The sequence below is a fragment of the Rhyacophila brunnea genome, unplaced genomic scaffold (assembly GCF_057557595.1).
Source record: "Rhyacophila brunnea isolate RB1 unplaced genomic scaffold, BYU_Rbru_1.0 scaffold_70, whole genome shotgun sequence".
Classification (NCBI taxonomy): Eukaryota; Metazoa; Arthropoda; class Insecta; order Trichoptera; family Rhyacophilidae; genus Rhyacophila; species Rhyacophila brunnea.
In genome coordinates this window covers 980,213-1,124,391 of record NW_028233340.1, presented here as the reverse complement: position 1 = coordinate 1,124,391, position 144,179 = coordinate 980,213, and the positions used below count along the sequence as shown (strand labels likewise).

Genomic DNA, 144,179 nt, shown 5'->3' with positions numbered 1-144,179 from the left:
AAATACGAATGTTTTGGTTGTAACTTAATTTATGCCAAAGTGGTCACTTCAAAATTATTTTTCACGCAATAGTTTTTTAGTTTTTATCGATAAAATTTCAACTGTGTAAGATATATAAATTTTTTTACTTTTTAGAATAATATAAATGCTATTAGACTTTTTCATTACATTTACATAAGTTTGGTATTTTTTATTAGTAGGTTGTCACTTTAATTGTACAAAATACGATATATTTTATAATTTATGAGTTGAACAATTTTTGGTATTATACTGTTTTTCTTAGGCATTATTTTTTCATCATAAAAAAAATTCTTTTATTTATTATTTTACATTATATTTGTCATTTAGCAAATTTCATCGCTATTAAGATTCAATTTAACCAAAATACGTGTTTTTTTTTGAATGGCTAAAAGGTTTATTAATATCGATTTTGTTACTACACCTCAAAACAAAAGTTGATTTCGACATTAATCAAAAAAAAACTAAAGTGTATTACAATGAATGCGTACTAAATAAAATTAATTTTAATTTGTCACTAAAAAAAGAGGTGAAAATCAGTCTTCAACATATAATTTAAGGATTACTATTCTATTGCGATATAAACTATTATAGTAATAAATGCATCTTGATATTTTATAAATGTTTTTATTATAAATATTCATCTTATATATGTGTGCAGAAGCTATGCTAGCGCAAATAATTTTATTTATTCTTATGGCTATATAGAAGGTGTTGCTTATGACATGGAATGTATCATCATAGATATAATTATTGTATGTATAATGTTTTTATCTATAAAAAATGTCATAAATAAACTACCTTCTATTTTTTTATTGTATAAAATGCTTTAAAGTTTATTGATATTGTTTAGTTTCTTCGTTATAATTTCTTTGTATTTATATCATTAATGCTAAACGTTTTCTAATATTTTTTTGAGAATATTAAAAGGCGTATATTATACTAACTACTACAGAAAAAAATATAAAACTAGCTGAATGTAAATATCGGTTATTTATTTTTATGCATTTAATTTACGATAGCATTATTAAAAAAATCTACAACATGAAAATATGATCGATGTCTAAATCATCTTCAGTATTCATTAGCTGTGTTTTGTAGGTTGTAAAATGTATTTTGTATGATATTATCAGGTTTTTTTTAGTTTGTATGCAGATTTTGTTTCAAAAAAAAATTAATACTGGATTTTTATAAATTTTCTTTATAACCATAGACTACACGCAATGAAGAACACAGCAAAAAAATGCCAAAATTTATCATATTTTCGTATCTAAATATACTTATGGCCAAAGGTATCAAAATAATTGTCACGTAGGTAAAGCTAAAAGAATATTAGAAAAGTGAAACTCGATTGATTAAAGGGGATAATTACATTTGCAATGTCTAGATTACAACAATTTGATAAGTTGAATATAAATTCGCTGTGTGTTTAATATTTATGATTATAAATTCTTGCTTTTTGCAAGCATTTTCATCATTCTACTGTAGATATTAGACTTTCAAAGTCTATAATATCATATCAAATTGTGTATAAGATACAACAAGAATATAGCAATATTTATATAAGCGGTATTGACTGAGTTTTTACGGAAAAATTTGAAAAAATATTTTTAGAAATAAAAATTTCTTATATAAAATACAGACATTAGCATAAAACCTTATAATTTATGCATCTATATACAACTATATGCATTTATTTATAAGGAGAAACTTAAAAATGTGAAAAAAATTATGTATTTACTTCTAAAAAATTAAAAAAAATAGTTATTGATAAAAATGGCTACAAATGTAATTATAGTGCGTTTTGTATGAAGTGAAAAATAATAGAATTCTACGTTATTTATATGGATTTTGTGTGAATAGAAAATCTGTAAATATAAGAATTAAAAGGAAATACTTAACTTACCAAAGTACTAAATGAGTGATAAAATATTCTTGTGGAAAAAAATTATGCATAGGGAAAAAAACTGCCTATATATCAAATTTGAAGGTTCTCATCTGTTATTATTTGCAACCCATACATATTCTTATATACTAAAAATATAATTGCGAAATTATAGATGTAAATTATTTTTAAAGATAAAATTTTGATTTAAATACTATATAAAATATAAATTTGTAATTTTATTTTCTTCTGGACTTAAGATTTTATAAAAACAGATACTAGGTTGCATTTTTTATATTGTGATTTTATTTGTATATACATCAATATTCAATTTAAGACTACATAAGATATTATTTTGATGTAGGATTATAATTACATTTTACAAAAATTTTATGAGGTACAAACTAAATCAAATCTTTCATGAAGTAATAGTTGAATTGAATTATGCTCTCTTCATCTATCAGTAGATCCTGTATTATGTATTTCATCCTGATGAAGTTGTTTTATATGTTTTTATTTTATTATTGTTTGATCAATAAATATTTTAAAATAATATAAATAATCTATTATTATAACTGAATTACACCGATTTTTTATACTTTTATTATAATAATTTTTATATTTTATGGTTTTTATTTATTTTTGAAACCATTAATTATTTTAGAAAACAACCTATTAACTGCATCTATACCAATCTCTTTATCAACAATGTTATTTTTTCAACCTAATTAATACAAATCTTGCCGATTTAATTCATGAAAAAAATATATTATTACGATGAATTACCATTATAGGTTGAAACTTTTTTGGGATTTTTTTTCTATATACCATTTTCAAATACGTTTTTAATTTTTACTTATTTGATTTAAAGCGATAATTATGTGAATTAGATTATAATTCTGGTAAAATCCACTTTCTTGTGGTTTTTTTTTATTATAAAAACAATCGTTATTCAACTAACTAGAATGAATGTCGCATTCGCAACTATATATTTTAAGGGATACTAAAGGTTTTAGAATAATTTTTCTAAAATCAAAATAAAATATGACCTTTATAGTAGAATATTCCATTAATTGTATTATTTTTTATAATTAGAAATTATATAATGATTAATGTTAATATAACGTAAAGAAACCCCTGACCATCACGGTTCAAAAAAGTTATATTACGTTATAATTATTACTAACCAAAAAAATATTCACAGGATTGTTTAAAATATATAAAAATACCATGTAAGAAATATTTATACACAGATATAATCGTATTATAATAAAATGAACAAGGAAAACAGAGATATAAAAACTGATATATACTTATTCAAAAAAGTATGTATTAGCATAAACATGCACTAAAAATTAAAAAACTGTCAAGTATTTTTCTGCCTATATAACTTTTATTTGCGATTAAATGTGATTTTACCCTAGAAAGCTTGCAAAAAAAATCATGTTTGTTATAAAACTGTGTGAATATAGAATTATTAGCCATATTCATCTATCAAATTTATCTCAATATGTTTTTTTTTGCATAGCTATCAATATCATCTTTTTCTAATATATTGTTTTGTTTGTTTTTGTTTTTTACTTCAGTTAGTATTTTCAAAATATAGAAATAGGACAATAATATTAACAATATTGGCAAATATACGAGTTTTTGTCTTTCAAGGGTTTATTTTACTTTAGCTGTAGATTCGCATGATAAAAACTATAAATGACACCAAAAAACAGATTTGATGCATACTTTTGTCCTCATCTTTTCATTCTTCTATAACGCATTTTCTGTGCATGAACAAATATACGTTAGATCACCCAAAATTTATATTTTTGTAAATAAGCTCTACTTCTGACGGTATTTTACAATTATTCTAATTTACTATAAAAAAAATACCAAAGTAGATATAGTAAAAGTTATTTATTATACCGTGTCAATAAATTATAATACTAAAACGGATTATTTAATGTAGAAAGTTATTCTATTATGCTGCAAGGAATATAGGTTCTGGAAGAAATAGATATCGCAAGAAACAAATATATCAATTATTGTAAGAATTTTTACAGTTGAAATATTTTTAAATCACATAACCAGCGTAATTTTATTGAAAAATGCATTTTTCCTTTTTAATGAACTATAAATATATATAAGTGAAATGTTAAATATAAGTGGTTTGTTTTTCCCTAAGTATTAGATCGATAAATTTTTTAAAATTTGCACATAAAATGCATATATTTTTAAAAAACTAGGATTTAACAATTAAACATTCTATGATAATATAACAAGCATTTATATGTTAGATCGCCACTTTTGTAATATTAATAGATCGGAACAGAAATTTTATTGTAATTTGATCCTGTATGTATAAAAAATAAAGTTTTATCCATGGTATATTAAATTTTATAGATTATTGATGTTATATCTTTATTTATATATTTTTAGGATTTTAGTGGTTTGTGTTATATACTAGCTTGTTTATTTTATCATCAGAATATAATTCTGTGTTTTTTGGAACTAAAAATGGAAATCATCGTTTCTATCATTTAAAAACTATTCCCAAATTTCACAATTTGATTGCTAACATTTTATTATTAAAATTTTAATAAGCTATCTTGGTTTTTTTATAACTTTATGATATATTTTCTTATTACGCTTTGTATTTTGTTTCTAATTTCTATATTTTACCGTGCTTTACCACCTTATGTTGGTATAAAGACTATTAATCAGCTTTTATTCTATTGTAATCCTTTTGATAATTCTTATCCTTTGTAACAATAAGTTTTCACCACCCTGCACCAACGAAACTTTCTCTTAATTATTTTTCTATTAATATAAGGCAATAATCACCATGAAAATATCCTTTGCATATTTTTTAAATATTTTAATATTTCAGAGAAAAGAATATATTTTTTGAATTATTACACTGTTAACATTGATTTTTCGTGTTTATGTAGTGTTATGGTCAATTACTTAACAAGTATGCAAAATCGTGTTTTTTTTAAACAGTGATTTTATAGAATATCCTGCAAATTGATACATATAAGGCTTTATTTATAGTTCTTCATGCTATAGTAGGAAGAAAAATTATGTTATTCATGTTCAGGATAAATAAATCAACTGTATTTTTATTTTAATATGAATATCAAAACAATCTCTATGCGATTTATTGAAATCGAAAATAAGATAAGCAGTTTATATTATATTTTTAAGAAACACTAAATACGAGTTTTATATTTTTCTGTATCGAATAATTAATAATAAAAAAGAACCATATCAGCGAAAAATATGTTTAAAAATATAAAAATCGGGATATTAAAAAATTTAGTAAGATTTTTCATTTCTAAAAAAATAATTATTTTAACCAATGTTTTTTTATTGTCCAAATTTTTTCTTATGATCATCAAGATAACACCTGTTTTTTACAATTACCCTAAACTTCCTCGAAAATTTATTTAATATGTATATAAATCTCATAATATACTATCAAAAATAAGTAAGTAAAAATATAGTTCTATTTATGTATATATTTACAAATTTTGAAAGTTTGGTTTATTTTTTTTATTCTATTTAATAGGTAATTTACAAGAAATTTTTCATCTGACGATTTTTTTTTACAAGGAAAACGTTGATTTATCTATGAACTTTTTTCGGCAGTATTTGATTAAAAAAATAAAACTGATGATAATATATCGATAAAAACCAAATGTTTTAAATGTCAAATTTTTATCTTTTATGTATTGCAAAAGGTTTGAAAAAAAAAGTTCAAAAATTATTAATATGATAAGAATATACAAATTTTTGTTGCTATTGATCAAAATCTTCCCTGCCATAACTTTAAGAAACAAGTCATTCTTATCTGAAAATAGACAAGAAAAGGCGCTTCTCCGTGCTGCTGGAACAATTTCACATAAAGGAGCACATGAAAAGAAAATAGCGAAACGCTCAAACTTGAGCGATAAAATATTGGGTAATCACAACACAGCAAAGAAAAGCGCAATGCATAGAGCTTCTAAATTGATTTCAGTGTATCATACACGTCATGATGATCCTTCTTTTTATTGCCCACAATGTCGATATGATGATGTTATGAATATTGGGGGCATAAGAAGATGTTATGGTGGTGTAAATTAGTAGAAATTTCTAACATAACTTAAATTTAGCATGAATTCTAAATATTCCAAGAAATTCTGTTTTCTTAAATGTCCATACAAAACTAATAAAAATTGCTCTTAACTAAAAAACAAAATTATTATAATTATAGTGTATTTAATTTGATTTCTTGTATTTAAATAGCGTTAAAATTCGTTATTGAATATATGATAAAGGAAAAAGACATAATAATTCCGTGAAAAAATCATATTTTTGGATCTTTTCTCATATAAGTTTCAAAGTTAAATACATTTTTTATTATGTAAGATTTTTATTTTTAGTAATTGAACGATATGGTAAATGTAAGTTATATCAAGCTTTACGAGCCTTGGATATAACAAATAATGCACGTTTATATTATATAAAAATTCTAAGTACTATAAGATGCAGGCGATATATTTATTTTATATATGACAAAGCTATAGAAATATATAGAGTCTTAATTTGGATTTTTTGTAAAGTGGCAAAATTTTATCTATATCACTTCGCTGCATTAAAATATGGTCAAATCATACTAGTCATAAAAAAGATCCAAAAAAATGAGAATCTTATTATTTAATTCCTAAATAAGGCATTTTGAAATAAAAACAATCTTTAAAAACTAACAGAATTATACTTCTATATAAAATTGATTTTTTTAAATATAAGAATTCATCATAAATTTGATTATAATGCCGAAAAAGCGCATTGTGCATCGTTTTTGTATTTCTATTATAAATCTAACACAAATAGAACATCTATTACCGTATAAAAAATGAATGCGGATTAATGTATTATAAAAAAACCTTAAAGCGTAAAATACAAATGGATTTAGGATTCAAAAGGATATTTATTTAGCTATACTTATTTATTTGTAGTTATGGTAAAGAATATAAGGCGCATACGAAATAAATTTTATCCTATTTCTTATAGGCTTTTTAATAGCTTTAAATATAAAAAGAAACTAGGAGCGGATATCCTGTGGATGTATTTATTCTATATAAGTGTCCTCAGATCATATGGAATCATAGGATCGTTATACCATAAAATTTTTAAGATTAGATGCGATTTTAAAAAATTTGCATATTAAAAGATAAACATACGCCGCTAATATGATCTTTGTTGTAAATATTTATGAGTCTTTTTAACGACAAAAAGCTCAGTAACAAGAACTAAATAGCATAAAGGTTTTTTATATTTCGCTATGTAAAAATAAGACTCTAAAGAAAAGAATCTATAAATTCAAAAAAAAATATGTTAATTAAAACATATGCAATTTTTCTTCGAAAATGCAGAGACATATTTTAAATGCTTCATTGGCAATATTAAATATAATTTCTTTGCTTTGCTGTTTTAAATGTCACATAAAGGATTATAATGAATGCTAAAAAGGTAATACATAACTTTTTTCAACTAAAAAAAAAACTTCATAAATTTTTAAAAAACCAATTAGACAAAAAAAGACATATGTGTAGGTTAAAAGGTTATATAGAGGAGCTAGAAAACATATAAGCTTAAATAAAAAACTATATTAATTACATTTTACGGATCCAATCTGACCATAAGACTTCTAAGATGTTTCGATGTCTGAAACATAGAAAAAACATGTTTTAGGTAATTTTAAAATCAAAGTATTATTTAAAGTAAATTATTGAAATATCTATAAATTTACGTGATTTGAAGCATCATAAAAATCTTTATAAAAGGTCTATAAAAAAATCTAGATATACGTATTTCTAATAAAATAGGAATGTTTCTATCTCTTTTTCGCTTTGAAAAAATAAAAAACTAATTATGCATATCAATGCTGATATATACTGATTTTGGATTTGAAAACAGAAATTTAATATAAATTAATTATAATTTTTACCTTTTAAGTGCAAAATTTTAATGAAAATTCTTAAATATTCTGTTCAACAAAAATGATAAAAGACCTTGAATATATGAACTTTTTATTAACCTCTATCTTGTAATCTAAAGTCAATTATCAAGATTAAGATGAAAACTTTTATTTTGAATAAATCATAGATTTTTTTATTCGCAAAAAATTAAATGTTTTTAGAATATAAGAAAATATTATCATTGGATTGCGCACGTCGTAAAAATATTTTTTATATCTTCTAGCTTTTTTTGAAATAAAGTTAAAATTTTTTGACACATACAAACTAGTTATAAAATATAAATCAGAAGTGTAGCTATATTAGAACAAAGCAAAATTTTCTAAAAATATTATCCATGAATTTCTCCTTGTTTTTTTGCACAAATAAACTTTGAATAAAGAACGTTATTTAATTAGGAGGGTTCATTTATGCTCTAAAATTATTTAATATATTATTATATGGGTAATATTACTGTTATTTTTTTTTCAAGCTTGCCACATTTATATTTCATAATAACGTCTTATGACTGATAAGATGTTCTTCGTATCTTATGAATCTATCCATTTCTGGTTTTAGCTATACTAAAGTTTTAAACGTTTATTTTGTACTGGGTTGAAGTATATATTGTTATTTTATAAATTCGAAGGTCATATGAATTCTGTGTATAATTTGTGCTGCATAAACATTTTAGTGTGGCATAAAAATATTTTATCTTATACTATATTTAAATATAAACTAGATGCAATCAGATATCTTTCTGGTTTTTATTTCTATTTTACGTTATTTTCATTTTTTCTAGTGTTTTATACTTCGTATAATATAATATAATATATATTTCTTTTCTATTTATACATATATTATGTCTTATTGGGGCTTTAAATTCCTTTTTTCTGTCTATTTAGCCAAATTATAGTTATATTTCAATGTGGTTTTTATATTTGCATCGGCTGATTTTTTTTGTATTTTTAAATATTTTATGCATACCGCCATGAAATACAACAATTTTACTATTTTAAAATACTATGATGTCTATTATTGCCCTATCATCATTTCGCAATCTCGCCCTGTTTAGGGCTAGTTTTTGATTGATCATAGTTTTGGATTCCCTGTTTTCACTGAATAAAATATTATATTTGTGAATAAATTATAAATGTTATATATTAAATCTTATATCTTATATCTAGATTTTTAAACTTCTACGAGCATTTTCTGATTTTATGCCTTATAATTTGGATAATTTTATTTGTTATGATATAGCTCTTTTTTTTTATTAACACAACTTATCTTTTTTTGTTTTTATAATGGTTTTTAGATGTAATATTATAATTTTTTAGTTGTATTGGTCTTTTTAGAGCAAGTAGATATTGCGGTCCTTGGATATTAACAGTTTTACTGCTTTTCTGTCAAAGTGCGCCTCTTTCACTATAAATTATTTTTGTTTTTTAAAAGTATACATTTATCCATTTACCCATAACCTATTCTTATTCATTGCCAATTATTTTTAGTTATAAGCACAATATTTCTGTTTTTATGCGGTTTCATTTTGATTATTTTATTTATGGGAAAATTTACGATCATACTTACATATTTCTCAAGCAGGCCCTGTATTTCAATCCTTAAAGCAAACATCATCAATGAATTTCACTGTATCTTCCTCTGCTATATCCTCATCGATAATGGTCTTTTTGGATAAGACTTATCAGTTCGAGAGTCTTAATAATATGATTTTTAGTTGAAATTTAATTACTATTTAAATAGATTTACTTCCTATTTCTACTTGATTTTAAAATTATCTGATTCCCAGTTTTACAAAACAACATGACAATTCAATATATGAATGCAAATATATAAATTAAATTATTTTGACTGATGACGCTGTGTTTTTCTTTCTAGTTTAATGCCTTTGTTTTAGAATTTCATTTCTAATTTTTTAAATTATTTCCGACTTTGTTCTGGTGCTATTTTTTCATTATCTTGTTAGCATATATATCAATGTTTTCCCCTATAAATGTGGCCTATATACATTTTTTGTGATAATTTGTCTGTTTTTATTTCGAAAATCTTACTGCGTTTTAATAAAACCTTTCTGCTGTTTCTGTCATTTATTTTAGCATACTATCTTTTTCAATAACTATATTTGTCGATACAAATAATTTGGGATTTGATTTATTATATTTCAAATATTTGATTAAAAAAGCAACAAAAATATATGTGATCTTTTCTCGGCAAACTGGATATATAATTTTAAAGGTAAGCATTAAATATTCAATGGTTATTAATATATAGAATTTCCCTTGCATTATTTGTTATCTATTTTGAACCATATTTTGTGTGTATACTATAAGAGAAACCAATCTATTCTTAAATATTTGGATTTAAAAATCTCTTAAAGTTTCATTGGCTATCAAATAAAATCAAATTCTAGGAATATTATATGTTGTATTCACTGTTATTGGTACTTTTTATTAAAAGGTTTTCCGTGGATTTTTAAGCACATTTAACTGTTTCAAGTTATACATCAAACAAAAAAAGTTTAAAATTTGTCAGTATTGCACAATAAAATTTAGAACTTACTTTTTTATATACAAATAGGTAATTATATCTAAATTTTATTATGTTTCACGATGATATGTTTTAATAAAAAGGTTTATTGTTTTCAGATAAGAATTTTTTTTCTAGACATATCATTTCATAGATCATTCGTATATTTGATTTCAGTTTTATTATGATCTCTATGTTTTAGTTCTTAGTTCTCATATATCTACCGGCTTTATAGTTAGGGTGATATGATAAACGTATTCAGAACCATAAAACCGAATAAAGCTGTTTTTCATGTTTTTTAAGGAAAATTAGCGCATTGCAATATATAATATTAATCTTTTTTCATGTCTTGACACTATTATTCGCAAAATAATAGATTTTTTTCTGTCTCCCAATTTTTCGGCCGCGTTTTTCCTATAGAATAATGTAAAGGTTGTTTTTGTCGACTTTAAGCTGGTATTTATTTGAATGGTATCTTTTTAGACTCTTTTGTGTTTTATTTTCAATCATTGATATCATTTATTCTTTTTTCTAACATTATGTACAATTTTTAGTTTGTTCAGGATCTTGCCGTGGTTGTTAAATTTTTCTGAATATTGTGTCTTCAATTTATTAATCTTGTATTTAATACTTCAATTTGATAATATCTTGATATTTCTTTAATTCTATTCACGATTTTCCGCACTTGATTTATGTTTTTATAAAAATTACATTATTTAAATTGTTCGAAAATTTAATTCTTAGATTAATTACCAAAAAAATCTACAATGTTCTTATTAACTTTATTTAGTTGTTAGATATTTATAAATATGCTAGTTTATTTATTTATAGAAGGTTAGAAGCTTTATGCATAGCAATATTACAAACTTTAAATTTTGGGCTGTTTTGGCTAAATATTGGTCATTTTTATCATACAAAATGTTTTTTATATATAGTTTTGCACTATATGTTCTATTGAAAGACTATAATTGTTTATCAGTATGTCGTGAACATTTTTTATATAAATTGAATTTTTTTTAAAAAACACAGTTAATTTACACAATAATTAATTTTTTTTAAGGACAAAAACAATATTTTTCGCCTTTATTCTGTTTGGCAGTTTTAATTTTGCGGTTTTATCAAAAAAAAAATATTGTTCAATCTATTTATGATACAAACTATTGATAAAAAATATAGATATGGAAAGAGTATAGTTATTTTCAAAAAAAAATAATACCACTGATATAGTTATACTAAAAATCAATTATATCTACAATCTCATAAGTTTAAAAATACATGTGCTTTTTTTATTCAAGTAAGTAAAACATTATATTTCAGAGTATTTTTAGTCTTTTCTTGGTGTTTAACGTCCATATTATAGCATTTTCTAGTATATAGGTATAAATGATGTTTCTATACTTAAGATTTCTTTTTTTTTATTCTATATGGCATTATCAAGAATTGGATGATATTAATGCACATTAAAATTATTTATGTTTACTAATTTAGATTAAAAATATTAATTTATAGTTTCCTTATTTTTTAGATGATTAGGAATAGTTTATTTCATACATATGAACAGAGAAAATAGTAATTACTGCTTTTATTGCAACAACTATTTAGGTATCAATATGTTATCCTGTCAATTTATTTGACAACGTGGTTTGCTATCATTTATTAAACTAATGGCGTGACGATGAAGTTTTTGTATTTTATAGCATATTTACCCTATGAAACCACATCAAAATTCTTTTAAAAGAACGAAATTAGCATATAAAACACGATTTTTGCATTCAAAAAAAATATAACGATGTATTTAGTTTTCTATGCAAATAACCCAATGATAGATTGATTGTGTCATTTTTTGTATAATATTTTGACCATCATTAACCTAAATTTAAATGTATAAATGCTTTATGTTCCCATTTTTAATCGCGCTATTTGTTGTCTTTTTTTATGTATTCTGTTATAATATCTCATAGTTGATCGATAAAAAAAAATTTTATCGTACTACAAAGACGCCCTTAAAAAGATCACTCAGATCTAACAAAAAAAAAATTTTTTACGATTTAAACTTAAAATACGTGAATTTATTCTAATATATAATGATCAAATTATATAAATTATTTCTATCTTATATTATTTCCAGAAAAAATTAGGCTGAATAATATTATTTGAAAATTATTTGTGTAATCTAGTAGAAAAAGCTTTGGAATCTTATTTGACACATTTATAGTTGCATTACTATATAAAACATCTCTATCATACTAATAAAGACCCAAAATTGTAATGAATTGAGTCAATTTGTTTCAGCGGCATGTACGTGTAATTGTTTAAAGCCCCAAGCTTCTTTTTTGTTGGCGAAATCTATCAATTTTTATTGTATTAATTGTGCCAAAGAAATCTAAATTACTTGATAGTGATTTTAAATTTTCTTAAGTGTGTAAAATTCTTACCTTAGAAAGATAAATTAAGGTTATTAGTCGAATGTTTAAATTACTCAACCAAAGATTTTTGTGGATTTTGCTAATTTCTAATATTTCATGTCTTAAGAGCTAATGCACGTATCGTTTTTCTTATATTTTCGAGCGTATATAATGTTAACTTTTAATAATTTTTATACATCTCTAAACCATAAAATACGGCCTCATAATATGAAATAATGAATTCAATAAAGCCATCTATAATTCTGTAGCTTTTCGAAACATATATAAAATAGTTATCTTATAAATGAACTAGAATATATTATGAATTATGCAAAAAAGTAATTTGTTTTTTTTTCTTTTATATTTTGCAACAAACATCTAAAAAGACTACAAAATAATTTAAATGATATTTAGAAAACATTTCGCTACAAATGTTCTGAGAAGGTTTGAAGATAAGTACTTTTAGACCAACCATGAGTTTTATCATATACAAAAATAATTTATATCTGCAAAATTTTTGTAACGTCAAAATATAATAAAAAAAATTAATTATTATAGTTTTTGGTATAAATTAATGCAAAAATTCATGACATAAAGAATGAGTTTTATTTCTTAATATGATTTTATTATTTAATTAAGATGATGAAATAAATAAAAGAAATATCTTAAACAAAATTGAGCTGTAGTCTAAAATAGTTGGCAAAAAAATTTATTCTTATTTAATCTTGAATAAAAAAAAATTAAATACTTGTTTCGTGATGTATTCGAGTTGCAATGCCCATTCATGCTTCAAAAACAGAATTAAATATTTGTTCGAAAATTTGATTGTTGGTTTTTTTACTGCAAAAAAATGAAAATCAAGCTCTTTTCGGGCATTTATCATATCAGGAACAAATATAACCTCAATGTTCTCGTTATCATATTGAAAGCTTTTTGTAAAGTTACAAGAAGAATGTAAAGTGGCTCGAATAGCGTTTTCATCATGGGTTCAAATAAGTATTCTTCCATTAATTTATTATTTGCTTGTATATTTTTGATTTCGTTGTATATTTTTGTTAAAAACTCGCTATATTGTTGAAGTGTTTCAATGCCATTTTTTTACATAATAATGGAAGCGAGTTTCAACTAATATTAGATCAATGTGAAAAATTAACTTCATTTTGTCATTTATTTTATTATTTTCATCGGAATTGACACTTGGAATGTTTATTTTTTTTAGAAGATTCTGTATCATAGACTTTAATATATTTTCCGAAAAAATTTCTGGAACATTATTAGCATCAAATTGCATATGTTTTATTATATCCAAATCAAAGTATTCATATTGTTGTGTTCTTAGATTTGAAGAGGCAATATCGACTTTTGTAAAAGAATGTTCCTCTAATTTTGTTTTAAGCAACAACCAAAAATCAGAATACATAAATTCTCTAAGAAAAGCGTATATATTAAATATATTCTGGCAAATCTCCTCTTTATTCTTTTCTGATAATTTTTCATCGATAAAAAGTGTATAAATACTTTGAATATCTGATTTATTCCATAATAGAGAATAGATTTCATAAATTCTGCATCCTAAATTATAGAATAGTATGTCGTATTTCTCTGTAACATAAAGCAATTCAATATTTCTTCCTCTCCGGTGTGCATTTTTAATTAAAGAACTATAACAGAATTCTATCAAATAAATCACCATGCATTTATTTTCTTCTGTATAATCCAATAAATTCTTATTTGGAATGGATTTAATTGAACTACATATAGAGAATATATTTTTAACTAGGTAACTACGGATCTCAAAATCAACTATACTTCATTGTGGGTAATCTTTCTTGTACATGGTTTTATTGTAGGCCTTCTCTTCAAATTTAAAAGTTAGAATATGTTTATCATCTTGATTCATTTCATTTTCTGGATATGTAATCTTCAACAAATATTCTTCTGATGCAATACTTTCTAGAAGTACTAAAAAGAGATAAAATTTCTTGTTTCCGATTACTGACGTATTTCTTGGCTCAAAAATTTGCCTGATCATTAATTGCATGCTCATAGGATATAATAAATTATTGGTTTAGCTTAAGAATAATATTATAATATTGGAGATAAATAAATAGCAACATTTGAACTAGATAAAACATTTAAAACTGATTTTATAAGATAAATTAGAAAAAACTTGATGAACCACCACAAGCACACGAAATCGTAATACGAATCTACTATAAACAAATTTATCAACAAGAATAGAATTTCGGATTCAGACCAATAAATCTTAGAGATTATCGCGTCAAAAGTAAAATGCTGTCAAAGAATAACGACATTTTATTGACAATAATTTAGAAACAGCACAGTTTTATGCATATAAATGAATATATTTTTTATTTGTGGGCCATATTTATGTCGATATTTTAGTTTTTGTTTTCAGGCACAGCTTGCTTGATTCTCTGTACGCATAGTTTATTTATACTTTCGGCTATAATCTCCTCTCCAAAAGCTTCTTCAATACTCCTCCTTCTTTCGAGACCTATTAATTCAAGGGTTTTTCTCGATCCCAAGGTTATTTATATATGATATAAGTATTTTAAATATAAAGGTTACGTCATCAAATAAACCAAAGAACAATGAGGGCAACAAAACAAGTCCGAAAATTACAGCAAATAAATAAAAGAGAAGAGAGCAAACCAACAAAAAAAGAATTTTATATTTTATCACCTAGTTAAAATCAAGATAACAGTAAAAAAAACTGTCTGTGAAAATAATGGAATAAGGGGAATAGAGATTATAAGCTTCTATAGAGTAAGAAATTGATGTACAATTAGATTAAAATATAGATTCTGATAATATTATAACGTCTATCACTACATATATAACTTTCTAAAACTCTATTAACATGTGTTATAGAGTAAGGAGCACAAGAAAATCTATAAAGAATAACCAGTTGATTCAGTAATTATTTAGAAAAATTATAGCTCTAAATAAAAATAAAACATGGATGTGAAAACGCTTAAAACAAACAAACTGTAATATTACACAGAAAAAAAATTTAAAATAGATAAAGTGTGATAATTATCATAATAAAATTCTAGAATATCGAAACATCATCTTCATTGGTCAAAGAGATATGGTTATAGCAGCAAATATAAATAGTGATAAGATACGAATATTCAGAGAATGCATAGAGCATCATGTAATGAGAGCCAATTTATAGTAATAAATGATCAGTATATATTAGACAATGAAATCTTTCAAAAATTTAACCAATAAGCCACAACCTATAATTAAAACGATAGAAATAGGTATAATATAATTTTGTTCAAAAATTTGATCAAAATTAACGCATATGGATGTTTCTTAAATACTTATATATGCGCCATAACATCATGGAAAACACGTAAGAAGTTACTTTATTTAGGAAGCAGGATTATATGATGCGTTGAATTTCCTATCAAATCTGGGTTTCCTTGAATTCGGCTGAATGTATGATTATTTTAACAAGAAAATGACCAACCTATGCATGGTATTATACGCGATGGTAAAAACAATACGCCTAAAAAATTAAAAAAATGAAAATGTTTCTATTCATGTGTATGATGCATAGTATTAAAAAAAGTGTTTTCAATGGATTAACATTCAGATTAAAACATATATTTAAAAAGATACAAACCAAAAACTAAGGCTGTGCGGATTATTCTCTAAAGAGAAGTAGCTTTTAAAATGTCTATTATCTAAAATCAAATCCTAATTAGTCATTAGAGTACAACGCGCAAAGATACAGGCCATGATAAAAACGCAGTAGACACCGACTATTGCGACTAATCATACTTACATGTTTTGATTTAAAGAAACTATTTAATTCAGTAAATATCTGAATAATTACATAACTTTAAAATAAACATTAAATACAATAATGGTTTATCAAAAAAAATTCTAAGCCTATAAATACTAGAATTTATTTTAAAAGCTTAAAAAAAAATGTTAGTTTAAAATATTTGAAATGATGCTCTTCAAGTGAATGTCTATAACCAAACCTGTTTTTGGTTTTTATAGAATCGGTAAATAGAAGAAAATGTTCAAATTATACGAAGTTTATATCTGAGATGGCATACTAAAAAGATGCAACCATGTTTTTATATGTATTACTTCCAGATATTGGCAAAATAATGATCAAAACTTAGATAAATGACACGAATAGCATCCCTGTTTTTTTAAACATAGGAATGAAGATAAATCAAAAAAATTACATACAAAAAGTAAAGTAACATTTTTGGACAAAAATAAGATAAAGTTTACGTTGTATGAGCTGAGGATAAAAACTTAAAAACAACAACCCAAACTCACGCAAAAGCATAAAAAAATTTTTAAAAAGATAAGAAACTTTGTGTAATGCAAAAATCAGCTGAGAAAAGGAAATTATATGCAAAAATAAATAAATTTGGAATATCTCCCATTCATGATATGCATGATAACTGAAATTCGGGCAAGAATATTTATAGAAAATAAATTATGATCTAAATCCTATTAATAAAAACAAAATAGATCTAGAAGCAAATAAAAAAACATTGATTGTATTAAAAAGAAATTATCTCTGACGCTTATTTATAAACCTTGATTTTATATTTGAAAAGCTACAGCTGCTGTTAAAATATATATACATCATAGAAAGAATGACAATAACCTAGAAAAGATTTAAATTTAAAATACACAACGCGTCATTCTTTTCTTGAATAACATTAATTGACTTTATAATACAACATTTCAAAGGTGCACATTTAAGTATTGTACCAAAAACAAAAAAAAGGTTTATTGTGTAATATAACATTACAGAAACAAAACAAAAACTTTTCTGCGTGATAAAAAATTCAATCCTGGATTATATTTGTATATTAGTTGATTGCAGTATTGGATTAAAAAAAGCATGTCTATGCTGAATCTAGGATATTGGCATATTTTTAATAGAAAAACTATATTCACATACGCTAAAGTTTCTTTAAAAACTGTTGATTACATAAAAACAGTTGAAACAGACTAGGCTAGAATCACACAAGGTTTTATAATAGCATACCTAGATGTGCTCGCTTCATGCTCGTAAGAATACATGGTTACTAAAAAAAATTCACATTATGTACAAGAGATTATAGTAAAATTAAGCTGTTTGAAAATAAGTAGATGCTGATTATAGACAGACATTAATGTTTCTTCAGGAAAACCTTATATGTTTAATATGAAAAAACACAAAAAAATAATTAATTTAAAATAAATCAGTGTAACCAGCATGATTATATAAACTCAGTAATAAAAGATAAATAAGAAAACATGATTTTCTAGAACTTGAAATGTCTAATATATACAACTGCAAGACAAAGAAAAAGCCTTCAAAGTAGCATGAGATAAATTGGTAACATAATATCATTAAAGTATGGTTTATAAGAAAAATAGAAGTCATATAAATATCTCGGTATTTGTTCGCACCATAGAATAGGAAAACTTTGAACTAAAAGATATTGAAATTAAAATGCATCAAAGAAGATACAAGTTGAATTGAAATTTTTCCAATAGAGATGCGCAATTTATACTCAAAATAATGATTTCATTCTTACAGATAAAATCAAAACTGATAATCGCGCAATCAACCGTTAAGCAAAAAGTCATTTTTCCGTAGATTACTAACGTATTTTATATAAAATTAAAGCTAAAATCAAAAAATAAATTTTTCCTCATAAATTATAGTTCTACTAATATCTATTATAGTATAGTATACATACAAGTCTTACACATCTTAAGACGCTTAAATTCGTAATATTCGCCAGAAGAAGAGAAGTTTATGTGAATATATCTGGTAGGATATCAAAAAATACGTTGTGTGTTTTAAAATATAAAAAATCTGCTGACTATCTTACGGGGTATAAAATTGATGCAAATTAGATACACCATATCTCACATATAAATTCGGTTGTTCTTTCATAAAATATATAATGATCATTATATCAAATTGTAATTTTCAAAATATTTACTTTGCTGTTCTTTTAAAAAATACAGCAAAATGTTGCTTTTTATGCTGTAATTATAATTTCCATATGATTTTTTCGTGGCAAAAATATAAATAGTTTATACAAAAACTAAACAATCAGCTATCGACACTGTGAAGCTGATAAAAGCATATGAATATTATTTTTTTATGTGAAGTAAAGTATATTTCAATGAATTGTATTGATTGATTAAATTTAAATTTGATTTTTGTCAAATATATTGTGAGATACAATCTTTGGAGAAAATTTTATAAAAGATTTCTATTATTTCTATATGTGCTAAACCCTCATCAGCACCTCTTTTTTCTCTCAATACTTATCAGTTAAAATTGTTTATCGATCCTAGAGTTTGAAAATATGCCTCTACTTCTTTTAACATCTTAAGCTCATTTCAAATACAAAGTTTGTGTATACTTTATTTATTTGTGGGTTAATTTTCTTAATATCAATCTTGTCTATTTAGACGTAACCTGCATATTGGGAATATTGCACAGCTTCTTGATGCATCTTTTGACACCTTCCTTTAATCTTTCTACATCAACTGCTCTTCTTCTGTTAATTAATATGAGTTCAAGTATCTTACCGTGTGTTAGAGCTTGTATGCTGCTTCTGCATCTTCCGGGATTTTTAACTCCTTAACATAAAGTTTGTATAAATATTCTATTTCATATAAAAAGCTGAAATAGTAGAAAATGTATAAATATGCACATATTTAAAAATAAGAATGAATTAATTTTGTTTGCCAATTTTGCTTGAAATAAAAGGTTTGATCTGTTTTTTTATTGAATTTATACTATAGAAGTCAATAAACTATAAAAATTCTAACTAAATACAATAATATCATTGTTTGGCGGTTAATAGTTAGTGTGCATTTTATAAAAAAATTTTGTGGATTAAAATAAATTTGTGCAATTTAAACTAGTTCATTATCAACTGTAGATTACTCTAATAAAAAATTATTTATATGCTTTATCTGCCTGTCATCTTGAAATTCTTCTTGGTAATCTTTTATATTAGAAAGATCTTGAATTTAGTTATGTATTAATTCATTTTTTTGCCGTCTAAATTTTCTTGCAAAACTTAAAAATTTATCTTTTTAACTTATTTTTTGAAAGTCTATTCAATACATATTCTGTCTCAAGTTTTATTCTTTTGTGTGTTTTTTTCGTTTCTATCGTTTGTGCGTATTTTTTCTGTCTGTTTGTATCTCTAAGCTATAAATATGCAGCTATGGTATCTTGCAACCACTGCATCTCATATCATGATGGAAAAAGGTATTTTTGTTACCATTCTATTTGCTGAATAAAGAAATTTATTTTCTAAAAGGCTTATTTTTAATATACTTTAAGAATTTTAAAAAATATCTGCTGAGAAAAATCTTAATATATAATGTCAATGGTGTCAACACTTCGGTAAAACATATCCCTCATGCTAAAAACTTACTTGGTAACTTGCGCTTGAATTGTGTAATAAATTAAGTTGGTTCAGCCCCAAAACAAGGGTATTTTTATAAAGCAAAGGCTTTCTCTTGACATGTGACAGCTTACCTGTTTTTTGTGTATTTTTATAAGTGGTATTATTTGATAGTTTTTTAATCTGAAAATGCCAATGGGCGTGGTGAATTCAAAACTTCAATAATTTTACTAAGATTCGAAGTTGAGTATTTTATAATTCAACCTTAATACTGCTTTAAAAGGCATCAAACATGGATTATATTGCATAAAACATTATATATGTTATGTTTGTAATAACATGTGATGGGTGGATACAAAATTCCACAAGAATTATTGAAAAAACTTGTGATATCCAACGAAGTCGAGGCATATCTGCAAACCATGGGATTGAGAAATACTCTTAAGCCAATAATCTCGAGAAAAAAAGCGGTATCAATGCGGACACGGCAGAGAAGGTGTTAGTAAAAGATATTGATGAAGTTTAGCACACGTATTGTATGACACAATCTGTTTGAGGAAATATAAAAGTCAAATCAAAATTTTACCCATAAATAAAAAATAATATTTTTCGAATGTTTAACCTTAATAAATCCTATAAAAAACATAATGATATGGTTTATGAAACGAAATGTTGACTAAAAAGATACTAATGAAATTAATAATAGAAAATTTATTGATCATTAGGTGTATCAGTGTTTGTTTTAAGATCTACTCTGCGATACTTCTTTCCTTTTTTCAAACGAATTTCTTTTAAATCTTGTTTCTCCAGATGTAATGTTCCAATAGTGTCTTTGATTTGATTGACAGATATATTTTTCTTTTTCTTAACATCTTCTCTTTCACAGGCTTTATTGAAAATTTCAGTTGCACAGAACCAAGAACGACTGATGCCTAAATTTATTATTGGTCCTGTTCTTATTAATTCATTCTCTTTAATCAAATTCAAACTTATTTCAATGTTGATTTTTGTATCATTATTAGCTATATTAGCGGGCTGTCTCTCAGGATCATCAGTTATTTTATTCTCTTCAGACACAGTAGAATTTATTTGTTTAATAACCAAAGCATAATTAATGAACTCGAGACAAACTTCATTACTCTTTTGAGAAAAGATATCTGTCAACAAATTTACTGTCCGTTCATTTTCGACACCAACGAAAACAGTAAAATATCCACAATTCGATTCAGTTGCATGAATATTTGGTTGTTCTTTTAAAATCTGGAACATACTTTTAAACTCGTTGATCTTAAATTCTATTAAATCTATTAGTTGTCCATTATATTGTCTACCCATAATTATTTTTTGATCTGAACTAATTCCACTATTATTTATTGTATTTAAATTCTTTTCAATATCACCTTCAATTTTATTTAAATCGTTTGTGGTCTTATCCATATTTGCATTTATTTTCTTTTTGGCTCTAAGCTTTTTCATTTGATTTTTGCTTCTAGTGGATACATACTGGATAAATAATGCACAATCTCGTTTTATTAAAAGATGTTCAGCTGATATTCCTTCATCAAAGTAATTTGACTTCTCTTTGGTGTGGCATACGAATGCTTGTGATCGAATTTTTTGGATATCTTTGAAAATTAGTGGCGTTTCTCCTGTTGATTTAATTAATAATAAATTTTTTCGTGGCTCAAAGTTTTTCATTTTGATTTGATGGGATAATTAATTGAATATTTGAGTTTTATAAATTCGATTTTAAGACACTTAAATTTTAGGCTTATAGAATTTATTATTGATGTGCTGCATTTGAGTTGCCAAATAAAATAATCTTAAATAGTAATTTTTAAATTTATTTTTACGAAAGATTGCTTATCGTAACAATTTATATTTAAAAAAATAAAGGAAAACTATTGAATTAATAAGTCTTAAAAGAAGAAGATTGCATAGATCATGTGGATGAACGAAATATTAAGGAATTATGTTTAGAAAGCTTTCTAAATTTTTGCTTGAACAAATACAAAAAAACCAAAATCTTTTAATCCTTGATAAAAAAAAAGTTTATATTTATAAAATTCAATCCAGAGTTTTGGTTGAATAAATTTAAGTTGCTATAGATAAAAAGAATAACAGCGCAATAACAATGCAAAGCTGAGTTTTGGTTGAACAACTTTTGGAGCTAAAAATAAATATCCTGTAAATAAATAAACAGCGTTATAAAATCCAACCCTGATTTTCGGTTGAACAAATTTAAGTGTCTAAAAAATAAATCAACCTAAAAATAAATAAACAGCTTTATAAAATCCAGTTCAACGATTAGGTTGAACAAATTTACGTTACTTTTGAAAAATTAACCATAAAGAAAAAAACTGGTTTATAAAATTCGATCTTTTTATTTATTTCTAAATTCTCGTGAAAATTAAATAATCTGAATGTAGAGTAATTAAGCGAAAAAATCTATATCTTGATAATATCTTATTTATTAAACGCTAACATACATTCTTAATATTCATACATTATTTAAATTAAATTGGTAGTTGAATTTTTAGTCGGAAAAACTTTGAAATAAATTTTCATAAACTAAAAATTTCAAAATATTTATAAATTATTCGAAAATTTTCTGAAAAAACAATCAAACATATAATTATTTACATTTTAACTGTATTTATTAACGTAAACTATGGTAAGATCAGAAATTGCGGGGTATTATGTACATCCGGCAGATTATATTGATATTTCGTTATAATATAACTTTTATAAAGAATTTATTATCTCAAAAAATCTGTTTAGATAATTTATAGTGTTTTTAAAAAAATACCGTGATTTTATTTGTAGAGAAACTTTTAATTATCAAAAAGTTAACATATACCGCCTATCTGCAAGAGATTCTAGGATGACACCAGTAAAATAAATCTCCTAACTTAAAAATACACTAATTATGAGGCTGAAACAACTGAGTCTATTTCTGGTGTATGTTAAGTAATCTTTTTTCCATGTTTGCATAGTATGGATGTTTCTTCGTAAAATTTAAAGCTCTAAGTGGTCAAATATAAAACGCAAATCTTTTTTCTTATTGGTATAACATGAATGTATTCTCCTAAAATTAAAATATTTAAAGTTGTTATTTTTTAACTATGATCTTTTACCCTTTATTGATATTTGCACCCTATAATTCACACACGGAATAAAATTTTTAAACTTTTATTTAATAAACTATTGGTCTAGACGTCTTGTCTATTAAATTTATTCAATAAAATTTTTAAGAAATATAAAACATAACAATAATTATATTCACATGATCATATAGTACAATTTATGTGCTATGGAATCTGAATTTGTGTTTATAGTATAGAAACTTAAATTGTATCATTTTATTTATTACAAATTATAGCTATGATTACACTCTTTTTTACACCATTTCTATTTTTTAAAGGTATTATGAAGTAACTATATTTTTTTTCATAAAATTACATTTTTTGGATTGAATTGATGTCACTTTTTGCAGTATAAAGCTATCAATGGTCAGTAATTATAAAAAAAGGTCTTTCCATAAATCATTTATATTTCTCGTTAGAAACTGTAATTAAATGCCTAATGTTGCCAATACAAATTTCATAATACAAAAGTTAAAATAAAAAAAGGAACTTATTTTCGAAATATTTTTAGGTGTTGTATTGATTGTCTAATACATAGACATACCTTGGGTTGATCTAATATTACCTATGAATATGCTTTTCGTATTAAATACGCCGAAATCAAGGATTAGAGAATTCTTTTAACAATAAATTTATTGTATGTAAATGTGTTCCGTATAAATATACATAAAAGTAATAAAAGAATATATTGAATTATAGGGATATAAACTACCGAATATACATATAACAAAAACAACCTTTAATTCTTATAATTTATAAATAGAAAAAATTGATTAAAATTATACGATTAAAAATTCAAAAATTATTTTTTGTATATAAAAAAACAAATTTGTGAAAATTGAAAATACAGAGCTTTTTAGTTTCTTTTATAAATCCTTTTCGTTATTTAAGAATTCAATGATCGAAAAAATCGTATTTAAAAAAAGTAAATAAAATTCATTGTTTTTTCAGGTAAGAACCTATTCAGATGACAAATAAAAATATGTGGTTAAATCGAAAATAATTGCAAAAATATATTTTATTACATAATAGAAACATAAAAACAGCCATTAAATACAAAATTTTATGGATGGAACGATAAATTGCCCAATCCTATAAATTTAAAGTCATGTTCAAATTATAAATATATTTAATGAATTGAAAATATTTATGTATATTCTTAAAACTTTTAGATGTTCATAAAATATTATTTACACTTTGATACCACTGTATCTTTTTTTATGTTTAAATATTAACATTCCATGTAGAGCAAAAAAAATATAATGATAATATAATCATAAATTTATTTGAAAATCATATATTATCGATAAAAAAACATATACTATAAATAAAATATATATAAATCAATTAAACAAGTAATTATGTTTTATAACAATATCAAATCTCTGCGATGGAACAACTACATTTGTCGACAAGAAATTGAAAGAAAAACAATAATTATATCATTGCAAAAAAGTATTCGAAAAAATTATAATGTTACGAGTATGAATATAAATACTTAATATGAGAATTACAAGTAAAAATGTAGTCATATTTAATAAATATAATAATCTAAAATCTAAATTTATCGTATTTAATGAATTTAATAATGTTAAATATAAATTTTTATATTTTATCTGCAAAAAAAGAATTTTTTTTTTGATACTTTATATTTTAAGCTCAAGTTACAAATACTACAAATACAAAAAAATTAATGTCTAAAATATTGGCATAAACAATAGAATATTCATGATTCAACACAATATAAAGATGTTTTTGATAATTCGGAAACTCTTAAATTAACTGACAAAGCAAACAAAAAAAGGAGCTCATTATGTTTGAAATAAATTAAAAGATTTTATCTTCTTAATTTTTTTAATCCCATACAGATAAAAAACTTTATAAATTATCATTTGAAGAGTTTTTTTCTCGAATATGATAGTTGAAGCATAATAAATGAAATTGTAGCTATACCTAGTGATCATTTCAATATATAAAATGTCTCCATTGCATAATTTACTTTTTAAAATATTTTTACTAAATAAAATGTCAGATATTGTGACTAAATACAATCGAAAGAATAAAAAAATAAATCTGAGATATCTATATTAAAAATAATTATCCAGATAAAAACAAAATCTAACAGCTACATTCAAAGAAACACACTGTTAAAATCACACTGTTTTATATATTAATATAATTTTTGAAGGTAAAGAATTGTACCAATTATTGCTTTATTTTTTACGGCATTGATTTTATGATGCGACAAAAAATTTTCAGTAGAGAACTTAAACGACAGTAAGAAATTGGATCACCATTCAAAAAATATGCGTTTTGAACTTTTATTATTTAACAAATATTATGTCAAAAATATAGACAGAATATAGATTTTAGATACAGTTGAAGGGCAAAGATTAGGCAGGCGTAAATCTTATTCAACAATGATGCTGGGTCTATATAATGTTGAAAGTTTAGGACTACACTTCATATTTTTTACGGTGTTTTTAGTTTAAATTCTACATTTTTTATTTTTATGCTTTATAATTAAGGGTTAAGCAAGAGTTGGGGCCCTAAGATGCGTTTTTAACGACCTGTCTTGAAATATTTTTCTAAAACCCAATTTTTATTAGACAAAAACTTATAATTCGGTAACTACAAACAGTAAATAAAAAAGTAATAATAATAGAATAATGAATAGAATGTAATTTTTATTTCGTGTTCATAATTTTTTGTTATCAATGATTTTAATTGCGACAGAAGCCTTTAATTGTGTTATTTTGCTTGTTTACATGAATCACAAGCATAAAGCTATGATTTGCTGTTTTATGATATAAATTATATGCAGACAAATTTTTATAGCCTCTCGGGATATCAATACTTAGTTTTGAACCTTGAAGAACAAATTAATATTTGTTATTTGTTTATGTTTTCGTATTTTGTATTGCGATTTATACCCGTACAAAGTCGTATTTTTCTTATTTCAATTCTCTCTACCATACATAGCACCAACATGAAACCCAGTCTGTTTCCTCTAATTTGAATATATTTACTTTCATCGGCTCTATAATCGTATTATGGTCACTGATATTATTTTTGCTTCCCGATAAAATTATTCTTACCCCATTTCTATCAATAATTTTCGCAAAACACGTTGTTCTTCTTATCAAAGCCAGAATCTTTTATGCCATTTTTTATTTATTTACACCAGATAAAATACAATCAAATAAATTATAATATTTTGAAATTTTAATATGGGGTATATTTTTAGTTCTTTTGATATAAGTACGGGTTCTTTTTTTTGGCATTTAATCTACCTACATTGATTTTATTTTTACAAGGCTGCATTATTAGATTTTCCGAACAAATATGGCAGAGTAATTCTTTATATTATCCTCTAGTATCTCATTGGTTTTGGTTTTTTTTATCTTTAAGAGGGTAATCTAGACAAATTAATAGCGAAAATCAGACACGAAAGAGTTCCGCTAGTCGATTGTGATTCAGTAAAGGATTAGAAACGTATAAATATTAATTTTTAAGAAGAGAATTTGGGGATCATATACGATTTTTTTTTATTTTATAAAAATAAAAAAATGATTTAGGGTGGCTTAGCTAAAACCCTGCAATAGATGCTAATATACACATTACTAAAGTAAGAATTTATATGTTTTTAAATTTTAGTATTATGAAATAAAATGTATAAATTGAACCGATTGAATTTCAATCATGTTTTTGGTTTCTATATTTTAGTTCGTTTGTCCACATAAACAAAAAGGGGCAGTAAATATATTTTTTCATTATCGATTTTTTGGTCTATATATAATTCTTTTTTCATTTCCTATACATTTATGATATAGATCGAATACGAATGTAGAATATGTTTCTATTTTCACCTAAAATATAAATAATTGTTGCTATTGGCATAATTGTAATTTTAATCGATATTAATGTTAATAAGAAGCCTATATAATACACCACTTCACTAAAAAAAATATTTTAGACTTTTAAATGATAAATCAATAGATTTCTATTCTTTTTATGTATATTATATAGTTTGAATACTTGGAATAACATTTTAGCGTGAGTGTTCAGAAATATCATAAAATATCGCAATTAAACAATTGAAAATTTTTAGTTTGAAGAAAATTAAAATAGTTATTGTGAATACCATAAATTAAGCTTATAATATAAACTGATAAAGATATTTACAAAAAATATGAAACTACATAAAGCATAAGAAGACCACATTCATCAAAAATTGTAAAATCGATTCATTGGCTAATATTATAAAATATATAAGGTTTTTTTGTCTGATTTTCTGATTTATTAAGCTATTTAAAGTTTTTTATTTAGTTTAATATAATAATAGATAAGATTAACAGTAAATTCTTAGTTGTTTATAAAAAAAATATGCATGATATAACTACTTTATGGAGTCATCTAAAGTTTTTCTTGGTTATTTAAATATCGATAAGATAAAACCAACTAGTAAATTCACATATATTATCTTGCATACACATTTATGATAACACTCATTTATAGAATCATCTAAAGTTTTTCTTGATTATTGAAAGATATATGTGTTAAAACTAATTAATGATTTCTTTATTTTTTTTTGGTGGGATTTTCGAAAATAGTGATAACATAAAGGGCAAAAATAATTCAATGAATTGTTTTAAAATGAGTATGTCTTTTCTGAAGTACTAACAAGACATAGAAACAAATAAATTTCATGGCTATTTTATAAAAAAGTTTTTGCGATATAAGCTTGAATCTTAAGATTTATGATAAATATTGAATAAAAAACATCAATAATACAAAAGAATAATGAATTTAAGGTTTACTACTGACGATTTTTAAAATAAATAAATCAACAAATATGCTAGGAAGACTTCAGAAATAAATTTTTATATTTTAGTCCAGGCTCAAATCAATTTTGCTAATTTTTACGAGCCATTGGATATAATTTATAATATACTAAAAAACTTGTTCTCAAAACAATGCATATTATTCTAATATTCGAGAAATAAATAATTCTCATTATTTATTTTATAATTTTCGCTGCTATTCAATGTCCGTTTGATTTAATGGTTTAACATAGCAACTATTTTATCCTTTCCTTTTTTTGATCATATTTAATGATCGATTCGAACATGGTATTCTCTATTGCCATTTTTTAAACGTTAAGGAATTATCAATATTGTTTTCAAAATTTTTATTATTTTATGTTATATAAAAAAATTTAATCGGTTTTTTCTAAACTGTAAGTCATTTACTTCTCCTATTATTATTTTATGCTATATTTAAATACCTGCCTATCAATTCATAAAAATCACATATTCGATTGGTTATAAATTAATTATTATTTATTGTTTTTTATCTACACATATAAGCTGGCTATTAAATATTTTTTGTATAACTATATCTATAAAATAATAATATTTCACTGCTATCATATAATCAATTGGTTTAAATTTTTAATTCCGTTTTTAATATCTAATATATAAGTTCGCATTTAAATATTTTTTTGTATAACTATATCTATAAAATAATAATATTTCACTGCTATCATATAATCAAATAGTTTAAATTTTTAATTCCGTTTTTAATATCTAATATATAAGCTCGTTATTAAATATTTTTTGTATAACTATATCTATAAAATAATAATATTTCACTGCTATTATATAATCAAATAGTTTAAAATTTTTTATTACATTTTTAATATCTAATATATAAGCTCGTTATTAAATATTTTTGTATAACATCTTCAATAAAAATAATATTTCGCTGCCATCACTTATTCAATTGTTTATAAATTAATTATTCTTAGTTGTTAATCTACGTATATAAGCTCGTTATTGAATAATATTTTCAAACTCTCTCTATTGACTCGTATCTATTCGTTTATACCGTCATTATTTTCTTTACCTTTCATTGGTCCATCAACATAGAACATTTTAGGCCTATACTCTTTAGATTCGAACATGATACTAGAATTTCTAAACTTTCTGACCAAATTATCGATACCCTGAATACTAGCATAAGTGAGTTTAGCTATTTTATTGGATCTAAATTTTTTCCATCCTTTATTATTAATTTTTTTATAGAAAGAAATTACAGATTCGCAGTCTACAAAATTGATGAAAGCGTAACCAACGTTGCATTTATTTTTAAAATCCATACGAAGGTATATGAAGTTAAAGCATCCTTCGTGGTGTTCATTTATCATTTCTATTAACATTTGTTGGGTGTATTTGTTTGGAATATTTTTTATCATACATGTTGTTCGTGTGTCCATATTGTTTTCTATGTTTGATATTATTATGTTGAAGTCTAATTCTTTTTGGGGTGGTGGAAATGATGTCATTTTTTCGACGTATGTGTTGTTTATTGGGTTGTAAATGTATTTTTCTTTGAAGATTTGTTTGGTTATAAATGGCATTATTTGCGATGTAAATACAGAGGCAGGATAAACCTTACTTATCATTGTCGGTGGGAAGTTTCTATTTTCTTTATTATTATCTCCAATATTAATCCCCTTTTCGAACTTATTTAAATTATCATTGGCAGTTGTTATGGTATTTTTAATCATGTTTTCAAAATTAACACTATGATCATTTATAGTCATTCTGGTATTATCAATACTGCTTTTAAAATTAGTACTGGGGTCATTTATAGTCATTCTCGTATTATTAGACATGTTTTCAAAATTATTACTACGATCATTTGTAGTCGTTCTGGTATTATTGGTCATGTTTTCAAAATTAGCACTACGATCATTTATATTCGTTCTGGCATTATCAATCATATTTATAATTTTTGTATTACGATCATTTGTAGTCGTTCTGGTATTATTGGTCATGTTTTCAAAATTAGCACTACGATCATTTATATTCGTTCTGGCATTATCAATTTTAGTTTGAAAATCAATATTACACTCATCAATGTTTGTATTGGCTCTCTTCTCGAAATTATTATGATATTCCTCTATAACACCTATCGAATTGGTTTTTCTTAATTTTTTTTCATCAATATTTCTTTCCTTGTCCATATCATCTATAGGAAAATTGTTTTTCTGGTTATATTTATTGTATAGATATTCCTCGTCAAGTATATCTTCATTTATTATGCTGTTTGTTTCTATATTTTTTATTTTATCATTGATGTTACTTAAGTTTTCTTTATACAAATGCACAGTACTCATTTTTTCTAGCCTAGATATGCTCTTATCAGTATCACTTTGATTCTCAATATTTATAATTCCTAGCTTACTACCATGAATCTGGTTTTCTTTGTTGCAAACTATATATTTTTCATCGTCCGGTATTTGGTTTATGTTATCAGTAGAATATTGAGAAATCTTAGTCTTTTCTTTATTAGATGAATCATCATATAAACCCATGTATCCATCTTTTATATGCATCTTATTTTCAATATTTTCTTTATTTCTAGCCAGTATATTTTGTTTTTCTCCATGTACATTTTTATTATTGTTTTTCTTTGCATACTTTCCTTTTTCTTCTGTATTATTAATTATATCATACAGATGTTCACTCATATACTTTTTATCATCGTCCTTAATTTTCCCATATTCAATCGAATTCTCATCGACTTTATATTTTGACTCTTCTTTAGAATATATATCATGGTTTCTCGTATTGGATTCTATTAGATTAAAAGTACCAATCTTTCCTATTTTTGTCTTGAAAAAAGATGGGCAATAAATATTATTATCGGCTTTTGCATCCATGGTGTTGTGATTTTTGTCTTTCATATGGATAAAACTAGGTTGATTTGTAGTTAAAAGGCCATTTTGATGTGCTGGTTTATTGTAATCAATATCAAAATTATCCTCTTTATGATAATTTAATGGATTTAAGTGTTTTAAGTGGTTTTTGTGATCATTTGTGCCCATATTATAACTATTATACATATCAGAATGGTATTTTAAAGGATTTGGATTTTCAAATTGATTTTCCTTAACATTTGTGCCCATTATATAACTATTATACATATCAGAATGGTATTTCGATGAATTTAAACTGAAGTGATTTTTCTTATTATATGTACAATCGATATGATTATTATTACTATTATTATTCTCAGAATGATAACATGACAAATACGGATTTTCATATTGTTTTCCCATACAATTTGCAACATTTATATCATTATTATTGATTGTACTATTTTCTTCAATAGTATATTTATCTTTTATTTCAGTAAAAATACTTTTGAAATACTTTCTATCAATCACATCATTATGATATTTCATGGTTTTAGGAAAGAGTAAATCAATTAAGGTTCTATTATCATGTGAATTATTGACATTGGTATGGTGTTTATCGTTAATTTTATACTCGTAACTCTGGTTTCTATGTAGTAAAGGTTTAAGATGTCTGATATTCCTTTTTAATTCATCAGCACAACAATCAATACTATTTATAAAATTATCAAGGGCTAGCGAATCTTTTTTCTTTGTATTATTAAGCAAGTATATATCGTAAAAGCTAGGTACTTTATCGATATTTTCTTTCTCTTTCTTGTTAACACCATCGTTAATATATATATTTTCTGTTTCGAAATTTGTTGATTCCGTGTCACAATATATAGGTTCAAAATTACTTCGTTTTTTTAGGTATCGGGGAAAATTAAATTTGGTTTTCGAATTGTATTTTTGTTTTTTTTCATACACAGTATCATCATGTATAGTATCATCATGTATAGTATAATCATGTAAAGTATAGTCATGTATAGTATAGTCATGTAAAGTATAGTCATGTAAAGTATAGTCATGTAAAGTAAAATCACGTAAAGTATCTTTTTTTGCTGATTGAATATTTTCAGTTATGCGATTTCTAGAATCCATATCACGTATGTTTGTTTTACATGGAATACATTTATCGATGTTTTCAAACACATTTTCTTCATTTTTGCATTTTCTATCTGTTAAAAGAAAATTAATTTCATTTATCTTGTTTTCTACATCGCATGGACTCATATAATCATCAAATTCTCCGTTCAACTGTTTCTTTGTGTACAAAATACTCGAAAAATTATTGCCGTTATCATTATTTCTCATATACTCCACACCATAGATCTTGTGGTTATTGAAAGCCACAAACAAAAAATCATGGTTTAGTGACACAAATCTTTTACAAGCATGTTTATCTTTCATGTTGTGATCTATAATGGTGTCGATTGTGGTTTTTAAATTTTTTTTTGTTAAGTTTGTGCTAGAACCACAACGATTTTCATTATTATTTGATAATGTTTTTTTAGATAGCCCCTCTTTATAATTACTGCTTCTCAATGGAACTGTGTGATGAATGCTACCATTATTAGTGTTAAAACGGTGAAAACCTGTTTTATTGCACGTATCGCGAGTATTTGGATTACATGTATCGTTATTATTTGGATTACATGTATCGCGAGTATTAGGATTACATGTATCGCGAGTATTAGGATTACATGTATCGCGAGTATTAGGATTACATGTATCGCGAGTATTAGGATTACATGTATCGCGAGTATTAGGATTACATGTATCGCGAGTAAAAGGATTACATGTATCGCGAGTATTTGGACTAAATTTAATGCGAGTATTAGGATTAAATACATCATTGTTGTTTAAATTATACATCTTGGGACAGATATTATATTCAGAGCCTTGAAAATCTTCATTATTATTTTTTAAATCATTATGGGAAGCTGGTTTAATATCATAACCGATATTTTTTTCTTTAAATGTGTTGTCATCAATAAGGATCTGTATGGGATTACCAGTCAGTTCTGCATTTTCATATTTACTCATATCTTCTTCTCTATTTTTCCATTCACAATTAGTTATTTTCATGCAATCATATTTACTTATATCTTCTTGTTTTTCCGAATTAATGGTCATTCCCCTATTATTTATAAGTTTTGTGTTGTTAATTGTTTCGTGTGGATGAATTATTTGTCTATTTTTAATGTCACTTGTCGTTTCGTCATTATTGTTTATTTGCCTATCATTAATAGTTCTATTATTTACCTTATTATTAAGTATTGGTCTACTATCAATATTATAACCAATTTCTTCCTTATTTGTACAACCACTATCATTTAAACTATTGATGTTTAGAAGATGATCAAAATTATCTGCTAATGACATATTATTAGAGCTAAGATCAATATTATTTAAACAATTGAAATTATTACCTGATATAGTATTATATAAATCAAGATCAATGTTATTTAAACCATTAAAATCATCATCTAATTTACCATTCAAACCCATTGCCCCAGCAGAATATATTGATCTACTTCCAAAATCATTAAATAAATTACTCTTAAAGTCATTCAAATTCGATTCCGTCCCTAAATTTACCAAACAACCATTCTCATTCTGTAAATCATACCTATTAACTACATCATTCATAGTTCCATCACTTTTATCTAAAATACCCATCGATTCGAATAATCGGCTACAATCTTCTTCATATACTTTACTATGCTCTGTTTTGTCTAAATTGGATGCTAATTTCGTGGATATATTAAATTGGATTTTTCGGATTGGCCCTTGGGTTGTGGTTGATGGTCCTGTTTGCTTTTTCTGATTATCACTGGAATGGTTGCTTTTGCTATTATTGATACTCTTGCATGTGTATATAGACTTTCTATCTTTATTCTGGATATTAGTATATTCGATTGATTTACCGTGATCTTCTATTTTACAAATATTAGTACATTCAGATGTATTTGGGTGAAAAGATTCATTTTCGTGTTGTATGAATCTTGCATCATCTTCTGTTATATTCAAATTTTTACATTTACGTGCATCTAAACTACAAATTTCATTTCCATGTTCAATAGTGCCACTGTTAATATTCTTATTGATAAGTGTATTTGAATTTTTATATTTATCATCTAAAATAGAGCCACTATTAATATTCTTTTTGGTAAGTCTATTAGAATCTCTGACTGATACTACTAAAAAAGGCAAATTATCATTAGCTTTAGTAGGTACATTAGTATTGGTGAATGCTCCTTCACAAATAGATATACTATTATTATGTTTACTAAACGTAATAGAATGTTTCGATGATTCTTCTAAATTCGTGCCACCATCACTATTTTTTTTACTATGTATATCAAAAATTTTAAGTGATTCGTCTAAACTAGAATCACCATTATAATTCTTCTGTATTAGAATATTTGGAATGTGTTTTCGGCAATAAATATTCGAATAAGAACCAAATTTTTCTTTGGTACTTTCTTTAGAAGAAGATATAAATTTCCATGCGTCTTTTACCTCCTGTAGATCATAAACCTGTTTTAATTCATTTTCAAACATATTTGACGAATTATTCATTGTATGTTTAGTTTCTGTGGATCTTTTAGATTTGTATTCATTCGTCTCTTCTTCAAGTACATCACCACAAAGTTCATAAAAGATGCCGTTCTCAGGAACCAAAAACTTTGAGATTTGACTTAATCCTAAATACCCACACAAAACATCATTAGAATGTGAACAGATGTTTGTAGTAATGAACTCATGGCAAAAATTGTGTTTTTGAATATTTTTGCAAATTGTATTAGGATCTATAGAAAGTAAAGATGATGGAAGATCATTTTGCTGAATATTATTTGAAGTTAAATTATATTCACTTTGATTTTTACACTGCTCACCTTTTTTTACTAGATGTGAATCATGAGAATAATATATATCTTTACTTATGCCTTTAATATATTCGTTGTTTTTGATAGGGTCTTTGTTCAAATCTAGAATTATGCCACGTTTTTTAACATTGTTCTGTTTAAAAAAACAAGCATATATCTTGTCGGATTTTTGCAAATCATCTTGTGCTATTTTTTTCATTTCATTTGTATGTATAGTGGATATACTGCTATCTTCGTCCACGGATTCTTTAGTCTTATTATTATCCTTTTCCACTAGGTAATTCTTTGAATCTATTATACCTGTACTATGATTGGTTTTTGCTTTACATATCGTTTCTGAATATACTAAATTAGGTTGAAAAACAGAATTTATAATTCTATTATCCTGTTTTTTATCTATAAAATTGAAATTTTCTTGGTTTTTTGCATAAGATGTTATTCCTTGATCTAATTTTATATTTATTCTGTTACTATCTATAGTTTCATAATCTTCTAGGTTTTTTGTATAAGATGTTATACCTTGGTCTGATTTTATATTTATTCCGTTATTATCTATAGTGTTGGAATCTTCAAGGTTTTTTGTATAAGATTTTATGGCTCGATCAGATTTTATATTTATTCCTTCACTACATATGGTGTTATAATCTTCAAGGTTTTTTGTATAAGATGTTATTTCTTGATCTGATTTTATATTTATTCTTTTACTATTTACAGTGTTGGCATCTTTTATGTTTTTGACATAAGATATTATGCCTTGGTCTGATTTTGTATTTATTCCGTTAATATCTATAGTTTTATGATATTCAAGGTTTTTTGTATAAGATGTTATACCTTGGTCTAATTTTATATTTATTCCGTTATTATCTATAGTGTTGGAATCTTCAAGGTTTTTTGTATAAGATTTTATGGCTCGATCAGATTTTATATTTATTTCTTCACTATATATGGTGTTATAATCCTCTAAGTTGAATAATTTGGCAATATTATACTCAATTGAACTTTCTTTACTACACAAATAATGAGTATCATCAACAACAATAAACTTACACGAATACATATTGCCTGTCTTTTCACATAAACATTTAAAACCATTATTTCCAAAAACACAACCACACTTACTACAAAACAAAAACTTATCCAAAAATAAAGCACGTTTACTGAAATCCCGCTCACACAAGATCTCACTCTCAAATAAAAATCGTGCATACACACAATCTACAAAAATATATAAACTGAAGTCATTCATGATTTATTCTAAAAAAAGAAACCATATTTATAGATACACTAATTTATTAAAGACAGTCTTAGATGGTTTTGGGATTTGTTAAAATCTGTCGTGGTTTATATTTATTTGGATAAGATTGCTTAATTTATTTGTGTGGAATTTGGTGGTTTTAGGAAAGGGTTAGTATAGTGATATTGCATAAAATTGTAATACTGGTGTTTTGTTTGGGTATTTGATATTAAATGAAATGGTCTTTTAATTAATTGTTTTGACATATGATCCAGAAATAATATTAAGTTTCTAGCGGTTGATCAAAAATACAAAAAATAATGGAATCTTTGATAATTAATTCGATAAAAAATTCAATAAAAATATTAATTTTTGTCAAATTAAAGAGAAGTTTATATTATCATACGTGTTGATTTGTTTCCGCAAGTGAAATATGTTTCTTACAAAATATAATGTGCTCTAATAACTTGAAAATTCTTTCTTCTAATTTATAATTTATTTAAATATAAAGGTACTCACTGTAAATGATTCAGAATCTTTTCATTTTAAAAAACTGGTTTTCTGATTTATAAATACATGGCTTAATCTCATTATTATTAGTTGGATTAAAAATAAAAAATAATAATTCTTTTTTGAAAAGTAAATATATTGCAAAAATTGTATAATACTTAAATAATATTATATTTACATTAAAAATTTTGGCTGGTGCGTATTTTACAACAAGAAAAACATTCTTACGTGGACAAAAAAAAAGAAAGCTTCATAACATTTATCTAAAAAAATTGCTAAATTATATATTTTAAAATAAGGATTGTCCCAATGTAATTATTCGAAAATTTGAAATAGTAAGTTGATGTTTTAAAATTATCGGCAATTAAAAATTTCATCCTTTGCCAAATATATTTTATCCTAAACAAAAAAAACCTTAACTGTGGCTACACAATAATTGCTATTTTGAGTTTTTAGAAAGTGCGATTTTTTATTGATCGACAAATTCACCACAAAAAACTATATGATTTTTTGTTTCAAATATTATTAATTCACTATAAATTATTATTGTATCCTAAATATTAGTAATTCTATTTAATTATGTTTAAATTCACCATACTTTGTTTAATAACAAAATGATCGAAGTTTATATCTTTGTATTTAAAATAATAAATATCTTTTTATTTATGATGGTATGATTGAGTGGTTTACAAGTCGGACCCCAGTGTGTGGGGTCGCGTGTTCCACTTACACCCACCCCACTAATTTCCGAAACGAATTTACTCTAAAGAAAAATACCCAAGGGGGCGGCCAGTGAACAATCTAAGATAAACCATAAAGCATTGACAAGCCATGAGAAATAGGAGGTGGCTGTGTAAGCCGTTGAAATGTGCCTCCAGAATGAAAAAGATCCCACACCGTTCAGCAAGAATATAGGTAAGTGTAGAGTGTTTGTAACTGTAACTCTTAGCGATGAACAGTAGACAGAATCTCATTCCCTCCACATAATGACTGCCGCCTATGAGAAAGGGCCCACTCCACGGTGATTACGGGTGACAATGAGTGCTGGGGGAGTTCCACAGAGAGACGCATCAGTTAAGCAATAGTTCCTATTAGTATAAAGCGAACTTCCTAAAAGGTAATAGAAGTAAAACATAAATAAATAAAGTAAATTCTATTAGAATTTTATTTATGGTTAATACGGATATTAGCACGCGTTATAACTTGGAATGGGGTGGTTACAAAAAACCATTTGTCTTATATTAAGGAATTCGGGATGTAAACCGAAATGGAAGCATATGCTCAATAAATAGTATTGAAATTTTAAATACAGTGAAGAATTTTTATTTTTTAAGATTGTAAAGATGACGAGATGGAAAGAAGTATCAGCCAAATCTGTTCTAAATGCTATTTTTAATTTTAGTGAACAAGATAATAGAGCTATATATCAAATTAACCTACAATAAATATAATACCTTTTGAATTTATATATTTCTGTCCCATGTTCACTATTTTTTAATAAAAGCTATGATCCAAGATATCCAATTTGAGATATGCTTATGAATTTAATGATAATATTTCTATAGTCGTGTTTTTATTTAGTATGTTTTTATGTGTTAATTCGTTTTTTTGATTTTTCTATTAAACAAACCTATTTTATACCGCTTTCGATCAATCATCTATACATTCCAATCAACTCAATTCTTTTTGACGCATATTTTTTTTTCAATAATCCTATTATTCGTGGGTATGTTTCTGCTTTAGCATACATTCCTAACACCTTAATACATATGACTTAAGTTTTAAATATCCACACTATCAAATTTTTTACTGTGACATACTATCGTGCTATTCTTTTGTAAATTAGAAAAGGTTCTAGCAATAATAAATCAAACTTTCATATCTTCTTATTAAAAAAATTAGTTACGTTATCAATATTGGTATTTTCTTATTAATTATTGAAGTCAATTTTCTTCATCAACGAAATGCCATTTCTTTCGTGTTATTCTTTATTCCGTGTTTATTCTAGTTTTTTTTCACCACAGTTAGTTTATTTTTTTTTATTCTGGTGCTTGGATTTCATCTGACTTTAGAGACTTGTATTGCGCACGAATATAATATGGTCATATATTAGCACTCCATTATTTCTCTCTTTTTGAATTTAAATGAAAATTTTATATTCTGTTGCTTGGATTTTATCTGACTTTAGAAACTTGTATTTCGCACGAATATTATATAGTCATATCTTAGCACTCCATTATTTCTCTTTTTTTGAATTAAAATAAAAATGCTTTATTTTGTTGCATAGGTTAACCATTTTAAATGCTTTTTTACTATGTTGCAATAATGATTTTCCTGTATGGAAGACCTCTGTATCCTATACAAGTGAAAAATTTATTACTTCTTTGGTTTTTTTTCATATTTATATCATTTAGATAATTCAGCTATATAAATCACGGATTCGCAGTGGAAACGATAAGATATTTTATTCGATCATCTATCTGATATTCTATAAATACAACTTTGTTTTTTATAGCCAATCAATTAGACGTGGCTTTTTTATTCTGTACATCGTCATATATTACTCTCTCATAGATATGTTTTTTGCCTTTTCTTAAAGACAAAATATTTCTAGTTTACTTTCATCTATTATTTTTTTTGGAAGTTTAATTGTATTAATAAAGAAAAACGGCTGTTTATAAAACAAAATTTTTATAGGTTCGTTCTCATCCGATATAGTTAAAATAAAACCTTTTTCGCTTGTTGGGTGAGAATGTAATAATTCTTATGCTAAAACTTTATTTGTACAAAAATACATTTTATTGAAATCTTACGATTCGGAAATGAAAAAAACATACTCATAAGTTTATAAATGCATATTAATACTTGTATAAAATTTTGAAATGCATCGTGTAGGTAAATAATTTTAAACAGCATTAGAAATTTTTAAATATTTCACAATAAATTTTGTACAATTTTTTTCACCATGAAACTCTATCTTTCAAGTGGATTTAATATTCATATATATTATTGTTTTTCGTAGCTAAATAATTATAAAAATACTAAATATTCACTGCACATTCTATGATTTCTGGTCTAAAATTTTTAAGGGCTCTATCGTGCATAATTATCAAATAAATATATGATCGATATTTTTAGACAATATAATTATTTATATTATTATAAAATAAATTTATACGTGCATGTAAATTTAAAAGCTAAATTTCATCATTACTTCTATTTTTTATTATTTTGTATTACAAGAAAGATGTGAGCAACAATTAAAATATCCTTCAAAATATTATTTTAAAAATTATATGATAGACCTATATACTTCTAAAATAAAAACAAAATGTCAAAAAAAATTTGTCATATATTTCATAGTTTATTCGCAAAGTAATATATTTTTATGGATTGAATCTAATGTTTTTTCGACACAAATTTTATGGATTATTGTTGATAAAATTATATAGCCATGTTTTATGGGCTTAAAAAATATAATAAGATGTTGTAAAATATGTAAATAACGATATATAATTATGTATAATGTTGTTTATAATGAATAAGACTTTTGAAAATTAATTTAAAATGCTTATTGCACAAATATTGTAATTTGAGGCATCATCTTATTTTAAGATATCGAAATCAAAAGGTATTTATAGATTAAACACCTAAAAACCTATTTAAAAAATCATATTAAAGTTGATGAATATATATAGAAAGTTGTAAAATTATATAATCTATCATAATTTTTATAATCCAATTACTATTTCATCTGATTGAAGAATAGGTTATATGAAATTCTTTTGTAACACTTAGACACGTTTATACAAAATTATGTTTAAAAATACATTATTAATGCGTTTATATAGATATATGAAAAAGTGCACTCCTGAGTAGCAAACTTGATTGGTCTGGATTTTGTTGGAATCTAGTTAAAAACAAAACATAGACCCCATCTCATCATAACCAAAATACAATCTCGATTAGAAATATTAAAATGTAATTTTTATGATAATTTTTTCTATTCAATAATGATCTAACTTTTTCAAAACTTTTTATGTTGCTATTTTTTATTTTTTTTTAATGGTAATTTTATGGGGATTTATACTTTTTATGTTTATATTTATATTTTTTAAAAAACGGTACAAAGAGAATTATTCTTAAGAATTTTTTCCCCCATCTTCTACTACTAAGATGTGGTTTTTTTCATAATTTAAGTATCTTTGTACCCAAACGACCACCTGGCCATGAATTTATGTGTATAAATCTAGAACTTAAATTAAAAAAATCAATTTTCTCATATTAAAGTGTAAATACATACCTGTTCTAATGCACCTGCTGAAATAAAGGATATTATCCTAAATTTATATATTACTGGTGCGAAATCTTAAATTCTAACACCGGTGTTTTATTTGCATCCATATAAACAATTTTGCTTTAGAAAATATATTTGTCAAAATAGCAAATTTTTCTTTCAAAAGCACACATAAAATAAAAAAAGATAGACTTCGGTTCGAATCTTAATTTTGTAAAATCTAATATCAATTAGAAACAAGTGACCGCAGTAAATCATATTTTTTTAATATATATTAAATGGAAATAATTTTTTTTATTCAACTAATCTGTCATCAAATACTTTCTGAAATTTATATAAAAATATATAATACATCTCTTGCTAAAAAAATAAAGGCTAAAAGTAATAACAAATTTGTTTGATGTTCTAAATGCGAATTACTCAAACTCTTTAAAGTATCAAATCCAAAAAATTTTTAGAGAATAAATCTACAAGCAAAATTCTTTGTATAAGCTTTGTATCATCTAAATTTAATGAAATCAAAAAAAATTATATTGAAATTGTGTAAAAATTAATAATTTTATTGTTTCAGCTTATATTATCAGCATCATATGCCAGAAACCCACGATATACGGTACTATCTAGTAAATATAATATATTTAGTTATGAAAAAGCGTATTTTTTTAACAATAAAATTCAGTAAATAGTTGTTGAATTTCCAAATGGCATCTAAATAATAAGATATTCATTTTGAGTCAATAAGAGAAAAAACAAAAATATAATCATAGGCTTTTGTTGGTATGTATTGCGCATATTTAAGTTTATGTGAAATTCTTTTGTTGTTAAATTGGAAGAAAAATTCGATATTTTAAACCTCTAATCATTTATAAAGTACCGACAAAACTCGTCAAATTTAGCCTTTGAAAAGATTTTAACTAGCTGTAATTGTGCTTTATTTTTATATTCGACGAATTAAATAAAAGAAAGGGTTTTTAATTCTGTTTTTTTGATAGAGGCAGATGATCCATGATTTTATTATAATAATGTTTAAATAATCTATAAAGATGGAGGGGCTTTTGCCATTCTGCAAGCTGAATATTCTATTTTTAAAATATAATATCTTTTTTTTTTGCTAAATATTTCCTGTACTTTATTAAAAAATGATATTTTTTTACCAAAAGTAGAGAAACTGTAAATTTACTATATAAGGTAAATAGATGAAGATATTTCAAAAATTATCTAAATCTTTATAAAATATGTTTAACAGTGCGAATATTTGTAAAATTTAATAATAAATAATAAATTTACTGTTATATTGAAGTTCTTAACGATACTATCACATTGAGAATACAGCTATAAATTTTCTTAGACATATAAAAAAGAAATTTTTCATCTTAAACGTACACCAATGTATGTCATAATAATGGTAAAATTCATTCAAGATTATATAACTATATATTTATATGTCTTTTATAATATAGAACAGGCTGTAGTGGGTTTTAATTAAAGGGTGTTTATGTCTATGATTAATATAGAATCAATTATATTTATACTACTAGCCTTTTTAAAATTTAAAAATTGTATATTTTTCTATATATAAAAATCTAATAAATTATATAACGTAATTGGTAATTTTGCTGAATTTTTCTCATTTTGTTTCATATTTAAAAGGGATAGCTCAAAATATTAAATACGGCTTGACAAATTTCTTTATAAAAGATAATTACTTTTGAATCAAATATTATCTTTTTGAATTTTTAAATTATAATCGATAAAATATAAAGATAGTGTCTTCTTTGCATTACAGTTCTGAAAATATTGTAAGCATGCAAATGTCGAATATAAAAATATCAAATATAGCTGAGAAACGGGGTCTACCTATTAATTAATATCAATAATTTAACATGATTAATTTTAACTTTTGAAAATTTATTAAAATTTTGAAACACTGAAATTTATATTTTTTATTAAATTTAGGAGTTATATTTATATTATTAGAATATTTAATCAATTATTCATCCAAAATTTATATATTATCATCAGGTATATCGTATGAAATATTTTACAGAAGGAAATCAGCGAATCGTAACTAATTTTTCATAATATTTTTTAATTCATTTTTATTTCAAATTCATTTATTCTTGCTGTGATGCGATATTATTTGTCGCGAACAGCCCACCTTGTTTCTAATTTTTTTTGAACTCTTTAAAATTACTGGCTTTATGCATAGTGCAACGTGCAGTTAAAAAATAAGTGAAATTTATTCAAGCCGTCGAATCTGTATAGCATGTATACGCAGAGTTGCTTTTTATTACTGGTCCAAATTGATTTGTTATATTCCAAATAATTAATTTCTAAATACTTTATTACGAAATTACAAAATAAAGTTTTGGGGAATAAATAAATGAATATATGTAATAGAAAACTAAGGTTAAAAATACTATTATGCATGCCCTAGAAGTTTGAACTTTATTTAGATATATTTTATAGCCGCTCTGCATTTCTATGTTGAAAATGCATATATTTAAGAAATTTCCAATACATTTAGCTAAACTGTTGATAGATATTTTATTTCATTTTTGTTTTAAGCTGCGAAATAATTGCTGTATTTTAGCTTCAAAATATTATTACGCATTTATAATTTAGATGAAAAACCGCGCAAAATTTCAATAAAAAAAATCAAAAATTGAGTTTTTAGTACGATTTTTTTATGGCTGAGAATAACATATCTTGTATTATAAAGGAATCCTGAAACATTACGTTGCTTGAAAAAAAAATCAATGTTGAGGATGCTTAAAGTTCATTTTTTTGTGTTTTAAAAGACCTTTATACACGAAACTTTTGTATAATACAATTTTCCTTTATAAACACTGCCCATAAATTAATAATCTATTAACGCAGCCCCCATATTTAAAATAAAATTATAAATACATAAAAGTAAAAGAGTCACATTTATCTATATAACCTGTTTTTTAATTCATTTCTATAATTCAAATACAAAAAAGGACCACATTAATAATAGGGATATGATCCCGCTCTTATTGCAGCCGGATCTAACTTAAATGCTGTTTCTTGGTCTGGTGTAAGTCCTGGATTCAAGATTGTATTTGTAAAAGCATAGTTACTAAACAATATAAGTGAAGTCACAAAAAAATTCATTCACAATAATTTTTATACGAGATTTATTCTTTTTAATAGATCATGTTTCATGTCAATCTTGATGCCTATTTATCGGATTATAGTATCCAGTAACCGATATGGTATTGATAACATATTAAAAACCAAAAATAAATAGAAGAGCATTTTAATCGAATGAGGTGTCTAGATAAAGCCATAATTCATATAAAAATGAATATTTTATACATTGATAACTTTTAAAAACTATATATCAAATAACCAAATCTACAAAAATAGATTTTTTTATTATGAAGCATGTATGATTATAAGTAGCAATTCTTTTAAACGATTTAGATTTTTTTGATTTAGAAATAATATGCAGATACTATCTGTTATTATTTGAAATTTTTGAACTAAGAAACAAAAAAAAACATTAAGGTTCAATTGTCTACATGTAATATACAGTCAAATCGATTTCTAAAATTAACTGTTCTGAAATTTAATTTTAATTTATATAAAAGAAACATACCAAAGATAATTTCGGCATTTATTATAGCAAAACGTATTTTTGATTATATTGGTCTCCATCATGTAAATAAAATCAGGGTAAGATATTCGAAGCAGTAAAATCTTTTTTTGATGAAAAAATTAGAAAAACTCTAAGCCGTATTTTGCTTTAAAATGATTTAGGACAAAAAATAAAGTCTGATTTATTCTGTTATTGCGTTAAAATTAGAAGATATATGTCTATAACGAAATACTATTTGTAAACTAAATTAGCATTCTCTTTCAAATTCAGGATATTTATTTTAGATGGTAAAGAACAATGTAAAAAACAAGAAATAATGATTGAATTGCTAATTATTTAGATTAAATAATAATATATCAAGCTCTGGCTTACAAAAAAATTGATTTTTTTTATTTGATGCGGCTGATTATCTGTTTTCTTTCTTTATAATACAAAATATTATATCATTTGTATAACGTTTTTTATTTGCATATGTGGAATATATTGAGAAATTAATAAAGTTCGAGGCTTTTAATTTTTAAAAATTATTTATGTTTATTGCTGAAAATACGAATATTAATTACCTTTTTGTAATTTTATTTATTCACTTTTCTGCAGTAAATTTTTTTTATACAAGATGCTGTATATTCACTTAGTACTCGATTAAGGCATATAAATTAGGGCTGATTAAATCATATTCTTTTGTGATCTAATTATTTAAGAAAATCATTTGCCTCGTAATAAATTTATGGATTTGAGGATTCAATAGACGCGAATATCTAAGCAAAATATATCGATAACATGAATTGTACTTAAGAAAATTATTTATTAAGGTTCACAAATAATATCAAAAAGCACCGTATTTAAGTCTAAATAAAGTAAGATAGATTATATATTTTCAATTTGTATATTCTAAATATATATTTTATAATACTTAAACCATTTTTTATATGACCCAATATTTTCTCGAATATAAATTATAATATAATGTTTATATGAGTATACACAAAAAAAAATGTTTGTTTTTTGCATCTTACTAAATAAGATGCATTTGCATTGTATTATAAGCATTACTTTTAGCATTTTTTATGATAACAAGGTTGAAGGTTTTCCTAAAAAGAATATAGCATGCTGTAAACGCGGCTTAAAAATACTATAAAAAAACTGCATATAATACCGTAGTTTATCATAAAATAGAATTACGCGGCCTTTAATTATGTATATATATGTGTTAAATGTGATTTTTTGATCAATGGCTAACCTAAATTTCTTAAATAAGAAATTTTTTGAAATTTTGTTTTTTTTTAATTGGAATTTATAAAAAAATGTACATAAATGAATGACTATCTATAATCATTACATAAAAATCAATGGATATCATTTAAATCTTAATATTTTTGTTATTCTATGTCAAGAAGTAATTTTATATATATTAATCGTACTAATTTTGCATCTATAATGCTATTTGATTGCCATTTTTTTGATTTTTGTGATCTATTAATAAAATCAAAACAACTATAACAGTTTTAGACTTCATTATCTAATTTTATGTTTATGATAATGATTTTTCAAATTAATAATTTATTTTATAATATAAAAAGATCACGAAGCTAGTGATTATGACCCAGTATTCACACATATAACGTTTCTGATATTAAAATGAAAAGGTATAATCATAAAATATTCAGAAAAGCCGTTTAAACTATCAAAATAACCCGAAATTCCGATTTTCTTACCATGAAAGATAGATAATCTTATACTGTGTTAGTAGCATGCCGTTTTAATATTATAATATTCATGATAATATGCTATTTTTGGATATTAGCAGAAATATTTGGTGTTATAAATTTTACATTTTACAAATATATATTTTGACTCGGCTAAGCAAGACACTTAAACTCATCTCATTTCAAATAAGAAAGGCAGTTGATGAAGATAGATCGGGGAATGTGTCAAAAGATGGATCAAGGAGTTGTGTAATATTCCCAATGGACTGACTACTCTAAATAGATGAAATTGATAAAAATAAACTAACCCATAGATAAAAAAATTGTCTTAGATTGTTTATAAAAATGAAGGTAATTTATCATATAGGTTTATATACGATTTTTTCGTTTCTTTTTTTTTGAACTTTTGGTGTTATTTCTTTATCTAGGAGCACCTCTGGTTTTGGACCCTGGAAACAAGGCGGATAAACCTCATAATCGAAATAGAGACCAAGGGCTACAAATTTTAATTTTTAAATTATGAAAAAACTCTTGTCATATGAACTTAGAGATTTTTTAATAAAGAAAAAAACGTAGTTCTCCCTCTCTTGATGTTCCCAATAGGTCATATTCCGTGATTTTGTCTTCCATAAGTATTTTTTATTGATTAGCTAAATTTTTAGTTATAATTTTAATTTTTGTTCTCGAGCACAACTTGCTTGATTTCCTGCGCGCACAGCGTATTTATATTTTAGGTTATCTTCTTCACTCCAAAGTCCTCTTCAATTTCTATTCACATGAGAACTATTAATTCAAGGGTTTTTCTCAATCCCAAGGTTCTTATATATGCCTCGATCTGATTCGTGACACCTAGTTTTGTCTTTCATATATTTTTAAAATATTTATATACTATGATGGTGACAAATAAACAAAATAAATTAATGGAAGCTATCTGGATAAACATGAAATAACCATATGAAATTGATTTAGACCACCATTGCATTATTAAAATGCAAGAAAGTACAAGCTTTATTCTTGTTCTGGTCAGACCGCCGAAGAAAATAAATCGGGCATAGTGACCGGTATTTTATTTATTAACGCAAATTAAAACCCTACATGCAACGGTGATTCATTGTTTTTTTGCATCACCCACATGCCATGCTATGCAATGATTGGCCCTTTCTATTTTAAGGTGCTCGATTCGGTTTAAATCTTCTGGGACTCTTAGCCCCTTCCTTCAATGGCTTATCTGTAAGTCCATAACTCTCTTATGGCTCACGATTCTTCATTGTCAAAATCATATAAATATATGTGACCAACGATGCGATATTGAACCCCAAAAAAAAGGTCTGATTGTGCGTGGTATCGAAGATGCATTCATATGCAACTAAATTACCTGAAAAGTTCAATTTGAATACGCTACTATTGTAAATATCACTCTAAAAGGGGTTTCACTTTGAACTTGTATAAAGTGCATTTCTATTATATAATATTAAAATGGAAAGTATTTATTCTTTTGAATGTATAAGAATGATCTGTTTTAAATACATCAACACATGCCAAATGTGGAAACTTTTATATTGAATAAAACAAGACTGTTTTTGAACGCCTTTAAATCGATCTCTTCACTATTTTTGAGGGGTAAAAAAATATAGTAATAGTCATAATAAACCGCGAAAAGTACACGAGAAATATGTGATAAATTATAAACATCTAAATGTATATACTAAGTGAAATTTTTTTCTAATTTTGAATTGTTAATTTTATCTTTTTAAAACGATATATGTGCATATTTTTATAACGTTCTTATTTATTATCCAAATCGCTTTTTGCTCATGAAGAATCTAAATAGTGATCGCTTGTATTTTTTTGATATGCCAATATATCTAAAATATATTTTAAATGTAGCTTGTCAATTTATAAATTTTAAATTTCTAATTTGGTATAGAAGATAATCACTTAAACATATTCAAAATAAATAAAAAAAGAAATCAGAAAGATCTCTAGTGTTAAACACTCTTCTATATATGTTCTATTTTTTAACACTTATATAATTATTAAAATAATAAAACAGCAAAAATTTGTAGTATAAGTATTTATAAAAAATAGCACTGTATAGATGTTATCGAGTAGGAATAGAAATATAAGTTTAAAAACACAGTTTTTTCCTTATTTTATCCACTATTTTACCTAAATATGAAATTACTCGTATAATAATAACATTTAAACCTTGTAGAAACATAAAATAGAAATTATGTAACACAGCTTAACTGAGTGTTTGAAGATATTGAAAACAGTTCAAAAAGTGAGAGATGCTAGCTTTAAAATATTCAAGTAAATAAAATTAAGACAAGTATGTTGCATTGAAAAAAAATTGTGTTATAATTAAACAAATGTATGGGGGCGACATGTATATTTTTAAAAACTTAAAAATTGATTGAAAAAAAATAACACTAATTTATAATTCCGTAAATAATATAACAATAAGCTAAATTATGCATCAAATTTTATTTGAATAATGCAATTTTTTTGGTCAAAGAAACGATAATTTATGCATATCCAATATTTTATTTATAAAATAATCTTCACTCAAAAATTTTTTAATTTTTATCCTCAAATGCACGTTAGTACGTGTGCAAATATATTAAAAAGAGAAATTTTAAGGGTTTGATCAACTTATAATAGCAAAATTGTGTGATTCAACTGTACATATTTCTGATGATTCCCGGTGCTTCTAATATATAATTTTCGAACAATATGATCGTTGAAAAAAAAAGCAAAGTCGTGCAATATTTATTGAATAATTAGAAAATGACTGATTTTGCAAATTTAAGTATCTAATGGAAATAATAAGGAATAAGCATAAAAATAAACTACAAAATCATTAAATATAACTAAAAATTAGAAATTAATGTTTGTTCAGAGTAAAACATTTTACATTATTTAATCATAAAATGCATTTATATTGTTCGTTTTTTTTGTTGTGTGACTCTATTAGCTTGGTTTTTCATTATATATGATAAGAGCATCAGAAACATGTGCAAAAAAATTATAATGGTATAAATAAATTTGTTTTTAACTTTATAGATTAGATTTTTTTTTGGTTATAAATTTCTTGTCTTAATTATAAAAAACCAGTTCGTATTTCTAAAAAATAAATATGAATTTTTATAAGAAATATCGTATAAAATTCCAAAGAACCTATATGTATATGATAAGAGATAAAAAAGAATAACTGTGGTTCTATAAATTCTAAAAAGATATAAGTGATGTTTTTATGTGGTTCAAATCTTTCCGAAATTTTACAAACTGATTTTAAATCGATAAGAAACTGGTAAACTATTAAAAGGGTCGCTATTAATTTATACTGTTCAATTTTAGCTCTTTTGGATTTCAAATATATTTTTACTGTTATTAAAAGCACCCCAAATATATGACAATTGGTATGATGATAATTGATAAAGGGAAGTCCCTATAAATTTGAAAATTCTGTAAAAGTGTATGGTTTAAATTGAAAGGGATTCTAAATTCACTTATTTTTTTTCAAAATATATTTATGGAAAATATCCTCTAATACAAATACTAATGTTTAATTATTCTATGTTGGACCTATTTAAATAAATAATAACCTTTTTTAATAATATTATGTTTTTGAAAAACAAAAAAGGCATCTTATAAAGATTTAAATATTCTTTTAATCTAATAAATTATTTTAAATTAAATTTTGACTGAATCAAATGTATCTTAAATATAATGGCAAATAGATTACAGACACAAGACAACAGAAAACATTTCGATGGTTAGAAATAATTTCAAAGTCTAGAATAGTAGAATTTATAACATAAAGAGTTCATCAACTTATTTCTTATTTGTTGGTATAGATTTTTATTGTAATTTATTAAATGAAATCGCATTTTTAGATTGTTTTTATGATTCAATATTAATTTAAGCAATTCTAAACAACTGTAGATTATTTTATTTGCATATAAATTATATTTTTATTTCTATCTTTTATATATTAGAATAATTAGTATTTTATTTTCATGATATTTCAGCAAATTCACTATGATATACATATTTCAAGATGCTTTTCATTCTTTTTATTATTAAAAATAAGATTATAAAGAAATTGCAGGTGTAAAAGAGTATCAGCGAAGTCTGTTCTCTAGTGCAATCTAAATTTTTACTTTTTCAACTATAAAAACCTAAAAATAAAATTAATCCATCATAAGTATCCGGTAAAGATATTACAAAAATAAAGGGAAATGGAAAACCTAGGAAAATAGAACTACGAAAGTAAAAAAGCACAACTTATTCACGTAAAATCGAAATAGAAGAAATAAATATCATTTCATAAATTTAGACAGATATCGCTTGAACAATGTCCATCATAGACTCTATCTATAAAAATTCACTATGTTGAAAGAACCAAGCATTCAAAAATGCAGTGAATCAAGTCTCTTGGGATAAATTGTGGCTTAAGCGTCGGTTGGAAAATAACTGATAACTTTATAAAACCCAAAGTACAAATTTATCTTGTCTTTATAACTGATAAAAATATCGAAGGCAAAATTAATGTAGATAAGCAGTGGGTTAGACTGCTCTTTAGATTAAACTATTTTACTTTTGAAAAAAAAATTATATGTAACAAACCATAAACCAAAATTCATATTTGTAAAAGGCGGAAATTGATATAATCCAAATGAATGTATTTTAAAATATTCGAAAAATTTTAAGATCAAGATAAGAGTCTTAAAGAAACAAAGAAGGTACCATTTCACAAAATAATGAAGCAAATTTTAGGGGGGTTTAAAGTGATTAGGTAGACAAAAAATATGACTAAAATCGCACAAATCTTGCAATATACACGGCTGGATAATGATAAAAGCACAAAAAAAAATATTTAATTATAAATAAAGCTACTTCTCAGAATTAAAAAAATTAAATATTTATAAATTTATTTAAATTTACTAGGACAATTTGCTATATAGTAATTCATTTTGCCAGTTCTATATTAAAATAAAAATACCAAGAAAAATATTCACACTGCACAAAACAATTATGAATATGGATAATTTTGTTTATTACTATATAATTGGCCTTTAAAGAAAAAAATAAATGAAAAGATATGCTTATAACTATTAATACCCATTTTTGCAAATAGAAAAATATTCTTAAAATAAATTATGCAGGAATAAAATTGGAATGAAGGCCATTATAATGCAGAAAGTGGATTTTATGGTAAATGTGGTGGTAACAAATGAAACATCATAAAAACTTTCTCTATGTTGATTAGGAAAAAAAGTGTTATATCATTCGATAAAATTTATAAAAATTGTACGATAGATACCTAACTAGAAAGCTGGAGGTCAGACTAAAAACATAATTACCTATAAAAAAAAGTATAACTAAAATACACCAGTATATGAATATTTTCAAAAATGTTTGTCATAGGATATGAGCGAGGTATAATGTCTCTATCTACGGGCCACATACTCAATCGGAAAAATTAATCGTAATTTAGTTAATTTCAAGGTAGGCACGATCATATATAATTTGAATAGGCCTAGCATCTTACAGACTACGTACTAGATACAGCTAGAAGAAATAAAAAGCAATTTTTAGCAGAAAAACAGCTTAGGATTGTACGCTGGGTACAGAAAGCTAAAGAGCAAGCTTATTTAAACACGAATAAATATGTGAATTAGCCAAATACAAATTGCCACTTGGATTGATCTAAAGGAGCACAAAAAGTCATTAATAAGAATTTTTATTGCTTTTCTATTATAAATTAAATTTTTAAGAATTAATGGGCAATTATTTGAGCCTTATAATAAGTAAACTGATAATTTCGGTTTATATTAAACTAACGAGATTATTAAAAAAAGTATGAGCAGAAGAATACAGCAGAATGCAAAATTTATTTCCACTTTTCTTTTCTATGTGTATAAGTCTACTCGACATATTACTAAATAAAATGTTTGTTTCCGTCAATATTGTATGAATAAATTTTAAAGCTGTACACTCTTTTTTATTGATGATATTTAGATTCTCTCATAAATTACAGAAAACCTTTTTTTAGTAATTATAAGAGTGTTTATACCTTAAAGCATGGAACACGAGTTCAGTAGATAGAAATACGATGAAATTCTATTGTATGGGAGAGGTTGCAAGTACAGTCGAAGTTGTATAAATAAATAAACATTTGGATATATTAAAGATGGATTTTTTTCAATCAGCTAGATTTTATTGTAAATATCAACATTTTTACCTCGAGGGTAGTGAATATGATGTTTAAAGGCTAAATGTTATGATATTTTTTATATCAGTCAACATGCCAGCAATATCACGCTTCGACTTCCAAATTAGTAGTCTTCTAACATAACCGAAATAATTAAAAAAAATTTATGTTTTTTGCATAGTTTACTAGCAGAAGATTCAAACATTGAATAATAAGTATTTGTTTTTTAAAAGAGATGATTTAGGAAAAAAAACTCTCTAACATTTAATTCTTCTGAAAAAAAAAATGATAATCCGATTCTAAAAGAAAAAGCAAATATAGGTGTATCGTAAAAAGGGGCAATTTTTATAGAAATAAAACACATAAGTTTCCATAAATAACTTTTTTATATTTATAAAACAGCGAATCGTGGATGATATTATGTTTGACGTGATATGGTTTAGTTGGGATTACTATAGATTCATAACAAAAGATTCTTGGGAATAACCATCAACGGAAGATATTTGTGATTGTTATTTTCAGACTAAAAACTCATGCTGTCTCTATTGAGAAAAACACTGAAAACGATTATATTGAAATTATATAATTAAAACAATATATAACCAGCATATATCACATTTAGATATATTTCGGAGCAATTTATGAATAATTTTCGTTAATTACAAATATAAATAACAAGAATAATGCCGCACAATCAATAGCTATTTTATGCACAAAATTTCCAAGTATATGCCAAAAAATGTTACACAAGATATTTAAAAAGCAAAAGAAGCATTTGGATTGTATTTTCACTTGCAAGTCTATTTTATATTGAACATATAAATGAAATTTTCATAAATGGCCAATATATTATATGTGCTGTGTAATTTAATACGGTGTTAGATAGTTTTTATTCTCGATACAATGATAGTAGATTGATTTCCACATATAAAAAAATATATTTATATCGGAAATAGGTTAAAATATCATATTTTTTGAATTTAGAATGTTTCTTATTCATTCCAATGCATCGTAATGATTTTTTTTTTCAATAAATGGTAATTTTGCAATCTAAAAATTTATCTGATTTAGGTTTTTTTTTAAGAAAAATATAATAATCAAAGGGGGTTTTATTCATTTGTAATACATTTCAATGAAGATAATGAATGACAACTCATACTAAAACAAATTAAAAGTTAATAATATTATTATACAATAATCAAAGGGTGAAATGTTCATTTGCAATACTATTCCAATAAATATTTATAATGAAAACATATAGTAAAACAAATAATAATTCCATGATATTATTCTACATTAATCAAAAAGGTTTTTTTCATTTGTTATCTTATTTCAATAAAAAATAATGAAAAAAACACACAGTAAAACAAATTAAAAGCAAATAATATTATTCTGAAATGATCAAAGTGTGTTTATTCCTTTGTTATACTTTTAATAAAAATAAAGAATTAAAACAAATAATAATTCAATGATATTATTCTGAAATGATCAAAGTGTGTTTATTCCTTTGTTATACTTTTACTAAAAATAAAGAATTAAAACCAATAATAATTCAATGATATTATTCTGCATAATCAAAGTGTGTTTTATTCATTTGTTATACTTTTACTAAAAATGATGAAAAGAAACAAATAATAATTCAATGATATTATTCTGAAATGATCAAAGGGATTTTTTTCATTTATATTGCTATTTCAATAGAAATAATGTATAAAAACACATAGTAAAACAAATTGAAAGCAAATAATATTATTTTGAAATGATCAAAGTGTGTTTATTCCTTTGTTATACTTCTACTAAAAACACATACTAAAACAAATAATAATTCAATGATATCATTCTGTATAATCAAAGAGCGTTTTATTCATTTGTTATCTTATTGCAATAGAAATAATGAAAAAAACTCATATTAAAACAAATAATAATTTAATAATATTATCATACGAAATATTAAAAGTGGAAAGTAAAATTTTGGTTTGACTGAGCTATAAAAATCTGCTCGGTCTGAAACTTTCTAGGTTTTCATCTCTGAGGTAATCTTTATATTTTTCCTCTATTCCTAAAGCATAGATTCTTAAATTGCGGCCCTCTTTTTTTCCAAGATATACTTTTTTACAGGAAGCCAATAAAATAGAAAGGATGCTTTTATCATAATCGCGAGCAGGAACAGAATCTTGTGGCTTTATGGGCGAATTACATTTTATCTCAATTTTATCAGGAAAGTTAAAGTCATTCAATTTTACTCTAATATTTGGCTTTTTAGATATAAATTGTGGATGAAACTCTGTATTATTCTGAAAGTGCCTTTTATCAACATCAAGACCGGAATCTTTTAAATTGATGTTCATAAAAGAAAAATTATTTATGCGTGTGGCAAATGTATTTTCTGGAGCTTTATATGTTCTTAGCTTTTCATTAAGAAAACGATCAATTACATTTTTTTCGTTTTTTATATTGTAAAAAAAGCTTGATTTGAGGTAATTATAAAATTGGTTGAGGCTGCAATTCATTTCTTCGAAAATAGAAAGAAGCACGGGCGTATGCGACAAGAATTCAATGAGTGAAGATTTTGTGTTTTCGAGTGCTTCAAGTTCGATATGTGAAGTCAGAAGAACATTTTGGTGGCTTTCCGATGGGTTATGCTCTTTTGTAGTTATTAAATCTTCATTTTCATCATTCATAATGCTTCCGCTTTTCAGACATTTCTTCTGTTTTTCTTGTTTGAAAAATAAAAAAGATTTGAAAAAATCCCGTATTTGCGCAGTCTTAAAAATTATTATGAAGTCTTCTTGGGTTACTATTCGTAAATAGAATCTGTTGTCTGGTGTATCCTTTGTTTGCATCTTGGAAACTTCTTCTAGTATAATATACTTTGTGGTTGTTGGTATATTAAGTTTAAGTCTTTTACCTTCTATTTCTATCGTTCCTCTACAATTTGAAAACTCGATTTTAATACCAAAGTTTGGCACCTCAACCATTTTTGAAGGGTCGATTTTAATTCAAAATAGACAAACCTTCTAAGCTTTTTCAAGTATTTTTAAATCAAACTAAAAACCTAATACAAGAATAAAACAAGCACAAAAATAAAAAATAAATTTTTTAATTGTAAGTTATCTGGAATCTTTCTAGCCTATATCAATATTTTACAACTAAATTCAATAATTTATGTATATACAAGCAGAACAGATCTTTAGAGAAATGCGTGCAAATTACTTTATTTATTTACCTTTTGTTTGTTTAGGTGCATTTTACTTTACATATAAGATATTTTTATTATGGGTTTAATTTTGTCAACCATTTATTTCTAGAGCCTAAAAGTAGTTTTCCAATCAGGAATATTCCAAAACACCTAAGCTATCTCTTGAAATATTCCTCTGATCTATTTTCATCTGCATCCTCTTCTCACGAAGATACAATTTCAAGTATATTTTTTTATTCCGTATAAATATTTATATGTCTTATGATAAAGTGTGTTCGTAAAATTATATATTCGTATATTAAGGAATATGCAATGCCACGGAAGCAGAATTATATGTGAAAAAAATAGAATTGAAAAAAACACTTGAATGTAGAAGATGTATTGAGGAAGACTATATGGATATTGTTGTTTAAAAGAGTATTGAGAAAATCTGTGATATAGAGCAATCTAAAGTTTAGCACCAGCAAACATGAAAAGTTAAAGGAACAATTAGCCCTTAAATAAATATATTACGGTAATTATATTTTTTTTGGATATGTTTTGATTTTGTATTAATATTTCCATGACCCGTTTTTAGGTGATATTAATACTAACTGGTGCAGAAGCGTTCACACAAACAATATAATAGAGGAAAACACTTGAATAAATAAGTAATAAAGGAATATGTGTATTGCAGAGAAATGTCAATATGTTCTATAATAATATCATGCGAATTTGTTCTGCAGAATAATAAAAAATTTTCTAAACAAATTTAAATACAAGTTTTTCTAACAAATTTAAATACAAATTTTTCTAAACAAATTTAAATACAATTTTTTCTAAACAAATTTAAATACAATTTTTTCTAAAACAAATTTAAATATGAGTTTTTCTAAACAAATTTAAATATGAGTTTTTCTTAAACAAATTTAAATAGCTAAAAATCAAATCAACCCAGAAATAAGTAATTTTCCACAACTTTATGATATGAATTATAATTATATTCCTGGATAACAAAATTAGGTTTATTTTTAAAATTATAAATATAAGAAACAAATAATTTTGTTCTGTTGAATTCATATACGACATTTATTATATGACATTGTTATTTATATTCATAGTCGAGAAGAATAAGCTTATTTTTCAAAACTGAAACATTTTCATGATCATCAATTCTTTTACCATCACTAGAAAAAAATATTTTCCTTCCCGATATATAATTCACATTAATATAATCGATAATATCGCTTACATTCTTTTCAGACCCAATTTTCACACGTGTTCTCTTATTATTTAGAAGTATAGCAAAGGAAATGGTTTCATTATCTCCGAATGTGATATCTGGCGGTAATTCGAAATTTTCAGTTGGCCTGTCACATAATTTTCTTCCAACACCTAATTCACGTTTTTTTTGAGGTGGTTCATCATTTTCATCCACATACTCTTTATCTTTAAAATCAAAGAATGCTACTTTAACATCATCACCTGGTTTTCCTCCCAAAATAGTAGCATCGAATTCACCCTTCTCCACCATTGTTTTTAGTCTTTCGTTTCCTGGATCACTAAAAGGATAAAATTTATCGTCTACTTTTACTCCATTTTTATATAAGAATAGCTTTTTTATGCGGTTTAGAAGTGATTCGTCTGGTGCTAGAACTGCAAGTCCTGATGATCCACCACCAACATATAACTCGTTTGTCTTTAGATCTTTAGCGATTTTTATTGCCTCTTTTGTATTACCATTGGCCTTTTTCAATGCTTCCTTGGCGATTAACTCTGTGCAACTGGCTAGTTTCATTACATCTTGGACATCACGCCAATATTCATTGTTCTTTTTCATCTGCAAAATAAGGAATCAATTATATTAACACAAAATAAAATATAAGAAAATAATGTAAATTAAAAATATCGATGGAAATATGGCCATAAATATAAAAATACTTATGTATTAACAAAAAATTTCAATTAAAAGAATTGTATTTACAAAATGAAGCAATATTTTAAAATTATAATATATCGATATTAAAGGTATCTTTTGGAATTCGAAGTCACGAACCAGATTGTAGCATATATACAAGCCTTAAGATTGAAGAAAACCATTAATTAATAGGTCATAAAAGAAGGTGTGATATTGAAGAAGACTTCAGTGGGTATAATATAGCCGAAGGTATAAATACACTATGCGTACGAGAGATCATTCAAGTCTTTCTTACAGCGTAAAATAAAATTTAGCCCTATAAATAAATAATTTATGTTACATTAAGGAACTCGAAGTCACGAATTAGATCGAGGCACATATACAAACCTTAGGATTGAGGAAAACCATTAATTAATAGGTCATAAAAGAAGGTGTGATATTGAAGAAAACTTCACTGGGTATAAGATAGCCAAGAGTTATAATACGTTGTGCACGAGAGATCATTCAAGTCTTTCTTACAGACGAAAATAAAATTTAGCCCTATAAATAAATAATTTATGTTACATTGAGGAACTCGAAGTCACGAACTAGATCGAGGCACATATACAAACCTTAGGATTGAGAAGAACCATTAATTGATAGGTCATAAAAGAAGGTGTGATATTGAAGAAGACTTCAGTGGATATAATATAGCCAAGGGTTATGATACTTTGTGCAGACGGGAAATCATACAACTCGTGCTTAAAAACAAAAACGAAAATTATAACCATAAATTTAGCCCCAAAATAACTCCAATAAATATATAAAAATAGTTGTATAAAAATAGTTGTATAAAATAAGATGATCAGATTAAAATAATAGTAGTATGCACATAAATATATAGTAAAAAAAATATTTCTACGAATTAAATAAGATTATACTAATAAATTCAAAGAATATTATCTAGATTTTATATAAAAACCTAATATTGCTAACTATAATCAAGTTATTTAATTTTATAAAAAAATTTTAAAGAGATTTTTAATGTCATGATATGTTTATATAAAGCCAACGTACCCCAAATTTTTTAATTTAATTAATACAGGGATAAAGGTAAATATAAAAATATATTACCGTCTTTTATTTTTTTCCTCAGGTACCCGAAAAAACTCTAAGTCACAAATTAAATCGAGACATTTATTCAAACTACATGATTGAGGAAAATCATTGAATAATAGGTTTTGAAAAAGGGAGAGGTATCTAAGAAGATGTAAGAAAAATGAAAATAGTCAAGAGTATAGATATGATGCGCTCACAGTAAATCAATCAAGTTAAGCTTCTTGAAAATCTAAAATTGTATTACCAAAATTAACCGATTAAATAAAATATTATATTTTAGCTCCTGTCATATCAATGACATATTCAATAAATTACAGCGAACGTGATCAGGCAAAATATAAAAAATTTGGACTAAACATAATTGTTCTTTTTTATGCCCCACAAGATATTTTCAAAAAAAAAATAAACTTATTTGTCCCTATATGCACAATTTTCGATATTTTTAATGCTATAAGGAATCTTAACAAGCTTATATAGCTCATTTTTGGTGATAAACCCGTGAAAATTATTTTAATTAAAGGTGTTATGATCAAAAATGCTTAAATTTATTTTTTACTTATTATTTTATTACAAACTATTGGAACGGAAGCCAATATGAAAATTACTACATTTATGAAATTATCTGTTAAAGACCCTTTAATTAAAAAAAATTGTGCAAAATCAAATACAAGAAGAGTATCTAAGTGTTATACTGGATTTTTAACACTAAAAATACCTTAAATCTTATATTAAGAAGTTTATATTTCTATATTACATCACACAATCATATTGCATGTATAATGAACTTCATATTGTGTTTTAAAAGGACGAGAATCTTTCAAAAAGGTTTTGAATATAATAACATTGTTATTGGGATTAAAATATTACAATTTAAGACCACTTCAAAGCCTAGATTTAGCCTATAAGAAAATAATTAAAAAAACAACCTTTTAAATTAAAATATATTATGTTAGTCCCCATATGTTAAGGAGTTGAAAATCCCGGAAGAAGTAAAAACATACATGCAAGCTCTCTCACTTCGCAAGACGCTTGAACTCATCTCATTTTAATGAAAAAGAGCAGATGATGAATATAGATCAGGGGAAGGTATCAAAAGATGCATCAAGGAGCTGTGCAATATTCTCTATGGGCTGACCACGTCATAATAGAATAACTTGATAAAAAGAAACTTAACCCATAAATAAATCATGAATATTAGTCACCATATACCTTTTGGTTAAAATTTATTCATTTAAAATTAATTTAATAAGTAATTTAAATTTTATATACACTATTTTTTGTGCAAATAATACTTTGAGTATCGAAAAATGAATGTGTGCCTGATAGTATAAATTTGCTTATACATATGATTATTTACAATCTTATATATTAAAAAAAGGGAATGTAAATATTTTCAAGCAGATTTTGTGGTATGATTTATTAAGATAATTAATGACATGAATACATTGTTGTACGTCTAATTTTTTGTGATTTAAAAGAAAATATGGTGAGATTCTATGCTATAGAATTCTCCCTCATCAAACTTTCATAAAAAAATCAACATAGTACAACTACCTTCCAAATAATTTGTGAGTTAGTATCAGATGCGGTTACTCCTTAAAAAATTGCAAGCGAAGTTTTTCATATTGTCTCCTGCTCTAAGCTTACCAATCATTTGATCATGTGTGAAATGCAATGTATAATTTTATGGAATTGGTATGTCAAGTTAAATGGTCTTGCTAGTAAAATTTCTATCTCTATCAAAAATATATGATATTACAATCACTCGGAAATATTTTGATTTCTATATCAACAAAAAAAGATTTTTATATGATGGTTTTTACTTAACAATGGATTTTAATTAGAATATAGGTGGATTTATAGTGCCTTATTCTAATATGCCACTTGGATTTAAATAAATATCAATTCTCTAATTTCAAATTGTTTTTTATTATTCTGTATATTTTTTTTGTACATTACTGCTATAGTTTTTTTATTATTCACAAGTTACATGATTAAAAATAAAACTGAAGCTTTAGAACTTATATCTTTGGACCACTTTTTGATTAAATGCAAATGCGAAACATCAAAAAATAATAATTTTTTTTTCTAATTTGCACAAGCTGATATATACAAGCATAGCTAAAAATCTCTATATTTACTAGGTACTAATAATTGATTTGGTCTATGAAAAATTACTGTTTTAGAAAGGGTTTTTATTTCAGAACGAATTGTATTTATTTCATAGCCTTCTGAATTCATTATTAAATCTGTAAACTATTGAGCAGAATTTTTTCTATGCCACAAATGGTTTTTTTTTTATTTTAGCAAATTAATTTGTTTTTGATAATTCTGAAAATAAAAAGTAGGGTGTATCAAACCTTTGATAAGTACTTCTATGTTTTAGGTAAAAATTATTTATGTTTATAGTATATTTAGACATGTTATGCGATTTAAAATCATAGACTTTTGTTCAATTTATTTAAAAAAATATGATTAAAGCTAAGAATTTTGACGGAAAAACTTGAATCTATATTTGTAAGGTTATATGTTATGCTTGATTGGTCTTGTGAAATGCATTTTTATGATTTTTTACGTGTAAAATGGTTTTAAAGGATGTATTATGCTTTACTAGAACTATTGGATATTAATTACAAATTAATTGTTCTATTAACTATTTCAGATGGTAATATTATGCTATATTAGTCTTGTGAAATATAGTTATAAGATTTTTTTGTATGTATAATAGTTTTTAAATGATATATTATGCTTAACTAGAACTTTTGGATATAATTTAGTTCCAAATTCGTTTGCTAAAAATTTCAAATGGTGATATTATGCTGCATTGGTGTAATGGATCATATTTTTAAGATGTATATCTAATAGTTTTTAAAGGATCTATTATGCTTAACTAGAACTATAAGATATAATATATAGATAAATTTATTCTGCTAAATATTTTCTGAAACATTTAATATGCTTAAAACATATAGTATTTTACTTTTTAAGATTGCTTTAAAATCATTTTTACTGTATGTGCTAAAAACGTGATTGAATATACAGTATTTTCAGAAATAAGTGCGCATTTTTTTTTCACAAAAGAGAAATTCTATTTAATTGAAAATCATATTATATTTTTATAGCATTATAAACTTAGAGCGTTGAATATTTCAATCATAATAAAATAGCGAATATAATTATAATTAAGGTTCAACAGGTTTTATTTAATATCCAAAAGGTATAAAATATTTTGAGACTCTGATAGAGAAACCAAAATGCAAAGTAAAATAATTTTTAAAATATTTTTTTATTTCCATTTGATATGACATATTTATTGTGTTTAAAATCCTTTTTTTTACAGTAATGACCTTATTCTTTGCTTCTTTAGTATTATATACTTCTATATATTCATTTATCTTTATTTATTTCAATTACATAAATTTTTACTTGATATGAAAGCTATTTTTTAATTTATATAAAATCATGGCGCTAAAAATGCGAAAATTTATAGTCTCATTTCTTAAAATCATTTGTATCATCAATTATTATTTGTATCTCAATTTAACGGATTTTTTCTTGATATGAAAGCTATTTTTTAATTTATATAAAATCATGGTTATAAAAAAGGGAAAATATTATAGTCACATTTCTTGAAATTCATTTTTATTTTGTGCGACGAGAATATAAAATTTAATATTTAAATTTCCTGTAAATAAAAAATATATTATTTAGTATTGTGCTACAAGAATATAAAATTTAATATTTAAATTTCCTGTAAACAAAAAATATATTAAATGATTTTGTTAAAATATAAAACTCTGCATAATAAATATTTCATAAAATCAAAAAATCAAAATAAAATTTTTAATTATTGGATTAATATTATCTTTGATAGTTATCAATTATTTTTTGCGACATAACGGAATTGGTAATTATTTACTTTTAAATGATCAGAATACCGCTAAAATTCTTCGTTAATATTTATCTATAATCAATCACATTATAATTTTTATTAATGGCACAATTTCCTATTTGATAATTATAATCCGATGAATTTATTTGCAATATTATAATTGTGAATAATAAATATTATAATTTATTTATATATATACCACTCATTATTTTATTACGTGATTTATTATTTTGTCTTAGATTAGAATCGAATCAGAAATATATATAAATAATCTAAGATATTGCTGATTTCATATTCAAGCCCCTGAGCAGAAAAATGATAAAGAGCACAAAAAGAAAATGCAATAAAAAGGTTTTGATGGCATATATAGTTTCTAACGTAACCTTAATATTTCTAAAGACATTTTACATACCAAAAATGACACCTTTGTATTATTCAGTCTATCTAAAAGATGCTGTAAACATTTTCCTTCCAACATCGATACTCATAATGCTACTAACTTTTCTGTTATTTTACATGATGCCAGTCTTTACCACAATGATGGCTTTCTGGATCGGCCCGAATCTTTTAATGCTTATGGAATATTATGGTAGATTCCCCCTTCAATCTGTTTCCTGTTTCATCATTGCTTTTTTTCTATTTCTGACTTACTATCAAATAAGCTTCTGTGTGCGTATTTCAATTAGAAAAGCTATTCATGTTATATTATCTAGAATATTTCAAATATCTTTGGCTTTTGTTATTATTTTCTATGTATCAGTCTCAAGCTCTTTATTCTTGATTTATTATAATGATATGTCACTAATGAATGAATATGTGCGGATTCTCACAATTATATTGACAATATTTGTCTTGGTATTTAATTATAGACTTTCTAATGTCTTAATTTCTTATTGGGTCGCCGATATAATATTGTCTGATTTATTCGATGGTTCAAAACGAAATGCTATGGTTGAAACGTTTAAAAATATGTTAAATAATCTCGATGGATTAAACTGTAAAATATTCCATGGAAGGGCTATTGAAGGTGGCTTAAGGCGTCTAATGATGGGAATATTAACATGTTTTACAACCATTGGGGGAATGTATCTAAATAACACATCAACCGCATATTTCATGAATGATATATACGATGTTTCAAAAATGGCTTTACACAGAACCTGTAAGTGCAGGCTCATAAATAGAAAAATTCGTATCGGTCGAAGAGCAAATAGCCCCCTAAGCTTTAAAATGACATCCGAAGCTATATTGTCGATAAAAATGATTTATATGTTTATACTAAGTAATATTCTTGGTCTGAGATCATCGATAAACGAATCTTTCACACTCGTAAATTTCTTGAGAAGAGACGCTTTATCTCGAATTTGGATTTTCTACACCTCTTATGTTTGTATCTCTATGATGTCTAATGTACTGGATATTGCATGGAAATGTTTCGCTGTGGCTTTTGAACACGACAATAATGTTATTGCCAGATATGACAATTGTCTTTTTCACATGCTTGTTGGAATACAAAACTCATTCTTCGACCCTTAAAGAAAAAAAATCATAAAATTGTAATTAAATGCATTCACTTCTTTGTAAAAAGATAATCAAAATTATAAAAAAGATTTCTTTTTATTAAATTTTATGAAAATTTTTAGGCCTCTACATAATATTAGAATTTTTCAAAAAAGGACTACATTTTAAATGATAATTTTATGTTTTTTTAATCCTTAACATAACTAAAATCCCGAAAATCAAGATTGATTTTCTCTATATGTATATTTTTGATTGTTAAAAGCTGAACATAATATTAAAATATGAGAAAAAAGGATTATATTTATATGTAAATTTTTGTTTTTTTAAACTTTAATATATTAATTTCTTATTTTTTCGTATATTGATGATTTTGCCCAAATTCTCTTCACATAAATATTCTTCTATAACCATACTTTCTTTCAAAATTTATAGATCGGTCGGTTCCTTCCTTATTAGTTCGAATATATCCTCTAATCTGTCAAGAAACTTGCAATTCTTTCAGATACTTTTAAATAATTATAAAAATATCAATTATGGTGAAAAAATCGTTGAAATATTATTTATAAAATATTTTAATAAGTTAATATTAATAAAAATTAGTGTTTCAATTTTGTTCTGTGATATTGTGTGTAAAAAATTCTGCGATAAACTTTAATATCAATTATAAGATTTTAGATTTTTAAGGCTTATCTAGATATACATACCTATATCTTTTAAATTATAAATTATAAATCATAAATATTTTTACTGGTTTTTTCATATAATTCATAGTCGTGTAAAAATTTATTATTTATACACATAATATCCTGTTTCCTTTGTTTATATTTAAACATCGTTTTTATTTATACTTGTTGTTTTTTTTAGCATAAAATTCTAGCTCTTATTCGCCGTTTTAATTTGGCCTTTGAATTTTTTTTTATAATTATTTTTTGCATTTCCCTTATTCTCGAAAAAGATAACTGATTATAAAATATATGCTGATACATAAACCGTTCCAGTCTGAAAATAAAAATAAATAGAGCATAAAATACTGATACAAATAAATGAAAAATGTTTTCAAAATATTAAAAAATACATATGTTGTAAAAAAGGGAATTTCATATTATTTATATTGCAATATTTCATGAAAAAATAGTTCTGAAAATGGAAGACCCCGATTTCAGCAATAATAAATGCTTACCTTTAAAAATATCAAACATAAGAAAGCAATAAAGGCGTTCAAATGGAGAAAAAACAACTAGAATAATTTACAGAGGTGCTAATATTTGGTTACTTCGTCCTTTATTATAGTTTACAAAGATGATGTAGGTATAAAATATTTTATCAGTCAGTCCAATTTTCGTAAAATTTTTATAGAATCATTGTCATTCATCCATTATTTATTTGTTCTAAAATAAAAAATATTAATCAATCCAAAAACAGCTATTTTTTATATAGAAAGTACCTTTCCAATAATAAATTTGATATCATGAAATAAAATCGCAAATTTCTGAACACATAAAAATTCTTATAAAATGTTTAAAGAAAATTCTGTAAGCTAAAAATTTAATTGCAAAGTCTAATACTATTTAATACAGAAAAAGCTAAAAATATAAGGTAGTTTTATAAATTTATAATTATTGATGATGCAAACCATTATGTAAAATAATTTATAAAACCAACAGTCTTTGATGGTTATGAGAATTTTGTGGATAATTTCGTAGTTTATTTGGTTTTGTTTTCCCATATTTTTTTAGTTGATGTTGCTCTATTATTCACTTATATGGGCTTTATTAAAATTCATTAATCAATTTATGATCATATCGTAAATATGCTGAAAATTAATTTTTTTTATCATCGGAAAACCTTTATTTTGATAGCGCTGTCCTTATTTATTTTTTATCTTATATAAGCATTTTTAAACTATAAAAAAACTTTTAAAATTTTCAAAGATTGAATAAAGAAAAGGTTCAAAATCAAAAATAGAAAAGATTGTATTTTTTCATGAAAATACTTAAGAAGCTTCCTATTACATATCAACCAAAATCTTTTTAATTAGATATATTCATGTTCATATAGAATTGTTGTATTTATATGCCGTTTTTAATCAATTATAGAATATACCAAACCATTGTAATTTTTTTATAAATATTTTATTATGTTTTTGTTTTTGAAACAATATATTGAATTTAAAAATATATTTTTGAGTAATTTAACAAGTTAATGGCAAAATGTTTATATGAATGCATTTGTCGATAATAAAAGTAAACGTACTTATTTATTTCAATTATCTTCCTAGCCCTGGGTTCCCTAAAAATCTGATAAATAATATGCAATACTTTTCTTACTCTATTACATGAATTTTACACTTCAATCATACCTTGCTACTTTAATAACCTAGTTCATTTTCTGAAAAAATATTCCTTACATTAATTTCTTTACATGGATATGTTATAGAATACTTTTTATTTTTAATTTTCTTTTTTAAATAACATTTTTGTTTTATTTGGTGTTTCATATCTTATAGCTCTGAATTATAGGAGATATTATCCGACATCTACTCATATATACAAAAAATACAAAAATCAAATTTTTTTTTGAAAACTATTATAGTAGAAAATTTGCATGATTTTTAATACAAAAAAAAAGAATTTATAAAATTAACAGGCATATTGATTTTCGAATTACTGCCAGAGCTTTCACTATAAATATTCAATGTCCTAATAAATACAAGGTATTATATTAATAATAAAGATGATGGGGTAAAAAGCAGAAGTTATAACAATAGTTAAAATATATAGAAAAATAAAACTGCTTGTAAGTGTATAAAAGTTTATTTTTACCGATAAAAATATCCGAAACTAATTAAATAAGACATAATATATTACAATTACTAATAAATATCCTTAATACCATCTGATATTCTTTTATTGATCTATTAATTTCTGCTATTGCCTGTGCCAAGAACTTTTTCGCATACCCTCAAAAAATCTAAAGAAACAATTAAATAAAAAAACCATAATCATATATATTGCTAAGTATCCACAATGAATTAGGATATTGTTAATACATACTCCAATTCACAAAATTTTAAACTTTTTTCAATATATATATAAATAGAAAGCCCTCGAGCATTCGGATTTTTTTCTGGTAATTTCCTTGAAGTGATAACATCACAAAATGTTTAAAGGCATTTTTTTCGAAAAAAAACGAAGGTAAAAAACCGAGTAATCCCAGTGACCTAGAATTTCGCATTTATCTTTATAAGCTCGAACTGTAAGTGTTTTTCGGTTTTTAAAAGAAAAATATAATAATTATCGTTTAATACAATAAAATTGTATTAAGTATATTTTTGAATATTTCATTTATAGATTTTCTTGCTACTTTAGCATTTGAGACTTTCTAAATCACATATTTGGCTATAACAAATATATAAAAATATCCTTTATTCATGCGATAGATACCTAATAAGACATTTTAGGGAATCAGAAATCCATAAAATGGCACCTTCTTATCTGTTCTATGTATCATATTTACCATAAATTTTATATTTTGGTTTTTGTTGGATTCCGTGGCAAAAAATAAAACGTCTGTGCCAGTGGTTCATTTTATTTGCTTAATTGAAAATTAGAAAAATTAAATCTCCATATAAGTCAGCAAGTTCAATAAAAATAAGAAAAAATTAATATTTTATTTTGATGTATATTTATAAGATTCTGATACCATGTTAATTTTACATTTAAAACATATGTTGCTTTAGTTCTTAAAATTAGCACACGAATGCATATATTGATTCTAAAAGATATATAATTTCATTTAGATAAAAAGACGGTAAAATATAAAATAAATAACGTTTATACATATAAGTATGCCTTATAAGATATATGTAAAATAAATAATGTCGATTTTCTATTAATAAACAAAATATTAGGCCATTTAATATATACCTGGGTTTCTTCACTTAATATGTAATTTTTTCTGATCATAGAAATATAGATAAAATTTATAGCTTTTAATTGCATAACATAAAAAAAACTAGGGACAGATTGTGATTTTGCGATCATTTTATCAACACCATGTATATTTATTTTAGCGATAAAAAATCACAATTTTGATCATAATTTTTCATTTAAATTTTAATATTTCAAATACTTGAAAATGGCATACATTTATATTCTAGTAGCCCGATCTCGGTGATTAAAGGAAGACATCGCCTTTGTATTATTTATATGCCAAAAAAAGGTAAACGCTTTATTTTGACATCGGCAACTGTGTCTCCGCTTCTATTAAAGATCTCCATAATGCAAATAAAAACTTTGATAACTTGTCCTTGCATTAGCAAATCCATTAATTAGTTTCTTGATATTATTCGTGTTTTTGATTATAGCCGAAAGCTTTCTTTTTGCAGTGGGTCGGCTATCAGTTTATGCTTTGGCGTTATGAAATCCAATAAATAGTTTCTTGATACCATTCATGTTTATGTTTATAGCCGAAAGTTTTCCATTTCTGCGGATCGGCTATCAGTTTTTCTTTGGCGTAAGCGAATCTATTCATTAGTTTCTGCAGTATCAGCATATGTATTTTTATGCCCAAAATTTTTCCTTTTCTGTGGATCGGCTATCTGTTTTTACAGTGGGTTGATTATCGGTTTTATCGTATCACCTACAGCGAGGTGGCTCTAAATACCTGTTTTATAATATAACTATGCACTTTGTTAAAGAATATAAGAACCATAGTTTATTTAAATTGAAGATTCTAGGTCGGAAATTAGCACCACTCTACCCTTAAAAACAGATATAATATTCTTAGAAAATTTCAATAAATATGCTATTGGAATCATCATAGTAAATGAAGCCGAAAGCCATTTTAGCTGTAGAGTTTTATTTTTTTCACCTGAAACGTTTTTAGAATGGCTTTTACCCGCTTTCCACTAACCTCGGGCAGTTAGTGGAAGTAGAAAGTGTCAAAGAGCCATTTTATTATTTATTAAATTGGTTATATATTTTTATGATTGAAATAAAACCGAGAAAAAAAACAATCATTAAACTACAAAGCACAAATAAAAATAAAAAAATTGCTGTATTTTAACTATTTTATTTCATAAGATTTTGAAAACAAATATATTATGTAGATCAATGAAATTTATGAACTGTGATAATGTTATTAACAAAAATATGATAAATTTTTTCTAAATTATAACGATTTTTTTATATATTTTCCGATGAACATAAAGGTATTAAATATTTTTCCGAATAAATTTTCGTATTTAAATTTCTACAAATTATACATAATGTGATTTATAGCCATCTATTATAAATAAAACGGACGTTAATGCCTTATCCCTTTAAAATACAAATATAGGTATTCAAGTATCGAGTTAAAACATTTTTACACTGAGACTTAGTTTAAATTGAAACTTATTTAGAGAGAGATGTATATTAATCATTATTGAAAGTTCGCATGGTTAATTTCCTGATTTACTCAATCCATGCAATTTTTTAATTGGGATCTTGACGTCATAATATAGAATGTTTTTTGTATGAAAATATTTTTTCTAAAATGGATGTAAAATGTTTCAGAAAGAGTAAGTATTTAAATATACAAAAAAGTCAAGATAAATATTGTGAAAAGAAATCGATAAGCCTCGTATTTTCGGAATACAATTAAAAGCGGGAACTGGTTTTTAAACAACTCACTGATAAGAATTTTCTAGGAAACATCACCATCCTCTCAAATTGTTGTTGAATTTGTTATTATTTACCTTTTCTTTCGAGAATTAAGTCAAGTTGTATTAGCCCCACAATAAAGTGTTTCAAAAAAAAAATTATTTTAGATCCATCTAACATTTTGGGCATTAAACCTGGCATCTACGTGGCATTAATAGACATCATAATACCTGGAGGATGCCTTACGGATTTTGTGTATTTAATTACTTTTAATGTGGGTCCGCAAGACACTTAAACTCGTTTGAAAGAAGAAAGGCAGTTAATAAAGATAGATCAGGAGAAGGTGCCAAAAGAAGCATCATGGAGTTGTGAGATATTTCCAATGGACTGATACCTCTCAATAGAGGGAATTGATAAAAAGAAACTTAAGCCATAAATAAGTAATATCATGTGAATAATTTATATTTTTATTGTTTGATTATATAGAAAGCCAAAAGGAATATGCATTTAATTATTACAGAGTAAAAAAGTTTCAAAAAAATCATTTCAAAAAAGAATTGGAACAGAGTAAAAAGGTGTTAAAAAAATTATTTCAAAAAATAAATAGTCAATAAAAATGGGTTTTATGGCATAAATTTAAATGAAGATTAAAAAAGTATTTATAAGATAAGGACTTTAATTATAGTTCAAGCTGGCCTATACCAAGTAATTTATCTTGAATAATACCAACATATGGGAAATAATTTCCTCTCAATTCAAACCGAACAGTTTGACCCTCTGTAATCGGTGAAAACCTATAATTATTCTGGATAACCTTATTAAACACTTTATTGGGTGTTTGTCTCTGCACAATTTGTGACCATATGATTTCTTCTTTATCCGCATATACAATCTTAAAATACGTAAATATTTGTTTCAGTCCTGGATTCTTGAATTCGCTTCTTAAATCAAGATTAAGATTAAAGTTTACGAATGGATTTTTTTGACTTGATGCGATATCTTTTATAATGATTTTGTTTGACATAACTGGTGAGTTAAGAGTTGCGTGGTATATTATGGCTGTTGCTGCAAGAAGAGCTACCGTCATGTTGAATGTAACTGAGCCAAGTGCTTGTAATCTTTGGGATGTATTGTACATTTCAATAAGGGATTTAAAATCGAATAAAAAAGTTCTTGGATGCTAATAATTTTGAACGAAAGATGACAAAATTAATTTTAAGAATTTTAGTGGGTATAATGATTGCCGATGTGGGTATTTAAAAAAGAATGTCCAATTTTTCAATAATGTGATATAAATGATGATGGTAAATTTAATAAAGAAGTGGGCCATGTTAAACAAAAGATGTTGCTAATAAATTCATTGATAATTAAAAAAATGATATCACCAATTTGCAAGTCTTTTAATGAAGGTGTGAGTTATGTTAAGCAAAAGATGTTTCTAAATAGATTTATTGGTAATGAAAAGACTTATATCATGGCCTTATTAGTCTTTAATGAAGGTGTGAGTTATTTTAAGCAAAAAATGTTTCTAAATAAATTCATTGGTAATGAAAAGACTTACACATGGCCTTATTAGTCTTTAATGAAGGTGTGAGTTATTTTAAGCAAAAAATGTTTCTAAATAAATTCATTGATAATTAAAAAAATGATATCACCGATTTAATGGTCTTTTAATGAAGGAGTGAGCCATGCTAACCAAAAGATGTTGCTAAATAGATTCGTTGATAATGAAAAGAATCATATCATGAGCTTAATAGTCTTTAATAAAGGTGTGAGCTATGCTAACCAAAAGATGTTTCTAAATAGATTAATTGGTAATGAAAAGACTTATATCATGGCCTTATTAATCTTTTAATAAAGGTGTGAGTTATTTTAAGCAAAAAATGTTTTTAAATAAATTCATTGATAATTAAAAAAATGATATCACCGATTTAATAGTCTTTTAATGAAGGAGTGAGCCATGCTAACCAAAAGATGTTGCTAAATAGATTCGTTGATAATGAAAAAAATCATATCATGAGCTTAATAGTCTTTAATAAAGGTGTGAGCTATGTTAACCAAAAGATGTTGCTAAATAGATTCGTTGATAATGAAAAGAATCATATCACCGATTTAATAGTCTTTTAATGAAGGAGTGAGCCATGCTAACCAAAAGATGTTGCTAAATAGATTCGTTGATAATTAAAAGAATCATATCATGAGCTTAATAGTCTTTAATAAAGGTGTGAGCTATGTTAAGTGAAAGATGTATCTAAATAGATTTATTGGTAATGAAAAGACTTATATCATGGCCTTATTAGTCTTTAATGAAGGTGTGAGTTATTTTAAGCAAAAAATGTTTCTAAATAAATTCATTGATAATTAAAAAAATGATATCACCGATTTAATAGTCTTTTAATGAAGGAGTGAGCCATGCTAACCAAAAGATGTTGCTAAATAGATTCGTTGATAATGAAAAGAATCATATCATGAGCTTAATAGTCTTTAATAAAGGTGTGAGCTATGCTAACCAAAAGATGTTTCTAAATAGATTAATTGGTAATGAAAAGACTTATATCATGAGCTTAATATTCTTTAATGAAGAAGTGAGCTATGTTAAGCAAAATATTTTTCTAAATAGATTAATTGGTAATGAAAAGAATACTATCATGAGCTTAATAGTCTTTAATAAAGGTGTGAGCTATGCTAACCAAAAGATGTTGCTAAATAGATTAATTGATAATGAAAAAAAATGATATGACCAATTTAATAGTCTTTTAATGTCTTAAAAGTGATGTTGCGAAATATACAATATTTTTGGCAATGATTTTGTCCAATATCATCATAAAGCCATTATAAAAGTTTAAAATAATGATGGTCGCTTAATATTTATCGTAATTATTTTATCAAATATGTTAACGCCATACTAAAATTCGAAAATAATCTTGATCGAATTTATTGTTTTGTAAATCAAATTTCTTTTTAGCTATATATTTAATTTGACCCACACCTAATCATGAAATATTTTTTATTTATGTTTTAAGTTTCTTTTTATTAATTCCCTCTATTGAGAGGTAGTCAGCCCATTAGGAATATTGCACAACTCTAAAAATGCATAAATATAATAATTTAACCATAAAATTCAAACTAACTGAAAACACCAAATACATTATTATTCTTTAGTGGGAAAAAAATCCGTTTTATCTTTTAAAATCAATAAACAGTACACATAAATAAAAACTAACACCGTAAAGTTAAATCAAATATGATTTATTAAATTTTATGCCAAATAATGATCTTTATTCTTATATTCCCATCACCATCATCATTTTACTATTCATTCCGTTTTCTTAGTTCATGCGGTAATATTTTATTATAGTTCTAAAGGATACTGAAACATAGAAATCTTTCGTATCATAAAAAACATTATAAATCCTCAATTTGTAAAATACGACACATAAATAATATTCTGATGCCTCCATAAACTTTCAATACTCAGCATAGACAATCTATAGAACAAAATATCGGTTTTTAAATGAAATTAAAAATATTCTCTCATGTATACATGAAAATACTTTATTTTATCTTTTGTTTTTCTACGTTAAATTTGTTATTATTTGCTTCTATTCTGTTCCAAAAAAAATATGTTTATTTTATTTGATAAATTATTTTATATTAAAAAATATTATCCATTATTTTATTTTGGATATTAATATTTGCTGCTTATTATTAATTTTAAAGGGTTGTTTTCTACAGTATGAACTCCCTTTAAATATATTTATATCTAATCTGCTCCATCCATATAGACTAATACCAATGGTTATATTTTCTTTATCTACACATACACCCCTATTATTTTATATTAGTTTATAAATTAGGAATAATTTTTTTAACTTTTATTTCATTCGTTTCTAGCCGATTAAATTGTTTTTTTTCCTTAATTTTTATTTGTGCTTTATTCTTTCAAATTTAATTATGCATTGTTTAAATTGATATTCAGGTTCTTTACTATTCTTTTATTTCTTTAAAATATTAAAAGCTTTGGATAAGCTTGATTTGTTGATAAGTCGTAAACCCAGAATTCCAAGTAATTGACAGATAATTCCTCGAGAATAGATGGGTATAAAAGGATTAAAACAGATGTTAAACAATAATTTATTTATATAAGAAATAAGCAGATGACCACAAAACGCCATTTGATTTTAGAAATAATATACAATATAATTTTTCAGTGAAATATAAAATATCTTTCGATCTAGGATAAAAAATGGTTTTAAGTCAAAAAAAAGGAAGAAAAGGAAAATTAATATTTTATATTAGAACATAATATACCCTATAAACGAAATTCGAACTTCATGGTGGGTTATTATAACTTTTATAGCCAAAATATACTATCTTTCCTTGAATTTAAACATTTGACTTGGCATTTTTAAATTTAATCTCTGGCTTTTTTAAACTATGTTATTTTTAACTACTCCTTTGACTTCCAATTTTTTTTAAAAAAACGCAGGTCCATAAACATAAAATTATGTTTTGCTTCAAAAAATTAGATATTTTTTATGATGCGAGATCTTCAGTATAGCTGTCTTTTGAATTACACATTTCTAAATAATTCAATATATAACAAGCTATCCCTATTTACTAGAATTTAAATCAATTAAAAATAATTTTTCTTTTATGGGAATTACTTTAATATTATTCATATATTAGAATGGTTAAAAGATAGTGCGTTTTAGGAAATTCTTGAAATTCATGTTTTTAATGTAATTAGTATTTATCATCAGGTTCATCAGGCGTATCATCGAGAACGTGTTCTTTATCATCTTCATGACACGTTTGTGCATTGATGGATACATTGTTGTATATCTTTTTTGATAATTCACCTATTTGTTTCAGTTCATCCCACTTCAATTGTAAATAAGAATAGACTATCGCATCTTCTTTATAATGCTCGAACGCCCCCCAAATAATTCGTTTTCTTTCATCATGTAGTATCCTCATTATACCATGTTCGTCACAGCCACGATAACTTCTTTGCGTTAAAAACCACGCGAGAAAATTACCCATTTCCATCACTGTGCTACAGTTAGCTAATAATAGGATCAACGTTGTTTGAAATCCACTATTATTTGCAAATGAAAGAAGAAAAAATTTATCTTCATCATTTATCCTGCCTTTTAGACGTTGTATAAAAAACTTTACAAAGTCTATAATTGACTCGATTCGAACTATTTTTTCCATGTATCCGGTCCCCTCAAACTCGTACTCTAACACAAACCCTTTTTCTAAAAAACACTTAGAAAGATAATAATTCAGTATTTGATCATCATAAAATCTATCATATAGGTAATTAGTCTTAGTTCCATTTTTTAATGGCAAAAGTTTCCACATTTCTGCACAGTCCAAATTTTCATTTTTACTGAATTGAATGCTATAGAGCTCATCAAACAGCCCCAAAGGGTTTAGATTCTCATGGTTAGATCTGATATCCTGGTTCTGAATCTTCAAATTAATTAGAAAACATAAATTTTTGAGTTTGTGTTTCATGAGGTAATAATTGACTATTAAAGGATGTGTTTCAGCCAAACGATCGCATTCTCTTAGCATTTGATTCGATACTAAAGCTTCTATGTCTTTAAAGCACAGTAAGCTACCACATCTCTGAAATTCAATTATATTTGCATCTTGTAATATATTCTGGAATTCTTTTGGATTTTGCACGCTTTTCAATTTATCCAGGACATTATTCTTTGTCATTTGAATCATTTTGAACATAATATTATTCAATACAATTTTTTTTTTATATTTTTTCTTTAAACAAACATCATTTCGACTCATAATTCTTGAAAAATTTTGTATATTTATATTTTTTTAAAGTGTCCAATCAGTAGATTTTTAGATATTTATTACCAATGAAAAAAATGAGCTTAATCGCGGATAATAATATTTAGTGCCAAATTTGTTAATTTAATGTGGGGATAAAATTGATAATTACAGATTTTTGCTAGTTAAGATTTTCCCCTTTAACAAATAGGATACTCCTTATGTATTTTAATATCTTAAAGATGTTAAATATTCCTTCTGTTTCATATAAATATCGATTTCACTCGATGTTCGTTGTCCACTTTATAAGTATATATTAATTAAATTTGCCATTGTGTTATTTGTATTGGCACAAAGTTAATTAATTAACTAGTTTATTTTTTTATAAAAAAGTATTAAACTGTGATTGAAGAAACAAGCGCTATTTTTTCTGGATTTTAACAGCATAAAAAAATAATACATCACACAAACTTTTAGCATTTCAAACCAAAAGCTAAAATTTTTTTGCTGAAAATCTCTAATATAAATTGCATTTTTGCCATTCTGAAATTAAATTTTACTTTAACTGTGTAGTATCTTTACGAGACTATACATTTATATAACATCTAAAAAGCTCTTAACGTGATATACTTTAGACAATATCTAATTATTACAATTATAAAAGCGTTTAAGATATAAAATGCACAAGTAACACTTAAAGAAATTTATAAAACTAAAAATTTTCTTAATTTATGGAAAGAAAGAATTATCAGTTATTTGCAAATAGAATTCTAGCGTTAAATAAAAAGAAATAATATTTTTATGGTATATTATAAAAAAACCTTCACTAACTGTATTAGAAATATATAAAATGCGGTGGTTTTTCATCATGGTTATGGTTATTTTATTAAGATATTCTAAAATCTGCCCTTGACTATCCTATACAGTTGGTTTGAAGCGGCCATGCAATTGTTTATTTGTGGTATGAATTCAATAAAATGAATTTTTTGAAAAAGTTAAAAAATAAATACGGCTGGTTATCTTGAAGAATTTGTTGGTTTATTATATATCATAAAATCTACTTAAATTAAAATTTGGCGCTTCCCAAAAATTATTTGTGCTAATCACTATACTTTAGTGCAGATTCTTCAAGTATTTTAAGACTATTTTTATGGGCATTTACAGATTATTGCTTCTATTAATTTCAATAAAAAATAAAGCCATGGCCAGAATAATTTAAGAACAAAACATAAAAGATCATATTAAAATGAAGATAAAAGTATACCACTATTTTTAAACTCAAAGTAGATAATTTTATTTACTTTTTTATTATATAGCTTCTGATTTTCTAAGTTTAATATAATCGCCCAAGCGAAGAGCTAAATTAGTATACAGGAATTATGTGATCATTAAGAGCTTTTCAAAATATTTCAATTTATAACAGAAGTTGTGGTTTTTGGGAATCTGAAAAAAATTTCGTAAATGGTGCATATGATCAGAGATGCTATAAATTTTCTCTAAAACTTAATTTTTGTCGCTACAACCATCTTAACCATATATAATAGATTTATTTCATTTTTTAATTCTCTATACCTGCCAAACACGCACCAGTTTATTGTTCTTATTGCATTAAATGTACTAATTCATTTCTACAAAATCTGACCAATTCCGGTATTTCTTGTATTATTATTTTTTGCCGCAATATTTAGAATAAAACCAAACAAATCTTTGACTTTTTCAATCAAAAAATACTTAATATTGTGTCTTAAATAATGTTGAAAAAAATACATAGTTTTCAAGATTATTTACAATAATATTCATCATGGTTAGCGCAATTCAAATACGTATTTCTATGGGTCCATCTAATTTCTTTAATACATTTTTCTATATGCCAGACATCTAAATGTCTTATTTTTCGACATAGCAATTTGTTCATTTTCTTTAGCTAGTGCGAAATCACTAGCCATGTTATTTCATTAATTTATAACTATCCAACCAAAATTTGTTAAAAGATATAAACACATTATAATCAAAAAAAAACTATATTCCTTATCTATTTTTAATTTTGGTCGAATTTTATAATTTTTTTGACATTTTTCTTATTATTTTTAGAAAACTTCGCCATAAGATAAATGAAAATAAATTATACACTCATTTATTAATGAGTGTGTGTCATGTTGGTTTAGAAAAGCTTTAACAAGTGACCCGTGGTCCATTCGTAACGCAATGTCTATATTTATTTCAATGTACTCAAAACGAGGCAAGCCCGAAAAGGGTCGGGTATGTTAAAATACAAAAAAAAACCATGAAATTTATTTATTAATATTTTTGGTTGCTGTTTAAGGCGCCATAGAGTGCCTCGAAAATTAATAAAGCTTGCTCCTTTATCAAGGATGTGGTTAAGTGTAGATTATTTGTGGTGGTAGCATAATATATCAGAAACGGAAATATAGAGAATCAGTCATACTCTCTATATTGACTACAGCTTGATGTTATAAGTCTAATCCGCGGGGATCAAACTAGTTACTGGAAATGTGAAGGAAAAAACGCGGGGTGCATGAGATCAGAAAAATTCCTGATGGTCTAAAGTGAACTTCCTAAAAAGAAGATATATACAGGTTAATGAATAAAAAATTGACAAATTCGTCTCATATTTTAACAGAATGATTAATGATGGTTGTTTTTTATTCTTAAAATGATTTCAGTTAAATAAAATCCATCATGTTTTTGCATTATACTCCAAATGCCTATTTTAATACATCTACAAATAGTGTCTCTAATATAGTTTCCTATCGTATAAATAATGTAAATAGTATTTTCTTGGTATTATCGACAATTCCACCCTTACATTAGATATTAACTTGACAAGATAGACGCTTAAGCTAAAGTATTACGGTATTAAAAAATAAAGTGCAATTATAAGATATTGTGTCATTGCAATCACTCGATTTTAAGAATTCGCAGAAAAAAAGCTACGTATGGTTTTGAATTTTAAGGAATAAATATAGAGAAATTTTATGGGTTTAAAAATAAACTATTTCTTGTTTAACATTTCAAGATTCTTATAGTTTATATACCCTTTCGAATTATTTATATTGTTAAATAATAGGTTTTTAACTGGAATTATAAAAAAATTGCATTAAAATGAAAGAAGAGTGTTTTACACACTTTCGAATCATTTCATTTGTTGAGAAGAGGTAATTTATAGGATCGAAAACAATTTACTTTAATATGTATCTATGGGTTATATCTATTCTAGGCGAAAAATCACATTATAAAAATATCTCTTTTCGCCCCCGATTCGACGTTATAAATATATATCTTTTCGCACCCTATTCTAGAGCCTATAAAATATTACTGGAAATAGATGTTGTATCCCTTTTAGAATGCACCTTTTTTTTGTGCTATTTTTTTCTATTTACCAATATTACTCTAAATTAGAGTTTGAACAAAAATCTAGAAACATTTTTAGAGCTCATGATAGATATTCACTCGATATATAAACTAAGCCACACAAGGGAATGGAATAAATTTTTTTTTATAATATCTTTTGAGAAAAAATCGCAACATAAATATACATGTTTCGAACGAACCATTTTTCAAAAGACGCGAAATTATTTTAAAATTTTACCATGTAACGTTACTTAGATAATTATTTGTTAAATTCACTTTATATGATACCAAAAAATTTGCCATGCGCGGTGATTTTTAATTTATCTGTCTTCTTCAAAGCCATAATGGCTAAGTAAATTTGCTGATGTTATAAGTTTTTAGTAAGATATGTACCAATGTTCATCAAAATTATGATAAAAATTTATGATTTTTTATGATAAAGATACTTGTTTTCAAGGTATGATTTATATACAATGATAAATAGATGTAGAATCGAAAATTCTGGCCAGAGTTCAATAGAATTATGAATAAAATTTATGATTTTTTATTATAAAGATACTTGTTTTCAAGGTATGATTTATATACAATAGTAAATAGATGTAGAATCGAAAATTCTGGCCAGAGTTCAATAGAATTATGAATAAAATTTATGATTTTTTATTATAAAGATACTTGTTTTCAAGGTATGATTTATATACAATAGTAAATAGATGTAGAATCGAAAATTCTGGCCAGAGTTCAATAGAATTATGAATAAAATTTATGATTTTTTATTATAAAGATACTTGTTTTCAAGGTATGATTTATATACAATAGTAAATAGATGTAGAATCGAAAATTCTGGCCAGAGTTCAACAGAATTATGAATAAAAATTTATGATTTTTTATTAGTAAGATACTTGTTTTCAAGGTATGATTTATATACAATGATAAATAGATGTAGAATCGAAAATTCTGGCCAGAGTTCAATAGAATTATGAATAAAATTTATGATTTTTTATTATAAAGATACTTGTTTTCAAGGTATGATTTATATACAATAGTAAATAGATGTAGAACTGAAAATTCTGGCCAGAGTTAATCAAAATTATGAATAAAAATTTATGATTTTTTATTAGTAAGATACTTGTTTTCAAGGTATGATTTATATACAATGATAAATAGATGTAGAATCGAAAATTCTGGCCAGAGTTCATTACAAAAGAATAAATTACAACCTTTACAAGATTGTTTCAAAAGAAAATCGCTTAGTCTGGATTCACCACTAGTTCGAATCAATACATCAACCTTTTTATCATAAAATGTTGAAATCTCGTTGTTCATTCTCAATTCATCAGAAGAAGAGTATGCAAAAAATACATTTAAATTAATATCATTGTTAAAATTAGTTTCTTGCATTATATGATCAAAAGTTTCAATGATATCCTTTCGAATAATATCTCTTCTTCCATAGAAATTCACCTTGGGCGAGAATTTGTTCTTACCTTGAAATGTTAATCGATTCTTATTCTGAATTATAAGATTCATAACGTTATCAACCTCAATTTTTGAACGATCGAAATTGGCCAAGGAGAAAGCGAAGAATGATGCATCTTTTAAACCCATGTCCGAACAGAATTCTGCAATCTCAATCATCTTTTCAAAACCTATTTTTTTCGAAGATAAATCGGAAATGCGTTTCTTCTTTCCATATCTACGATTTCCGTCCATAATAAAAGCAATATTTGATATTTTGTTATCTTTGTCAGCATTACAATATTTCATTCCTATCTTTCCTATGAATTTGCGTAAAGCATTGATCCTAGATAATATTCTTAAAAGAATTGAAATTTTTCTTGAATTCAAAACCATTTCAAGGAAAATTATAAGTTTTAATAGAAGAAATCTCTTTGCCTTATTATACAGTAAGCCCATTTTATGGGATAAGATGAAAATCAAAATTTTCTTATCAATAAATTCAATTATGACTGGAATTCCAGGATTAATTTAGACCATAAATATATGAAAATTATTTCCAGATTTAGTCAAATAACGATTTAGTATAGCTTGAAATCTTTCTTTAAAGAAATTTATAATTTGAAATACTGGAAATTTTTTTTAATAATAATGAATATAGTTATTAGAATTTATTGGGTTATTAATTTTTTATTTACTTATTATTACCTCTTTAAATTTCTTGGAAATTATTATTATGCTTGTTGTATTAAAATTTCTATATGGTCATGTCCTCTTAAATATTCATAATCACTTTATCTGTCGACATAAATCCTCTGAAAAGACAGTATCTTATTATTTTCACGCTGAAATTTTATTTAAAATACCCTGTTACCATTTTTTGTCGTTCAATATTTTTTACTATATATTGTTCTTTTGGCACAGTTAGATTTATGATTTCAGAGGCAGAAAATTTTTTAATTATTAGTTGTGTTAGATCAGATTAATTTGTTTTTATTTAAATGCTGTTTAACCCGTTCTTTTATTATCAATTTATATATAAAGCGGCAAAAGAATATGTCTGGGGAAAGGTAAAGGATTGTATTTGGAAATATCCATTTCTTTTTAAAAAAAATTACTTAGAACGATAATAATACAAATTATATAACTTGAAAACCACATTTCGCACTTATAAATAGTGGCGTTTTCAAAAATATCATTTATGAATTATTAAATACTACATGTCCAAAAAGATAAAAAGGTGCAAAAAATATAGATTTACTACCCATAATTTTTTCTTGACTAAAATGGTAAAAACCTACATAATCCTTGAAAAAGAATAAGAACTGAAACTTTAATTGTCTAACAGGATTTTGAAATGCAAATTATCAAAATTAAATCATATATTATAAATATAAAAGGATAGTAGATCAAACATTCATATCACTTAGACAAAATTTTTAATTATCATCAAACAAAATTATAATTATGAGTTCATAACAAATATGGCTTATTGTTATCAAAAATTCGTACGATTTAGTATATTTTTGGTGTGATTGGCATTTGAAATATGCGTAAAAATACAGCCCGAAAAAAAACAATATACAAATTAAGAAATAATTTAGAAAATAAAATGAAAAAATGAAATAATTTTGACATTTCAATGGCGCGGTTTATTTGATCCCGAATTTTATGGAAATAATTTGGAATGAAATGTAAAAACCATTTATTTTGCCTTACTTATACAACACTGGAAGCATCTTATACTTAAATATAAAAAATGTACTTCATTACTTTTATAGATTAGCATTAAAGTAGAATATTTCAATAAATTAATTGCCATCAATAATTGTTTGTGTGTATGATTGATGACAATCCCATTTTAAAATGATGAACCCGTTTCATTGGCGTTCTTTTCTCTTAATTTTTTTCGATTTGTATGGTTAAATTTAATTTTTACTAATTATAAGTGTTCAAGTAAAGCCAAAGCCTTTAATTTTACTTTAGTGTTTATTTAGTTCGTTCTATATAATCACATTTGCGTCCTTTACCTTACTCTACACATCTTCTTATTCAATATTTTCAAATTCAAGTGTTTTTGATGTTATTTTTTTGTCTATGGGTTTCGTTTGTGACATCTAGCTCTTTAAAACACAATTAAGAAAATATGTATAAATTTATTTATTGATTGATCGACTTTGTGCCTAATGCCTTTGAACGATTCTTCCTGCTCATCAGTAGAGCTATTTATAGATCTATCAAAAAAATTATAAAAATATATATGCAGAGATTTTTTTTTATAATTTAAAATGATAAAAAGTCAAAAATATATACGAATAAAATAGGGCTTTATTCTTTTCTATGAAATTATCGTGATTTATTTGGAAGTTTGGTTATCCTTGGTCGAATATTATTCAATATATTTAAAAATGCAGGGTTATTTTTTATATTATTACTTATGATATAATAAGGCTTTAAAAATGAAAAATAAAAGTTTTATTAAATTATAACATATTCAAAAAAAAATTGATTGTAGACAAATGTAGATCAATTTTTAAACAAAATAAAATAAATCAAAAAAAATGAGCTTATATTCCACATTGTTTATTGTTTTTAATTGAAAAATACCCGCCAACATACAAAATTTGGATATTGTAAAGCCGAATTTTCGTTGTAAACATTTAATAAAATATTTTATCGGACATAATCTTCATGTTCAATAATTACTTTCTGACATCATAATTAAGGGGGCTATAATTTTTTGAACGGGAATTCGAATATACTTTTTAGCATATTTATAAATCTTTATGTGACAAAAAATATTTATGATGCTAAAAAATACTAATTGCATGGAAAATATTTTTTTCTTTACTTCTTGTTGCATGAATATATCATTAAAAATAACTAAATATATCAAATAAGTAATACCTTACGTAAAAAATTTCACAGTAAATATTCATCAATTATTTATATAAAATTTATATTACTTTTTATATATTTTTGTGTGTATTAGACCCCTTTTTTTGTCAAATACGTTCTTAAAAATAATTCATAATATTCGAGTTTAAATTTGTGAATATAAGCTATTTTAATTGCTTAAAATAAACAATTATATCTAAAAATAACCCTATTAACTTTTATTCACAAGCCGTATATTAAGGTGTTTGAGATGCTAATGGAATCTGAAGCATACATACGAATAAAATAATTGATAAAAACACTTCAATGTTGCATCTTGTTATTTTAATATACATTGATGAAGATTTTAAAGATGATATCATAATAATATGCATGAAAAAAATCGTTTTTTCCTGCAAAAAAAAATTTGATTGCTCTAGCATGAATAGCTAAAGATTAAATTTACCCTTTAACAGGTAAAAAAACATGATGGTAATCTTTATATATCAGAAATACATGAAATCTAAATACCATAAGTCTTATATTGAAGTTTTAGGCTTCAAAATTAAAGCATACGCACAACAATAGGATTGAGGAAATTATTTAAAATAAAAATTCCAAAAATGAGAAGATATATCTAAAATTATTTTAAAGATATTATAATAGAAAGTGGTATTGAGAAATATTAGTTACAAATATAAATCGTTTGTATAATTGCACGGATTTAAATGACTAAAACAGACTAATTCATCATCAAAAATTGTTGATTATGGTGGTTTTTACCATGTTTTATACAAATAAATGAGCTGGTTCGAAAAAAAATGATACTCTTATATAAAAAGGTCAAGGATGTTGACCAAAGAATAAACAATATGTATATGCATAGTTTATATAATAGGATTTATCAGACACTTAAATCAGAAAGTGTTAAGGGGTAATATAGAGGAGGTTTGCAAATATATTTATTGTAATAAATATTGTCTTAATCTATATTAGTGAATTATTGTAATGCTTAAAAATATATTCAAAGAAATAAAAAAACAAATAAAACTAAATAGAAAGATGTTTATAGTGTATATTATCCGTAAAAGCTCTATCACAAGCCCTACTCTTTGAATATTGCACACAAAAGTGTGACCAAAATGAAATTCTACAAAAATTGGTTCTTATATTCGATAGAGATTATTGAAAGCTCAAAAAATTGCACAGAGAGCATGTTTATATTTCTGAACATGCAAAATATCACATAGCTGTAGAGATATAAAAAACAATAGTAGACAAATCTACGGAAAAAAATACCTTCGATTATAAACTTGAACAATATGATGATGTTTAAAAGACTCCACACAATTTAAAAGGAAGTTGAAGTAATTTAAGCCATGCTTGTATTGATTGGATGCTGCCTAGAAGCATTAACATGTTGATGAGCTCAAATTGAAACGTATTGACCTTTTTTTGACGTTTTTTAAATTATTCGAAATATATCAAGAAGTTTTTAGAATGTATACTTAAACTAAATAATTTATAAATTAAAATCGTATTGTGTTGTAAGTATCCTAACAGGCAGAATATTTTTTATTTTTATTTTAAAATTAATAAATATTAGAAATACAAATAGATTTTAATACCAGATATGAATGATTAGAGAAAATAATATTAATGTGCTATTTTTTTCCGTTAATTTTTATATTTTTGCTTCACATTTGGGTTATTCACATGTAATTATAAATAAAATAATGAAAAAAAGGATATCTGAGCCTTCTGTTTTTGATTATTGCATTGAATGTATTTTTTTGGAGATATTGAATTATATTCACGATAATAATATTCTAAGACATATATTAAATTACGTAAAATTAAATGAAAGAAAAAACGTTTAGGGTCAATTCTTCTTTTAGGTGAAATGATTTTTTTCTTGTTTTATGCACTCACCAAGTATGTGTGCAATAAAATTCTTAAATTATAGAGTATGGCATACTAGAATATGGTAAAATAGTTAAATAGTGCGATGATAGTATAAATTACCATAAATGAAAAAACGTTTGATTTAAGGATTGGTATTATTAACATAATTAACGGTATTGGCCTTTAAAATTATAAATTTTATATTATTTTGTAATAAGTCATTTATTATGATTTTTCTCTAATATATAATTTTGTTTGTGAAACGGTTCGATAAAGAATAAATTTGAAGTATTTTCTTATGCCGTCGAAAATATATGAATAAAAATATTGTCCGCTTTGAAAAAGTTTATGAATATTTATAATATTGTGTAAATATGCAACGAAAGAGTTTCTTCAGGACTCATTTCTAAACTTAATGCCATGAAATAATTATGCCAATAGTTTAAATATACTCTTCGATGATAATAATATATTTTTCTTGGCTGAATTGTTGTGTTAAAATTAAAACAAGGTGTATTATAGACCATACAACAAATTATCGGGCTTATATTTGGTCATAAAACTTTCATCTTTATCGAACTGAATTATATGTTTATTTTACGGGCAAATATTTTTTTTATTGATAAATTAAATTTCTATTCATGGGGGTTAAGTTTGTTCTTTTTATTAATTACATATACTGAGATGTAGACAACCCATTTAAAATATCGCACAATCCTTTAATGCATCTTATGACACCTTTCATTAATACATCTTCATTAACTAGGTTTCTTCTATCAAATGAAAGAGTTAAAATGTCTAAAGTTTATTGATAAATAAAATTGTACTATTTTTAATATTTTCGAAAAACTGATTGAATACATTTATATACCAAATGAAAATTCTATAGTGTATTTAAAAAAGAATTGTATGAAGATATCAAAAAAGTAAAATTTGCTTACAAAGCAAACATAGCGGAACAGAAAATTAATAACTGACAAGAACGGGATTCGAACCCGTGCCTCGAAAGACTACGATCTGAACGTAGCGCCTTAGACCACTCGGCCATCTTGTCATTTTGCGAACAGAATTATATTAAAATCAGAAAAGCAACAAAAAAATGCTCGTTGGTTAAAGATAAATAGATTCTTTTTTACTATTCTCCTGTTGAAAATTATATAACGAGGACGTTTTTTGTTTTATTGCTTCTTATTACGATTGTATTTTAAGTTCACTGAACTGAAGTCATCTTCAATATGAATTCTTATGGGCTAATTAAAATTTCTAAATTATAGCTTTTTTTTCATTTATGTTTATTTGTCTCAAAATATTGAGTCATTAGTTGTTATCTAAATAAAAAAACATGATTTTAAAGATAAACATCTCACCATGCTTTTAACCTTTACTAAATTTATATGATTAATATTAGAAAAATCTTTCTAATATGGAAATTAGATGTTAACGCTTAAGATAGGTATAATAGTGGATTGTAATTACGAATCTGATATAGTTTGTATATGTGTCTAAAGCATTGCTTGGAATTCCTCATTTCAAAGCTATAAAAATGTTATTTAATAATCGCTTCCTAGACATATGATAGATGTACAATTCAATATTCAAACTTATAAAATAAAAGGCGATTATTTTCATATACCTATTGTAATATGTTTATAACGTATTCATAAATATGTTTTGATAAAATCATTATGTTTAATTAACCGATATTTCCCCCTTAAAACTATCGTTTTTAAAGGCTTCCTCTTTTTATGATTTTTTTTTGGAAATTGAATGATCATAATCAATAGAATTTCGAATATTTCAGTGGATTTAAAATATTCTTAAGCTATTATTACTGAATATTAAAAAATTACAGATGTACAATTATCGCCTATAAAAATAACGTTGTGTTAAATTTAGTTCATGTTTAATAGTGAAATTTTAATTTCATTAAAATTATATATTTCCAAATTTCATAATGTACTAAGCATAAAAATTATATTTAAAAGGGTAAATAGCTAATTTCGAAGATGTACTTATATTAAAATCAGATATTTAGAACATGTCTTATATAGAAAAGGTTTTGCCACCAATTAAAGTATAAATATATGTTTAAGTATGTTATTTGCCAACGGAAGCGGAAGAATGTACACAAACAATGGTATTATGAAAATACTTAAAATTTAAAGTCTTGAGCGTAGAATATGTATTGAGGATGACTATAAGAATGCTGTGCCTTATGTCATCTATAGAAAATGTGTAATATTGAGCAATCTAACGTTTTGCGGCTGAAAACATGAAAATTTAGAGGGAAAAATTATCCCTTTACATTATATAAATTTTTTAAATCAGATATTTATATATAAAATAAAATAGCATGGGGTTAAAGCTGTATCTAATCTATTATTTTTATGCAAAAAGTTTGCAGATTATTCCAGGATAAATATAATTTAAATCTGATATATATCATTTAAATATTATAGCATGAGTATAAAACTAAATTTATCACAAAACCTATATTGAAAAGTTCGCAAATAAATTTATCATAAACTAATATTTAAAGATTTTCGCAACTAAATTTATCATATAAATAATAATAAAAGAGTTTTAAACTGAATTATAGGATAAACTAGAATATAAAGGGTTCACAACTGAAATATGACTGGTTTTAGTATATAAATTAATCCTATAACTAATATTAAAGGAGTTCGCAAATGAATTTATCACACAATTTATATGAAAAGAGTTCGTGTATAAATTAATCATATAACTAATATTAAAAAAGTTCACAAATGAATTTATCATATAACTAATATTAAAGGAGTTTTAAACTGAATTATAAGATAAACTAGAATACAAAGGGTTTGAAACTTAAATAATGAAGATTTTGATAACTGAATTCAATATATAACTAATATTAAAGGAGTTTTAAACTGAATTATAGGATAAACTAGAGTAGAAAGGGTTTGAAACTTAAATAATGAAGATTTTGATAACTGAATTCAATATATAACTAATATTAAAGGAGTTTTAAACTGAATTATAGGATAAACTAGAGTAGAAAGGGTTTGAAACTTAAATAATGAAGATTTTGATAACTGAATTTAATATATAACTAATATTAAAGGAGTTTTAAACTGAATTATAGGATAAACTAGAGTAGAAAGGGTTTGAAACTTAAATAATGAAGATTTTGATAACTGAATTTAATATATAACTAATATTAAAGGAGTTTTAAACTGAATTATAAGATAAACTAGAATAGAAAGGGTTTGAAACTTAAATAATGAAGATTTTGATAACTGAATTTAATATATACCTAATATTAAAGGAGTTTTAAACTGAATTATAAGATAAACTAGAATAGAAAGGGTTTGAAACTTAAATAATGAAGATTTTGATAACTGAATTTAATATATACCTAATATTAAAGGAGTTTTAAACTGAATTATAAGATAAACTAGAATAGAAGGGTTTGAAACTTAAATAATGAAGATTTTGATAGCTGAATTTAATATATAACTAATATTAAAGGAGTTTTAAACTGAATTATAAGATAGCTAGAATACAATAAATTTGTCATATAGCTAATATTAAATGAGTTCGCAAATGAATTATAAGATAAATACACATTTAAGTCGTACTATTTAGCGTATAAGGTAAATGAAAAGAGATTTTTAACAGTTTTTGAGATAAATATTAATTAAAATCGAACTTTTTAACATAAAAATGATCAGTAACACAAAAATGTACAAATAAAATTCATTAATGTGTTAATTTCATTTTCAGAAATGTAAGATTATTCTACTAACGCTTTGGTTAGCTCTTTAAAACTATTTGGCTAATACTTCTACTAAAATAATCACTTTTAGAATCCTATATTATGCATATTCTTCTTTCAGTTTTTATTGGATCAAATGAACCTATAAATTTTATTATTCGTGCATGTTTGCTGAAAAGATTTTAGCTAATGATTTATCTTGCACTACACTATTGCATAGCAAATGATTGTAAATCAGAAAAACCAACCCGAAGAGGTATAATAATGTGGAAAAAAAACATTACGAGTAATCTCGATTTATTTAATGATGAGAAAATACTCAGAATGAATCCTTTACATGACAAATTTTTATTTATTATTACTAAAAATAAAAATCATTGTAAAGATTTGCTATTCACTTGCAATTTAAAATGGCAGTCATAAATTTTTGTCGAAAAAATCATTTTAATAATGATTGTTAATTCATTTCAGTTGATTAAATAGTAGCAGGACGATGTGCAACTTTTCCAGAAATTCAAATAATACACTGAAAATCATGCTTTTCTGTAAATTTAGATATGTTTTAAGAAAACAGATCAACTAAAAATCTTTAAGTTTACATTTCTATAACCAGATAAATAACCAATCAAATGATTCACAAAAAAAAAATTATATAAAATTAAATAACTTAACCCACAAAATTAGGTATAAATAAAGGATTTATTATGTTACGATATATTATTTTATATTCATTTCTTACTTATAATAATGTTACTATTTTCCCCGCTTTTACAAAAATGTAAAACATTATGAAACAAAAAAATCATTTAATAAAGTGCTATTGTGTAATTTTAAAATAAATATATTCTCCAATGCTAACTTTTATCTAAAATTTCCTGTAAAGGATTTTTTTGTGTACTAATAATAAATTCGAATGTTTTCTGCATCTCCTCTTCAGCCTCACCGCAGTTCATTTTCTTCTTCAAAATATTATCAATAGTTTTTTTAAATGCCTTTCCATTACGAACACCATGAAACGCAGTTACTAGTGGAAAAATATGGCTCATTTTCATCTTCTCATCTTTATCAAAGTTAGATATATATTTATTGATATATTCAATTTTCTCACCCACTGTAATTTGATCCAAGTTAAATTTTAAAGATTCATATTTGCCATCACCTTCGAAAATATCATATTTTGATATTTCATTGTTTTGAAGGCCAATAAATTCATCAACTTTTGCAATATATTTATCAAATTTAGCAAATACAAAAATATCGTTCTTAGCTTGTCTTCCAATCATAACACCATCAAGATTTTTTAAATGTTTAAGATCAGAAGGAAATTTAATTCCACCATTAAGATACACATTCATATCTGGGTACATATCCTTGATTCTATAAGCATAATCGTATCCTAATTTCGGTATTGTTCTATTATTCTTAGTACTAAATCCAGAAAGAATGCATTTTCGGGCATGGACATAAAGTTCTCGGCACGGTGTATTATAATAAATATCTTCCACAAATTCTTTAAAAAATTCAAAACTGTCTTGATCATCTACACCAGTTCTACATTTTATGGAAATCACAATGCCAGTTTTTTCAAATATTGTATTAATGATTTCTTTTACTAAACCCTTTTTTGTCATAAGCACCGCTCCAAAAGATCCTTTTATAACTTTTGAGCTTGGACACCCACAATTCAAATTAAACTTTGTGTATCCAAATAAATCTTTAATTTTATTGACTGCCAAAGCTAATTTTTCTGGTTTTGATCCACCTAATTGCATCACCGTGTTTCCATCATATTCCCCTATTTTTATTTTGAGCTGTTCGGGCGGCATATTTATAACGGTTTCATCAACTATCATTTCACTCCAAAGTTCGGTATTTTTGGAAGTGATTCGTACAAATCTTCTGAAATGCGGTGTTGTTACACAAAACATCGGTGCTAACACAATCTTCATTTTGAATTGAATATAATTTAAAGGGATGGGATTGAGAAATTTAAATATATAATAAATTTATTTTAGGCAAATTATTTTTTAAAAAAATTTAAAATCATGAAAAATCATTGGTTTTGAACCCCTAAAACCCAGAACGGTAAATTATGTTTATAATATTCAAGAATACACATGAAAACTCTTTAAAATATAATGCGAAATATGTTAAGCATAAAATGCGAGGGGATAAAATCAAATATAAGCAAGCTCTATCGTTCTAGCACAATGTTAACTATATTATCTCGAAAATTTTAAATTTTATTATGTTAGAATATCAAATGACGTTCAAAAAATGTGTTAAGAATGATTAGAATAGAATAAATATCCAGTGCAAAAAAATAAACAATATGGCAGCCGAAATTACTTTTTTATGAAATTACACTGCATTTTAAATCTTTTTAAATGTAAATGATTCATAAAAACATATATAAACCCAAAAAGACAATGATAAAAAAAAATATATTCGCGTGTCATATATAATCTGTGTTTTTATATATTAAAAGATCAAATTCTCTGCTGTTTATTTCAATTTTACGAGGTTATGGATTTTTTATAATTTAAAATTATTTTTCGCTGTCTTTTAGATAATATTCATTAAAAACCTTTAAATTATAATATTAGTCTATATTTTTAAAAAATTTGCATTGGTAAAATATATATTATTATGAATCTCGGTATTTGGGACGAGTCATAAGAAAAAATATATACCATTTTGAGACCTATATTCTCATTCATTATAGTTTTTGGAATTATTAATCACAAGTTATTCAAATTTACATAGGTATAACATAGCGGTTTATGATTAATAAGGATATGTATGCATTTATTTGGTTTATACATATGTTTTAAGCAATTCATTTAAATTTATTCAAGGCTTTTCAAATTACAAATAATATTTTTTTTTATAGTTTGAATTTCATGTGCTAGCTCTGTACAAGTGAAATAGTAGAAGCAGCGGTCCTTTTTTTATGATTATGAAACAGATTAAAGTTAATTGGGTCGATAATTGTCTATTTTACTCATAGTAACCTTTTTAATCATCTAATAAATAAAAATACAAGACGAGAACTTGCTTTTTAACTCAAAAATAATACTAATTATCGCTCTAAAGAACAGCACAAATATTCATAAACATTTATTTTTTCGCGAAAATCTTTTAATACTTTACTGTTTTAAGATACCTTTAATCAATCGTCTAAAGTTTAAAAATGTATTGAATAAGAATATAATAATAAAAATTTAATAAAATATCTATAAAAATATATTTAAATGTAAAGTTTTCGTCTTGAATAAATCATTATTTTTTATAAGTCTGAAAGAAAACAAATTGCCGAATAAATCCTTTATCGTGTATCAAAACCTTTAAGTGCTTGTAATTCTTCAAATGGTCTATTATATGTACAGATTCTTTTTTATTAATTTATATAGGCGGAAAAACTATTTTTTATTATTCATAATTTCTTTGGTGTGGTGAACAGACATAACAAGTTTAGCTAAGGCTTGATTTATAATTTTTTAATACATAAATATGAAAATCATGATTTTCTATTATGCATCTGTTTTATAGATTCTATAGTGCATATTTTTAAAAATTTTTTGTATTTCTTTGAAAAAAAAAGCAGGGCCTTATTTTTCTTTTTTTGGTAGCTTAAAATTAAATATTCTGATATGCATTTTTATTTTTATACTATACAATTATAATATAAATACATAAAAACATCAAATTTTTATAGAAGGACTCATGTGTTTGTTGCCTGTTTATTCCATGGAACAAAAATTTTGATCCATAACATTTGCAAAAAAAATCGGAATATAAATTAGTGACGAAATTTTTATTTTTTTTGATAATTATTTGAAGTAGAGTTAATTATTTTACGTTTAGGTGGAAAATATTTTCAATAAGTTAAGTTAATCATGAAATGTATGATATAACGTTAAAACAAACCGAATTTGTTCCAAAGTAATTATATAAAAGCCTTTATGTGTTTTTTTTTTTAAATTTTAAAAACTAAAACTATTATTACTAGAAGTTTTTAAATGTCACCGTTTTAAGTTAAGTGACAGCAAAATGTATTTGGCCTTTACAAAAAAAAACTACGTTACTTTGACTCAATACGAATATATTTTTATCGTGAAAATCACATTAATTAGAATATTCTAGTAGTTTAGCGATTTTTTAATCATAAAAAGGCGGAAATCGTTTGTTGATTTATCATGGTTTTGTTTTAAAATATTTGTTAGATTTAAACTTTTAAAAAATGATGACAGAACTTATTTTTGTCGATTTTGCACTCAGATGTGCCATTATTTTCTTTCAAAGTCAATAATAACACGATATTTAGTTTAAATTGACTATCATTGTATAAATGATTTATAACTACCAATGATACATCTGAATTTATTTATGGCTTTAATATGAAAATACTCTTTTGTACATATTTATATTTATTAAGTTGGAGATTTTTGAAGCCTTGTAAAACATGATTAAAAAATTTAATGACATTTGAGAATGTGTTTATTATGTATTTATACAAAAATAAAAAATAAGAATGTAAATAATATTTGGGGAAATAAAAGTATGTGTATTTTAATCGTCTTTCGAAATATTATAAAGAATAAAATGCATGCACTAGAAAATCTTTAGATGGATTCATGTTTTTACCTCAACATTTTTTTTTATAAATAATGAAACTTTCTTTTTTAAAGTCAAAGTATCCTTTTAAACTTTACTTTACCGTAGATATAGTTTAAAAGACTGCTTCCTTATTAGAAATACACTAAGAAGAATTATTATTGACAACATTTTGTATAGATATAATATCCAAACATATATTTTCGCTTTCAGATTCCAATGAAACAGAAAAAAATTGTGTTTAAATATGAACGCTGATTGGGTATATTTGTATTTTGGTTGGTTTATTTGTGCGACACTGTATACATAATGTCGATTTAGTTTTGATGCAAAAAAATAAAGGTTTTAATCAACTGATTGATTACTTACAAAATACAGAATACTTGAATTAAATTGAACAAGTTTTGGCATCCTTAAATAAAAAAAAACAGAGGAAATTCAAATATAGGAATTTTTTTTATAACCGACTTATAACATGCAAAAAATAGAATAAAAAATCGTTATTCAGATGTTCAACTTAAATATTATTTGTATAAAAAACGGGTGATAATACATAGAAAATTAACAGTGTATTGGTAAGAACAAAATACAATAGAATTACGTTTGTATTAATAGCCTCTAAATGCATTAAAAAGTCATTTAAACACATAATAAATTTGTTTATTTTCAAAGAAAACAGTATTGTTTGTCATAAATCTAATATTAAGGCATAGGAATAGTAACGAACACGATGACATGCCCACAAATATTAAAGTATGATAGATATTTAAGCTATTTAGTTTTTATGGGATAATATACACAGTAGAATAAAATAAAGAGGGTGGGATTGAAATGTATTTATACTAATGTGTTTTTTTGGAAACATTCACAGTTATTATTATCAAGAGGGTGGGGTTTAAAGATTTATAAATACGGTCTTTCTGTAGAGCTATTAAAAGTTTATTTTGACATATAAAATATAAATAAATCCGACAAATGCACGGAAAAAAAATATCGGATGTGCAATATCTTGTATTTTTTTAGTAAATATTTTATTGATTTCAATTTATTTATTATTCAAAATGTTTCAAAAAGACACCTTTAAATTCCCTATATAATTAAAGTACTCTTTTGGTATTTACATTAAAATTTATTTTTATAATCACTAGTTCCATTTCATTTGGCTTGGTTTACTGCGAATGCGCCAGCTTGAAATTTGTTAAACTGATCAGATACTTTATATTCTCGATCTAATGTATATGGGATTTTGTGTATTGATTAATCATTAATTATTATATTTTCATCTGTCTACATGTATGTAGGCTCTTTCTTATAAAAAAATAATGTTTTTTCAGTATCTATTATGTTAAAATTCAGTACTTTCTTTATTTAAAATTTTTTCACCCCTTTGTCTGTTCTTTTTTTAGCTATCTGTACGGTTTTATTACTTTTTTATTTGTCTATTTAGTTTTTTTGGATCATGATTCTTTCAGTGGCTACTTACTGAATATTTAAACTATTTAATTTTATATATTCGAGTGACTTTTATTTGTTTATTGGGCTCAATTTATTACAAATAAATTAAATTATTGGCTATGTACCCAATTATTACTTTATTTGGTTTTAGGTTTTTTGTATGTTGAATCTTTAGTTATTTGGTTTATATTCTCTAATTGGTTACACACAGAATGATTACTTTATTTGGTTTTGGTTTTTTGTATGTTGAATCTTTAGTTATTTGGTTTGTGATTCTCTATGGGTTACACACAGAATGATTACTTTATTTGGTTTTGGTTTTTGTATGTTGAATCTTTAGTTATTTGGTTTAAGATTCTCTAATTGGTTACACACAGGAATAATTACATTATTTAATGCATCAAATTTTTTTTATTCTGTGTCCAATAATAGAGTTATGGTAAATGCTTATGGCATTGTTATTTTTTGTCTCATTATTTTATGATGATAATTTTCTAATAAGTTGTTATCCCTTAAATTTTTCACTTATATTCTTAATTATATTATTTTACAGGATAAAATGTAATTGAAATAAATTACAGTTAATATAGATGCAAAATAAATAATATCTCTACATTCTCGTTTTGATATTATTTTCGAACATTTTATTGTGTAAAACGTGCGAAAATATATTGGCAGACATATTTTTGATAAAAAAAAGTTCGGGCTCTTCGTGCATTAATATGGTAAAAATTAGATGAATTTATCCGTATATGATACTTTTACCATACTGCTTTATTAAATTATTAATAATTAAAAAAAAAATAAATCTTGTTTTTAAAATATTCATCGTCAATTTTTTTATGAGCGCGCATGTAATGGAAAAAAAAGTAAGGGTGTTTTAAATCGACTTTTTAGCTTATAGAAAATAAATATTCGGATTTCGCTTAATAAAAAAAATAGGTGATTACGAAAATTGAAAGTGACTCATTGCAAAAATTGCATTCAAATATTTCTATATAATATAAAGCAGTAGTTTTAGTGTATTTCATACTTTATATCGAGGTTTTATTTGACATGCTTAAAAATATGTCTTTAATAAAATATATCAAATAAATACGTGGTCTATTAGAACAAAATCTCATATATTAAATTAATCTATGATATCAATATAAATTAAGATCTTAATTTTCTTTTTTATTACTATATAATGCAGATTCACATAATTATATGATATATGATATTCAATTTTTCTTTTTCTTACTAAAAATTTTAGGATGTGCTTAACCTGTTTTTTCTTTATAAATTCACTGATAATTTGTTATGTGTTATATTTTTTTTCACAAAACACCATAATTCATATATTAAATAGTTAGAGATGCTAGCTAAATCTGAAGTACAAGCACAAATTATTTGTTATGTGTTATATTTTTTTCACAAAACACCATAATTCATATATAAAATAGTTAGAGATGCTAACTAAATCCGAAGTACAAGCACAAAGAATGTGCCTCGAAAGAAGATGAATAAAGAAATGTTGTAAATATGATTTAGTTAGAAGAGGTTATTTTTAAGCTACACCATATAACAATCTAGAGTTTTGTTTAAACAAATTTAAATAGCTAAAGATCAAAATAACCATATAAATTTCTATACTTATATATAGAAGATATATTGAGGATGATTACAAAGATGATGTAGTTTAAAAGGTGTTTATCAAATCTGTATATAATACAGACTAATGTTTTTCTTAAACAAATTTTAATAGCCAGAAATAAAATTAGCCCACAAAAAAAATTATTCTTATTTACTTACTTTTTTATTTACTTGTATTGCCCTCTTTTTATTAAGAACGCTTATGAATATTATAAATCTTTGCTTATCTGATGTAGCCCCGGTGGTGTTCTTCTCATTATCTTGTTTATAACCGCGGATCGGGCCTGTTTTACAATGCGGTTATCGATTTAAAGTGGGATGTGATTCTATCTACTTTCTGTCGATGATTAATTATATAAACACTTTTTTCTACACTTGCTTATATCTTTGCTGAACGAAGCAGGTTTTATTCAATGTTTAGGATGCATTTGAAAACACCTACACAACAACTTCCTAATTTATTCTTCGCTTATCATTCTAACCCATGAAAATATTTATTTATATATAGCCAATAAAAAATATAAGCTAGTTTGTAAAATATATGATAATTATGTATTTAGCCTATATTATTATAAAATCAAGCAATTTGTGTTTTTTTTATAAAAATTTAAGATATTGGACCATATTCATTTAATAACTTTATTCTATTCAAAAAGACAGAAAAATTGATAGAAAATTTCACAATAAATTCATGTTCAATCAAGTTTGATTTTACTGTCTTCTTCATACTCATCAGCCCCAGTGATAACCCTAATAAATATTATTATTATTATAGAAACCACAATTCCAATAATAATGCTATATCCCCATGAAGGAATTTTATCGAATAAAGCATAAAGTCCATATAATACTTTAAAAAAAAGAAACCCACCAATAGAAAATATACGAATAGCCAATGATCGAGGATTATTATACCATCTGTTACATTTAGTGTGGTCAATATATAAATTGTCATTTTTATACTTTTTATCTTTATTGATAATATAATCTTCAAATATATCCGTATCAATATAATGGCATCGTTTGTGTTCATACCAAATTATTGTAGGATATGTAAATGCAAAAAATCTTGACGCGAGATAAGGATCAGAAAAGAAATTAATTTTTTTAATATTAACTATGTTCTTTTCTGCACAGGATTCAATAAGTCGATCAAAAAATATGCAGTATTTGCACTTATAATTGGGTCTCTCATAAAAAATGTATATAAGAAACGTTTCATCGCTGTTTAAATCTTCTTTTTTAAGATATACTATATCGTTTACCGTAAAAAGTATTATCTGAAGTAAATACAAAAGTATCTGGATAAAAACCATATCTCTAATTAGGGGTGATTTTTCAATAGTTTGTGAGATCAATACTTTCTTTTAAAAAGAAATCATAATTATCATAAATAAAACATTGATAAGTCTCTATTTTATAAAAAAAATAAATCCCTTAAAAATGTAGAATACCAAGCAAATAATCAACTTATCTTGTGAAAATATTTTTGAATTATAATATTGTAAATGCACATATAATCAAAATATTGTATTTAATTCTTTCTATTTTAAAAATAGTTTTGTTTCATTCATTCTGTAAATATATACCTAATCTGTCGTTATTTGAATGAATTTAGAATATATCTGAACATTATAAACTAACTTATGTATTGGTTTAATTCGGATATACAATTGAGTTTATGGCAGATTTAAAATTAATACACACAACAAGACTACACAAAATCATTTTAAAATGATTATTTAACCTTTAACTTGTTTTATTGTATATTTTTTCTTTAATTCTTGTGATCACAATTAATGGTATATATAAAAAATAAGAAATTCATATAAGGGAAGATATACCATTCTCACAATTTATCTAAAAATTTAATCATTAAAATGATGTAACTTAAAGTGTTTTCAAACAAATCTAAACAGATTTGAGAACGCAGAGATAATTGCAAAACAAATTTAATCATTATAATGATGTAACTTAAAGTGTTTCAAATGAATTATAATATATATTGAAAGCGAGAGATAATTTATAAACAAAATATAATCATTAAAATGATGTAATCTAAAGTGTTTTCAGACAAATCTAAATGTACATTGAAAGTATTAGATAATTTATAAACAATTATAGTCAGCCTTTAAAAAAATGTTATTTGTTAAATGTGGAAAATGAATAAACATATTTTTGTGTTGTTATTAAGAGATTATACCTAATATTATCATCTCTAAAAAAATATATTTCCACGTACAAAATCTAAATAACTCGCTTGAAATTTATAAAAAATGATTTTATAAATATTCAGATCTGCATAAATTTATAGTTCCACAGTGATGAATAGTCTTTGAATCAAAAAAAATACATTAACCTTATATCACATTTGAATCGGCTTAAAAAATGTAACTATTCTTAATAGTGGTTCTTGAAAATATATTTAAGTACAATTTTCTTATTATATACACAAAAAAATAAATTCGTTTTTTTAAGTCTACATTTATCACACAAATTTATGCATGAAAGAATATATTTACACAACGAAATCAATTATAAGAAGGATGTTAAGTCATCGAAATAAATTTATAAATTGTACTTTCTGATTTTCGTTTAAACTTACTTATTGTATAAAATCATCGATTATAAGTAAATCAACATAAAATATATTTTTTTCTGCAATAATGACAATTAGTTTTCTATTTTTTATATTTAAATAGGGTATTTTTCTGCCGTATAAAATAATAGGACGCTTATAAAATTTTAAAATCGAAACGAACTTTTTGCATTTGTGCCTTCAGAAATATCAATGCTACATTATCTTTTTTTTAGCTCATATAATCTACTCCCCATTATGATACTCTTTTTGCATCTACGACAATACATTGTGTTTCAAAAATATAAAGCATTCATATGATTTTATAAATAAATTACAAAATTATTATTTTATCGTATTTTACATATAATTTTTTATATATAGATAAATGTTTTTTGTATTCCAAATATTTAAAATAGAAAAATTATATTATTAATTGCCTTTATGTTAAATATAAAAAAACACGCTCTGTTTAATTTTTTTAATTTTCTCTTAATAAAATAACTCACATAATCAACAAAATTCCAAAGTAATCTATATTTCTGACAAAATGGATGCTAGCTTTAGTGGTGGTATAAATTCATAAAAATCCAATAAGCTATTATTTTCATATCTCGATAAGCTCTGATAAAAATAATTTACTTTATATCTTTAAAAATACACAAATCTAAATATCCATATTTTGCTAATTATATAAATCATAAAAATAAACATGTAAATACTCGAAATATTATAAAACATCACTTTTTTTCTGATGGTAATGCTTACACTTACAAATATATTCTAGTAAAATAAAAACTATAAACTCATTGCAGTACTGCATGAAGCGAATAAATATTTAGCGCTTTTCTATTACTTACAAATATGCTCCTGTAAAATAAAAACCATAAAATCATCGCAGTACTGTATGAAGCGAATATATATTCAGCGCTGATATTTAACTTATAAATATATTGTGCTCCTGTAAAATAAAAACCATAAAATCATCGCAGTATGTATGAAGAAAAGGGGATTTATGGCTGTTTTATAATAACAGAAAAGAAACTTAAATTTCTGCCAAGAATATTTTATCAGATGATGCTTAAATATACCCGATAAGAAAATAATTTTCGAATTTATGTGCATATAAACAGTGTTCTTTCCATGATGTTGTATGTTTAATGCATTCCTATAGAAAAATTATTATAAAAAATACAAATAAATTATTATTTTTGGTAGAAAATAAATATAAAGAATTTATATAAAAAAATAGTGCAATTTTCTTTTTATTTGTTTTTCTATAGAAAAATTTATATAAAAAATACAAATAAATTATTATTTTTGCTAGAAAATAAATATAAAGCGTTTATATAAAAAAAAATAGAAGCAATTTTCTTTTCATTTGTTTTTTTTTGCAAATAAATTGCTATATTACATTATGAACAAGGTTTATTAATATATTTATAAATTACATCATCCAAATCGACCAAAATAGTGTTTTTCTCTATAATATACGTCAACGAAAATAAATATATAAAAATTCGATTTTTTATCTAAAATCTGTTTTTATAGGTATTCAAATATTTACACTACAAAAAGGCAGTTTTAAAAATTAAGTTGTTGTCTGTTATTAAATTGATGAAATCACGCGTATAAAATACATCCATCACCTTTTTTTAAATGATTAGAATGTGTCATTTTCTACTCTTACTGTTTTTTGATTCTATGCGAAAATTAATCCGTCAAATATAAAAAATTCAAATAAATTTGTTTCTGTAAAATATTATATCGTGTTTAAACTTCTATTATCAGTGATCTTCTACACAAGGGACACTTTGAACTATTTTGAGTAAGCCACGGATCTATACAAGCAGTATGAAAAAAATGACGACATACCAGAACTCTTACCCCATCCTGATTTGTGTATTTTTCCATACAAATTAAGCACATATCATGAACTTTAAGATTCTCATCAATATCTTTAAATTTGTATGTATTCATCATATCAAGCACATTTTTAGAAACAACAGGCTCTGTAGTTGCCTGATATCTAACCCATAATATCCAAAATTTATATAAAAATAGAATAAGAATGGTGGATATCATACATATAATTGCAAAAAGAAATAAATCCTTTTCATATATTTTAGAAAATTTGCATACATATATTGTATCCGGATTATATTTATGTCTAAAAATATTTGAGGCCTTTGAAGGCATAATGTATAATCTCAAATTTTTGAATTTCTCTTCAAAAACATGCTTATAATCATATATTGGTGTTAAAAATCCGCCTCTTAAAATAATTACGTTTCTAACATCGTAAAAGGCTGAAAATAAATTTATGAGATTACTTATATTTTGAGCTGAAACACTTTCTAAAACAAGGGTTACACGTTCTTTTAGGCCTATAATTGACGTATGATTTGTTCTAAATACATCTTTATACGGAAACATCAACCTGGTCACATCTGTATGGTCTGTCTCCCGTGAAAAAAGGCAATCTATTTCAATGTCTGGCATTGTCTTGTCTTCGTTTATCAGTAAATATTTAGAATTGTTTGATAGTTTGTATAAAATGCTGTACAAAGAGATTAGGAACATCTGTTTATTTATTTTGTCCTCTTTTGTTGGTTTTTCATTTGTATAAAATGATATTATCATGTAATTTAATCTTTAATGTCGAAATTATTTATATGAAATAGATCATCTACTTTTATAAATAAAATAATTTAATGTATAGCTTTAACATACATAATTCAATATTAAAAATAAAATATTTATCTTTTTATCGTTTTATTTGGGTTTGGTCAAGTTCGAAAAGATAATATCAGAGCAAGAATGCTATATGCAATTTCCGATATAATGTTTATTAAGCTAGAATTAGATAAGTTACATTTCCCATATGTGAACCATATATAAAATAGAAACCTGGAAAATATATAAGATTATTAAATAAAAGATAGAAGAAATCGCGAAAAATACATTTACCATAAAGAGCTATATATCCAATCAGGTTGCATTCGGACTTATAATAATAGAATATGAATTTTTAAAGTAATAATGTCAAATAGTTAATTCAAACAGATCGCCATATATAATTTGGAAGCATAAGGATTTCTTATAATAAAATCTAAATTTTTAAAGTAATAATGATAAATAGCGTAATTCAAGCAGAAGCCCATTTGTATAATTTAGACGCATAAGGATTTCTAATAATAAAATCTAAATTTTTTTAGTAATAATATCAATTAGTGTAATTAAAGCATATGCCCATATTATTTTTTGAATGCATTCGGACTTCATATGGTAAAATTTGAATTTTTAAAGGTAATAATATCAAATAGTGTAATTCAAGCAGAAATAATTTATTTGCGATGAAATAGGACTTTTAATAATAAAATTTGAATTTTTAAAGGTAATAATATTAAATAATGCAATTTAAGCAGGAACAAGATATACTTGAAAAGCTATTTTCATATTATATATGGCCATATTTGATCCTTTCACGTAATAAAACCTCGTAATACTGCTTATATCACAGGGATTTTTTATTTTTCGATTTGATATTTCTGTTTCTTTAAAAGCTCTCTTTGTAAAAATACTCTAATAATTTTGAATTTAAAAATCACATTTAACACTTAATTCATCCTTTTATAAAATTATAGAAAATTCTTTAGGCAAAATTTACAATTTTGAGGGAATAATCACACTTTTATTTTCCGCATTTAGATTCGCATAATGATAATCGGTGATTATAAAATGGCTATAAATACTTATTTATCTTCAAGGATAAAAAAACAGATGTATTTAATTAAGTTATAACTGTGAATTTTATCAAAAATTTTATGATTAGAAGATACTTGCGCCAATTAAAAAAATATGCAAATAATAAGTATATATCGATAAAAAGAAGGTGGAATATAAAATCGATAGATCAATTAAAAGCAATTTTTTGATTTTAGTTTTCGTCTTGATGCCAAACTAGAAACATAATTAAAATTATGAATCACGGTTTCATTGGTTTAAAAACACAAAATTAAAACGAATATCATAAAGTTTGAAGCAAGAAAGAACTGGCACCTCAAAATATAAATAAAAAAATGGCAAACCTGATTATAATATTTACTTCTATTATCATTGCCAAAATCGTGATAGTAGATGATATTGGACTGACACAAGAGGAATTAGAAAGCCTTAAGAGCTTAAGAGATAAACATGTTATTTCTAAAAAAGTTGAAATGGATGAGCCCAAGCGAGAAAATAAAAAAGATGATGATATAGATAATAAAAAAAGCCCAGAAAAAAATAATAGAACTAATCCTGACGATGATTCCAGGAAAGATGAAAAAATTAGGGAATCCAAGCCTAAGAAAGAAAATTATCCACCACCTAGAAAAATATTGGAATTTCCTAGAGACTTTATAAACCAACAAAAGAATAGAGACAATGGTTATAGCGAACCAAACACTCGAGACAGACAAGATTATGGCGAACCAAACACTCGAGACAGACAAGATTATGGCGAACCAAGCACTCGAGGCAGACGAGATTATGGTGATGATTCTAAAACACCACCAGAGCAAGGCAAAAAGGATTACAAAAATTACCCACGTGATTATCACAATGATCAAAAATCTGGAGGAGATCCGATATTATCAGATAATAGAAATAACACTCGTTTTCCAGAAAATGACGCCTTCAACCCTAAATTTAGATCGAATCCGGGTTTTTCCGAATCTGAACCGTGGTCACCAGCCCTAGACAATTTTAAAAATGATAATATGTACCATGGTAATCCAAAAGCACCAGACAAGGATGATATATATGATGGTATTCCTTTGTTTCCTACGATCGAAGACGAAGAAAAGAATCTAGTTAGAAAAGAGAAGGATAATATCAACGATGCAAATCGAGCCCGAATACAATTTCTAGATCTTAAATTAAATGAATCTAGACAGAGATATGAAAAGATAGAGCATTCATTATTTGATGTCGAATCAAGGCTAACTTCAATTGATCAAAAGCTTAGTGATCGTAGAAATGAATATGAATCAATTATACAAAATCAAATTATACTAAAAAATAGGAAGCTCAATTTAGTAAATAACCGCAAAAAATATGAAATTGAACGAGACAAAACGGATGCAAGTCTTAGATTGATAAATAATGAGATTTCTCATTTGTATAAACAACTAGATGATCTTAAATCCCGTGCAGTCACAGCAAAAGAAGAAAGAAATGTGTATGAGCTACGGCTGAAGAGTCATGAGTCCCAAGATAACGATGTTTCTAAGTCATTGAATGAAACAGAGGCTAAGATAAGTGAGTACCAAAAGGAATTGAATAGCCTCGATGATTTATTTACCTCGTTGAAAAACCAACTGGGCGATCTGGATGCGAAGAAAAGCAAAGAATCCTCTCTTCAAAATAAACTTGAAATGGAGAAGGAAAGAATAAGTAGAAACTCGATGTCTTTTATATAGGGGAATCAGATATTTTAATATGTTTAGAAAGTTCCTATCAACAAAGACAACTTTGGTCTGTATTTTATTAATGCTTTTTGGTGCAAATACCTTATCTTTATAGAAGATATAATTTTTTATTAAATTATGTCTGTAATTCTTTTATAGCATTTTGAGTGCATTTTCATATAATAAAAACGCTTTTTTATTTTTTAAATAAAATTTAATATTCTAAAATGAAAGGTTAATAATTTCACAATTTAAACTAGAAAATATTTGAAAAAAATTAGCAGTATCTTTATATCTTTAAACATAAAAAAATCAAATATGCTGAGTGGAATTATCCTATAAAGTTCTGGTAATTAGCAAAAAACAGATATATAAAATTAACTATGAAAAATATCTTTGTGCTTGAAGAAAAGGGGATATTATTAATATATACATAGGCTTTTTGGAGGTAAAGTGTTTTTTTTGAACACAAATATGTGTACTACATCTTAGTATACTATATTTATAGCGATCATAGATATAAATTTAATTTCGATAAAATTATACGAATGCCGCTTTTATTTCTCCTTCAACTCATAGAACAGTTTAAAAATATTTTGAAATCTATAAAATTATATGAATACCGCTTTTAATTCTCCTTCAGCTCATAGAACAATCGATAAGTATTTTGAAATCTATAAAATTATATGAATACCGCTTTTAATTCTCCTTCAGCTCATAGAACGATCTAAAAATAATTAGAATTCAATAAAAATATATAAACCCGCTTTTATTTCTCCTTCAGCTCATAGAACAATCGATAAGTATTTTGAATTCAATAAATTTATATAAACTCGCTTTTAATTCTCCTTCAGCTCATAGAACGATCTAAAAATAATTTGAATTCAATAAAATTATATAAATCCGCTTTTAATACCGATTTAGTACATAGAACGACGATAACTAATATTTCATATTTGCAGAAATAAATTTGATATGTAAATTCGGCGACAAAGCTATTAAATATGAGAACAATTAGTTTTCGTAAAATTGATGGTACATTATGTAGTTTATAAAATATACTTTAAGGGTCTGGAATAAATTTCTTTCTATGATACAGATCTAAAACAGAATTTTTTATTGATAAAACACCAAAATAAAAAAACACTTTGTTTTTTAAAAAAATTTTAGACATTGAAAAAGTAAACCTAGAGACAAATTTTATTTAAATTTTCAATTTACACGTATATTAATAAAAACCAAGACAGTGCTGTTTTACGTATATATAGGAAGATTTAATAAAGCACAAGTTTTTAATGCCAATAAATACAAACCTATAATAGCTGTTAGAATAAAACACCTGAAAAATCACTTAAAATAAACAATTTATGAGCAGAAATCATAATCATTCCAAGATTTTGATTCGTATATGTAATTTATACAGCTAAAAACGTATTAAATGATAAATAATTGAATGCAGAACAAACATAATCATTATAATCATTCAAATATTGTAATTTTCTATGTAATAAAAAAAACACTTACACTTTTTTTTTTAAATAACTAATCATTTTGTTTATTTTCTCTTCTATTTCATTTATGTAGGATACAAAAAAAATAAAAATTAATATTAGGTAAATTTAAAATTAGTTGAATAAGAAATTTTTAAAAGAAAAGAACACATATTGTATTATAAAATTACCCCAGGATACTAAATTTTTTTTTTGATTATTTTAGAATTAAGGGAATATATTTTGCACAATGTAGACAGAAATGAAATTACAATGTCTATCATATTTTTTAAACATATTTGTGCCGTAAATACAATAACCGGGTATATTAAAGACCGTTAGTTCTATAAAATTATAGTTAAGAACTGAATTAAATACAAAAAATTTATAATCTTCCCATAAGACAAAACCTAAAATATTTCCATAGAGGTTTTATGATTTCGAAATCAAGATAATGATTTTTATGCTTCTTATTTGTCACCATAACAAAGCATTGCATTTTTACATTATATATTTTATGATGATATTTTCCTTTTAAAATAAAATTGATGAAGATTTCACTATTAAATTATTCGTGAATGATGAATATCCAACAAAAAAATATTTTTTCATTAGACAGTGTTTATTGACCATACGTAGAAAACAGTATTTTATTCTAAAACACATGGTATAATAATCCCGAATTATTTTATAAATATTTTTTATTGGATGTTGAATCTTGAGTTTGCATATAATCTATATTAAATATTTTCGAATAACAATTAAGATTGATTTATTTGTGTTTTTGTCGTATTTCTGATATATCTGATTCATATAATTTTTAAAGTACTTGTTTTTTAAGGGTTATAGGTTGATCAACATCATCGCAAGAAAAAAAAATGATTTTTTTTGTAGTCAATTTTTCATACACTATCATGAGATTACGAAAAAAATTATTTAAAATATAATTCAAGGTTTATAATTTATATCATAATTGACTTTCATTATGGTTTTAAACCAATTTGGGCGCTATATAATGTAAATACATATTTTTTCCATCTGAAATTGAATATTGGTTTTTAAATATAAAAATTATTGTGAGTGGATTATAAATTAAGCATATCCCAAATTTTTTTTTTTAGTAAGTCAATTGGAAACATATTAAAAAAAATTATGCGTCTACTATAAAAAGCTGTGTACGGAGAAACAAATTATTTTATGGTCCAAATACAATTTTTTTTAATTAAAAAATCGGCTGTATTCAATGATTTATGGTGGGCTTATACATAAAATTAATAAGTTAAACTCAAATTTTGTCTATTATATATATTGAGTTGTATAATGAATTGAAATTCTTAAATTTCTTAATTACAATTTGAAATATTGTCTTGGTTTTGTAGTCTGGATATAATATTTTTTTAAATTTATTATTAGAAAATTAATGAAATATTGTCTTGGTTTTGTAGTCTGGATATAATATTTTTACGAATTTATTATTGGAAATTGTATTTTTCGGCTATTTTTCTTTTTATTTATAATTTTTTTTTTGTAATTTAACATTCATTTTTATTAAAATAATGGTTGATGTATATACTAAAACTATTTGTACAAGCTTTTATTAAGTTATGCTTTATTAATATTCGTTTGTATTTATATAATTCTAGATGTATTCACTAACATCCTTTGTACAAGCATTTATGTAGTTAAGCTTTATTAATATTCGTTTGTATTTAGTTATAGTAGATGTATTCCCCAACATCTTTTGCACAAGCTTTTATTAATATTCGTTTTTATTTAAATAATGGTAGATGTATTTACCAACACTATTTGATCAAGCTCTAGATAAGTTTAGTTTTATTAATATTCGTTTGTATTTAGATAATGGTAGTTGTAAACACTAAAATTATTTGTACAAGGTTTTATTAATATTCGTTTTTATTTAAATAATGGTAGATGTAAACACTAAAATTATTTGTACAAGCTTTTATTAATATTCGTTTTTATTTAGATAATGATTGATGTATTTACCAACACTATTTGATCAAGCTCTAGATAAGTTAAGCTTTATTAATATTCGTTTGTATTTAGTTATAGTAGATGTATTCCCCAACATCTTTTGCACAAGCTTTTATTAATATTCGTTTTTATTTAAATAATGGTAGATGTATTTACCAACACTATTTGATCAAGCTCTAGATAAGTTTAGTTTTATTAATATTCGTTTGTATTTAGATAATGGTAGTTGTAAACACTAAAATTATTTGTACAAGGTTTTATTAATATTCGTTTTTATTTAAATAATGGTAGATGTAAACACTAAAATTATTTGTGCAAGCTTTTATTAATATTCGTTTTTATTTAAATAATGGTAGATGTAAACACTAAAATTATTTGTACAAGCTTTTATTAATATTCGTTTTTATTTAGATAATGGTTGATGTATTCCCTAACATCTTTTGCACAAGCTTTTATTAATATTCGTTTTTATTTTAAATAATGGTAGATCTATTCACCAACACTATTTGATCAAGCTTTAGATAAGTTCAGTTTTAACCACTTAAACTTGTTCGAATAAAACCTTAATTTATATGTAAAAATAAATGATAGAGGTACTCTCTATCTTAATTACTTAAATATTTTGGTATGTTGATTTTTTACTTATAAAAAAAGTTGATTTTACTTATTAAATCAACTTCAAAAAACTTTATATTTTGATATAAAAACGCATTATAGGGGTATTCTATAGACTTTAGTTAATAAATTTTTCGATAAATTTTAATCCCTTGAATTAGTAATAAAAAAAACTTAAAATTTCCTATAAAAACAAATTATAGGGGTAATCTATAGGTTGTAATCAATAAATATTTATATAAAAATTGATACTTTATTTTGTTTAGGAACTGATTATAGTTGTTTATAAAAAAAATATTCTTTTTCTAATTTCAGATTATTTCCCTATAGTAGATTATTAATTTTTTTTTGATAAATTTATCGTTATAATTTTTTTGTTTATAAGCACAACTTGCTTGATTTCCTGCGCACAATGCGTATTTCAATTTTCGTCCATTTCCTTCTCTCACAAGTCTTCTTAAAATCCAGTCCTCTGTTCAAGACATATTAGTTCAAGGGTTTTTCATAAATACAAAGTTTGTATATGCTACAATTTGGTAAGTTACTTCGAGTTCTTTGAGACAACTTTTGTTATTGTGTTACTACGCCGTCCAAAGTTATAACATATGTTTAATTTTTGTCTTGCACTTGCTTCTAAATAAACATAAATAAATATTAGATTAGATTTTAAATCCATTTTTTGTAATTTTTAGACAAAAAATATAAAACATGTCGTGGCATGGAATAATGTGGCAGAATTATAATATAAAAGTTATCTAAAAGAACTCGAAACCACAAACTTAATTGAGGCATATCTTTAAACTATAGAATTTAGGAAAACTGCTAACCTAAAAGAACTCGAAACCACAAACTTAATTGTGGCATATCTTTAAACTATAGAATTTAGGAAACGTGAACTAATATTTCTGGAGAAGAGTAAGAGAAGATAATAGTGTTAATATTATATATATTATGTGCACCATGGTAAATCAAAAACGTTATACTTTAAGAAAATGGAATTATATTATCGGAAATAACTTATAAATAAGAGGTCTATTATAATTTTAACTTCTCTATGGATCAATGAAATGATTATTATTAAAACTATATTATCAAAATACTTCTTTTGTAAATTTTCAATATTAACTTCTCTATGGATCAATGAAATGATTATTTATTAACAGAATACTTCTTTTATAAATTTCGAATCTTAACTTCTCTATGAACCAAAATGAGATGATTTATTAAAACTATATTTATCCCGAATACTTCTTTTATAAATTTTTGAAATTAATTTCTCTATGAACCAAAATACCGATAGTTTATTAACAGAATATTTCTTTTATAAATTTTTAATATTAACTTCTCTATGAACCAAAATACAGATGATTTATTAGAACTACATTTATCAAAATACTTTTTTTGTAAATTTTTAATTTGTTCCTTTTATAACAATTTAAAGAAATTCAACACGAATAAATTTAATCTTAAAAACCAAAATTTTAGAATCCATAAAAGAAGATGGAAGAAAAGCCGCGAGAAGAGCAAAGTTATAAAACATTATATCCAGGTCTATCGAGTTCACGCAAACTTGATTTAGATGCAGAAATAACGAAAGAAGATATTATAAACCATCGAAAAGATCTTTTAGAGATGGAAATGAATATATATCAGAGAAAGAAAGATTCAAAGGAGGATGTTTTTAATAGGCGTAAGTCCAATAATCATCGTAGAGGGCCAGATGGTAAATTTGTGCCGAGATCTGTTCTTGAGCAGAAAATTTTTGATGGAGTGAATAATGGTGATGGTATTAAAAATATTACTGATTTAGGAAATGAAAATTGTGAAAATAGCTATAATGGTGATTGTATTGCTAATAATGTAAATTTACATGGTGATCATGGTATCAATGATGGTTGCAGAAATACAAATCATGGTAATAATGACTATACTAACCATATTAGCATTGAAAATGACCAGATTAATAAGGAACTTACCAATATGAACCAAAGTAGCATTAATAATGATGAAAGAGAATGTATTGACAATGGTAATAGACAATATATTAATAATGGTAATAGAGAATATATTAACAATGGTGAAAGAGAATGTATTGACAATGGGGATAAAGAATATATTAATAATGGTGAAAGAGAATGTATTAACAATGGTAATAGACAATATATTAATAATGGTAATAGAGAGTATATATACAATGGTGAAAGAGAATGTATTAACAATGGTGAAAGAGAATGTATTAACAATGGTGATAAAGAATGTGATCATGGTGATAAAAAATATATTAATAATGAAGAAGGAAGTGCTAAGAATGCATCAACAAAGAACTATTCACGGATTAGAGACACATTTGAAGCATTATTAAAAGAATCAAAAGCAGAAGTCAAGCTAGACGAGAGACAAAATCGAAAATACAAAGAGTCGAATGAGATAAATCCCGCAGATCCCAGATCACCTATAAACGATCTAGACCGAATAGATTATTGTGCAACACTAGACGATTTAACATTTCTCGAGAAGTATTTAATGAATAATCCATCATTCAATACAATTTATGGGCCGTTGTGTATTGATATCTATGAAATAGTGATGGATCGAATTTGGAAAGAGTGGCGCTTTTACCAGATACGGCTTATTCATGAGTATTACAGGGATGAATATTCTTGTGAGTTGTACAGTACTAAGTATGAAGATCCTGGTGTTTACTATAGTGATTATGTTTATTATTTGAATGAAGAGAAAGGTGTAAAGACTCTTGGTGATCGGTCAATTGCTATGCAGGAAATTTTAGATAAAGAGAATTTGCCTGTTAGGAAAGGAAGAGGGAGACCTTCAATGAAAAATTGTGATAAAAGAAATGGTCTTAGTCAAAAATACTATAAAAAGAATGGTTATGTTGTAACCAATGCTAATAATAGTTTACATAGAGGCAATAAAAGTGGTAGTAACAGTCAAAATGATACTAACAATGGGGGTAACAATTCAAGTAATATCAGGGGTAGCAATTTAAGTAATTTTCAGACTGCTAAGAATGCTAATAATCATATAGGCAATATTGAAGATATTGGTAATAGTAATATAGGCAATGATCTTAATAGTACCAATAATCTGACTAATAATACAGACAATAATACAGGAAATATCCAGAATAGTACTGATAATCTGACTAATAATACAGACAATAATATAAGTAATGATATGAACTGTGTTAATAATACAGAAAATGATATTAACTGTGCTAATAATACAGAAAAAAATATGAACTGTGCTAATAATACAGAAAATACTCTGACTAATAATACAGACAACAATATAAGTAATAATACAGACAATAATATGATTAATAATACAGACAATAATCTGACTAGTAATATAAATAATAACTTGGATGAAGCTAAAGATTCTAACAAATTAAAGAATGGGATAAATAATACCGAACCCAAATCACTTATATTCTGTGATATATGCACATTTTCCCATGAAACACCTACAAATCTAATAATACAATGCAACGGTTGTAACATAGCAGTTCATCAGGATTGTTACGGAATCCCAAATATTGATAATTATAGCACAATAGACATGGTAAACCATTTATTTTTCTTTTTAAATAAGCTATGGTTCTGCCGAAAGTGTCTGTTTTTTGGCGATGTCATGCCCAAATGCAAATTCTGCCACGTGACAGGAAATGCTTATAAATTTGTATACAGAACGAGAAGATTCGGTCATGTAATTTGCGCCAAGTTTCTGGAAAATGTTGGATTCGCCAATACCATTTTTATGGAACCAATTGAAGAATTCAAAGAGATTTCTATTAAAAATGATGACGCGCCCAATATTTCAAAATTATTGGAAAAGGATGTCTGTAGTACAAATACGGAAATTTTAAATAAGGAAACCAGCAATAATATATCGTGTAAAGAGTCAGACAATCGATCCAATAAAGGTACCAAAGCATATAACAAAAGAAAGACAGTTAAATATGCATCTAGAGGCTGTTACCTCTGCTCCGCTCAAAAAGGTCAAACAACAACATGCGCATACCTAAAATGCACTCAATATTATCACGTAACTTGCGGAATAAACAATGGATACTATTTCGATCTAAAAAATGGAATTTCATATTGCTCAACACACGACCCTGAAAAAAACACAAAGCCAAGTTCTGTATACGGAACAGTAAAAAGTGTATTTAACAGCAATATAAAAGTAGAAAGATCATATCCCATTCTCAAAAATACCCCAATCATTCGACAAAGAATTATGGTTTGTGAAACTAACTCCTCGTTTATTCTAAAGGTACGTAATATGAAACCAAGATTTTGCGATTTTATGTTTAACAGAATAATAGCAAATGATATTTGTGACATTATTGATAATTTAGAGAATCTTAAAGTCTGTGACAAGGATATAGGAATAACAAAAAAAATAAAATTAAAAAAATATAATTTACAAAAAAACGTAAATGATATTACTGGTAAATCACAAGATTGTAATAACAATGAAAAAAAGTATATATTTGAACCCAGCAACGACACTATTAATAAAATAAAAAACGACGATATACCAGAAAAAACAAACGAAAGCCACAAAATAATGGCTAGAAGTTTACTTGAAAAGTTTGTTCATGATGTTGGAATGTTCTTTAACATGATAAGTAACAGATTCTACGATACTCTAGGGCTATTAGATATGCCTGAAAAAGATTGGGTGTCGTGGGACAGAAAAAGACAAATATGCACCTATAAATCAAAATTCGACGAATCTTTATATATATCTAAATTTCATTTAAAAGAGATGATGGAGAGATATAATCAAGATGTAAACGAGAGGGAAAACTTTATAGAAGATAATTTAAACAATAACAATCTTGTGGAAAAGACAAGTCTAATAAATATTGATTGCCTAGATACAGGAAATAATGGTAATTTGTTTGATGAGATTATTAACAATCAATCCAAAATTAATGAAATTGAAGTCAATGAGAATGAAAATAGCAATACTAATATGACAAACAAAATATTAGAAGAATATGTAGATAATGAAAATAATTATGCAGATAATGAGACAAATAATAATATGGGTGATGAAATTAATAACATTGACAATAAGACCAATAATATAATAACAGAATATTCGGATAATGAAAATAAAGATATCGATGAACACTATTCTAAACCAGAAAATGAAATCAACGATAAGAAAAACGAGGAAATAAATAAAATCAATAACAATTATTCATTCACAAACCTCATCAAATCCTACAAAACATCACAAACCCCCAAAAAAAGAAAAACAGAACCTTCAAAAACTGACAAAAGAATTCTAAAAACGGATTATATCAGATTCTCAAAAATACAAAAACTAATCAAAAAATCTAAAACACCACAAAACATAACAAATGACCCTAAAAGACTAAAAATAGCTCAAAACACAACAACCGAAGTAAAAAAAATAAAAAATGAATACATAATACACAACATAACATTAAAAAACATAACTGAAATCAAAAAATCACTCGAATACCTCAGATCAATAATACTAAAAATGATCCAAATTAAGTCTAAAAATATAGAAATAAAAGAAATAAACCACAAAACACTATTAATGCTGCACAAAAAAGACACATACAAAAAAATATTTCTCATGGAACACCTAACATCTGACTCCGAAATCCATTATGTATTTTATTACCCTGTAACCAAAGAAATAGCCCCTACATACCACAAAATTATTAAAAATCCCATGTCTCTAAGCAACATCGACGAGAAAATATACGAAAAAGAGTACTCTATGGAAATATTTATGTCCGATTTGAATTTGATCATAAGTAATTGCAGAACTTTTAACAAGGAATGTAAATATTTTCTCGATATGGCCGATAAATTCGAAGATATGGTCTCAAAAGGACTCCAAGCTATTGAAAAATGGAATGATAATTCTGAATACGCGATAAAATTATCTGAACTTATTTTTAAAAAGGATTTCTAACTATCTAAAAGGATTTAATAAAGTACTTTAAGAAAAATTTATTATTCATATTAATTGCTTTTTGAATCAATATAACATGATTTCAATACTTTATTTTATAGATACAAAGTTAAAGAAAATTTCCTTTTCATATTATATTTTTTTTGAAGCAGCATAACATGATTTCAATACTTTATTTTATTTATACAAAGTTATAGAAAAATTTAACTTTTCACATTATATATTTTTTGAAGCAAAGTTAAAGAAAATTTTAACTATTCATATTATATATTTTTTGAAGCAAGGTTTATATGATTCACCACTTGATTTTGTATAATACAAAGTTATAGAAAAAGTTAACTATTCATATTATATATTTTTTGAAGAAAGTTAAAGAAAAATTCAACTTTTCATATTATATATTTTTTGAAGCAAAGTTTATATGATTCACCACTTGATTTTGTATAATATAAACTTAATTCTCACCACACCAAGACTTAATCGTATACATACAATATAAATCATTATATAGCATATAAAAAATATTTTTAATGTCTCAAAAAAGCTCATTTTTTTATTCCAAAATCAACCTTAAACGAAAACACTACAGTAAAAAATCATTTTATATCATGAAAATATGCTAATTTCCATATTTGTTATCATAATTTTTCTATTTTTTTATTGGCATTTCGGAGTATTTACTTCATATTATAAAAAGACGGAAACTCTAGGAATTTCAGCAAAGAACATTAAAAATGCTTTTATAACCCAGTAATATATCATAATGATATATATTATAGTGAGTAGGGTTGATGTTAAGTTTATATTTCCAATATGACTTCAAGGCCGATTAAAATAAATTTATTTTGTAACCGAAAGTTGATAATGAATACACGCCACTAAAATTAAATTCCTTATTTCTACTTTAATGTATATACAATATTCTATTAATATAATAGTTACAGCATCGAAAAAAAGATGATTAATACACGCCAATAAAAATTAAATTCCTTATTTCTACTTTAATGTATATACAATATTATATTAATATAATAGTTACAGCAGCGAAAAAAAAGATGATGAATACACGCCACTATAAATTGTGTTCCTTATTTCTAATTTAATGTATAACAATATTCTATTAATATAATAGATCCATCAGCCGAAAAAAGATGATGAATACACGCCACTAAAAATTAAATCTATTATTACAACATAAACAACAATATAATAAAAATATTTTTCATTGCAATTATAAATAATTTTAGTAGAGATAATGAATCATAAAATGATTGATTCTAAAAATAGTGCATTATTTTTATTATAGAACTAAAAAATGACTTCGAAGCATTTCATAATTGAATTTTTGTTAAAGTAAATGTTGTTTTAAAGAAAATATAGTGTAAAAAAATTGTATATATGCACGATCATTAATATGCTAAAAACATCAGTAAAATCTAGCAAATATATTTTAATAATTTCAAATTCGATATTGAGATAGATTTATATACTGTTGTGGAAATATATAAAATTTCAACATAAGTTATTTTAAATATATGTTCGTCATGATCGTAAGTTCATTTAGTGTGGGCATAAAACTCAGTACTAAAAAAGCAAAAACAAAAAGGTTTTCACTGAATTAAATGAATATCATGCAATAAAATTTATAGAATACCTTGATTGAATATAATATCATAAAACTTTGAGGGCATTATTTACCTTTTGAATAATATTAATTATATTGTTCAATTATGCTTATCAACGTGTTACAATCATGTGATCCTATCAGAATCAGTTTTTTATACGAAAATCATTTAATTAACCAAAATATCGCGTTATATACATTAATATATCTGTGATTTCATATATTTGGTTGTGATCGACTGAAACACAGTATAAAATTATCATATGAATTAAACGATGAATAAATATATAAAACATTTTTTCTGTAAGAATATCAAATTTTCGAAACAATATTTTATGAACTTTTTTTTTAATTTGTAATGGATTATGTCCCCAAGAATACAAATCATAATTTGAATCCTTATCTATTAATAAATACGTTTTAAACTGAATTTGTATTGAATTACTCCCATCTGAAAACAAAGAATCTGCTGTTTTCGAGTTTTTAAACATAAATACAAAACAAAAACAAAATTCTAAATTACATTATAATATTTTAGATTGTGGTATTTAAATTTTATAATCAAATATAGTATATATGTCTACTTTTTCAATTTTATTCTTTCCGTGAAATTTGAAACTTTTTAGTGATCCACACAATTTAGTTATTACTAGACTCCTAGATATTAAAAATTGCAAAAAATAAATTTAATTAAAAATACGGCCTCTCAGTGATCTTCGGGCATATTTTCACTATTTTTGATACCCGATCCTTAATTACCCATGTATAGAAGAAATAAACATCTGCAATTTATATTAAATAATCAAAAAAATATTTATCATTAAAAGCTGATCAATGTAATCAATGCATTTTATCAGATAAAAGATAACCAAAATTATACAAAAAATTGGAATGCCGGTAAAATTTCAGGATATATAAAATTCACGGATACTTAAATATTATTTATAAAATACAATATTTATTTTGTATTTGGGAATATATTATATAATATTGATTGTTAAATTTAGCATTGACAGAATTATAGCTAAAGATGTGAAGTAATTAAAAAAATTGCAATTTTTTTGTGTGTATGTGGGCTAAAAATATAAAATCATATAGTTTACAAAAATTTATAGTTTATTACATTTATTAAAATATTAATCTCGTTTTTTTTTACGGTAATTTGGGCCTGTTATTGCATTAAAGCCAACATTATATGCACATGGTTACACTTAAAAACACATAAAGTTTTCTTATTATATTCATAAAAATATTATTATTTTGTATAAAACTGTTAAAAATATAACATTTTCAAAAAAAAATGACAGTTGAAGGCTTGTTTATACAGCTAACTGTCTCCTAGAAACTTATAGATGTTTTTCAGTTATGCTGCATTGACCATATAAAAATGGCATCTTGATTATTTGTATCGCGCGAAATTTTACTAGAATGAGACATATTATAAAATAGTGGCGTTAATTATTTATATACTGCATTTATCAGAGGAATTTAAAATATTTATCGAAAAATATAATTGCATATTATAAATCAATAAAAATTGTTATATTATTTACTTCTACGTATCAGGTCCTATTTGAAACTTCTTTTTTTTGAATATATCGACTCAATTAGATATAACAAATTTAGCATAATGTAACCCAAAAATACATCATAAGCAGAAACATAATAGCTTAAATTATGATTTTAACACCCATTTACATTTGTTTCTATATATGCGCACCTACCGCTTCTTTTTTAGTTATTTTTTTCATCTATAATTACCCTCAATTACCTTAATTTATTTTAGACTATAGCACAATAATATGTTTATATAAAATAATTGAGATATTGTTATGCAAATATATGGGGATATTAGGTTTAATGATAACTAAGAGATTATTTTTTGCCATAAGAGAAGTCTATTAAATATAATTTCAAGAAATTAATCCTAACTAACACTTCAAAACTTCTATCCAATTTTTTTTTGATATGACAAGTAAACATGATTTATAGAACGACCAACCAGAATTATCATATTTAGTGGCAAAATAATCAGGAAAGAAATTGATTCAAGATAGTGGAAAGCCATAAATACCTTGGAAGTGTTATGTATTTAATATAAATATATAACAAAAACATCTTATTATCAAGTATAAAATGACTAATAAGAGTGAAATTAAACTCTAGAAACTTTGAAACATTGAAGTGGAAAATACCGAAATGTTTTTATATTAAGAGATATATCATGATAATGAATGAAAACGCAAAATTTAGATATATGCCTCAGAATCACAATTTTATGGTCAGGGTGTCATTAATGTATGAAAGATTCATATTAAGTGGTGTATGAAAATAAAAAATTTGTTTTGCCCGATTTTTATGATCAACTATAATATAAAATTAATAATACTTATAAATAAATCTGAAAATTTTAATTACAATCAAAATTTAATTTATTTAGAGTATATTTTGGCATTATAATATTAATTTTTTCTTTGAGCTTAAGTTGATTGATTTCCCGTGCAATAAAACTTATTTGACTCTTGGATATATACTCTTATATCTCATATCTTTTCTATCAAGGATTTTTACAATCTAATAGTTTGAAATTTTCTAAATTTGTCTGTGACTTCAAGCTCTATCATATAACTTATATATTGTTGTGCTACCAAACCATCCCAGGTTACATAAAATGGTGAAATCTTTGTCTTACACTTTTATAATAATTACAATTTCTACGCTAATAAATCTTAGTATCTTGTTTTCAACTTTTTTATATAATTTATACTAGTTACACTATTCTATCAAACCATTTTAATTTTCTTTTTGCCATATAAGAATATTCAAGTCTGTCACTATTAAGTTTAATGCAGTCTTAATTCTTGCTTCTAATTTTACCACAGCATTTTCATTTTCCATAATCTTTTGAACTGAGTGCCTGCGATTTTCTTTGTTTTTTTAAAGCTATATTTTCTTGTGGCATGAAGTTAAGTCATCTCACTATCTCATTGTGTGAACGTGGCCTATAATTTTTTTGAATCTTGTTGCAAGATCATCATCTGTTTCTAAGGATTCATTATAGTGATTGCACATTATTTTATCCCCAAAAATATGTTTCATCTTGTATTAATCACGGTCTTCCTCCTTCTGATGGTCTATTATTTCCGTACTATAGCCACTTCACGAAAACATAAAATAATAGTGTTGAGTTTTGCATGACGTGCAAATTTTTCGATCTTATTTTAACACTCAACAATTTTTTTTGTGAATTTAATGATTCCACTTTTCAAGGTTTTGTTTTCACAAAAAATATTCGTTGATGAAAACCAAGTATTTTTTTGTTTTTATTTTTCATTGTCAGTTAGGCACACCCTTTAGGAGATATTTCTTCTTCCTGTGATACTGATTTATATAATTGCCGCAGTATTATTTCGGATTCATAATTTAAATTCTCTAATCCGCGTCCAAGTTTACTTTTTTATATACAATCCAGGTTTTTATATTTATTATAGATTTATTTTGTTTTATTAATAGAATTCTATTATCAATATATAATTTTTTTATAAATCTTCTGGTTCTAATTGTCGTAATCCTATATAATAATTATTAAGTAATATTGCATACTCACCTATATACTTTTTTACCATTCAGTATAATTTAACAAAAATTTTGTGCTATTTCTTGTATTCGTTTGTGCCTTTTCAACTATTCCCAGTATAATTTCACTATAAATCTGTACTATTTCTTATATTCATCCTTACTTTTTCAACTATTTCTAGGATAATTTCACAAAACCTTTTTACTATTTCTTGTTTTATTTTATATTTTTTCAACTATTCCTTGTCTAATTTCACAAAAACTCTGTACTATTTCTTGTATTCATTCTTACTTTTTCAACCATTTCTAGTCTAATTTCACAATAACTTTGTACTATTTCTTACTTTTGGGTTATAGTCCACCAATATTTCAAATGTATTTGTATTAAAATTAAACTTCTACTAATTTTGTTATTTCTGTGCTTAAAATACCATTTTTTACCTATTTGTTTGTGTTTATCTCTATTCATATATTATCAAAGAACTGTGAAATTGCTTCTCACATATATTACAAGCTTTGGTCGTCTTTTGCTAATATCTAAGGTCATAGATAAAATGCAAGTGGTTAGTTCGGAACTTTATGTCTTTTACATTGATTAAAATTCTAGGCAATTTCGAGTCAATCTTCGACTTATCAGATCCATACACAAACATAAAAGTGGTGGTAAACTTTCACCCTCTAGAATTCTTTTTTAATGTTTTCGCATATATTTCCTTTTTTTTTATGATTTTAGTTATAAATTTTATTACCATTCTTGCATGTCGAAATTTCTTAAACTGCTTAGCAAGTATTTGTGGGTCAATTGAGTCAAATACTGCTTTTAAAAAAAAGATGTCTTATAACTCGGTTTAGCTGCAACGTTTATAATAGCTTGTTTTTCAGCTCCTTGTGCTATTCTTACTGTTTTGAATTGATTTTCCTATAGTAGTCTTCTATATTCTACGTCGTTTTGAAGAAGCATTGTACTGATTGGTTTTTAGTTTCTAATGGTTTTACATAGATGTTATGGGTCTTAATTCGGATCCATTAACAAGTTATCGTTTTGATATCATGTATGTGACTTCAGAAAAAAACCTTTCCTTTTTTTATTTTTTTTCTCTGACATTATTGTTTTACTATTAGTTTAATGCTATGTTTAAGTTTCTTAAATTTTTCGTATGCAGCAGAGTGACTGTTTGATAAAAAATTTAACAAATCGTAGAATTTGGTTATAATAATAAAATTATCTCAGGCTGCTTTCTCTTAACGTATTTTATGCAGATATTCATCGAAGTTGCATGCTTTATTTTATTTTTTGTCCAAATTTCATTATAATTTTTTTACCGGCTTTACTTACAGGTTGTGCAGTTTCTTTGATAGAAATATAGAATTGTCTTCTGCTAAATTCAAAGTGAATATTTGTTTTGAAAATACCTTTCTCTTAGCATATTGCCTATTATCTTTCTGGAATATTCATATTTAATTCCTCTTTTGTTTTATCACTTCAAGCACGCTGACCTCTTTTTTCAGGATCTTATTATGTTGTCTTATGACTTTCCTTAAAAATTTTCTCATTGTTCTTCTATTTTTTTTATTCTTTCTGCGTTATCTTGTATATCTTGGTTCACGAGTATAATTTTTTTAAGTTTTTATTCTTTTATAGATATGTAGTTTTTTATATTTTTTTTTGCCTTTGTAGCAGTTCTTAATAGCTCGTCTGTACAGCTTGTAGTAACCTTGCTATATCGTACATGCTTTCGGGTGTTTAGTGGTAATATAAGCACATACCGCAGTGTAGAGACCATAAAATTTTATTATTATCTTGGTTTGTGGTGTATTCTTAGTTCTTAGGAAGTCTATAATTTCTATCTTCCTTACTACCATTATTTTTATCAAGAAAATAATTTTAAATTTATCTAATTTATGATTGTTGTTGAAGTATATAAATTTTTTCTTCGTAAGAGCGCTGTCTTTACAAACATTTGATGATGTAGCCTTATGCATATTCATACTATTATAACATTTAAACATATAATTGTAGCGTTACAGAAATCCTGGAATTCTCTTGAAGCATTTTAAGATTGTGGTGTAAACCTCCTGGATTCGAATGTAAGGAGAGTCATGGTATTAGATCAAAACTATTATTACTATATGTTATAATATAAGGCATAAAATACAGTATAATGAAATGAAAAGATGAAAAACCTTTTTAAGATTATAAAATAAGGTAAGGAGAGTCATGGTATATTTTGGACATAAAGAGTAGAAGGAAAGACAAAAAAAAATAGTAGCAATATTTATAAAGGAAAAGTACAAATAAGCGGTACAATGTGTATACAAAGTATATATTAAAAGATGAATGGAGATTTATAAAAAAATATTTACATGAAAGTTTTTTAAAAGGAAATTTGTAAAAGAAGAGGTCTAATATACAACAAGATTTGGTATTAAGTATGCATTAAAACACGAATAAGTATTTAGAAAAAAGGAGCCTTTAAAATATATCTGGTCAGAATTAATATTAGAAAATTTTTAAAAAGAGAAAGTTTATGGGTGTATGTGAAAAAAGGTGATATACTGTAAAACAACAAAAAAAGATTGTATGTAAATCTAAGAAGATAATGTTAATTAAATAAACTTTGAATTATATAGGGTTTTTAACATTATTATGTTCTTCTTACCATATAAATGAGAAAATTAAATTTAAAGAAAAAGTATATATTGAATTTAAATTATACAACACCAAGAAATTATATAAAAAAGCAATAGTTTATTATATTTCAAAAAGTTAATACAAATTTCAATATTAGATCATGCATTGTATCAAGTACATCTTAAAATCAATTTTAGTAAGAATAAAAATATAATGATAAAAATCAAAATATACTATAAAATAGCATAATAACATAAAATAAAATAAATTTGTATTGCAAAAAAAATTATAGTTTTGTAAATAATAGAATTTAAAATTTCAATTGTAAAAAAAATAATAATATACTGATACTATAAATTTTATAGATAAAAAAATATTATCAAAAAAAATTATGCAGAAAAATAAAAATAGAATAGTAGATAAAAAATAATCAACACTCAAAAATAATATAATGGTAAAAAAATAATAATCTAGTAAAACTGTAAATTATTTAAAAATAGAACAAAAAATGATATAGATTAAAAATAAAACAAATCTGTTATACTATATATCATATAATAGTAAATAAAAATAATTAAAGCCCAGAAAATTATATTTTAGTGAATTATAAATTATCAATGGTGTAAATAAAATATTTATTTGTGGGCTAAACTTGTGGTTATAATTTTGGTTTTTTTATCGAGCCCATTTTTCTTGATTTCTCGTGTGCAAAACCTTTTTATAGACATTTAATTCAAGGGTTTTCTCAATCGCAAGGTTTTTATATGGGCTCCAATTGGTTATAAAATAATAAAACATGGTAATAGCATAAAATATAGTAATATTATAAATTATACAATAGAAATAAAATATGGTAATAGAAATAAAATTTGGTAATAGTATAAAATTTGGTAATACTATAAATTATACAATGTAAAGAAAGTATAGTTTAATAAAATAATAGTAATACTAGTAATTATACAATAGAAATAAAATATAGTAATAATATACAATATGGTAATACTGTAAATCATACAATAGAAATAAAATATAGTAATACTATAAATTATACAATAGAAGTAAAATATAGTTTAATAAAATATAGTAATAATAAAATATAGTAATACTATAAATTATACAATAGAAATAAAATAAAGATAAGAAATAATGTCGTGTCGTTCAATTTTTTATTTTCTTAGTTTTGAGATTTCGAGGTTTTCTTTTTCAATCATGTAATTAATCTTGATCAATTTATCAAGAACAGCGCCAATATTAGCGCTTTTTTCATTACTTTTTTCCGTTTGAAAGGTGACGAGTCCTTTTCCTTGGTCGATTTTACATTTTACTTCCCCAGAATTAACAGACATACAAATTTTGTCAAGACACTCATCAAAGCTACATTGCATAATATTTTTTAAATCTTCAAGCCTAATAGAAGTAAAAAACCCATTAATTACCCTCAAATTATGGCTATCAATTGCTGTAATAAAATCATTTCTGTAGTTATCCAAAAAAGAATCAATATCTTTTAATTTTTCACTGTGGTTTCGTTTAATTATTTCATTCGACTTAAACATTCTCAGAATCTCCCGCATTTTTTCAGTATTATCCTTATTTTCCACACAGAAGTCAATAAAATTCTCACGCTTAGGAGAGAATCCACTAATAATTGCAAAAAAAGAACATTGTTGCAGTTTCTCATTTTGATTTGTATGATCTTTCAGGATTAATTTCTTGTAATACTGTGTTGTCTCAAAGAATTTTCGTTGGCCAAGAGTCGCTTTTATCATAAGTTGATAGAAAATTATTTCACTATTAAAATCATTGCTTTCATTAAAATAACTACGTCGTATTCTTTTTCCAATAATTTCACTTTTGGTCCAATCCATATTTTTTATACACAGTCGAAGAATCTCAAGTTGGTACATTATTTTTTCTTTTTCATCAATTGAACTAAAAGCTTCTACAGGTACATTATAAACTACATTCAATGCTTCTTTATCGTTTCCCGATCTTTCATAAATTTCTTTTAATGTTTTGGTCACTATTAAGCGTTCTTCTTCTAAATGGAGCTTTCCTTCAATTATTTCTTTTAAAAGACTATGTGAAAAGCTGATAAAATCATCTTTATTCAATTCTCTTTCGGTTTTATTTAGATATAGTGTTTTTATTGTGTGCTTTAGTGGGTTCTTGAGCTGTGCTTTTCTTTTGGATAGGATTTTGATGTAAGTTATTATTTCTGCATCGTTTTTACAGTTTGATACTATTTCTGACATCAGCTTTGTCATTTCACCTTCGTCTTTCGATAATCGGACGTGTCTTTCTCGTTCCAGCAAGGCTTCCATTTTAAGGGGGCTAACATCACCACCATATTATTGTTGTAATAAATAAAAAATATTTATCATAGGTAATTCAAAATACTTATTCTCATTTATTAAAAATCTCCATTACTTTACTCAAAAAATCAAACTAAAAACCATTCGTTATTTTTGAAATATTATTATAAAACCATATGTAATTATATAATTATTATTCATTATTTTACGTAAAAATAAAAGAATTTGTTATTTTTGAAATATGATCATAAACTTTATGTAATTACATTATATTATTCATGATTTTACGTGAAAATAAAAACCATTTGTTATTTTTGAAATATGATTATAAAACCTTATGTAATTACATTAATATCATCCATGATTTTACGGCTCACATAAAAGCCATTTGTTATTTTTGAAATATGATCAAAAAACCTAATATATAGCATTTATATTATTCATGATTTTACGTAAAAATAAAAACCATTTGTTATTTTTGAAATATAATCATAAAACCTTATGTAATTACATTAATATTATCCATGTCTTTACGTAAAAATAAAAACCATTTGTTATTTTTGAAATATGATTATAAAACTTTATGCTATTACATTAATATTATTCATGATTTTACGTAAAAATAAAAACCATTTGTTATTTTTGAAATATGATTATAAACATTTATCTATATACATTAATATTATCCATGATTTTACGGTAAACATAAAAACCATTCGTTATTTATCTAGGATAATTGAAGAAATATTTTATATCACTATTTTTCTCTATAATTTCAATGAATAATCAATATCATATATTATTTAGACAGTATGATTATAATACATTATTTTAATACATTACTATTACCTGTGGGATTTTGTATGTCAAATGAAAATTATTCATTATTGATCTCTAATAATCGAAAAAATAACTTTGATTACAACTATTCTATGTGATTTTATATATCATATAAAAATTATTCATTTTATATTACTTATTAAGATTTTTTTTAATTTTTAGTATTGTCTATACACCTGCCTAATCAATAAAATTATTGTAATTTTTTTTATATAGTTTATACACATTTATTATTTTATAAAATAAATGTGAATTTTTCCTAATTTTAGTAAATTTAGGAATTGAATGTACAAAACGTATACCAAATCTCTCTTTTTAGGCTATGGTTATAATTTTAGTTTTTGTTTTCGAGCACAAACCACAAGATTTCCCGTGCGATAAGCGTTTTTCTACTTTCGGCTTTTCTCTATTTTTCAAAGCCATGTTCTATGAATTGAAGGTTTATTGTCAATTCAGTAGTTCGTATGTATGCCTCGATACAGTTAATGAATTAGCGTTTACTCGCTTAATTTTATAATTTTATGTCACCACCCGTCCCAAGTTATGACATAAGTGTCAATTTTTGTTCAAATTACAGTCAATTTTATCATATAAAAATTCCTTTTTTATAATTTAAAGGTTTTATTTTTAGCGCATAATTGATTTCAAATATATTATTTTAGCAACTATATGATAATACCAATACATTCTTCAAAAGTTTCTATCAATATATAAATAAAAATATTTGAAACTGATTTTATTAGGTGATCGATAAATTTAACCTAAAAATACTTTAAATCCATCTAGTCTATCATTACAGACAGTTCTTATATCATAAAAACATTATAATTATTGGTGAGAAAAGTCAAATTTGACAAGCCATTGATTTTTAAAAATTAAAAAGGCAAACAACGAATAAATTTTTATTGGTTCAAAAACCCTTTATAAAATGATTATTGCATGCAAAATTTCTATAAAATATATTTAATTTTTTTTGAATAGAATTTCACACATACAAATGTTTTTTTTTGAAAAAATTCCATTTTTGTGTGCAAAGATAAAATAATGCAAAAGCATATATTCACCATGAATTCATTAATAGGCAATATTGAAAAAAAAACACGAAAATACCACTGATTTTATGAATTTTACAAATTGATATGTAATTTTTTTCAAACAGAAACAGTATTTTTTTATAATAGCCCGATTTTGCGAAGTTATTATATACACAAATTTGGGGCTATAGTTTAGAAAATCGAAATACTGATACATCTATGTCCACAAAACAAAAAAGACAAAAGATAACATTAGTTTATAATAATAAAAATAGTAACTAATATGCCCACAAACATATATCAAAAACGGTTGCATTACTTTAAAATAATAAAAAATATGTTGCATAAGATATGGGCTATATACTTTACCGAATTCGAAAACGGTTAAATTTTAGAAAAGCTTTTACTAGAATTTAATTTATGAATTTTTACATAAATAATTTTTAAAAATAAAGTTGTTTGATTTTATAAATATTTTTTATGATTTAAAAACTTTCTTAAAATCGATATGGTTGTTTGGATACCACGCGTCTTTAGATTAATATTTTAAACTCGAGTCAGAAGATATGAATTTAACTGAAATGGTATAAACGTTTACTAATATTAAATCTTGTTCATAATTTAATTTTTTATAAGGTTTCTAAGCGTATTTATGTGGAGATATGTTCTCACAGATATCCCCCTTTTATTGCAATCTAATTACATTCATATATCAAAGAATAGAACTATGAAATAATTTATGAGATTTCTAAGCGTATTTATGGGGTAATATGTTCTCACAGATATCCCCCTTTTATTGCAATCTAATTACATTCATAAATCAAAGAATAGAACAATGAAATAATTTATAGGGTTTCTAAGCGTATTTATGGGGTAATATGTTCTCAGATGTTCCCTTTTTAAAAATATTTTTACATTCATATATCAAAGAATATAACATTGAAATAATTTATTAGATTTCTAAGCGTATTTATGGGGTAATATGTTCTCAGATGTTCCCTTTTTAAAAATATTTTTACATTCATATATCAAAGAATAGAACATTGAAATAATTTATTAGATTTCTAAGCGTATTTATGGGGTAATATGTTCTCAAATATATTCCCCTTTTATTGAAACATTATTTATTGTCTTCCAACAGGAATATTAAATTTTAAGCTAAATAAATGTACAGAAATGCCCTGTTTATTGTATTTCAAATAAAATGGCGAATTTAATACCAAATAAATGCTTACAGCTTTTCTATTAAAGACACTTGAACTCATTTTTTTGAGATAAAAAGAGCAGTTGACGAAGATAGATCAGAGGAAAGTATCAAAAGATGTATCAACGAGCTGTGAAATATTCTTAATGGGCTGACTACGTCTCAATAGATATAATATATTAAAAGAAACTTAACCCATAAATAAAAAATAACGAGCCTTGATAAATCTATAATAAAAAAAACTAGGGGTTACGAACAATATACTTGCGAATTAAATATAATTTGTGAAAAAATGTAATTTATTTTCTATAAATCTAGAAATACAACATATCGTCCAATGAATATTTATATTGAGGACTATTTACTTTGTAATTTAATGCTTTTTTTTACTATCTGAGAAATTATTAAGGCAATCTAGAAATAGTTCAATATCAGTATACAACGATAATACAGAAAATATTTTTCATGAACTTTCGAAGGCATATTTCAGAAAATGTGTTTTTGGTTACCATATGCTACAATATAATGGTAATAATATAGTAAATCGACTTTTTCACAAGGTTGCGATCTAATAATTACCATTTGGCTTTAATAGTAGTAAAATGAAAAAAAAGTTATCCATAGAGATATATGTTAAAGAGTGTCAAGAATTTTTATATAAAGATTGCTTGTAATTATAATGAAATCCCGATTTTATTCTGAATGATTTAGAACGAACAGAGGAAATAATTATATATAACAATTCCTTGTATATTAATAGAATATTTGTGATATATTTTTGAATTATTCAAAAGAAGTGTGGCAATATTTTTAAAAAACAATATTGATTCTAATTTATAGGTTTTCTTTATAGCGTGTAGCAATATTTCCGAAAAATAATATTGATGTTAATTTATAGGTTTTATTTATAGAGTGAGGCAATACTTTTTATGCAATATTAACGAAAAATAATATTGATGTTAATTCATAGGTTTTCTTTATAGAGTGAGGCAATATTTTTTATGCAATATTTCTGAAAAATAAAATTGATTTAATTCATAGGTTTTATTTATAGAGTGAGGCAATACTTTTTATGCAATATTTCTGAAAAATAAAATTGATTTAATTCATATGTTTCATTTAATTTAAATCGCACATAATATTAGGAGTAAATTGATACCGATATAGTTTCGTTCAAATACAAATATTTTTATAGAAATAAGTAAATTTATGAAATGTGAATCCGATTATCAACATTTTGCATCAATATGTCTTTTTCGGTCGATTATTTTGCAAGAATTTTAAAAAAAGACACAGAAAAGAGGTATCTATAGTGAAATTTAGCATTAAAATTGTAGAACCGCCATATTAACATAATGGGCTATATTACTAATTTTATATATACATTAAAGGGCTATCAAAAGAAAACCTTTGAACAATGTTATTTTATAGGCTGAATCATAATATTATGATACATAATCCAATAAAAAATCCCAATATTTTACTCTGTAATCACAAACACAATTTTGGAATAGAATTTCAATCGACGAAGCCCGCTTATATTTTTTTTTGAATGTAATCGTCATTTGGCATGTTTTGTAAAGGTGAAATAGATATATTACACACGCGTCAAAATCAACAAAAAATTATATAATTTGATTTGTAATGCAAGAAACATCATATTACACAAAAATAATAATAAATTGTCTACAAAGACATGTCAAAACATAATCAAAATAAATAAAATTCAAACGAACGATAAATATTTAATTTACACAAACTTTTTGTTAATGTATTAACATAAAGAAATTATAAAAAATTATGTATAAAAGAGATTTTTGTTCATATGAATATACTGGTGTTTGACATAAATAGGAAATGTAAAAGGAACATTCTGCCGTTTTTCAAATATTTTTTTTGTGTTTTTTTAAGATTACATATTAGGCGTTTATGTATTGTAACAGAAAAATTAACACAAAGTTTTGATGTATTTAGTGTTAAGCTCAATATATAGAACATATATGAAGTTATTTTTTTCTTATTAGGATGTTTTTATGTGTGGTGAATGTTTTTTAAACCCCAAAAATTTTTAATAGAGAGTGTGTTATGTGCTATGAAACTAAATAATTATGGTTTACACGGACTTTTTTCGCTAAATATATGGAATCTTTATGGTTTAGCAATATTTTGAATAATATCGTTTATATTCAAAAATACCTTTTGCATCATAGTGAAAATATATTCAAACCATGGAAAACATATAAATCTGCTTTTTTATGTGCATATCATGTAAGAAACATACCATAATAAATTAAAACTATTCTATAATTATCACAAATTTGAAATATAATTTTGTTTCCAAATCTGAAGCAATTAAAGAGCAAAAAAATTAAGTCGAAAATAAAACTAATCCTAAGCTAAACAGTTTATTCTAATATACAAGAATTTTTTTATTTATAATCGAATATAGTAAGGCCAATACATTGAAAAGAATGCTTTAAAATTTAAAATCATATTAAAAAAAATATGAATAAAAAAAAGATTCAATGTAGTGATGCAATAGGAATCCAATTATTCACTACACTATCGACGTCAGCCCTTATATATAGTTTTTGCCCCTTTATTTTTATGTACACGTTGACTGCACAAATTATGGTGAGAATCAAAATCATTTCCAAATTAAATAGAATTATATCATTTTTTCAACAAACAGGCATTTGATTTTCTTTGTTTTTTGAATGCACCCTTCTTTCTTTTTTTGCACCTGCACAGTTTCCCTCAACCGTATTTATATTCAACATAAGGGTAAAACAAATATATATGAAATAAATTACCATCATATATATCATACAATATTTTCTCGCCAAATTATATCCTTTCCAGCCATCAGGATAAATTACACAATAATTATGTCAGAATATCAATCTAACATCAGGATTTTCTCCACGTCATGGCAACTATAAAGCTTACTATGCCAAGAAGCTGTTTGATTCTTAGCAACGTTCAATATTTATTACAACTAAAAATTTGTCACATCTACTATAATTCTTATTTCACCGATATTCCCTAACATTTTATAATATATGTACTTGAAAGAGCAAAGCCATAATTTATAAGAATATTGGATGTAAATTTTAGGATATACTAAAAAATCCCTAAAAGAATGTTTCCTTATAAACTGTATACTTAAACTAGATTTTTTCGTTTCAGCGTTACAAATGTTTGCACATTTTATTATTTTTGCTAACTTTTATTCTTAAAAATGTTCGTTAGTGTATTATATAAATTTTTATAAAGTCGATTATCATCAGCTTTTAGTTATCTCTCGACATCTTCCGTAAAAACATTTTTAAGGTGTATGAATTAGTTTACTATTATGAATTTTTAAGGAAGATTAGTGGGTTTATCAAAGTAGTGTATAGCCATAATTTATAATTATCTTTACAAAGTCGATAGTCATCAGCTTTTAGTTATGTCTCGGCATCTTCCGTAAATATGTTTTTAAGGGGTATGAATTAGTTTGCTATTATGAATTTTTAAGGAAGATTAGTGAGGTTATCCAAGTAGTGTATTTCCATAATTTATTATTTTTTTACAAAGTCGATTATCATCAGCTTTTAGTTATCTCTCGGCATCTACGTTAAACATATTTTTAAGGGGTATAAATTAGTTTGCTATTATGAATTTTTAAGGAAGATTAGTGGGGTTATCCAAGTTTTGTTGTACTATAATTTATTATAGTTCTTATAAAGTCGATTATCATCAGATTTTAGTTATCTCTCGACATCTTCCGTAAAAACATTTTTAAGGTGTATGAATTAGTTTACTATTATGAATTTTTAAGGAAGATTAGTGGGTTTATCAAAGTAGTGTATAGCCATAATTTATAATTATCTTTACAAAGTCGATAGTCATCAGCTTTTAGTTATGTCTCGGCATCTTCCGTAAATATGTTTTTAAGGGGTATGAATTAGTTTGCTATTATGAATTTTTAAGGAAGATTAGTGAGGTTATCCAAGTAGTGTATTTCCATAATTTATTATTTTTTTACAAAGTCGATTATCATCAGCTTTTAGTTATCTCTCGGCATCTACGTTAAACATATTTTTAAGGGGTATAAATTAGTTTGCTATTATGAATTTTTAAGGAAGATTAGTGGGGTTATCCAAGTTTTGTTGTACTATAATTTATTATAGTTCTTATAAAGTCGATTATCATCAGATTTTAGTTATCTCTCGACATCTTCCGTAAATATGTTTTTAAAGGGTATGAATTAGTTTGCTATTGTGAATTTTATAGGAAGATTAGTGGGGTTATCAAAGTAGTGTATTTCCATAAATTTTTATCTATTATAGTTCTTATAAAGTCGATAGTCATCAGCTTTTAGTTATGTCTCGACATCTTCCGTAAATATGTTTTTAAAGGGTATGAATTAGTTTGCTATTGTGAATTTTATAGGAAGATTAGTGGGGTTATCAAAGTAGTGTATTTCCATAAATTTTTATCTATTATAGTTCTTATAAAGTCGATTATCATCAGCTTTTAGTTATCTCTCGACATCTTCCGTAAATATATTTTTAAGGTGTATGAATTAGTTTACTATTATGAATTTTTAAGGAAGATTAGTGGGTTTATCAAAGTAGTGTATAGCCATAATTTATAATTATCTTTACAAAGTCGATAGTCATCAGCTTTTAGTTATGTCTCGGCATCTTCCGTAAATATGTTTTTAAGGGGTATGAATTAGTTCGCTATTGTGAATTGTTAAGGAAGATTAGTGGTTTTATCCAAGTAGTGTATTTCCATAAATTTCTTTTATAGTTCTTATAAAGTCGATAGTCATCAGCCTTTAGTTATCTCTAGGCCTCTACGTTAAATATATTTTTAAGGGGTATGAATTAGTTTGCTATTATGAATTTTTAGGAAGATTAGTGGGGTTATCCAAGTAGTGTATTTCCATAAATTTTTATCTATTATAGTTCTTATAAAGTCGATTATCATAAGGTTTTAGTTTTTTATCGACATCTTCCGTAAATATACTTTAAGGGGTATGAATTAGTTTGCTATTGTGAATCTTTAGGAAGATTAGTGGGCTAATTCAAGTGTTGTATTACTATAAATTAGTATATTTCAATAATTGGCGATAATATCATTGAACAGAAGAAGAGTAGTTGACGAAGATATACTAGAGAAAGGTTTCAAAAGATGTATTAAGGCATTGTTCAATATTCCTAATTGGCTGTCTAAACTTCAATAGATGAAATTTATAAAAAGAAGAAACTTAACCCACAGATAAAAATTGTATTTTTGTTGGTGATAACACGAAGTATCTTGCAAATACAGAATTAAAGCCCTTTTTTTAAATATGGATCAATATTAGAATTTAAGGAAGGTTCAAATACACTTATTCTATAAAGGTGGATACTCCACATAAATTTATGATCATATGAATTGTATTTACAAATAGAAATTACAGCACACCGTTCATATTAATTATAAATCAAGGGAAAAAGAATGCTTATTCCGATGTTTTTTATATAAATTTGTGAAATAGATTCAATCATCTTTTGTTTGATCTGGTCTATTCGTATCACCGAGTAATAAAATTTTATGGTACTATTAGAATAAAAAGACAAAAAAATAGATATGGTGAGAACATGGTTTTAAAAGATATGTAATCATGTTATATCGATAAATTGGTTTATTAGTAGTTATGCCAATTTTTTTCGCAGTCGCTGCTAGATTCCTCTATAATTTCGGTTTGGGGTTTCTCATTCAATTTCAAATTATCTATCTTGTCAATTATCTCATTTTTTTTATCATCATGATCGGTATATTTAGTGCTCATTGACTTACTGCCATTATGATCAATATATTTGTCGTCATATTTATCGGCACTGTATTTAGTATTGCTAATTGTATCATTACTATGCTTACTGGTTACGTTATTACGCCTAAACTTCATAGTGGTATTACTGCTATTATTATTTCCAGTGTTTTTAGAATAATATTTACCACGACTCATTTCATAGTTTTGTTTTTTATCAACTAAGAAATCAGGAACTTCATTTCCGCTTTCTTTGAGAACCCCAATCAAATCATCTTTAATTAGGCAGTCTTCTTCTTCTAAATATAAAGATATTGCTTTTCCTTCTTTTCCGCATCTTCCAGATCTTCCGATTCTATGGATGTAATCTTTTATATTTTTTGGAATGTCATAGTTTATTACTAAGGTTATGTTTGGAATGTCTAAGCCTCTTGCTGCTACTGATGTTGCTACAAGTACCCTTACCTCACCCTTTTTAGGCCTATTATTTTCGTTATAGTTCTTGGTCTTAACTTCTTCTTCGCTTGATTCCTCCCATCTATTAATATCATTACCGTTTCTCTTTACTTCTTTCTTGTTATCAATATAATTATGAGCCTTATGTATATCATTATTTTTTCCCGGGGTAATATTGCTACTATTGGTTCTTACTACAGAGGCACTATTACCAATGGAATTATCATATTTTCTAGGTTTTAATTCTTCAGAAAACAACTTCAAAGCTCGTTCCCGTTCACTTTGAATTTTATCGCCATTCAAAGACGAACAAGTAATTCTGCGTCTTAGAATTAATTCTTCGATTTGTCGACATTTTCTTTTCCTTTCAGTAAAGACGAGTATTCTTGCCACATCATTTTCTTTACAAGATATTTCCTCAATAAGGTCAAGCAAGATTTTATCTTTATCATCACGATTTCTGACTTTAACAATACTTTGTTTAATATTTTTAATTGTTTCATTAATGAACTCGATAACAATTTTGTCATCACCCAAATACTTATTCACGATTTTCATTACACGAGTATCGAATGTTGCACTGAACATGTATGTAAAAAACGTATCTTTTCCGTTTTCACTCTTTTTCCCTAGAGATCGCTTGATATATGTCATTTCCCTTTCGAATCCCATATCAAGCATACGATCAGCTTCATCCAACACGAAGTATTTAACATTTTCAAGGCATACAATACCCTTTTCAATAAAGTCACATAGTTTTCCTGGTGTAGCAACGAGAATATCGCATCCTGATTTTATTTTAGAAGAAGATGATTGGAAGTCTGTACCGCCATACAACAAGACAGATCGGAAATGTGAATCTTTTTCACCTATCAGTTTTATCACTTCATTGTGGATTTGAATTGCTAGTTCACGAACAGGGGAGATAATAAGCACCCTTAGACACGTTTTTCTGTTTCTTTCTTTATTATATATGTAAAACTTATCTTCATTGTTTAGAGGCGTTAATTTACAAATTATTGGAACGAGGAATGCTAGTGTTTTTCCTATTCCAGTTGGGGCACGACACAATACATTCTTGTTTTTTAGTATGGCGGGAATCGATAATGATTGGATAATTGTTGGGGTCATTGAATGAAGATAGTTGCGGGTGTGTGGTGATTTTAGTATTAAGCTGCTGAACTTTTCGATAGGTATTACTGAAGTATCAGAACACTTTATATCTATATATTTATCATCATAGTTCTTGATATCAATATTATTCGATCCTTCCAGAGTGATGTTTCTATTATCACCATTGCCCAAATTTTTAGCATCAATATTATTCGATCCTTCCAGAGTGATGTTTCTATTATCACCATTGCCCATATTATTACCATTGCCCATATTTTTAACATCAATATTATTCGATCCTTTTAAAGTAATGTTACTATTATCACCATTGCCTATATTATCACCATTGCCTATATTATTACCATTGAGTATATTTTTAACATCAATATTATTCGATCCTTTTAAAGTAATGTTACTTTTATCACCATTGCCTATATTATTACCATTGCCTATATTATTACTATTGAGTATATTATTACTATTGCCAATATTATAATGATTACTATTGCTTATATTAGAATTACTGCTAGTATCATTCCATGTTTCCAGTGTAATATTACAACTATCGTTATTGTTGGCACCTAAAAGTTTACTATTGGCATTAGAACTTCTAGCATTATTATTTATACTACTGCTTGTACTACAGCTAGTATTAATACTATCAATACTAATAGTTTTGGTGTTACGGATCGTGTTAATACTAAAACTAGTATAAGGATCCGTTTCACTTATATCCACATTTTCTTGGCTCTTTACATAATAATTCGCTTCATCAAGAACCTCTTCATCAAAATCAATTTGAACACCACCATTATTAGATGAGTTTCTTGAATCCCAACCAAAGTCTTTAGAGTTTTTTCTAAACCCGTCCCATTTATCATTTCTGTAATTGTTTTTGTGATCCGTAGATTTAAAATCCGTTTTAGGTGTGAAAACATATATCTCGTAATCTTGCTTATTATCACTCTCATTCGTATTCTTGATATTTCCACTATCAGTACTAATGCTATTAAAATTTTCACTATTTCTTTTATGTATAGGTGTATTGTCTCTATTATATCTACTGTTATTGTTATCCTTGTTATAACTTTTATCATCCCTATCATTATAACCTTGAACATTTCTATTTTTATAACTTTTATCATCCCTATCATTATAACCTTGAAGATCACCTTTATTATTATAACCTTGACCATTCTTATATAAGCTATTACCACTATCTCTATTATGCTTATTATCATTATAGCCCTGACCATTCTTATAGAAGCTATTGCCACTATCTCTACCATACTTATAATCGTTATTATAGCCCTGACCATTCTTATATAAGCTATTGCCACTATCTCTACCATACTTATAATCGTTATTATAGCCCAGACAATTCTTATATAAGCTATTGCCACTATCTCTACCATACTTATAATCGTTATTATAGCCCAGACAATTCTTATATAATTTATTGCTATTATTTTTATAATACTTATTCTCATTATTATAATTTTGGAAATCTCTATTATAGCCTTGACTATTTCTGACAAACTTAGTTCCACCATCACTATTTCTTCCATACTCATTATTATTTGCACTATAATTGTCATTATTATTGGCCCGAACATACTTACCATCACTTCCAGCATTCTTGCTACTATTATAATGTCTTTTATCTCCAATATAATTTTTATCATTATTATACACCTTCTTGCCTCGATCATTTCCTTCACTCCTCAAAGCACTCAAAATACGCTCCTTATTACTCAAATTGCTTCCACTGTTGTTAAAATCTGGCTTGTGGTCATCTCCTCGCTTTCTATCTTTATCACTCGCTCCACCATTCGTATCACTCATTTTGGGTTGGGCTTCTTTTTTTTATTAATATAACGAAATGAAACAAATGCGTCAGAAAATTGAATAGAAGGTTTTTTTTGTTTCACTTAAATGTTTATTGCATATTTTAAAATGGTTAATAGTAATTTTATTCATCAATTTTATTTATGCATTCTATAATTCTTTTAATGATAAAATATTTATTTAAATTAAAAAAGAACAATTTATATAAAATCAATATAATGTAATTGGAACCAAGAAATCCACATAAATTAGTGAATAATAATTTTATGCACACAAAAATCAATAAAATATAATATACATTACGTAATCCATCTAAATTAATGAATAATAATTTATATCATCCAATAACTGCATATAATTATAAAAAACAGATGAATAATAATTTTTATGAAGTGATCTGAATATAAGACCATCAAAACTAGAAAAATTTATTCATAGTAAATTTGATTATAGTTATTTTAATCTTTTAAGCAATTTTTAGATTGCTTTTTGGAACATATTAGCTCAATAACTTTTCTGTCTAATAATATAAGATATTATTCAATGTATTACATCCTTTAAACACATTATCATCGTTAAATACATTATCATCTTTAAATACATTATCATCTTTAAATACATCATCATCTTTGAATACATTATCATCTTTAAATATATTATCATCTTTCATATTCCTTCAAGGATGTTCTGTGATTTCATTGTTTTGCCATGCATCGCTTCGGTTTATATTCCAAAATCTTTTAAATACGACTTACTATAATCTATATCCACGTTATGACCCATACTATTGTTCTTGTTATATTCTCATAAATTTGCAAGTTATCATATTTTCACAGTTTTCGTTTTCAATATTGTTTTATTAATCCCAGTAATATCGATTTCAATTGCTATATTCAGATTCCTCTTCTTATAAATTAATAAAAATAATTTAGAAATCATAGATTTCAGAGATGCTCTTAAATCTGGAAATAAATTTAAAAAAGTCATACAAATCTTTATTGCTAATCGTTATTAAGATATTTTAAAAATTTCATTAGTCTAATAAATATTTGTATAAAACTTCTTTTATATGTTTTTAACCACAACATTATTAAACTAAATCAATTTTTATTGTTCAGTTGAACTTTTTTCAATTCTTTCTGGGCATCGGGCAGCTGAAATTACAAATTTATATTAATTTCTCGCTTCTAATATTTATAAAGAAATAAATTGTTTATTTTAGAATTTTAAACACGAAAAAAATAGTATAAAAAGATTTTTTTAAAGCAGAAATTCTTTTTTTGGTGGTTAAATTTATCAAAATTCACATAACCCAATTCAAATTTATTTTACAACACGAAAAAAATTGTATAAAAGGATTTATTAAAAGCAGAAATTCTTTTTTTTGGTGGTTAAATTTATCAAAATTCACATAACCCAATTCAAATTTACTAAAAAACACGAAAAAAATTCACATAACCCTATTCAAATTTATTAAAAAACACGAAAAAAAATTGTATATAGGCATTTAAATCTTAAATAATTCATGATAGGGCATTTTTTCGTATTTTAAAGATATTTATACCGCAAATATATAAAAATGTGCACTAAATACAACAGATTAAATTATAGCGAGATAAAATCATAAAATATATTTATTATTTTTGAGCGTTTAGTAATAAATTCATCGATTAAATAAACTATATGAACATGATGAAATAAGTTATGTACTTTCATTAATCCCATTTACTATTTAATCTATAAATAAATCTATTTAAATTACGAAAGCTAAAAGAACCTTTTTATTATATAATTGCCCAATATTTTTGCAAAAAAATATAAAATTTATCATATTTTATTTGTATTTAGTACAAAAGTAACTCTTAAAAGAAAATTAGGTATGTATTTATTGATTTCTAAAATGAAACAATGAAGAAAAAAAATATAAATATAATATCTCTTAATATAATTATAATCTTTTTGCTTCAAATACGTATATTTCAAAATTATAAATACAATAGTCACATATAATTTATATGATACTCTTGTTTATGGGCTATATTTATAGTCGTAATTTTAGTTTTTGTTCTCAGGCACAGCTTGCTTGATACTCTGTACACACAGTGTATTTATACTTTCGGCTATCTTCTCCTCTCCAAAGTCTTCTTCTTCAATACCCCTCCTTCTTTCGAGACCTATTAATTCAAGAGTTTTTCTCAATCCCAATGTTTGAATATATGCCTCAACCTGGTTCGTGACCTCTAGTTCCTTCAGGTACCTTCTATGATATCGTGTAACCACACCGTCCCATGTTATAACATATGGGATAATTTTTGTCTTGCATTTGTATATTAGTGATAGTTCAGATGCTAGCAGGTCATATTTTCTCAATTTTTCGTTTTCAACTATGTTTATGTTGTCAATACTTGTTACGCCAATTTCGATCAGTGTGATGCAGTTCTTCTTTTTGTCATATACAAAAATATCAGGTCTGTCGTTCGATAACTTGATGTCTGTTTTAATTCTTGTATCTACTTTAATCTCTGCGAATTCGTTTTCCATTATTTCTTGTACAGAGTGTCTGCGGATTTTTTTTGTTTTTTTGAAGTTGTATTTTCTTGCCAGCATAAAGTGAAGACATCTTACAATCTCATTGTGTCTTCTTGTATAGTCATGACCAAGCATTTTTTTACATCTGCTTGCTAAGTGGTCGACAGTTTTTATTGAGTCGTTACAGTGCGGGCACCTTGATCTTTCTCCAAAGAATATGTTCCTATCCTGAATAAAGCAGAATCTAGCTTCTTCTAATGGTCTGATACTTCCATATTGTAGCCTATTTGAGGATCCTGATATTTCTAGCGTTGTATTTTTATGAACATCGAAGAGTTTTTGATGTAGTGTTTTTTGTTTTATTTTACACAATAAACTCTATTTTTGTTTTAATTCAAGCGTAGAAAGATCTATTTCAACAAGGTCATATTTTGTTCTGAGGAATTCATTTATTACGGATAAGTGGGTTGCATTTTCATTTTCAAATTATAATATCGCGGCTTTTCTGGGTGATTGTCCTTTTGCTTGGTTTAGAGTTTTATATAGTTGGTAAAGTATTCTTTCGGATTTAAACTCAATATTTTCCAATCCACGTCCTAGTTCATTTCTTTTAAGATATAATCTTTCTTTATTCGCTGGTTGTAAGTGTATTCCATTTTCTATTAATATTCGCCTAATTTCATCATCTAGCCTTTTAAAATCTTCTGGTTCTAGCTTTAATAAGCCTACATAGTAGTTTATCAGTGATATTGCATATTCATTAATCGCCTTTATTATGTTTTTACCATTTAGTTTTGTTTTGCATAAGCTTTTTACTCTATCATGCATTTCTTTTCCAATTTTATCCATCGTTTCGGGTTTAGTTCTCGATTTGGAATCTTCCAGTATCCCGAGGTATTTATATCCATCTTTTCCTTCTATTACTGTGGCAATATCTTTGCAATTGAGATTTTTAGTAGCTGATTTGGTAACATTAATTTCCATTCCTATACATCCGAAGAATTTTGTTGCTTCATTGGACATTAGTTTTAAGTTACTTTCTTCTTGCGACAAAATTTTTAGATCGTCAATGAAAAGGAAGTGATTGGTTGTAAATGCCTTCTTATCAAGGTTAATGGCTATTGAGGGAAACTTTTCATTTAATCGGCGGCTTAGCGGATCCATACAAAGAACAAACAGTAGTGGAGAAAAGCTATCTCCCTGTATAATCCCCTTTTCAATTTTTTTCTTCAAAATTTCTTCATTGTTTAATCTTAGAGATAACTTCCAGTTTTTTGTTAACACGGATATAAAGGAAATCATCCATTCTTGTATGTTAAGATTTTTTAGGCAGGACAGGAGGTACTCGTGGTCGATTGAGTCAAATGCTTTTTTTATATCAAACCATGTTACGTGTAATTCATTATTATTTTGACTGTTTATTGCAACGTTTATCATGGCTTGTTCTTTAGCTCCCTGTACTCTTCTGACTGTACCAAGTTGGTTTTCTGATAGTAGGTTTCGGGATTCGACGTATTTCTGTAGTATCATTGTGACAGCTTTAGTTGTCAATTTTTATAAGTTTGACATACATGTTATCGGTCTGAATTCCGATCCATTCAAAACTTCTTGTTTGGGTATGAGGTATTTGATCCCAGAGTAGAACCAACTTTTTACTTCTTTGTTTTCAAGGCATATTGATTTTACTGTTTCATATAATATTGGGTGTAATTTTGTGATTTTTTTGATGAAGAAGTTGTATATACCATCGCATTCAGCAGCTTTCCAGTTAGGCAGGTAGTTGATGATCTGGAAAAATTCTGTTTCAGAGATAAAAACTATTTCTGGTGTGTTTTCCAGCGCGTTTTTGCGCTGGTAAGTATCGAAGTTTAATATTTCCGTGCTTTTTGTCCACATATTTGACCAGAAATTTACAATATTTTCCTTATCTGCCTTAATCACCGGTTTTACCGTATCTGTCAATGCTCTATAAAATTGTCTTCTGTTGACTTCGAACTGGGTGTTTGTTTTTGTAAATTCTTTTCTTTTTCCATATTGCTCTATCTGTTTATTTATTATCCTTATTTTATCGTTATTTTTAGTAATCACTTCGAGGACATCATTTTTTTTGTCAAGTATTTTATTATGTTGTCTCATGATTTTTCTTAGAAAATTTGTCTCACTTTCTGGGAGTTTGCCTGAGCTACTTACGTATGATTTGAGGGTTGTGTTGATTTGATCATATCTCATTATTTTTTCCTCCTTTATTAGTACGTAGTTTAATCCTTCCTGGACAGATTTTGATGTTAACTCTACGTAACTTTTTTGAACAGCTTGCAAGATCTTTGCTATATCGCACATGTTTTGAGGGCGGTGGTTAGTGATATGCGCATTAACCGCTAAATTCAGACCTTCAATTATATCGCTTTTTACTTTAGTATATTGTATTTTTCTTGTTCTAGGGAGTTTCGTGATGTCCGTATTTTCTAAGTCCGTCAGTACTCTGAGAAATGTTTTTTTGCATCTGTCGAGGTTAATGCAATAGTTAAGTGTTTTTTAGTCTTCCTCTTGATCGCTTTGTTTTCTTCTTTTCGTTTCTATTTCTTTGAACTTTCGGACTTGTCTTCTTTTCCCATCATTATCTTTTAGAACGTTTGATGATTTAGCTTTAATTTCAGTCATGCTCATATCACTGTTGTAAATATCATTGTAACTCTTTAGGAACTCTTGCCAGCCAGATCTCGGCATTCTTCCGAATCGTTTTAGGATCGAGGTATAAGCCTCTTGAATCCATTGCTCTTTCTCGGCGGTTGTATTCTTGCAGATGGCTATGAGAGTAAGAAGAGCCGTGGTATGAATGCGTGTGGTCGTGTACGTTTCAGGCAAGTTGTCTGTTAAGATTATCGTTACAGGATCGGTTTTTGAATGTTCATCTTTGTAGTTCTCCTCTCCTGTTTTTTCTTTATCCCCCATGTCACATATAATACCTTTTTTTTTAAATAAAAATTATAAACAAAATATAACCATATTAAAATATCACACTTATCAAAACGTCCACATAATGTATGTATAATACTAAACCTTGAAATCACATGACATACAGATAAAAAATAATAAAAAAATCGACATTTAATAAAAACAAAATATTCAATTAACGCACGACCGAACATATATTTGTGCCTTGAATAATATAAAAACTTCGTTACATAATAACAAATAACGAGTTTTAATGACTTAGTGTTATGGAAAACAAGAAATCGAGAAAATATGAATTACTTGAAAATCAACACCAACAAATTTAAAAATTCCAAGATAAATATTACCATCATCCATAATATAGAATAATATAGTCATAAAATACCCAAAATAGTATATTTAGATTTTAGAAATGCCGACGAAAGCGAAGACACACAACATACTAAATAATTGAAGAAAACGCTTGCATTGGAAAGCCTTGAAAGAAATTGATAAGAATGTAGGATTATAACAATATATAAGACTAAAATCAACATTGATAAAAATTATTTATAGATAAATTTTAAGTTTCATTCGAACAATCTTAGACAATAAAATAAAAACTTCACATAAAAATAATAAAAGTTAAACATCAAAGAAAAAAGGAGTTATAACGCATTGCGAAAAATATCAGGTAAAATTTAAGAAAAAGTTGCACAAAGATACAATATAGTTTGATAATATGTCTAATTAGAGATATCCATGTATCTAGATTTCATAGTGCTAAAGAAATATTAATTTCATTATTAATTTATAATTCATATTCGCTGCCAAATAATTGACATAATATTATTTTATCAATTTAATATAAGAAATTTTAATTGCTGTCATACGTATAGCCTATAATACTTCTTTGTAGTAGATCGGAATATAATTGGGTTTGACTACAAAAATAAAAATCCTTAAATTTTTAAAGAAAAGATCGTTTTTTTGATGATGATATTACTATATATTTTAACAAAGAGTTCTGTATAAAATAAAAAAACAACCACATAGATCTATAATAAAAAGTGCCATCACTAATAAAGTTCTCAAAGCGCACTGCGTAGAATAGGAGTAATTCAGATAAGATTTTTGCTGCAGAAAGGCAGATCTTATTTAAAATATGCATAAAAATATAATTAAACAACATTTTTTTTCGATATAAAAGAAAACAATTACCTATACTTGCACTACCATTTATATTCATAATTATAAGAATAATTTTTTTTTGCACTTATGACCATCATACACACCTTCAAATAAAATATTTGTACATAAAAAAATTAAATTTGATGTGAAAAAATCTAGACATAAAAAATAGACC

The 144,179-nt window shown here is 25.1% G+C and overlaps 1 protein-coding gene and 1 non-coding gene across 2 annotated transcripts; both read right to left on the bottom strand.

Moving 5' to 3' along the window:
- Window positions 1–74,654: 74,654 nt before the first annotated feature.
- On the bottom strand, window positions 74,655–135,520 carry LOC147064344 (ATP-dependent RNA helicase vasa-like). Its single transcript, XM_085958486.1, has 3 exons — window positions 134,951–135,520; window positions 134,252–134,506; window positions 74,655–74,753 (listed from the first exon to the last, which is right to left on the bottom strand). Exons 1-3 carry the CDS (start codon window positions 135,518–135,520, stop codon window positions 74,655–74,657), a joined length of 924 nt encoding a protein of 307 aa, XP_085814612.1.
- TRNAL-CAG (transfer RNA leucine (anticodon CAG)) lies at window positions 86,294–86,373 on the bottom strand. Its single transcript has one exon. It is a non-coding gene; the product is annotated as a tRNA-Leu (tRNA).
- Window positions 135,521–144,179: the final 8,659 nt, after the last annotated feature.

Excerpts from the sequence above, each read along its gene's own strand:
- LOC147064344 (XM_085958486.1), bottom strand. The coding sequence starts at position 135,520 with ATGACCCCAACAATTATCCAATCATTATCGATTCCCGCCATACTAAAA. Across the intron at positions 134,507-134,950 it reads GTGCAACATTCGATACTCGT|AAAGAAGTAAAGAGAAACGG; the intron begins GTAATGAAAATC and ends ATTGATAACAAG. Across the intron at positions 74,754-134,251 it reads GATGCGGAAAAGAAGGAAAA|ATATACAACAATGTATCCAT; the intron begins GCAATATCTTTA and ends TTATCAAAAAAG.